The sequence below is a fragment of the Panthera onca genome, chromosome D1, assembly GCF_046562875.1.
Source record: "Panthera onca isolate mPanOnc1 chromosome D1, mPanOnc1 haplotype 2, whole genome shotgun sequence".
NCBI lineage: Eukaryota > Metazoa > Chordata > Mammalia > Carnivora > Felidae > Panthera > Panthera onca.
Window position 1 is genome coordinate 590,889 of NC_138348.1, and position 111,612 is coordinate 702,500.

The 111,612-nt window shown below is 59.2% G+C and overlaps 7 protein-coding genes and 2 long non-coding RNA genes across 22 annotated transcripts in view; 6 read left to right on the forward strand and 3 right to left on the reverse strand.

Annotated features, from left to right (window-relative positions):
* Window positions 1-239: 239 nt before the first annotated feature.
* PNPLA2 (patatin like domain 2, triacylglycerol lipase) lies at window positions 240-5,289 on the forward strand. Its single transcript, XM_060629349.3, has 9 exons — window positions 240-566; window positions 2,262-2,494; window positions 2,583-2,648; window positions 3,018-3,227; window positions 3,485-3,545; window positions 3,656-3,832; window positions 3,946-4,078; window positions 4,296-4,418; window positions 4,512-5,289. Exons 1-9 carry the CDS (start codon window positions 380-382, stop codon window positions 4,780-4,782), a joined length of 1,461 nt encoding a protein of 486 aa, XP_060485332.2. The 5' UTR covers window positions 240-379; the 3' UTR covers window positions 4,783-5,289.
* Window positions 5,290-5,662: 373 nt separating this feature from the next.
* CRACR2B (calcium release activated channel regulator 2B) lies at window positions 5,663-11,582 on the forward strand. 3 transcript variants are annotated; one of them, XM_060607695.3, is made up of 10 exons: window positions 5,663-6,211; window positions 8,253-8,444; window positions 8,522-8,633; window positions 9,110-9,284; window positions 9,587-9,733; window positions 9,853-9,943; window positions 10,097-10,189; window positions 10,423-10,589; window positions 10,829-10,900; window positions 11,136-11,582. In XM_060607695.3, the coding sequence occupies exons 1-10, from the start codon at window positions 5,954-5,956 to the stop codon at window positions 11,314-11,316; spliced, it is 1,488 nt and encodes a 495-aa protein (XP_060463678.1). In that variant the 5' UTR covers window positions 5,663-5,953; the 3' UTR covers window positions 11,317-11,582. The 3 variants fall into 3 exon arrangements, with proteins under 3 accessions (XP_060463678.1, XP_060463679.1, XP_060463680.1); XM_060607696.3 differs by lacking the exon at window positions 5,663-6,211 and adding an exon at window positions 6,572-7,435; XM_060607697.3 differs by lacking the exon at window positions 5,663-6,211 and adding an exon at window positions 6,572-6,970.
* LOC144613003 (uncharacterized) lies at window positions 8,649-9,631 on the reverse strand. Its single transcript, XR_013550311.2, has 3 exons — window positions 9,527-9,631; window positions 9,094-9,213; window positions 8,649-8,750 (listed from the first exon to the last, which is right to left on the reverse strand). It is a non-coding gene; the product is annotated as an uncharacterized LOC144613003 (long non-coding RNA).
* A 1,079-nt stretch (window positions 11,583-12,661) lies between the features above and the next one.
* CD151 (CD151 molecule (Raph blood group)) lies at window positions 12,662-17,482 on the forward strand. 3 transcript variants are annotated; one of them, XM_060607714.3, is made up of 9 exons: window positions 12,662-12,788; window positions 13,608-13,827; window positions 14,699-14,780; window positions 14,890-15,081; window positions 15,417-15,491; window positions 15,952-16,056; window positions 16,165-16,323; window positions 16,440-16,526; window positions 16,623-17,482. In XM_060607714.3, exons 3-9 carry the CDS (start codon window positions 14,700-14,702, stop codon window positions 16,680-16,682), a joined length of 759 nt encoding a protein of 252 aa, XP_060463697.1. In that variant the 5' UTR covers window positions 12,662-12,788; window positions 13,608-13,827; window position 14,699; the 3' UTR covers window positions 16,683-17,482. The 3 variants fall into 3 exon arrangements, with proteins under 3 accessions (XP_060463697.1, XP_060463700.1, XP_060463698.1); XM_060607717.3 differs by having other exon boundaries at window positions 12,673-12,788; window positions 13,763-13,827; XM_060607715.3 differs by lacking the exon at window positions 12,662-12,788 and having other exon boundaries at window positions 13,430-13,827.
* Window positions 17,483-18,705: 1,223 nt separating this feature from the next.
* On the reverse strand, window positions 18,706-20,323 carry POLR2L (RNA polymerase II, I and III subunit L). Its single transcript, XM_060607727.3, has 2 exons — window positions 20,148-20,323; window positions 18,706-18,987 (listed from the first exon to the last, which is right to left on the reverse strand). Exons 1-2 carry the CDS (start codon window positions 20,240-20,242, stop codon window positions 18,879-18,881), a joined length of 204 nt encoding a protein of 67 aa, XP_060463710.1. The 5' UTR covers window positions 20,243-20,323; the 3' UTR covers window positions 18,706-18,878.
* A 175-nt stretch (window positions 20,324-20,498) lies between these two features.
* Window positions 20,499-42,914, forward strand: TSPAN4 (tetraspanin 4). 6 transcript variants are annotated; one of them, XM_078433867.2, is made up of 10 exons: window positions 22,022-22,105; window positions 22,449-22,544; window positions 25,640-25,739; window positions 29,407-29,486; window positions 39,016-39,207; window positions 40,428-40,502; window positions 41,422-41,523; window positions 41,619-41,750; window positions 41,853-41,936; window positions 42,470-42,914. In XM_078433867.2, the coding sequence occupies exons 4-10, from the start codon at window positions 29,424-29,426 to the stop codon at window positions 42,536-42,538; spliced, it is 717 nt and encodes a 238-aa protein (XP_078289993.1). In that variant the 5' UTR covers window positions 22,022-22,105; window positions 22,449-22,544; window positions 25,640-25,739; window positions 29,407-29,423; the 3' UTR covers window positions 42,539-42,914. The 6 variants fall into 6 exon arrangements, with proteins under 6 accessions (XP_078289995.1, XP_078289996.1, XP_078289994.1 ...); XM_078433869.2 differs by lacking the exons at window positions 22,022-22,105; window positions 22,449-22,544 and adding an exon at window positions 20,499-20,622; XM_078433870.2 differs by lacking the exons at window positions 22,022-22,105; window positions 22,449-22,544 and adding an exon at window positions 21,308-21,414.
* Window positions 42,915-45,316: 2,402 nt separating this feature from the next.
* Window positions 45,317-71,154, reverse strand: CHID1 (chitinase domain containing 1). Of its 3 annotated transcripts, XM_060607701.2 has the most exons (14): window positions 71,025-71,113; window positions 68,369-68,518; window positions 64,963-65,116; window positions 64,282-64,431; window positions 63,890-64,022; window positions 63,123-63,167; window positions 62,556-62,662; window positions 62,112-62,173; window positions 59,241-59,333; window positions 54,411-54,512; window positions 53,698-53,853; window positions 45,950-46,030; window positions 45,663-45,705; window positions 45,317-45,499 (listed from the first exon to the last, which is right to left on the reverse strand). In XM_060607701.2, exons 3-14 carry the CDS (start codon window positions 65,071-65,073, stop codon window positions 45,401-45,403), a joined length of 1,182 nt encoding a protein of 393 aa, XP_060463684.1. In that variant the 5' UTR covers window positions 65,074-65,116; window positions 68,369-68,518; window positions 71,025-71,113; the 3' UTR covers window positions 45,317-45,400. The 3 variants fall into 3 exon arrangements, with proteins under 3 accessions (XP_060463684.1, XP_060463683.1, XP_060463685.1); XM_060607700.2 differs by lacking the exon at window positions 68,369-68,518 and having other exon boundaries at window positions 71,025-71,154; XM_060607702.2 differs by lacking the exons at window positions 68,369-68,518; window positions 71,025-71,113 and having other exon boundaries at window positions 63,841-64,022; window positions 64,963-65,077.
* An 8,072-nt stretch (window positions 71,155-79,226) lies between these two features.
* The window catches only part of AP2A2 (adaptor related protein complex 2 subunit alpha 2), an 82,513-nt gene continuing 50,127 nt past the window's right edge, over window positions 79,227-111,612 (forward strand). For both annotated transcript variants that reach the window (XM_081790192.1, XM_081790193.1), the window contains exon 1: window positions 79,227-79,443. In XM_081790192.1, coding sequence (XP_081646318.1) covers window positions 79,377-79,443 — 67 coding nt within the window. In that variant the 5' untranslated portion in view covers window positions 79,227-79,376. The remainder of the gene's footprint in view (window positions 79,444-111,612) is intronic.
* LOC132662219 (uncharacterized) lies at window positions 88,280-94,451 on the forward strand. 2 transcript variants are annotated; one of them, XR_014135273.1, is made up of 3 exons: window positions 88,280-89,741; window positions 92,251-92,357; window positions 92,767-94,451. It is a non-coding gene; the product is annotated as an uncharacterized LOC132662219 (long non-coding RNA). The 2 variants fall into 2 exon arrangements; XR_014135272.1 differs by lacking the exon at window positions 88,280-89,741 and having other exon boundaries at window positions 90,952-92,357.

Sequence of the window (111,612 nt, forward strand, 5' to 3'; positions counted from 1 at the left end):
GGATTTGTACGAGGCTCTCGGGCCCCCAGACTCCGCGCGTCCCAGGCCTGCGCTCCCCCTCCCTACACCCCTGGGCCACTGTGTGTTCCCTCCAGCTTCCCCGCGAGGCCGGGCACTGGGTCTCGGGCCCGGGGGCGGGGCCCCAAGGCCCCCGGAGGGCGCGGCCGTTCCCCGCGCGCTCCGATTGGGCGGCGCGTGCTGGCCCCGCCCCCGCCCGCCCCCACTAAAAACACCGCCTCCGCCACCGCCAGGCACAGCGTCTCCGCCTCCGCAGGCGGGGACCCCAGCTAGAGCGACCGCGGGCCCGGCCCGGCCTGGCCCCGGAACGAGCGGGAGCGCGCGGCGCGCAGCGAGCCCCGGAGCCCGGAGGGCCGCAGCGATGTTCCCCAAGGAGGCGACGTGGAACATCTCGTTCGCGGGCTGCGGCTTCCTGGGCGTCTACCACATCGGCGTGGCCTCCTGCCTCCGCGAGCACGCGCCCTTCCTGGTGGCCAACGCCACGCACATCTACGGCGCCTCGGCAGGGGCGCTCACCGCCACGGCGCTGGTCACCGGCGCCTGCCTGGGTGAGGGGGCGGGGCGGGGATCCGGCGCGGGGTCCTGCCGGGGTGAGCGGAGGCCGGGCGGATGTTCTTCCAGGGGGTAGAGCGCCCCCCGCCCCGCCCCGGCCCGTCCGCTCCGGGAAGCTGGCAGGGGCGCGGGTCGGGTGGGGAGGGGTCTTTTGCCCGCCCCCAGGACCCGGGTGGAAGGTCCGAGCTCGGGCGCCGGCCCGGGGGCGGGGCCTGGTTTGTTTTGCATCGAGGTGCCCAGGGATTGGGGTGGGGCCACGCGCGCCTCTGGGGCCGAGGCTCTGGCCTTTCAGGGCGCAAAGGCTGGAGGACGGACAGGTGCAGCAAAAGGTATTTCATTGGAAAGAGAAAGTAACTCGTGGGCGGGACCGTGAGAGTCGGGGGAGGGGCCTCACTATCCCGGTAGCCCGGCGGTGGCCCAGGTCACTGTGTCCTGGGGCTACGCTGTTCCAGGCTGCCGTGTCCCTGGGGCCCTGTATGGGGTGGCCTCTGAAGAGTATTTGGGTACCGTAGCCTGGTGCCTCCCAGGGCATCTGGAGGAGGAACTTGGCCGGTAGGGCCTGGGCAAGGCAAACTCTTCCCCACCCTCTCCCTCGTTGCCCACCGCCCACTGTGGGCCTGGGTTCCCAGGTGTGGTCAACCCACTCCCCTGGGGTGAGGGGTGCTTCCGGGCCCTCCAGCCCCTCCAGCGGTAGCGCAGAGGTGGGTGTGCACCGGGATGGCCTTCTCTACTCACAGGCACTTCAGGCAGGCGCGTCCAGTGCTGTTTACAGCACACTGAGTACTTCAGGAGTCCTGGGAAAGGTGCCCAGCCCCCAGCTACTGGGGCAGCCAGGGTGACAGAAGGGTCAACAGGTCCTTGAATGCCCTGCCCAGCAGGAGCCTGTCCGGGGTTCTCCGCTGCCCCCTTCCAGTGACCTTTGCCCTGAGGGGCTGGGGTAGAAGGAGCACAGCTCCGCATCCGTGGGACCTGGGGGCCCTGCCCCTCTCTCTCTCTGGAAGCCTTCCAGCCAGCCAGTGTCTGTCATACCTGCGTGCTGGCCTCGGGCCACACCTGACTTACTGCTGTGGAGGTGGCTCCCAGGACGCCCCCTCTTACCCCCAAGGAGCCTCTTTTTCAGGAGCGGTCTTGGGCAGCTACAGTCTCCACAGCATGGCGGGCTCTGTCCAAGAAGAGTGTTGGGGGTGCTTTCTCAGGGGCGGTGGGACCCCACTCTTTCCAATCCCATGCCCACAGGCCTGTGCTGGACTCCCTGGGTCTGGCCAAGTGTGTGAAGGCTCGGGCTGGTCAGGGTTGAACCTCTGCCTTCCCCCCCCTCCCCTTCACAGGCTGGGGGCCACGCCAGGTCAGGCTCGGGCTGGTCAGGGTTGAACCTCTGCCTTCCCCCCCCTCCCCTTCACAGGCTGGGGGCCACGCCAGGTCAGGCCCAGTGACTCATGGATCAGGACAAGCAGTCGGGAAATACTGGGCAGAGGGAAGGCCTTGGCCCCAGCTGTCTGCCCTCCAGGGATGGTAGCCTACCTTTGTCTCTCTGGGGCAGGAAGCAAGAGTCTCCGTCATGGGCCAGGCCTCGTGATGGATACTGGGAGTTCTCCAGGGTAGATGGCGGTGCCGTGACTGTGCGTGCTGTGGCTCTGGGCACGGGACCACGGGGTGGTGGCAAGCCCTGACTGTTGGCCCTGCTCACCCAGGCGAGGCAGGTGCCAACATCATCGAGGTGTCTAAGGAGGCCCGGAAGCGGTTCCTGGGTCCACTGCACCCCTCCTTCAACCTGGTGAAGACCATCCGTGGCTGCCTGCTGAAGACCCTGCCTGCTGACAGCCATGAGCGCGCCAGCGGGCGTCTGGGCATCTCCCTGACCCGAGTCTCTGACGGCGAGAACGTCATTATATCCCACTTCGGCTCCAAGGACGAGCTCATCCAGGTGGGCCGTGGTGGGCCGCGTCCCGAATCGGGCACAGTAGGAGCTCAGGGTCCCTGCTCACCACGCCCTCTCTGTCCCTGCCCCACAGGCCAACGTCTGCAGTACCTTCATCCCTGTGTACTGCGGCCTCATCCCTCCGGCCCTCCAGGGCGTAGTGAGTATCCCCGGGGCACCTTTCCTGGGCGACCAGAGTTGTTCCCTGGGCAGGCAGTGGGACGAGGCAGTGGGGAGGAGGAAGGGCAGCGGTGCCTCTCCCCCCCCACCCCCCCCACCCCCCCCCCCCCCCCAGCCTGTTGCCTCACTTCCACTTACTCAAGAGCCAGGCGGGCCCCCTGGAGATGCATACTTCCTGTGGCTGTCTCTGCCCCTCCCCCAAGGTCTGGCCATCTGTTCGGCCGCCGTGGCCAGTGCCCAGTGGGTGAAAGGCTCGAAGGAAATAGCCACGGGGTGGAGCCCAAGGTGGCCCAGTGGGTTAGCCAGCTCAGTCCTCAGGCCTCTCCCCGTGTGGCCGTGTATCCCGCAGCGCTATGTGGATGGCGGCATCTCAGACAACCTGCCACTCTACGAGCTCAAGAACACCATCACCGTGTCCCCCTTTTCGGGAGAGAGTGACATCTGCCCACAGGACAGCTCCACCAACATCCACGAGCTCCGGTTCACCAACACCAGCATCCAGTTCAACCTGCGCAATCTCTACCGCCTGTCCAAGGCCCTGTTCCCGCCCGAGCCCACGGTGAGCCCTTCGCCGGGGGGCCCGCTGAGCCTGTCCCGGCTCAGTGCCAGGGGAGCGAGCTGCCGGAAGGCCTCTCCTGAGGGACCAGGCAGAGGTGGGCGCTGCGCAGACTCTCCATTGAGGCCGCCCGTCCAGCAGCCCGGATCCCTGTCACCTTGGCGGAAGGAAGGGGCTGTGGGGGCTCCAGAGGGCGGAGCAGGGCACCCCGGCTCTCTCCTGGTGCCTCCCCGCTCCTATTCATCGTCCCCCTGCCTTAGGTGCTGCGGGAGATGTGCAAGCAGGGTTACAGGGACGGGCTGCGTTTTCTGAGGCGCAACGGTGCGTGGGTGCCCCCTGGAGCAGGCGCGGGTGGGGTGGGCGGGCGTGGTGGCTCCTCGCCTCCGCCCCTGCTCCCGTGCTGATCACCTGTCTGGGGGGTCCCCACCCAGGCCTCCTGAACAGGCCCAACCCCCTGCTGGCGCTGCCCCCGGCCCGCCCCCGTGCCCCCGAGGATGAGGATGTGGAGGAGGCCCAGGGGGCCACAGAGAGGGCCCTAGCGGAGGGCCCCTTGCAGCCACCCCTGGAGGACCACATCCTGGAACATCTGCCTGCGAGGCTCAATGAGGGTGTGTGCAGCTGGCGGGGCGGATGGGGGTCCCTGGCTGGTGGGGAGCAGAGGAGCGGGGAGGGCCTGGCTTCCCGGGCCGCTGGTCAGCGTCCCTCCTGCGCCCACCCCCAGCCCTGCTGGAGGCCTGCATAGAGCCCAAGGACCTGCTGACCGCCTTCTCCAACATGCTGCCTGTGCGTCTGGCCACAGCCATGATGGTGCCCTACACTCTGCCGCTGGAGAGCGCTGTGTCCTTCACCATCCGGTGAGGGGAGTAGGGGGCTTGGGCGGGGACCGTGGGGGACCAGACTTCGTCATCCGTGAGTGGTGGACACCGTGGGGAGAAGGCCGCTGGCGGGGGGGATGCGGCAGAGACGCCGGGTCGGGGGTCCCAGAAGCTGGGGCGCAGGCCGGGGTGGGGTGGGCGTGGGGGAGGGGGAGGAGCCATGGGCCCTGAGGCCACGCCTCCCGTCCCCGCCCAGCTTGCTGGAGTGGCTGCCTGACGTCCCTGAGGACATCCGGTGGATGAAGGAGCAGACAGGCAGCATCTGCCAGTACCTGGTGATGCGTGCCAAGAGGAAGCTGGGGAGCCACCTGCCCTCCAGGTGAGCCCCCCTCACTGTTGTGTCTCCCCCAGGCCTGAAGCCCCAGGGGCCGCCTCTAAAGCCCTCCCGCCCTCCATCCCTCCCCACCTGCAGGCTGTCGGAGCAGGTGGAGCTGCGCCGCGCCCAGTCACTGCCATCTGTGCAGCTGTCCTGTGCCACCTACAGCGAGGCACTGCCCAGCTGGATGCGCACCAGCCTCTCGCTAGGGGACGCGCTGGCCAAGTGGGAGGAGTGCCAGCGCCAGCTGCTCCTGGGCCTTTTCTGCACTAACGTGGCCTTCCCACCCGATGCCCTGCGCATGCGCGCCCCCGCCAGTCCTGCCCCTGCGCCCCCACAGCTCCCACCCGGCTCGCCCCCTTGCTGAGTGTTTCTCCCCCCCCCCCCCCCCATCCTGCTCCGCCCTTCCCCAGCCCCCTGGGGTCCCCGGTGCTGAGGGCTGGGTCCCCCAGCTTCCCTGCCCCGTGAGGTGGGGGCCCTGGGGCGGGCTGAGATCCCCCCTCCTGGGCCTCTCTCCATGACCGCCGCAGGAGTCAGGACAAGGGGCCCCTCACAGCTGCTAGAAGGGGACTTGCCGTCGACCCCTCCACCGACCACTCTGTTGCTGCGCTGAAGAAAGAGGGGTAGCGAGTACCCCTCCCCTCACCTGTGCCTTTATCTCCCCCTCAGGCCCTGCCCCAGGGCTGGGGAGAAGGGCTGGGCTGCACCCCCCACCCCACCTCCCCCCGCCCAGCCCAGCGTCCCCCAGTCCGTGCAGTATTACTCCCCAGAGCTTTGCACCTGCGCCTCCCTCATCCGGCAAGTTTTGCCAGAGAAGAACGTTTGTGAAGAATTATTTATTTTCGCCAAGCAGATATAATAAATGCCACAGCTCGGCCCCGCCTCTCTCACTGCGTGTGACTCCCCGGCCACAGGGGCCCTACTGTCCTCCAGCCTGGCATTCCGGGCCTGAGGCCTTCCCCTAAAGGCCCTGGTGGGCCCGGGTTCTAGCCCACTTCTCCGCCTGGGACTGCTGTGTTTGCCTCACTCTGCCCGGAGGTGTGCTGCCCGACCCTTGGGCACAGCTTTCCAAGGGCCAGCGGAAATGCCGGGACCAAGATCCTCACTAAATAAAAACTGAGAAATGCTTACCAAAGGTGGTGTCCGCATCTCCACTCCATGGTGACACAGGTGGTGTGGGGCTGACCTCAGGCTGGGAGGGCGAGGTTCCCAAGCTGAGGCCTGGGGACCTGGGAGCCCCGGGGCCTGCCCCACTGTGGGCATGTGGCACAAGGCTCTTCGCAGGGCGCTGGGCCTCCCCTCACCAAGGCACACCTCACCGGCCAGTGCACACACATTCTCCATCGCGTGTCCCCCTCCCACCACACCCCTGTGACCCCTGCCGATATGTAGGTCGGGTCTGGAACGTCAGGCAGGGTGAGGTCTGACCCAGAGGAGGCTGGACCTTGTTCTGTGGGACATGGTTTCCTGAAGGCGTCCTCTGCCCTGGCCAGTCTGAGGGGGTGCAGCCAGCCCTTCCTGGTGACCAAAAAGGGCCCATGGGGGAGGGGCACTGGAGCAGAGCCGGGTGGTTGGCTGGCTGTCCCGAGCTCTTGGGCGCCGGCAGGCCCCGGCCAACAATAACGGTAGGGACTGCACGACTGGGAGAGCCGGCCGGGCAGGTCCCCGGTGCCGGGAGCCGCCCCCCGCTCGCTCTCCAGTTCCCGTCCCGTCCCGTAGGCCCAACCTGTTCTAGTTCAGCAGGATCCCAGGCCCCTGCAGGAGCAGAGGCCTCCAGACCCCCGACCACCTCCCAGGTGGGTTCAGGGGCTGGGCTGGGGCTGGGGCGGGGGGGGGGGGGGCCGCTTCGGCAAGAGAATGGGGTCTCTCCCCCGGCAGGAAGGTCACGTGCGAGTCCCGCCCAGCTCCGTCTCCCAGCTCGCCCGCAAGGGGAACCCGAGTCAAGGCTGTGCCCCAAAAGGAGATCTTGGGGGCAGACCGCCGTGGGCGGGGGTGGGGGCTCCTTTGTGCCCCCACCCCACTTGTACAGGCCTTACGCGAGGCAGCGGATGCACGCACCGTTTTGTGATATACTCCCTGCTAATTGTTGAACCACGGGAAAGACCGCAGCTGGGAGAGCGTGGGCAGCGCCCGCCCCCACTCCTGGCGCTTTGCTCTGCCTCCCGCCCGCCTGGGTCCTGCACACACTTTTTGGCGCCTTAAATCGGGGTCCTCGGGACAGCCGCACCCTCCTCGCCTCGGCCCTGCTCAGGAGGGGTCCCCGAGCCACCGGGGTCATCTCCGCCCCGACGTGAACTCAGCTCTGCCGGGACAGGCGCGGGGGGCGGCGGGGGGCCGCACGCGGGCGCCGGGCAAGGAGCAGGCGGCCGGGGCCGCGCGGAGAGGCGGAGACACGGCGACAGTGGCGGCGGCGGCTCCGCCCGGGGCCGCCCACGCCGGGGTCTCCGTTTCCCGCGGGGCAGCAGCAGCCGCTCCGCGCCCGCGCCCCCCGCGCGCCGCCGCCTTCCCGGAGGAGCCGCGGGGCCTCGCGACAGGTGCGGCGGCGCAGCTCGCAGGTAGGCGCCTCGCGGGTCCCGCCGCCGCGCCCCACCCTGCGGTCGCCGAGGGACGCGCCGACCCTCCGGTGCCCTGGGGGGGGGGGGGGGGCCGAGCGGCGGTGGGCGCGGCGGCTGGCGGGACCCGGCCGGCCGGTGGGCCCCGCTCCCCCAGCCCGGCGCCGCGCAGCTTCCGGCAGGGATGGACCTCTGGCCCCGGGGAGCCCGCGGGCCGCCGGTGGGGGTGGCGCTCCCGCAGGGGCGAGGCGACGGCGTGCGGGGGGAGACGACTCCGGTCCCCCGACCGCCTCCTCCCGCCCTTCCTCACACCTGCCCTCTTTGGACACTGCGCCCTCCTGCCGCTCCTGGAGTATGGGCGCGGAGGAAAAATTAGGGTCCCGGACGGAGGGGAGAGGACCCCAGAATCCCCCAGGCTTGGGGTTAGCTTTGGGAAATCCGGGGCCTGGGCGCCCGGGGGGACCACAGGTGGGTCTGATTAGGGGGCGGAGCGCCATGCGGGGGTTGGGGGGGGGGGGCGAGGAGGTTGCGCGACCCGGAGGGGGCAAGTCTGGCGGAGCAGAAGGGCCTCGTGCCAGGGGGAGGGCCATCAAGCCTAGAATCTGGCGCGTTCCCGACAAGGCCAGTGGAAGTCACCGGTGCTCCAGGCTGAGACCCTGCACCCGCACCCCTTGGGGCCCGGGGCCCGGTGGGAGGGGCGGCGGCAGAAGGGCAGGAGCAGACGCCGCCTGCCGGCCACCCGGAGGGCCGAGGGCGCTGAGGCCCAGACTCGGGGGCTAAGACCCGGCCAGGACTGTCTGAATGCTCCAGCTGGCCCGGCCCCTCAGCCAGGTCTCCAGGTGCCCACCTTCAGGGCCTGCTCAGCTCCTCCCCTCGCTGGCCAGTCCGTCACCCAGGCTCTCTCCCCTCAGTGGCCCCGGAGCCCCTACCTCCTTATTTGGCATCACAAGTTTCTCCTGTAGCTGCCACCCCACGGCGGTTGCCCCTCCCCCAGGTCCTCTCCTGAACCGGCTCCCCCCCCCCCCCCACCAGGCAGCCTCCACAGGCCCTGAGCCTGCCCCACCCCACCCACGACACCCCTGTCTGCAGCACGGTTCTGCCCCCAGCTACCTTCCTCTCTGGACTTCTGTGGAGCCTTCTCCCGCCTTCCCGCCTGGTGGAAGGAGGCCCCGCTGCTCACTCCGGGACCCCAGCACCCCAGCTTAGCCCTCACCCACAGCCTCTCTGCCTTCCCTTCTCCCTTCTCATTTCTGCTTAGGCCCTGACTCTTCCTTGGCTTTTGCAGCACGTGATGGCCGAGACCCCCACTCCCATGGCCCGGCCTGGGAAGCCCGGGGCCGGGGAGGACCGGCAGGAGGAGGAAGAGGAAGAAGGGGGCTCCGGGAGGCCACGGGCAGAGACGCTGGAGCAGGCCCAGGAGCTGTTTCTGCTGTGTGACAAAGACGCCAAAGGCTTCCTCACACGGCATGACCTGCAGGTGAATCCCCAGTCCCAAGAGGCTGCCCAGCCGGGGGCGACCTTGGCTGCTCAGCCCTGCCACCCTTGCCTGGCTAGGGCCTGCAGAACGACGTGCCCCTCACACCGGAGCAGCTAGAGGCTGTGTTCGAGAGCCTGGATCAGGCCGGCACCGGCTTCCTCACCGCTTGGGAGTTCTGCCTCGGCCTGGGTGAGCGGAGCCCCCCTCCCCCGCCCCACCCCGCTGCCCAGAGACCCTCCGGTGGCACATGTGGCTCTGGAGCCCACAGCAGACACAGATGGCAGCCTGTGACTCTCCGTCGTGTCCCTGCGGAACACACACTGGTGTCAGTGCACACAGGCCCCTGAGGAAGCCCCCCCACCGCCAGGCGATGTATGGAGCTGCCCCTCCTGCTACCCGACCCCCTCCCATCCGTGCCAAACCCAGGTGGGGCCGGGTGCCAGGTTTGCCCCGTTCTGGCCCGGCTGTCACCTCCCATTCCTAAGCCACGAGTCTGACCAGGATAAGGAAAGAAAAACAGGAAACTGGGCTCAGAATAAGGACAGGATGTGTGCGTGTGTGCTTGTGTGTGTGTGTGTGTGTGTGTGTGGTGGGGGGTGGTGAGTGGCGGCTGAGCCAGGGTGCTAACCTACAGCTTTGATAATCTTACCTTCCCATGCCCACAGGGAAGTTTGTGGGGGTGGAGTCAGCCCAGAGCACACCGCCCTCCCAGGCTCCAGAGGAAACCTTTGAGTCGGGCTGGTCAGATGTGCAGGGCACTGGGGGCTCCCTGGAAGAAGAGGAGGAGGAGAAGTTCCGGGAAGCGCTGGAGCAGCTGGGGGTGGCCCCAGTCCTGGGCGAGTGAGTTGGCGCTGACTCGGCCCCCAGTTCCCTCCTCTGCTGCCTCCCCCTCTGCATGCTGCCTGTCCACACTGCCCGCGTGTCTGTTCCAGGCCGGGGTCCCTAGGCTGGGACTGGCCCAGTCGTTCTCCGTCAGCTGTGACACCTGGGAGGGGCTGAGCGTGATTTCCCGCAAAATTTGCATTTCAGGAGGCGAACGCGGCTGGTCTATCCAGGGCTGCAGGTGTCTCCAGAAGGCTTACCCTTCGGGATGGGGTCAGGGAGCCCCCGCTTCAGCCTCAGCCCCTGTCCTCCCCCTGCAGGCAGCGAGCGGTGCGGACATTCTGGACCCGATTGCAGCGCGAGCGACCCGAGCTGCTGGGCTCCTTCGAGGACGTTCTGGTGCGCGCGTCGGCCTGCCTGGAGGAGGCAGCCCGAGAGCGGGACGGCCTGGAGCAGGCGCTGCGGCGGTGAGGAGTGGGGCCTGGGCAGCTGGGCTCGGGAGGCGGTAGAGGCGAGACTGGGGTCTGTGGTGCCGGCGGGCTCAAACAGCAGTCCCCTCCCCCCCCCCCCACCTCCGTCCTCGAAGGCGGGAAAGCGAGCACCAGAGGGAGGTGCGGTGTCTGTACGAGGAGACGGAGCAGCAGCTTCGCGAGCAGTGCCAGCGTCTCCGGAGTCAGGTGGGCCCGAAGCCCCGCCCCCGCCCCGCCCCGGCCCAATCCCAGACGCGCTAGTCTCATGGCCACGCCCCCTCAACTTTGGCTCCACCCGGCCCCTCCCCCGGCGCGTGCCCCCGCGCCCGCCTGGGCTCAGGAGCTCCCCGCACATCCCAGGACCTCCCCCGGGAGGAGCGCACAGGCCTCCTGGAGCTGGAGCTGCAGGACCGCGAGCAGGAGCTGGAGCGGGCAGGCCTGCGGCAGCGGGAGGTGAGTGGTCCCCCACCCGCCCCTGCAGGGTTGGGGTGCTGACAGACCCAGAGAGGGGCCCTATCCCCGCCGTCACCCGTGCACTCTCCGGTACACTTGAGGTCCCGGTGCCTCAGTGTCCCCGACCCCGGAATTACTGGGAGTCAGGGGCAAGCGCAGCACCCCGAAGAAGAGGTGGAGGGGTCCTCCCCAGCTTGCACTGCCCCCCCCCCCCCCCCGCCCACATCCCGCAGCTGGAACAGCAGCTGCAGGCCCGGGCCAGCGAGCAGCTGGAGGTGCAGGCGCAGAACGCCCAGCTGTGGCTAGCCAACGAGACCCTACGAACGCAGCTGGAGGGGACGCAGGAGCAGCTCCACAGGCTGGAGGGCGACTTGCGGAGCCGCCAGGAGCAAACCCTACGGTGCCTGGGAAGCGGGGGATGGGGGTGGGTGGGTGGGGAGGCGGAGCATCAGGGGCGGGCCCGGGGAGGGGCTGCGGCCGGCGCGCGAGGCGGGGCGGGAATAGCTTTGGGGGCTCGGGTCCGGGCCACTCCCATCCCCGTCCCCCGGCCCGGCCCAGCCCTCAGGGTCTGCGCGGGTCAGGGTCGTGGGTCGCGCCGAGGAGCCTCCCGGCACCCAGGTCACCACCTCTCTCTTGCAGAGATGTGGTTGCTGTGTCGAGGAACATGCAAAAGGAGAAGCTCAGCCTCCTGCGGCAACTGGGACTCCTCAGGTGAGGTCAGGTGCAGGCCGGAGGGGAGGGGCCCCACACAGCTTGGGGTCTCCTAGCTCTCAAACGTTCCCGACCACGGCCTCATCCTATTGGGAGGCAGTCAGTCCTCATGTCTGTCCCCCATCCCTCGGGGGCATCCGCAGCCAGGCACCCCGTCTGAGGGACAGCAGAGCCCGCATTCCCCCCTTGCCCCAGGAAAGCTGCCTCTCAGAGCCCTTGGACTCCCCTTCCCCAGGGAGCTGAATGCGAGGCTACGGGATGAGAGGGATGCCTGTGAGGCCAAGCGGTTAGCCAGCGGTCGAAGGAGAGCTCTGGCCATGGCTCGCATGCCGGGCCCCACCTGCTGCTGTTGCTGCTGCTGCAGCTGGGCTCGCCCCCCAAGATGTGGCTCTGGCCACCTTCCCAGTGCCCGCTGACCATCCCCCAGAGACTCACTGGGCATTCCTCGGAGAGGCCACCCCTCGAAGGCGAGGCGTCATGGCCCATCCAGCATTCGGGCTCCGCTCAGGGCACTGCAGGCCTGCCTGCATGCAGACGTGAAGGAACTACCCGGGGAGGGGTGGGTCGGCTGGAGTCTCACGTGCCCCCCTGCTGGGCCTCATCCCGTCCCATCCCATCAAATCCATCTCTGACCAGCAGAAAAACTCCCTCCTCCTAATAAAGTCCGTCGACTGCACTGTGACCTTCTCAGCCTCTGTGTACGTGCATCACAGCATTTCCCTGGTACGCACACGAGGTACCCATGGCACTCTCAAGGCAACTGGACAGTACACGTGTGGCACATGTCCTGAGGTGCTGGGGTTGTGGATTTTCCTGCCTGTCTCTGGTCATGCTTTCAAGCCCTCACTGTCCATTCAAGCTGAAGCCCCGTGGGGCCCTCTGTGGGAACCAGGGGACCGAGGCCCATTGTCTGGGCCCGCTCCCGGCCCCAGTTGACAATCCCCTCCCCATACCCGTCCTCACACAGCCCCAGGTGGACCAGCTCAGCCCACTGGAGTTGAGCCAGTCCTGAGTGGGACCTCCTGGGGCAGCCCTGCGGCCGCTTCCCATGCCCGTCCTTCCTCCACCCCCCCATCACCCCACCCCGCCCTGCCGCCTCCCTGGAAGTGGGGAGCTGCTGGCCAGACCGTGGACCGTGGGCAAGGAGCTGGGGACCGCTATCCATGGAGAGCTTCCAAATGACTGCAGAATCTGACCCACCCTGCCTGGGTCTGGGAATGAGCCTGGTGGGTTGGGAGTCCCCTCCCCTTCCTTACTCCCACTGCCACTGCGGGTTTCCCACCCCAGCAGGTCAGAAGGCTCGGCCCTGTCTACCCCACCCCTTTCCACTCCTCCCGGGACCAATGCCTTCCAGACTGGACTGTCCCTGGCAGGGACCCCAGGCCTCCGCTCCAGGCTGTCCTCCATACTGCACCTAGAGCAACCGCACTCCTGCATCTGACCGCACCCCCAGACCCTAGCCCACCAAGCCAGCATCTGTTCCGCCGGCCCTGCAAGCCTCCGGGTGTCCCTGCGTTGTGGGGAGAACGGGCCTGGGCCTGGAGGAGGGCCTGCTGGCCTGGCCGCCGCCTCCACCGCCCCCAGCCCGGCTCCTCGGCCTCCCGAGGGCGTGAGCCCCGGCTGGGCTGCGGACGCCCCCGGGTGCAGCACGCCCGCCTCCGCAGTCGCGGGCGGACCCCAGCGCCCGCACCGGCGGGCGTCCCCGCCGCCCGCCCTCGCGGAGCACTGCCGAGACCTGCCCTGTGTCTGCCGCCGGGGGCGGGGCCTGCAGGCCGGGGGCGGGGCGCGTCTCACTCCCGGGCCCGCGACCCGCCGCGCAGTCTCCGCGCTCCGAGCCGCCGCCCCCCCCACCCCGCCCTCCCCGCGCCCGGACTCCGACGCGTGGCCGGTGAGTGCGCCGCCTGGCTGGGCGGGTCGGGAGGGGCCGAGTGTCCCGGGACCCTGCGCGGCCCGCCCCCGGAGGCCCGGCTGCGGGCGCCGGGAGGCCTGGTCCCGCCGGCCGGCAGCAGTCCCCTCCCGGCCCTTTCCGGAGCGGGACGGAGTGGGGGCCCGGGGCCGGGCGCCTCCTGGGCCTTCGCACAGGCCTGGCGGCCCCTACGACCCCACCCGAGCATCCTAGTCATTGTCTCTGGACACCGGTGCCCGTCCCTCCGCCGGGGTGCGGGTGGGCGCGCCGCAGGCTCGCCCGGGCGGGGACTCCTCCTCGGGCCTGGCTGGCGCCGAGTGCGGGGCTGCCCTGCTTGGGGCGTGGGCCGCGGGTCGCGGCGGGCCCGGCTGAGTTGCAGGGGCCAGGGCGGGGCGGCTCGGTCCCAGGCCGCGGGAACTATTTCTGGCCGGCGCCTTCCCAGGGGGCTCACATCCGCCAGGCACTCCCGGAAAGAGGGGCCCCTCCTCCGCCCGCCGCCCGCGCGTGGGGGCCGGACCTGTGTCGGGAGAATCAGCCTCCTCAGAAGGCTGGGACCTCACCACGGGCCCAGGGGCAGCCTGCGGGCACGTGAGGCTCCCGTAAGCCCAGCTCCAACCAAGGGGTCTGCGTCTGGTTTTGTTTTGTTTTTCCCTTCCGAGGCTGAAGGGACCGCTGCTTGGTGGGCTAAGGGACGGTGGCGGGTCTGGCAGGAAGGCCCCGGGGCGGGGTGCTTGGGGAAGGCGGGTGGTCCCTCCCCGGATCACACTATGCAGAAATGTTTTCCGTCCTGCCCCGCCCAAGCACTGACCAAAATACCGGGCCTGGCCTCTCCCCTCCCTGCCTGCTCTGGAAACCCAGCTGGTCAGAGCCACTGCCAGGGGCGGCTGCAAGGACGGGTGACAGGCCCTTGCTGATCCAGCGTGGGCCAGACCGGTGACCTGTCCCTGTCCTCCCAGTGGAGCCTCCTAGGGAACTTCCGTCCACCTGTCTCAGAGAGGATCCGTCCTCACTAGCCAACCAGGTGAGCGCGGGGTGGGGCAGGTGAAAGTTCGGCTCTGAGTGGTGCTGTGTAGTCTGGAAACGTAGCCTGGGGCACTCAGCTGCCATCTGTGTCCCAGGGCCCTCTCCCCCCACCCCAGTGCGGACACCCCACAGGAGAGCAGGGAAGGGGTCCCTGGGGTGCCACTCGGGAGCTCCTGTAGCTTCACATCTTGCTGGGGCTGGTGGGACCGCCCCCTTTCCAGCAGAGAGGACCAGCAGAGGAAGTACCCCCCCAGGTCTGGGGGATGGGTTTCTGCGGGCTCCGAATGCCCAGAAACGCCTGTTCTCACCCTGGTGGGGAGGAAGGCAGGCCTGGCTTTTAACAGACACCTGAGGGGCTTCCCTGAGGCCATGGGGCTGGTAAGGGGCAGGTCCGTCCATCTGTGAGTGGCCTCCTCCTCCCCCCAGCGGCCGGTAGGTGCCTGCCAGCCTGCCGGCCTGTGATGTGGAGCCCCGGGAATGCTGTGTGTGTGTGGGGAGGCGGGTGGGGCCTGCATGAGCTCACCCTGAGGTGCCTGCTGGGGCTTCTGACCCTGGCTGCCAGCAGGGGTGAGTCAGCCGGTGACGGTTGGAATCCTTCATGGCCCCCTGGTGCCCTGGGCTCTGGTCAGGGGAGCCAGGCCCTTCGGCCTTCAGCTTGGCTGTGGGCACTAGACATCCGCCCTGGCTGCGGTGGGGGGTGGGGGGTGGGAAGGGGGCTCCCGAACTGCCCCTCCAGGAAGCATCCAGGTTCTCACGGATGCGTTGCCAGGACCTTCACTCGGGGCCAGTGGTGGGCTTGGCCTCAGCCAGGGGCTGGCCTGGGTGCCTGTGTCCCCTCCTACTGACCTCCGCTGGCCTCTCGGCCCCAGGATGGGGGAGTTCAACGAGAAGACCACGTGTGGCACCGTCTGCCTCAAGTACCTGCTCTTCGTCTTCAACTGCTGCTTCTGGGTGAGGAGTGGGCACCCCCTCCCGTTGGCCTCCACCGCTCCCATTCCTGGTCCTTAAGGGGAATCCTGGCCTGGGGGCGGGCGTGCCGACCAGTGTGCGCTGCCCACAGCTGGCTGGTCTGGCCGTCATGGCGGTGGGCATCTGGACGCTGGCCCTCAAGAGTGACTACATCAGCTTGCTGGCCTCGGGCACCTACCTGGCCACAGCCTACATCCTGGTGGTGGCTGGCGTTGTTGTCATGGTGACCGGCGTTCTGGGCTGCTGCGCTACCTTCAAGGAACGGCGGAACCTGCTGCGCCTGGTTAGCAGGGCACCGGGCTGCTGGGGGGGGGGGGGGGGGGCTCTGGGGCCCCGGTGAGAAAGGGAATGGTGGGGGTCGAGTGTGACGCCGCAGGACAGCCTCTGCGGTGCTCACCTGTGCCAGGGGTGGGGGGCATCCCTGCATCCCAGCTCGGCCAGCCGCGGGGAGCTGTCTGGGAGTGCCAGCGCCCGCCCACTGCCATGAGCCCTCGGTGGCCACTTGGGATCTGAGGTTGGGGGCTCTGCTCTGTCGTGCCTGGGCGCCAGGAGTCCTCACGGGACGGGGGCGTCTGCGCCCAACGCCAGCTGACCGTCCCCGCTCCCCCCGCCCCCCAGTACTTCATCCTTCTCCTCCTCATCTTTCTGCTGGAGGTCATCGCTGGCATCCTGGCCTACATCTACTACCAGCAGGTGAGGGGCCTAGACAGGCCACACGGGGACGCACACACGCGGGGACACAGACACACACGCGGAAACGTGCCCGTGCAAGGGCACAGATGGGCACGTGTGAGACAGGCACACACGCTTGGAAGGACACACGCTCCCCCTCCCCCATGTTCCAGAGGCCCCTGGGGGGTAGGGGCTCACAGTGCGGATGGACAACTTGCCCGTAGTGCCCAACAGGCCCACTTGGGGGCTCATGCAGGGAGGAAGGTGTCCGTGGGACCTGGAGCTCCCTCCCTGTCCTCAACCCTGTCCACGGCCACCTGGGACACTTGTGCAGCCCAGCCCAGCCCCTCCCCAGCCAGCATCTGGCCCTAGCTCTGCTTGGAGACCCTCCCCCCACCTCCCCCCGGTCTGTCCCTGCCTCCACGTGCCCCAGCTTGGAGGGTCTTGGATTGTTCTGCTGAAGCTGTCCCCTCACCCCCAGCTGAACGCAGAGCTCAAGGAACACCTGAAGGACACCATGACCAAGCGGTACCACCAGCCAGGACACGAGGGTGTGACCAGTGCGGTGGACAAGCTGCAGCAGGAGGTACGTGGGCACCACGGGGGTGGGTGTGCACACCCCTGCGGGCCTCCCTGGGCCCCCCGAGGGAGTCCCTGCCCCGGGGGCTCAGCCCAGGCCGCGTTGCCGCTGCAGTTCCGCTGCTGTGGCAGCAACAACTCCCATGACTGGAGGGACAGCGAGTGGATCCGCTCCGGCCAGGCGGGTGGCCGCGTGGTTCCCGACAGCTGCTGCAAGACTGTGGTGACTGGCTGCGGGCAGCGGGACCACGCCTCCAACATCTACAAGGTGGAGGTAGGTGCCTGGGCTCCCTGGTGAAGGGCTGAGGAGCCGCGGCAGCCCCGGGTGCTGGGGGCCCACCCGAGGGGCCGGACTCGCCCACCTTTGGCACCTTACCCCTCCCCCACCAGGGTGGCTGCATCACCAAGCTGGAGACCTTCATCCAGGAGCACCTGAGGATCATCGGGGCAGTGGGCGTTGGCATCGCCTGTGTGCAGGTTCGGGGCGGGGGGGCGGGCAGGCAGGCCCCCACGGGGGCAGGGGACACGGGCGGCTGGTGGCCGTGCCCTGCTCACCCCGGCTCTGTGCCGCAGCTCTTCGGCATGATCTTCACGTGCTGCCTGTACAAGAGCCTGAAGCTGGAACACTACTGACCCTGCCGGGCGCCCCGCGAGTGCCGCAGCTTTGCCGCCTGACTACTGAGCTGACACTACTGATGGCCCCAGGGCCAGAGTCCCAGGACGCTGCTCCGGACCCTCTCCCCACTCTGCCAGGGAGGTGGCGTTCTCACGCGTGCACCCCCGTGCCACCACCGTGACCTCTGGGGACCCCCTCCCTCAGAGGGAGCTTCAAGTGCCTTTCTCTCCAGACCAGAGGACTAAGGCGGGGCCCTCCGGCTGCGGGGAGGGAGGAATACTCTGCCTGGTGTGGGGACGCTGGGTTCTGACCGTCAAGTCCCTCTCCGCTTCTCCTGTGGGGCTGGGGCCCTGGGGCCACCCCCCATGCCTGTGCTCCGCCAGAGGGGCTGGTTTGGGGTGAACTGGGCAGAAAGGGGCTGGCCCCCCCAGGGTGCTCCTAGACCCCTGGACACACCTCTGCATGGTGGTCAGGGCATTGCCAGGTGGGGACAGCCGCAGGCAAAGAGTCCCAGAGGCACCTGCCGCTGGGTTGCCTACCGCCACCCCTCCCACCCCTCCCAGCCCCGCTCAGGAAAGCCAAGCGAGCCCGGTCCTGTCGGTCCTGTCTCTGCCCTCCCAGTCAGGCCTCTGCTGCCCCTGAGCCCCTGCTTGGATTCCCCACCACTCCCCCCACTGAAAGGCCACAAGCTCACTTGTTCACGATCACCTCCCCTTGGCAGGAGCAGGGGGTTGTGGGTTCACTCACTGCTGTATCACAAATGCCTAGAACTGCTGCTGCCATGTGACAGGCACTCAATAAAAGTTTGTGGACTGAGTGGGCTTACTCCGTGAGCGACAGACCTGGTTCTGGTCCTCAGGGCTTTCTCCCCAACAAGGGGGACAGAACCCAGTCCCACAAGGGGCCAGGAGGGCGCATCCTGGCGGTCCCAGGCAGCCACGTGGGAGCCAAGGACTGATGGGACTCCAGGGCCGAGAGGCCAATGGCAGGGACAGCTGAGCACAGGCTGCTTGCAGAGCCTTGCCGGTTCTGGGACGGAAGAACGGTGGTGTGGCCAGAGCCTCATAGAGGCAACGGAGGCCTCGAACGCTGGTTTCTAAACCCCCTTCTGGCTCATGTAGGGATTAGGAAAGGGGGTGTGGGCTCAGGAATGAGGACAGGAGGCCTGAGCTTTGGCAGGACGTGTACTGGCAACGGAAGCCAAGGCTTAGGCTGTCTCCCCTGGGCAGACCCTACCTTCCTGCCACAGGTGTATTTACTGGTTCTCAGAGGACCCCATGTCAGACATCTGGGCAGTGGGGCTGGCCCTGAAGAAGGTGCCAGAGAAAGTCGCCTCTGTTTCTTCTAACCACAGGCTCCTGCCTTCCGCCTGCTGGAGGGCACCAGGGTTTGCCGACTCCCGTCCAGGGTGATGGCTGCCGGCTCTAAGCCTCAGCCTGAGCTGGAACAGGACGGAAGTCCCCGGAAGACAGCTGTTCGGTGGGGCCACAGGATTAAACGCTAATGCCCAGGGCCCTGGGAGCTTGACCGGCTCTGACACCCAGCAGAGCCTCCTAGGCCCACCCTCAAGCTGCTGTGAGGGTCTCAAGGGTGGCAGTGGAGGCTGGGCGCTCCCCCTGCAGGAACATGGCCAAGGGAAGGAGCCTGCTGGGCTTGGCTGGTGCCTAGAAGCTTCTGGCAGCAAGACCCTCTGGATGGGCAACTGAGACACAGCAGGCACTCTATTCAGGGCCCAGGAAATCTGGTTGTTGAGATCCTGGGAGGGGTTTCGGGGAATTTCTGTGCTAGGTCTAAGGAGCACCCAGAACATGGGGGTGGGGATGCCAGTGTCCCCTGGCCCCCTAACCCAAGTGCTGTTGGCCGTCTGTGACTCTGTTGGGCTGTGAGAGCCCACACTCGAGGAACCCCCCACCCCCAGGCCGAATGGCTGTCATTTGAATGGCTCTTCCTCCCCCTGGGCAGTGAGGGCCATGTCCATCCCTAAGCAGCTTCAGGCATGAGACAAGGGAGTCCCACAAAACCAGGCCAACCGTTAGGACCTTCTTGTTGTTCTGCAAAGGCCTTTACTGGACGGTTCCTTCCAGACTGGAAGACACACACCCGCAGGCAAGGGACGGGCATGCTCCAGGCTATCCACACCTCACAGGGAGGAACTCTGGGCAAGACTCTGCCGGCCCCTGGTGAGCACAGCGGGCGGGTGGGCTCCAGCGCCCTCACTTCTCCAGAGGCGCATAATTGAGCAGCTTCTCGATCAGGTCCACGTGGGCCAGCAGCATGCGACGGCAGCAGTAGCGCTTCAGGCCAAGTGCATCCAGAGCGTCCCTGTGGGCAAGGACAGCAGGCCGTTCATCCAGGCACTTCCGGGCAGATGGAGGGCCTTGCCCAGGCTCGGGCAAGCCACACTCGGCTGCCGTGGGATGGTTCCAGCTCAGCTCCACAAGTCAGGGAGGGAGACTCCAGGAGCACCGCCCCACCCCCCCGTCTCTGTCTCATTTCTCAAGCCAGTTAGAGTTGTCAATTTTGCCAGGGACTGAGCCCCAGTCACCCTGAAGACTGCTCCGGAGATGGCAGGTTGGGACAGAGCAGGCCAGGTTGGGAGGTCCCTGACGGTGGTATGCTCGCAAGGGGTCCTGTGCAGGGTACCAGCCAGCCACTCACACTCTGGACATTGGAACGGACTCATTAGTACCCGGCATGAGCACTCAGCCCATCCCGGGCCTCCGCATTCATCCAAAACATTCGAACCCCAGGCCCCGGGGGGTTTGAATGTGATCAGGACAGGGGACTGTCCACACAGGAGCCAAGAGTCAGACTGTAGTGGCAACAGGGATTCAGACAATATTGTGGTGGTAACTGCAGTGTTAAGGAGCAAAGCCAGAAAAGAGCCCCCGCCACCCAGCACAGCGTGATACCCATGGCTATGTGGCCAGGAAGCTTGTTCTATATCCCCAAGAGACAAATGGTTTTGCCAAGACACGGGGGTGGGTCTCATGGCAGAGAGAGGAGAGAGAGCAGGTGGACAGGGAGGAAGCTGACGACTTAGGTGCCATGACTTGCCAGGGGATACCTAGAAGTCCCCAGGATACCGGAGGCTTGATACCCAACTCCCCACCTCTCCCCGAACTGCAAGGAGGGGGTGGGGGCGGTGGCAAGGCTCCAGTGAGAACACATCAGTGGAGCAGGGTTGGGAGAGAGCCTAGGGAATGAAAGCTCCCGAAGGGTCACCTGTGTTGATACGAGTGCCCGCTCTCACCCCGCCAGGACCCGGGGACCCCGGGACACCGTCCCGCCGTTCCCTCGCCCCCGCGCCTAGCAGCAGCCCACCCGCAGACCGGGACCCCCGACCTCGTCCTCCGCCCCTGTCCGCACGCGTCACAGATCGGGACCCCTCGACCCCAGAGCCCCACCCCCCGCCCTTCAGTCCCGCAGGCCGGGACCCCTCGACCCCGTTCCCCACGCCCCCACCCGGCCCGGCGCCTCACCCCTCGGTGTACTCGGCCTGCAGCAGCCCCAGGTAGGCCTCCCACTTGTTGCCGACGATCTTGCCGCAGGTGAAGCAGCGCACGGGTATGATCATGGCGGCGGCAGCTCAGCGCTCGCTCGGTCTGATCTCGCCGCGCTTCCGCCGCGGAGCCGGCCCCGCTTAGGGCGCGTCCATCGCCGGGGGGGGAGCCCAGCCCCGCCCCCAGCCTCCCCCAGCCGCCCCCCAGCCCGCCCCGCCGGCCCCGGTGCCGTCAGAGTCCGCTTCCACCCGTGCCGAGTTCCATTCGCGTGGACCGGGGGTTCCGGGGTCCGCGCGGCCGCGGCAGGAGCAGGAGGAACCCCCCCCCCCGGCCTTCTCTTTGGTACATCCCGACCTACGGCGTCCCTAGAGGGCCCGAAAGGCCCCGACGGCGGCCGTTCGCCTTCCTCGTGTCCGCATGACTGACAGCTGCGCGGCGGGCGGACCGCGCGCAGGTACCGAGTCCGCGCGCGGGGGATGAGGCCAGGGTCCCGCCCCCCGCAGCCCCCCAGCCGGGTCCGGGAGCCGAGTTGAGCTGAACCCGCGCGGAGTTGGAGCCGCGAGCCTAGCCGCAGCAACAAGTGGCGGGGCCGGGGGCGCGGCGACCCGCGCGGCGGGGGTGGGGTGGGGTGGGACACGGGGGGCAGAGAGGAGCCGGCCGGTGGCCGGCGGGGACCTGCCGCGGCGGGCGGACACGTACGGGCTTTTCCGCCGCCCCTCCCCGCCTGGAGCCGCTGCCCGCGCGCGCGCCCGGGGGTCTCTGTGGCAGAGTTTGGCGGTCCCATCCTCAGCCGTGGCCTGGCCCGCTCGTCCGCACCGTGTCGGTCCCGGCCCGGCAGTAGCCTGTAGCCCCGACGGCGGGAGGGCGCGGCGGGCTCAGCGGCAGCTCCTCTCCCCCCAGCGCTGCAGCGATCCGCTTCGGCCCGCGTCCCCCCTCGCTTCCTCCCGAAGAAGGGTCTGGGGGTGGGGTGCGGAATGGGTCTGCACCCAACTTGGGCCAGGCAGTGCTGGGTAGCCTCTGATCCGGGGACGTCGGGCCTCTGAGGACTCGGGAGAGGGGGGAGGCTGGAGAAGGGTGGGTGGTCCCGGAGGGCGTCGTGGAAGAGGTGCCTTTTGAGCTGAACTCGAAGAGCACGATTTCACGGGGGTGAGCCTGAGTGTGTGTAAGGGAGTGGACTGATCCTGGCAAAGGGAACCCTTGGACGGAGGCCTGGAGGCTATACCTGCCCGACAGCTCATGGCCACAGGTTTGTGCTAGGGCCAGAGGTGAAGCTAGGGGTGAAGGGGCAGGAGCCACAGAGGATTTAGAGGAAGGTCTAGCTGCGTCTCTGGAAATGGGGTGGGCGACTGAGCTCCTTGATCTTGGTGTGGGAGATGGGGAAGAGCAGTGTACGGTGAGAGGCAGGGAAGGCTCCCTGGAGGAGGTAAACTTTTGGGCTGTGGGGGATGGATGTGTTACAGAGTGGCACCTGTGACGTAGGTATGTGTGTGTGGGGGGAGGGGCTTGTCAGGGTCCCTGGCCTGGGGCCTCTGGATCTCCGGTAGGGGTGAGTAGGGCCTGTGCTGAGTCCCGGGCGTCAGTTAATGTCCTCTCACGGGTGGATGATGGATTCCGGTCTTCGTTGAGGGACAGGCAGACGCGGGGTCCCCTGAGGCCTGGGTGGGGCTGGCCAGAGCTGCTGCCTGCATGGAGTCTGTGCCCCCACCTTTGCCTGGGTCCTGGATAGTCTGCCCAGTGCATTTGTCATCCCGCACGCGGCCACGTGCGGAGCCACGAGTGAGGCCACTTCCCTTCCCAGCTGCCCCCCCCCCCCCCCCCCCCCCGCTACTGGACGCACATCCTGTCCCTGGACAGAGGGGCAGGATTGGGGACCTTGAGTCACAGTGGCCTGGGGGCAGACCCAGGCTCAGCTGCAGAGGCTGCTGTCAACTGCGGAGGTGAGGGACACAGGGGAGGGGATCCAGGCTTCAACTGGTGGGACCTTGGGGAGCTGGTGGGGGTGGAAGGCTTCCTGGAGGAGGAGCCCAGGGTCTGCCCCACCCATGCTCCTACCCGGATCAGTTGTTTACTCTGAAAGAGTGAGGGGAATGAGCCTCCCGCCCTGATCCTGGCTGGAGCCAAGTTGACATTCCTGGAATTCTGAGAGCTGTGTGTAGTTTTGGGGGCGGTGGTGGCCTCTCTTCCCGGGCTCCTCCCTCCAGCTCTCTGACTTCCGAGGAGAGGAGAGGCCACGGGGAGCATCATGGCTGCCCCACCTTAGCCTGTGTGCCCTCAACATAGGTGTTCACGGAGGCCCCTTCGGGCGTTTGATCCTGTCGTCTGTCTCTACTCTGCCTTGGCTCAGCCCTGACCAGGGGACACTGGGGAGCCTCAGAGGTCAGCCCTGCCCCCTGTCCCCTGCCTCTGTCGTGGGTGACCATGTTCCTCTGTGTGTGTGTGTGCCATGGGCCAGGCTCTCTTCAGAGAGGGCAGGAGGGAGCCATGGGGGCCTAGGGCACTGGTGGGAGGTGGGGGGACTTCGCTTCTCCTCTCGGTGTGCAGTGTCAGCACAGATGTGGCCCAGGCCTCCGGCCAGAGAGAGTGCCAATTTCTTGAGAATGGGGCATCCTATCCCCAGTGGTAGGAGGCATAGGGAGGGAGGAAGGGAGGGCTGTGCTCACATGTGGTTGGGAACCCGTGAGCCACATTTCCTGCTAGAAGAGGGTCACTGCAGGGCACGCAGGGGACAAGGAGAGATCAGCGGCTGAAGTTTTTGCTGCTGAGAGGCTCTGGCCCGGAGCATTGCCCTGTCAACAGGCCAGCCACAGGGCCAGCTTGGCCTGGGAGTCAGCTGGTCCTGAAATCAGTTTCTCCATCTGTAAATTGGGTGGAACCAGAAGCTGCCCAGCTGGAGGGTCAAAATCCTGACCTTGCAGGCCTGGCCCCTGGCCCCTCTTGTTTGGGTGGATGTGTGCTCATACAGGGGTGCGCAGGGCGGGGTGGGGTCCGTGAACATACATGCTCCGATGCCTCCCCAGGGCCAGGCGGGTCGCTTGCCTGCTGTACCCACACTAGCCCTTGGCCCTGGGGTCGCAGGGGTCGTGAGTGGTGCCATTTGCAGGTGTGCTTGAGGCTGGATTGGCCTTAAGCTGACGACCCCGCCTCTGGACGAGCCTGTCTGCCAGCTGGGCTGCCTGGGCCCGACTGGGGCTCCCTGAGGGTACTGCTCTGTCTGGGTCTTGGTGGCTGGGAGCAGGGGTGGGCACACACTTGGTTACCAGAGGCAGGAGGCCCCCAGCGCCTGTGGGAGGTGGAAAGGTGCCCCCCGCCCTGGGTCCGAATTGTGTCCCCTCCACCACCACCTCCAGCAGACCTGAGGGTCAGGGGTAGGGGGAGAGGAGCAGAGGTGTGGGGGGAAGACCTGAGGTTGGGGTTGGCCTTGCTGGGCCCAGGAGAGCCTGGAGGCCCCTTGGTGGCCTCTTCACAGGGACCCCTCCCCCGGAGCGGGTGTCTCCGAGCCCTGGAGGCGGCTGCAGTTGGGGGGTGGGGGGGGTGGCCTTGCCTGGGCTCCGTGTGGGGAGGGTGTGCAGGGTGGGGGCCCGGGTGGGCGTCGGGCCTGCCGGGCTGGGTCAGCAGCTGGAAGGCTGCCAGCACAGGACTGTTTGTGTTGGCCTCCGGGCTCCTCCAAGCTGCCTCCGAGCCTGCTCGGCCGGGGGGCCCCGGGTAGGCCTCGGCTCTGCTCTCCCCGCCGATCTGCCTCTGCTGGGGCTCTGCTGCCCGGCCAGGCCCCTGCTGCCTCTCAGCTTCTGGGGCCCAGGGTGGGCCACGCCACTGGCCACCCTCCCCCCCCCACCCCCCCCCGGCCCCACCATCTCTGTTTCGGCTTTCGGGCTCGTTCCTCTTTGAGTGGGACTTTGGTCTGGCCAGGTAGGTGCCCATGGCCTTCTCATGGCTTAGGTTCCCTTGGGGTCCCTCACTTGCCCTGCAGAGTCGAGAAGGCCCAGCCCAGGATCACCGGTGTGTTTGTCTTGGGGCTCTCCCTCCGCCCTGTCCCTGCTGCGGGTTCCGCTCAGGGGGATGTGGGCGTGCAGACCCTGCATGCAAAGGAAGCCCAGAGCAGGGAATGGGGAGGGAGGCTTCCTGGAGGAGGAGGCTGGGCCTGCAGAGAGACGGAGACAGCTCCGGTCCTGGTCCTGTTCAACCCCTGTGCCCTGCCCCAACCACAGGGTTCTGTCTAGGCTGCCCTAGGTGGGAGCGGGGGGCTCTGGACTCATGGAGGACACTGTGGGGGCCAGAAGGGCTAGAGGTCATTCATGGAGGGTCCCGGGCTGCCTTGGGGGCGAGGGCTGGGAGTGTGGCTGCGCAGTGGTCTCATCCAGCCTCAGCTTTGTGTTGGCCGTGGGACTTCCTCACGTAGGGGCCCCAGGAGGGTTGGGGGGCCTCCTGCCCAGGAGGCCCTTCTGTACCCCCCACCCCCACCCCTCCCGGTTCCCAGGTCTTGGGGTGGGGGCATGGTAGGGTATGATACATGCGTTTTAGCTTCTAGAATGTTGCTGTGGGCTTTGGGCCCCACAGCCCCTGGGTGGGGGGGGGGGCTCATCAAGGAAAGTGGATGAGGTGTGCCCCCACCCCCCATTGCCCTTGCTGCATCACCGGGCCTGAAACCCCTCCGTGGAGGCTTCGTTCCTGGGCACGGGGACGGCTGAGGGGCTGGGAATTGGTCTGCTCGTCGGCCCCAGGCACAGGTCTGGTGGACTGGCGGCCAGTGGGTGGCCCACGGAGGATGGGCGTGAGGGAGTGGATGGCCGCCATGGTGCCGTCCGCCCTTGGGCTGCCGAGAGGACCACCTGCCCCACCCCCAGGCTGCAAGGAGCACCTGGTCTGAGGAGGGAGAATTGGGGGGGGCCTGGCTGGGATGCCCTCAGAACCGCCCCTCCCCACCCCATGTGACCTTGGAGTCCCCTTCTCAAAACCCTGGCTGGTGGGGGAGGACAGGACCCTCCTGTGAGTGCTGATGGCAGATGAGCGGGCCTGGTGAGTCACCCCCAGCTGGCTCTGTGGGGAGAGAGTGAGGCTGGTGGCTCAGGGAAGGAACGGGCGGGGTGCAGAGCGTCTCGGGGGAAGCGGACCCCGAAGGCTGACCTCAAGGGGGTGGGACAGCACGGCATGGCCCGTGTTGTGCTTGAGTTCCTGCTTCTGAACACGTGTGTTCTCTGCACGCGTGGCCCCCGCACGTGCTGTGTGTGTGTGCAAGCCTGCGTCTCAGGACGAGCGACCCAAGGTCGGGAGCAAAGCCCTATTTGACACCCACCCCCGGCTGGTCCCCTGAGTCTGGCAGTGCTCCCCGCCCCCTAGCTGCTCTTGCCTGCCCCTGCAGGGACCTGGTCCTGAGTGGAGGGTTGCTCTTAACCCCCCAGGAGCCTGTCCCGTTTCGGGGAGCCCCCACGGAGGGCGCGGTGTGGCCTCCATCGTGCCCACCTTTCTTTCCACAGGGCTCCCGCCCGCCTTGGCTGTATTGACCGCAGGCCGACCTGCCGGCTCACTTTCAGGAGAATCAAGCACCACCCGGCTTCTTCTCTGTGGCAAGCCCAGGTATGTCACAGCCTGGCTGAGCAGTAGGGGTGCGGACCTGGGCTGCCTCGTGGTTTCACCCACTCCTGGCCCGGGGGCCTTGGCCAGCAGGATGCTCTCCGGGTCCTTAGAGTCTGAGCCAGCCAGATGCTGTCTCCTGAATGTGTCTCATTGGGGCCCCGCCTGCTGGAGGAAGGGGACTCCTATTGGGGAGAGGCTGGACTTCGGGGACAGGGTCCCCCCAACCTGGCTTCAGCCCTGATGCATGCGTGTCCTCATTCCAACTGGCCCCAAGACCCTTGGCTGAGTTTTCCAGTGTCGTTTCAGACGGACTCTCGTCACCTGGGGGGGAGTGGGTGTAGGGTTTTGTAGATGGGATGTTGTGGGGGATGTTGGGACGGTGACAGCTGAGTGAGATAGTGAGATAGAGCTGGGTGCTGGGGGCCAGTGGGGGAACCCAGGCTGTCCCCCGTCTGCCCTCCGCCCTGCCCCGCTCCAGCGTGATGGGGGGGTGGTAGAGAGGGGAGCCCAGGGCTCCATGGGGAGTCCCAATCCCCCCCCCCCCCCAGCTGTGGCCAAGGCCACTTCTGCATCCTTGGAAGCCTGGCCCAGGGAGCCAGGCTGAAGGAAGGCTCCGGCCCTCAGGCCCTGTCCCCACACATCTCTGGCCCCAGCCTCCTTGGGGACAAAGCTGACAGGCTGGCAGCAGATTTATTTCGGCCCCTGGAGGTCTGGCTGTGCTTCCCTGAGTTGTCTGGCCGTGGCGTGCAGGGGTGATGCATGGGTGGGGGGAGGTGGTATCTGTGTGGGGCATGTAGGGTGAGGTGGAGTCACGGCCGGGTCATCCCTTGGCCCACCTGCGCCCACAAGTGCACTCTGAACACCCAGTCTCACACGTGGGCCTCCCTGAGTGCCCACCCTCGGCCTGGGCTGTGGAGCTGGCTGACTTGGGCCAAGGGGGCACGGGGGTCTCCAGGCTCATCGGCTGCCACTTGTTCCCTGGTTTCTGTAGGGCCTGGGGCCCTCCACCACCTGCTTCTCCACTGGGACCCTGGCACGTCACTGCTGTGTCCCTTTCGTGGGGCCCAGACGTGCCAAAGAACTCTGGGAAAAGAAAAGGGTAGAGGGGCCATGGGAAACCCTGGGTGGGCCAGCAGCGTGAGACAGGCAGAGACTCTGGGACTGTCCTGTCCCCACTCCCTGCCAGCGCCAGCTCTGCTCTGGGGGCAGAGCTGCGGTTCTCGGAAGAGTCGTCAGGGGGCAGCAGAGGGTTCATGCTTGGGGGCCTCAGGGCCCAGCAGGGCTGCCAGAGGGCACTCGGCCTGCAGCCCTCTAGACAGTCCTGCTCTGGCTGCTGCACAGCCCCCCAGACCCGCTGTCTCCCGAACCACTCAGTCTCTGATTTGTTACCTTGTCAGTGTCATTCCCCACCCCTCTCCCCTGCACCCTTGCTCCTACTTTCCCCTTCCCTTCTCTCCTGACTCCTCCTCCTTCCCCTGTCTCTCCCACCCCCTCCTCTCTCTCCCCTCTGCTACTTGACTCTCAGGGACCTTGAGCCAGCCCTTCCCTCTTTGGACTTCAGAGTCTGGGACCGTCCCGTTGGGGGGGACACTGCCAGTGGACCTTGACTGCAGCCCTGAGCCCAAGGTGTAGGACACACATCCCCCAGGCCCAGAGCCTTGAGAGGAGGGGGCTCAGCTCTCCTTTGGCCTCTGGGGTGCAGGCCCAGGGTCAGATAGGGAGGAGGCATTGGGCTTACATGCTGATGCGTACCCCCCCCCCAAACACCAGGGGGCCCCAGAGACCATGCTGCCCCCACCAGTGGGGTGAGCCGTGAGGGCACAGCTGGGGGGGACAACGGTCCCCATCTGCCATTGGGGGTGTGTGTATGCACCTGTAGACAGTTCCTGGTACGCGTGTCTGTACACGAGCACGTGGCACATCCAGAGTGACAGGCTAGTGTGCACACCAGCAGTGCAGGGGGCACTAGTGCACGTTCCAGCGTGTATGTAAGTCACCCAGGGAATCTGTGAGCTTGGCTCGGGCCCACGTCTGCGTGCGAGTGTGGATGTGTCCGGGAGGTGCAGGGTCTGACTTCCAGGCCAGGCTGGTGCACGATGAGCTGTGAGGCCCCTTCAAAAATGACCAGTAATGCCAAGACAGTGGCGCCAGGGCATCAAAGCAGTGAGGGGCTCTATGTGGCTGCGTGTGACCTACGGCAGGGAAGCCGAGGGCCAGGGCAGGGGGTCTGCCCTCAGCCGCCCTGCCAGCACACCCTGGCTGAGTTGAAGGAGCGAAGGGCCGCGGGAGTGGGGATCGGCGCCTGTTTTCAGTGCCCGGTGATCACCCACACCCTCTTGTGTGTTCCGCCCCTCTCTGTAAGTCTGAAAGCCTCCCCACGGGTCTTGCCGAGTAACCTGCCCTCCTGGGCACCCTCCCCACTTGCCCTCCCTCGTCCCAGCCCCTCTGAGGGGCTCGTCCTTTAAGCTGCAGTCCTGCCTCCTGCCCCAGCAAGATTCCCTCCCTCCCCCCCTCCTTCCCCCCCACCCCCGCCCAGGTTGGGTACCCCAGACTGATTCCGGGGCCCACAGACGCCTCTCCCCATCCGGGCTGTGAGCCGCCCGGGTTTTGGGGTCCCCGCGCGGCCGTCACCAGCCCGGGATGGAGGTGAGGGATGCTGCTTGGAGAAAGCTCACCCCAGGGCGTGCTCGGGGCTACATTGTAAGGCACTCTCTCGCTGTGGGAATCAAAGTCGAAGCCGCCCCAGGTCACCACCAGAAAGCAACTGGGCCATCCCTTCATTTGCATAGCGCTGTGGTATCTCGAGCGCGGTCGGGGGTCTCCAGGCCCGGCGTGGGGTGGGGGGGGGGGGAGGGGAGGAGCAGAGCGGTCGCGGCGGAAGGCTGGGGGCCTCGTTCCCGGGGCCGAGCTCTCCCTGGGCCGTGGCCTTCGGCCCCCTCCAAGGCTGCCCCTGCCCTACGAGAGCATCTTCCTCCCGAGCCCGGGGACCCGGAGAGCCAGGGGCGCCGGCGCGGGCGGAGCGGCCGGGGCCGGGGGCGGGGCGGGGTCGTCGCCTCGGGAATGCGATTGGCGGGCGCCCGCGGAGCGGTAGGATTGGTGGGGCGGGGCGGCCTGCAGGGGGGCGGAGGGGAGCGAGGGGAGGGGTCCGCGGGGCGGGGCGGCGAGGGGGGGGGAGGGGGGCGCGGGCCTGGCGGGCCGGCGGGGAGGGGAGGGGTCCTCGGGGGCGGGGCCGGCGCGGATTGGCGGGGCGCGGGGCGCGGGGCGCGGGGCGCGGGGCGGGGGCCGGGGCTGCGGCGCGCGGACCGGGCAGGTGTCCCGGGCCGCCGCCGGGGCGGAGAGGAGCTGCGCGCCCGGCTGCCGGGCGGGGGGCCGGGGCGGGGGGCGCGGGGCGCTGAGCCCGGCGGCGGCCCTGGCGCCATGCGCCGCTCGAGCACGGACGAGTCCACCTACCGGCGCAGCCCGTCGCCGGAGGGCAAGGAGCCGGGCTTCGCGCGCGGCGGCCCCTTCCGGCGCTACAGCAGCCTGTGCGGGCACGGCGGGGACGGCGGCCCCTTCTTCGGCCTGCACGCCAACCCCGGCCCCAGGGCGGCCCCGGCGCGCTGCGCGTCGCCCAAGGGCAGCAAGTACGTGTTCTTCTACCTGGACCTCTCCTTCGTCTTCCTCCTAGAGCTGAAGCGTTGCAGCATGGCGCGCGGCTGCCTCCAGGGCGTCAAGTTCCTCATGTTCGCCTTCAACCTGCTCTTCTGGGTGAGTGGCGGCGGGCCCGGGGCGCCCGGGGCTGCGGCGCCGGCCCGGCCCGCCTCTCAGCACGGTCCAGAGTCGCTGCTCCGGCAGGGATGGGGGGCGAGGCTCCAGGACGCAGACGGGCGGGGCGGGGTGGTGGCGGTGGCGGTGGCGTGCCCGGGGTCGCTGCTCCAGCGGGGGGCCCGGTGGACCGGCCCTTGGGGCGCGCTTCCGGTACCGCGGGGCTGTGGCCGAGGCTCTGCCCGCGTCCTCTCCCCCTCTTTCTGGGGCCGGACGTGTCCCGCACCTGCGCCCGCCTGCGCCCGCCTGCGCCGGGGTTCCCGTGCTGGTCGTGGCCGGCGGTGCGCTGGAGCACCGGCGCTCCCCCTCCCTCCCCTCCCCTTCTCTCCCTCCGCGCCGCCAGCCGGCGTCCTTTCTTCGACCCCCCCTCGCCCTCCCAGTGGAGTAACCCACCAGGCCTAAGGACTGTGGTCGCCGAGGGGCTGTTGGGGGCCGGGTGGTCCCCCCCCCCCCCCCCAAGTCTCTGCAGGTGCTGTGGGAAGGGAGAGGGGGTGTGTGCGCATGGGTGAGTTCCCTGGCTGGGGCTGACACTGAACCGGATGCTGGGCCACCCACCGTGAGTGCTGGGGAGGCGTCTGGCCTCCCTGCTGGCTCTTCCTCCTGCACCGTGTGCATGTGTGTGGGCTGGTGCCCAGAACTTTTGCTGAACGGGTTGGGTTTGCTCAGACGGGCTGTGTGGGCCCAGGGTCAGAGGCGATGGTGCCACAGGGTGGCCCCTTCCTCCTCCAGAGGAGAGTAGGCATGACGACGGAGTTGACAAAATTGCCACCCGGCCCCAGCCCCATGATGGTTGGGAGCATGGTGGGTTCTGGCTGTGACAGGTGTCCCACCCGACCAGGCTGGGGTCCCCTGGCTGGGCTACCCGAGGCTTGGTGGAGGGAGGATGCCAAGGTCACTCTCTGCTCCATGGTGAATTCTTGAGCCAGCCCTCCTTCCCACAGCTGGGAGGAAGGGGGTGTGGCGTTAGCTGCAGCCTGGACCCCACGAGGCGAGGCGGCTGTCCTGCAGACGCTCATCTGCACGCAGTCCCATTAAGGCCAAATGCCCAGAATCCCGGGTCCGTCCTTCTTCACCTCCCTTCCATCCTGGGCTGTAGTTTTCTCTTCCCAGCTTGTGGAGGGGGGCCATCGGGGGTCGCTGGGAGGCAGGGGCAGCCAGCCCGGGCTGCCTTCGGGGTGAGACCCAAGGCTCCGGGCCCAGATGCCCGCTTCGAGGCGGCCGTCCCAAGGGCCTGCTCTCGCTCCACAAGGGGATCCTGGGAGGGATGAGGCCCAGGTCTGGGGTGAAGTACCCCTGAGGCCAGCAGCCAGGAAGGGGGTGTTGGCGGCGGGAGCTCGGGCCCAGGCGTGTGGAGGGGCGAACATCTTGGTGCGGGATGTTGACCAGCTGCAGCGGGCACCCGTGTGGAGTGGCTGGCAGGGTCGGCACGTCCAGGGCAACCTCATGGGAGATACCGCAGGTGACCAGATCTGACCGTGGTGACAGTGTAGCTGGTGGACTGACTGCAGGGAGCGGCGGTGGGGGGTGGGGTGGGGGACAGAGGTGGTCTGGTCCCGGGAGATTGGCAAGACTGGGCTTTACCCCTGGTCTGCCATCCTCAGTGGTCTGAGAGCTGCCCACCCTGACGGGTCCCCAGGCAGAGCTGCGTCTGCCTTGTGAACCCTAAAGGAGGGACCGTACTGGCTGCAGGACAGACGTGCTTCGCCAGTCCCTGCCATGGATCACATCCTCGACCTGGAAACGAGTAAATCAGAAACCCCTTTGGGGCCCCCTCCTGGGCTGGAAAATCCAACTCCCTTTTGTTATACAATTATAGCTCCCTGCCCAGCAAACTGGGCCCCTGCTGCTGGCATGTGCCCCTCCCCTTGCCAGCGTGGTGCCCAGACAGGGTCTGAGACCAGTGGGTCAGGAAGGGCATCCGGGCCTGCCCACAGTGCACAGGAAGCACCCAAGGTGAGGCGTGGTGAGAAGTCAGGAGTCTGGGTCCCTGTGAAGGTGCCACGTAAGTGCAGGTGGCCAGAGGCTACAGCACCGCTTCCCCGGGACCCCAGCCCCTTGGCTACCTGGGGGTGCTGGCCCCTCAGCCCATTTCCCACGGTCACTGGGAGACCAGGGGACGGACCACACCGGCACCCACTGGAGCTCACTGTAAGATCAGGGCCCAGGTAGTGGGAGGGGCGTCCCCGGGGCAGGACCTCAAGATGCTCACCTGTGCCAGTCCTGACCTCACCCTGCAGAGCCCCGCCGGGCCACCGTGGACGCCCTGGCTAGTGGGGAGGTCATCAGCTGCAGCGTGGGGGTGGGATGGGGGCCTTGTGTCTGGTGGGGGGTGGGGGGGTGGTGCTCTGAGGATGGGGAAGGCGCTGGCTTGGGAGACGCTTGACCTAAGCGTTTTACTTAAGACTTAAGACCCTTTTTTACTTAAGACTCTTGTTCATGTGCCGGGTTTGACGGTGCTCCTTCGGGTCTGGGCGGGCAGGACTGAGGCCTCCAGCCCTGGGTCCTTGCAGGGCAGGAAAGAGTCACCGCTTGTCTGTCCTGGTCCTGTGTAGCCTGCCTGGGTCATTGGGTTGTCTCAAGGAAGGAAACAGTCCTGCTTATTGTCACCAGTGCCTGGAGCTGGGGTGCCCTGGGACGGGGGAGCTGGGAAGGCACAGGTGACACTCGCAGGGGAGGAACAGAGGTGCTGGGGGTGGCGGCTCCCGTCCTGCCTCCCCGCGGCAGATGAGGCCTTCCTAGGGCACAGGGAGCTCTTCTGAGATGTGCACAGAGTCCCTAAAATGGGGCCAGGGAGCAGGTGGGGTGTGCAGCCCCTACGTGGCCCCTGGGCAGTTCGGGCCTCCACCATGACAGAGGTAGAGGTGGAGGCCGCAGGGGGTGGGCGAGAGGAAAGCGGTTCTTGCCTCTTCCCTGCCTGGGTCAGAGTGCTCAGGGCTACCCCCAGGGGGCAGTCCCTGTGGCCCAGGTGGTCCTGGGGGTGGACCTGGGTGGAGGCAGGGCTGAGCTCAGCAAGGTAAGGTTGCTTCTGTGTCCCCCCACAGCCAGGGCCCGCGCCCGGGCCTCAGCCTTGTGGCCTAACTCCTCCCCAGTTTGGATCAGCCGAGCTGAGGGCCCCTGCTCTCCACACCTCCCCTACTTCTGAGCTGCTCCCTGCTCTCCTCTCCCTGCACTTGTGCCCAGGGCCCCTCTGCGTGGCTGGGGTGGGGGTCGGAGCCCTGCCTGCTGTCTCCTGCTGCCCAGGATGCACTTTGTCCACTGGCACCACGTGTGGGCCCCTGAGTTTTCCTCTTTGATGAGCCGCGGGTGACGTCCAAGTGGGTGGCGCGGTCTGCTGTCACTGGCCTTTGGGCAAGGCCCCTAAGACTGCTGGAGGAGGGGACCCATGGTGGCAAGGGCTCTGCAGAGCTGGGGGCCATGACCTTCCCCCAGTCCTCCCTACAGCTGGGGGAACAGGCATGCCGCGGGGACCTGCTTGAGGTCACAGTCCTCAGACCCTGTGCCGACTCTTGGCTCCGGCCTCCTGGTGGTGCTGGGGGCATCCTCGTATCCTGGCTTCTGTTTCTTTCTGCGACAGGGCTGGGCAGGGGTGTCCCGCTGCCTGCGGGCTGCAAGTAGGGGTAGGTGGGCAGTCTTGTGATGGGCGGAGGGAGGGCAGGTAGATTCTGGGATGGGAGCAGGTGCTGGGGGTGGGGGTGCTTGACTGCCCTGGTCAAGTCAAGGGTCAGGACGCTCCCATCCTTCAGGCCAGATGCTGGCTGATGGGGCAGACGGGGACCCTGGGGCCCGGCAGGTGCCAGTTCTCTGGGCCCAGCCCCCTAGACCAAGCCCTTGCCCCCACAGTGGGGACAGTAGGCACGCGCTCTAAGCGGCAGCAATCCGTTTCTGAACAGAGGCCCTGATGCCGGAGGCCCCGTGTGCCTGTTGGGGAGCTGGCAGCTCCCCTGATAGCTTTGGGGGAGCTATGGGGGCCCTGCCTGCCCCGCCGGGGGGTCCAGGCAGCTGCAGCTCTGTGCTGGGTGCTTGTTGGGCCCGTCCACCCAAGTGACCCGGACGGGCTCTGTGAGTGTCCCTGGAGTCCAGCTGCTGGGAGGGAGGGCCAGGGCCAGAACCTTCTACGTGTAAGGCAGGGGTGGAGTGGGCTCTGTCTGGGGCAGAGATACGGCCTCAGCCATTAAGGGCTGGGGCGGGTCTTGGAGGTCAGGAGGCCCATGCAGCAGCCAGGGGGGCTGTGTCCCTGTTGCACCGGCCATCTGCAGCCCTGGTCCCGTCTTTCTACCTGCGGTGGGGCGCCTCCCACCCCCGCAGCCCCGTCCCCGCTGCCCCAGGTACCTGGCAATGGCCTCTCCCTCCCCTCCCCGCCCCGCAAGCAGTGTTGCTGTGGTTCTTTTTTTTTTTTTTTAATTGAATTTTATTAATATATTTTTAAAGTTTTATTTAATTATTTTTGAGAGAGAAACAGAGACAGCGTGAGCAGGGGAGGGGCAGAGAGAAAGAATCCCCAGCAGGTTCCGTGCTGTCAGCACAGAGCCGGACTCAGGGCCTGAACCCGTGAAACCCTGAGGTCATGACCTGAGCCAAAACCAAGAGTCGGACGCCTAACTGCCTGGGCCACCCAGGTGCCCCTTAATTTGTTTTCTAAAGATTCTTTTTAAACAATTTATCTATTTTGAGAGAGAGTGAGAGAGAGAGAGAGAGAGAGAGAGAGAGAGAGAGAGAATCCCAAGCAGGATCCACACTGTCAGCACAGAGCCCGACCTGGGGCTTGAACTCAACAGTGAGATCGTGACCTGAGCCAAAATCGAGAGTCAGGACGCTTAACCGGCGGAGCCATCCAGGCGCCCCCTAAATTTATTTTTAACTAATCTCTACACCCCACGTGGGGCTCGAAGCCACAACCCCGAGGTCAAGAGTCCCACGCTCCACCGACCGAGCCCGCTGGGCGCCCCCCCACCCCCCCGCCCCGGCCGCTGTGGTTCTTACCTGGCCCCTGGAGACCCTTTTGAGGTCCAGTGAGCAACTCCTCACCTTGGACCTCGCCGAAGCCTCCGGCCAGGGCTGTTCTGCTCCCCGGCCCAACCCCTCCTCTTTGGACAGTGGCTTCAGGGGTCCCCGGGCGGTGGGGCTGTCCCCTGATGGGCCGGGGCGGGGGGGGGCTGCCGCGGCTGGGGGTGAGCCAACGGGGCTGGTGATGGCGCCGGGAGCTTGCCGGCGGTTAAGAAAATTAACTGCAGGCAATTGTGGAGATTTTAAGCGAGCGGCCTGCTGAGTTTTCACCCCGATAACAATCTCCAGCCAAGGCAGGGAGCGCGTCTGTGAGCCCGGAAGGTACCCCAGGCCACGTCACCCAGTGTCCCTGACCCCCGGCCTTGGGCAGCTGCAGACCTGGTCTCCGGCACGGCGGACAAAGTTGCCATTCCTGAACTTCGTGCAGACGGGGTCCCCTCCTGGCGGCTCTTGGCCCCCCCAAGGCCATGCCGGCTGCCAGGCGAGGGGCTTCCAGGCACAGCGTGGCCCCTGTGGGCGCCCAGCCCTCCGCTGTGTTCCGAGGACGCGGCCAGCTGTCCTGCCATCTGCTGGCCGGAGGGGCAGTGGCAGAGGGCCTCCTGACACCTGCCCCTTCATGGGCCTGGAGGGGGCGGCATCGCTGACCATGCGGTCCCTGTGCCCCAGCCCTGGGCCAACCTGAAAAATGCAGACGAGGGAGGGGACCGCAGGACGGGGAGCGTAAGCCAGGGACCGGGCTGGGGCCGGTGACAGGTGAGGACACGAGGCAAGGCATGTGCTCAGGGTGCACGGGAGGCAGTCGGGGAGGCCACGGCTGACCGTGGGGCTGGGCTCCTGCTTCAGGTCTCGTGGGCTCTGCTCCCGGGACCCAGCTGGGCTGGGGAGGAGGGTCCAGCCAGTGCCCCGGGCAGTGAGCGCGGCTGGACATCTGCAGGGTCGCGGTGGGGTCCTGGCCTCCCGGCGACCGCAGCCCCACTTACCCCGTGTTTGATGTTCTGCGTCCGAGTCTAACAGGGGCTTGTTTCTTCCTGTACTCGGAGGCTGTAATTTTCCTGCCAAAATGTTTTAAAAGCTGCGTATGCAGAAACATTTTCAAAATTACAGATAATTTTATTAACTACGTGTATGCGTTCTGTTAGTGTGTGCGTCTGAGTTTTTGGTGACTGGTCTGCGTGAACACGGAGGGCCTTGGAGCTTATGGGGTTGACAGGTCGTAGGGCAGCACGTCTGTGAGATGAGCCTGTGTGGCAGTGACGGTGAGGGTATCTGTGTGTGTGACAGTGACGGCGAGGGCGTCTGTGACGGCGTGATGTGTGACACGGTGACGGTGAGGGGTGACTGCGACAGTGATGTGTGACAGTGACGGTGAGGGTGTCTGTGTGTGTGACAGTGACGGCAAGGGTGTCTGTGACAGCGTGATGTGTGACACAGTGACGGCGAGGGCGTCTGTGACAGCGTGATGTGTGACACGGTGACGGTGAGGGGTGACTGTGACAGTGATGTGTGACAGTGACGGTGAGGGTGTCTGTGTGTGTGACAGTGACGGCGAGGGCGTCTGTGACAGTGTGGTGTAACATGGGGACAGCGTGGGCTGTGCGTGTCACCATGTGGGTCTCCCCTGCCATCTCAGGGTGGACAGGTGGGGACGTTTTGTGGTGTTGTTTAAGGAAATCTGTTTCCAGCAGGGCTGGGGGTGGGGACTCCGGGGACCCAGACCGCCCCTCCCTCACAGACGCCTGCCTGCGATGTCCTCCCCACGCCCTTCCACGTGTCCCCATGGGGCGAGGGCGCTCAGATGGGCTCATTTTCCTGCTGACGGAGCCGTCCGCCGATGTCCTTGAAGGCAGACAGTCGGGCTGTGAAGCACAGGGAACGGTTCTGTCCTCTGCCCGGGCACCTGCCCACCGTCCTGGGGGCTCAGCTCAGAGACGTGACTCCCCCAAAGTGGGGGACAAGCTGGTGTGAGGCCTGGAGATGGCAGCCGTCACTGTGTCCCCCTCCAGGGGGAGGTGGCCCGCCCTCACGCCCTCCCTGACCCAGGCCCCTCCCCAGTCACCTTACTCGGTGGCCCCAGCTTCAACCCTCCCCTGGGGCTTTGGGGATCCCAGAGGCCATGGGGACGAGGTGTTGGCTGTCCCAACAGGCACGGGGCCGGGGCGGGGGGGGGGGGGGGAGGGCTTGGCTCCGCTTCTCACCTGTAGGTGGGGCGGGAGGCGGGCCAGGGCCTGTCTGGCTGCTTCTGTGCCCCGTGGCGCCGAGTGGTGCCCGTCGCAGGCAGGCGTGGGGTGCCCAGAGGCGCTGGGTGTCCCCTCTGCGGCCCCGCCTGAGGCCAGCACCATGGCTGGGGGCCTGCCTGCATCCCACGTGGAAGTCACGCCCATCCTGCAGGTGTGGGCGCACGTGCGTCCCCATAGAGCCAGCGGACCCTGTCCTGCTCTGGAGCTGCGCCCCGCCACCCCCGCCCCCCCAGGCAGCTGGGTCCTCACATGGGGCACACATCCAGGCCTAGGGAGCCCCTCCTCTGGGCGGGTCCCCCGGCTGCCCTCCCACCTCTGAGCCTCCCCTGACCCCCTGGCCTCTGGCACCTGGTCACGGCCCCGGGTTTGGTTACGGCACAGAGGTGGCCTCCCAGGTGCAAACCCTGGCCACAGGCAGAGGTCACCGTCCATGGTGGGCAGGTCAGCCCCTGCACCAGGGTCCCCCGAACCTGGTAGGTACCCGGCAGCACAGCCCCCACCCCCCGCCCCCAGCGCACCTTGCCTGAGCTGCAGACCCCCACCCTTACTCTGGGAGGGGCTCAAACAAGCAGGATGACCGCAGACCAGAAGCAGGAGCCCCAGCTTCCTGGATGCTGTCCCGAGCCAGCAGCATTCAGAGCAGGTGTCGTTTACAATTTCTAGACAGAAGTTCTGGCTTCTGTCGAAGGTGCCAAGAGGGGCGGGGAGGGGGTGGTGCAGAGCCCCACGTGTTCACCCTGTGCTGACTGGTTCCCCCCCCCGCCCTGATGGTGGTGGCCATTTCAGCTGGGGGGCTGTCCTGCCCCACTCGGCCGGGGTGAGGCCCAGAGGGATCCCCCCCATAATCACAGTCTCCCACCAGCTTGGCTTAGTGCATGGTGTGCGCAGTCCCCAGGGAGTCGTGGAGACCCTGGGGCAGGCTGACCTGCTGGTGGGGGAAGGGGCGAGCCAGCGGACTTGGGGTTAGGCCTCTTGGGCAGGGGTCTCAGAGCCCGTGGGGTCTGCTGAGTCACGGGGTCCCGGTGAGGCTCGGGGAGGCACTGTGTGCGGGTAGTCCCGGCTCCCCCTGGCTCTGCCTCTGACCGACAGGGCAGGTGGCTCATTTCCCAGCCTCAGTTTACTTGTCTGGGAAATGGGGTGGAATCTGGCCATCTGGGCTCAGGAAGCTTGTGCGGGGTGTACAGGGCTTGTGGTAGCCCTGGGTGGATGCCGTATACCCTGGGGTCTGCGACCCAGCCTGTCCTGGGCATTTAGGGTGATTTTAGAGGGACGTCATGCCCAGGAGTGTGCTGGGGGCTGAGGCCGTGTGGGCCCGGCCAGATGGTGAGGAGGCTGGCCTTTCCCAGAGCCTGGGAAAGCCTTGGGTCCCCAAGCGGTCTCATTCAAGCCCAGGTTTTGGGGTCTAGGTGCTGGTCAGTGTTAGTGGGGCTAACCGCCTCCAGCCCGCACCCTGGAACACATTCTCCCGTCCTGTTCTGAGACCACCCAGGGCCCTAGCCCCAGCGTCTGAGGGGTGGGGGCCGGAGCCCGGGGCCCCCTAGCCAGCCCTGGCCCACCTTGCTCCCCTGTCACCATGGCGAAGCCGAGCGCCCTCTCCCGACTCTTCACTCTGCCTTCTCCTCCTTCCTGTCGTTTTGTTTTTGTAATAAGAGCAATGATGACATTCAGTAAAAGCTCCAGTGGTTGAGAGGGGCGGCCAGGGTCAGGATCGGGCTCCCTGCTGCACTCTGGTGCTGGCCTCCACGTGGGGGCCCGAGGGGTGCTTTGGCGCGCACACTTAGAAGGGACAGCTGGGGACACCAGAGGGGCCCGTGGGGAGGTGGTTTTAGGACCAGGGGAGCGTGGGGTCCGGCAGGGTCTGCAGGGATGGTCTCCCTGACCATCCAGGTCCAGAGAGGCTGTGGGGGCAGAGGGGGGTGCCTCCTGGAGGGGTGGTGTTCGGGGGAGCCCTGGGGGCCCCCTGCCCAGACTGCCTCACCAGGGGCATTGGGACAGAGTATCCCCAGCGCCGCAGGTGGGGGACCTTGGGGTCCCTATCACTGATGCCGTGGGTTGGGGGTGTGTTGAGGGGGGAACGGCTGGGTGCTGGGAGGACACCGGGAGGGGTGGCTGGTCCTGGGAGGTCAGCAGGGTGGGCGAGGGTGTGCAGGGCCCCTCGGGTGTCGCTCTGGGTGGTGTGGGGCACACAGACGTCGGCCTCACCGCCCTCTCCCCTGTCCCGGCGGTGCCAGCTGGGGGGCTGCGGCATCCTCGGGGTTGGCATCTGGCTGGCTGCCACGCAGGGGAACTTTGCTACCCTGTCCTCCTCCTTCCCGTCCCTGTCGGCTGCCAACCTGCTCATCGTGACCGGCACCTTCGTCATGGCCATCGGCTTCGTGGGCTGCATCGGGGCCATCAAGGAGAACAAGTGCCTGCTGCTCACCGTGAGTGCCCCTGACACCGTGGCCCGTGGCAGCCCCTTGACAAGACAGACGCACGCGGGTGCAGCCTGTACGGGGCCTGTTTCCTCTGAGAACACCCTTCCTGGGACTCCCTGCCCCCGCACCCTCAGCTGAGAGGCTCGCAGTCCCCACCTCTGCCTCGGAGGCCCATTTACAGGCAGGCTGCGTCTCCCCTCCGTCGTCGGGAACATTAATCACAGATAACGGAGGCGGAGAAGGATCCCCGGGCCGGGCTCCTCGCCTATTAATATGTCTGGCCGAGGCCTCGGGCAGCTCCAAGTCCTAAATCACGCGCTCATCGATCTTGTCTGAGGAGCCCTCGCCCAGGCTGGGGCCTCAGAGGGCGCAGCTCCCCCAGGTGTTCAGTGTGTCCAGATGCTCCCATCAAGGCTTGGGGCCCCTCTGGTCCCTTGGAGCAGCAGGTGGGGGTGTGGCTGGGTCCCCAGCTGCCCTGGGGCAGGAAGCCGTGGTGTGTGTGGGGCCCTGACCTCGGCCTTCCCCACAGGGTGACTTGGGAGTTCAGGGCCCGGGGCCTTCTGGGGGCAGGGTGGGCCCGGAGTACTGAGCCCACACCGAGGGGAGGCCAGATCGGGGACCCCAGGAGAGGACAGGGCCTGCTCCGCATGGTCCCACCTCCTGGCCCCGTCCCTGTCTGCAGGAAAGGCAGGGCGGACAAAGGATGCCTCTGCTGCTCGGCTGGCCTGGGGCCTCTGTGGCCAAGGTCAGGGCTGTGCCTCAGGGGGTGCTTGAGTGGGGGACTGCCACCCAGTGGGCAAGCTTTGTGCAGTCAGGTGGGGCCGCTTCTTGAGAAGCGTGACCCTGGGCTCAGGGCCATTGCATCCGGACACCCCCTCCCCAGGGCCCCCCCTAGGCATCGCCCCACCCACCCGCCCACCACAGGGACACAGGCACGTGGCACAGGTGCCTGCTTGCAGGTGTGAGGTTGTGCTCCCGAGCAAGACCAAAGCCCCCCCCCCCCCCCCCCCCCCCCCCCCCCGGCCTCCCCAGCCGGAGGGGAGGGTTCCGAGGCGGGTGTGGCAGCATCAGGGGACGTGCTGGTCTCCGGGGGCTGACACCCGGCTGGGGCTCCCCCCAGCACTGGGGTATCTGAGGCTCGCAGCCCCACCCTCGGAAGGCTCCAAGGGCCGGGGCACAGCCAGGGGCCGAGGGGGCCAAGTCGCTGGGGCCTGTCTCCCCCGCAGTTCTTTGTGCTGCTGCTGCTGGTGTTCCTGCTGGAGGCCACCATCACCATCCTCTTCTTCGCCTACACTGACAAGGTCGGCCACCTCCTCCCTCCCTCTGTCCTCACCACCCAGCAAGGGCCATGGCACCGTGGGTGACGGGTACAGGCGGGGCTGACGATGGCAGTCACAAGCCCTGTGCCCGGCGTGGACGCTCTGTATGGACAGGCAGCGGTCCCAGGCATCCCACCCACTGGGGACTCAGCTTTAAGCACAGCTGCCAGAGGCCAGGCCTGGAGGGGACTCCAGGACTCCCTGGAGGCTCCGGGAGTGGGTGGCAGGGGAGCTGTGCTGAGCTCCTACTGTCCTCAGCGCCATGCTTGTTGGGTGGGAAAATCTCCTGCCTCCATTTACTTGCTTAATCATTTATTTACGTTACTGAGGGCTCTTTTGCGTGTTTCACACTCCAGGTTATACTCTAGGCCTTACTTTGCTCACATGTGGGCTTCTCTGCCCCTCGGGAGCTCGCCTCTGGCTCCTGTGTCCCTCTGGCGGCCTCCCCTCAGTGCACTTGCTGGTGGGCACTTCCTTCCTTCCTGGCGTCTCCTGCCCCGGGCCCGGGCCCAGCCGTTTCTCCCCGGCTCCTCCCCTGGAGGATGGTCCTGGGAGCCACGTTCTGGGGCTGGCGTGCTCCTTGTCACTCTGGGCCTCTCGGCCGACAGTCGGAGCCACGTGTACAAACAACCCGTGTGTACAGACAGCTCTCGGGTTTCTGCACCTGTCTGTCGGTATCCGGACCTTGAGTGGACACCGGTTCATGCTGGCGTGTCTCACTCTGGTCCAGACCACAGAGTTCACCCCAGGGGGCAGGGGCAAAGTCCCCGGCACAGGGACGGGGGCTTCTGGCAGGAGAGGACTCCAAGGAGGGGAGGGGGCACAGGGCACCTGCAGGGTCTGGATGAGGGAGGCGGGGCTGGCCGTGGGGGTGGCCCTGCTGACCCTGCTGCACCTGCAGATCGACAGGTACGCCCAGCGAGACCTTAAGAAGGGTCTGCACCTGTATGGCACCCCAGGAAACGTGGGCCTCACTAATGCCTGGAGCATCATCCAGACCGATGTGAGTCTGGGGAGTGGGGTGGGGTGGGCCAGGTCGGGTGAGGGGGACAGGGACCACCTGCCTCCCCAGCCCTCCTAGCGCCTGCCCCTTTGCAGTTCCGCTGCTGTGGGGTCTCCAACTACACCGACTGGTTCGAGGTCTATAATGCCACCCGTGTGCCCGACTCCTGCTGCCTGGAGTTCAGTGACAGCTGTGGACTCCACGCACCTGGCACCTGGTGGAAGGCGGTGAGTGCCTGCATCGCCCCTCCCTCCTGTCCTGGCCCCAGGACCTGGGGGTGGAGGGCTGACCTCGAAGCCCCTGTGACACCCTACCCTCTCTTCCTCCAGCCGTGTTACGAGACCGTAAAGATGTGGCTCCAGGAGAACCTCCTGGCTGTGGGTATCTTCGGGCTGTGCACGGCACTGGTACAGGTATACTGGGTGCCCAGACCCACCCCGGCCTCCAACCTAGCACCCCAGCTCGTCAGCACCCGGGTTCAGGCTCCCTGAGCCCACACGGCTGATGGGGGATGCTCAGGGACCAGTCCCTGGGGAGGTGACCTTTGACACCTCAGGCACAGGCAGGCGGCCTTGTTCTGCGGTCCTAGGCCTGCCCGGTGGCTGTGGTGGGTGGGAGTCATGGGACTGCCCAGTGCAGAGTGAGGCTGGTCTTCCCGGCCCCCAGGAAGTCCTGAGTGAAATGGACGTGAAAAAGCCACCAGCGGAACCCACGGGAGCCAAGCTGAGGGAGAGGCAGGTCCCGGGGCCGAGCCCCAGGAAGCCCTGTCTGCCTGTGGTGGGCGGGCCCTGCGATGGCTCGCGGATGTGGCCGGGATGGGCCTGACTGCCAGGGCTGGGGGGCACCCCCAGAGAAGTGGGGTGCAGGCCATCCGGGAAGCTGGGGGGTAGGTCCGTGCTTGTGGCTTCCTGGCGCCCTGCCCAGAGCCCCCCTTCGTGTCCCGCAGATCCTGGGTCTGACCTTCGCCATGACCATGTACTGCCAGGTGGTGAAGGCTGATACCTACTGTGCATAGGCTCCGCTCCTGCCACCCCCGCCCCCCACCTCGCTGCCGAAGGATGTAGCCCACCTGCCTCTCCCTGCTGCAGGACTCAGCACCATCCTGGGCACAGGGAAGGGGACCCTCGGCTAGCCCCGTGAGCACCGTGCTGCAGCAGGGCAGCAGGCGCGGGGCTGGGGGTGGGAGGGGCTTCTGGCGCTTCTCGGATCCGTGTGTCCTGCAGAGCAGTGTTTTCCCCCAGGGCTGGGGCCATTTGCAGGTGGGGGGGGGGGGGGGGGGCTGAAGGGCCGCCCGCTGGTCCTGGTGCTCGTGGCGGACAGCCCCGCCAACCACATTCCACAGCGGAGCCAGGGCGGGCTCTGGGATGTCTTAATAAAGCGCGTGGACAGCAGCCGCCCCCCTGTGTCTGTTGCCGCCGTGACCCCTGGAGGGAGTGCTGTGCCCAGACAGACCCTGTGCGGCCGTGGCCCCCCACCATGTGCCCCGAGTGAAGTTCCCGGACGTGTGCGGGTGCAGCCACCAAACTCCACGAGATAGATGCACAAAGTGGCACAGTGGCGCCTCGGAACGGCCCTGTGCCTCCCTGGCCCACTCTCGGCTCTTCCAGTCCTGTCCCCTGCCGCGGGGAGGCCCCTCCATCTAGCCCCAGGGCCTTGCCTGCCCCCCAGGGGTCTGATGCTGTGAACTTTGCCCCTTAACTGTTTTCTGTACGGGGGCCACCAGGAGCCGGGCAGGGATCCCCGGGCCCAGTCAGAGGGGCAGCGGGTCTCCTGGAGGAGCCCCTGAATCTGTTTCCAGCCCCCACTCCTGCTGGCTCCAGGGTGCTGCCCTCTGCCTGCTCCTCCCAGGGACGCCCCCGAGTGTCACTGTTCTTGTGTGGTGGACACACTGCTGACGCGCAGCCAAACGCTGACCACGGCCACAGACACAACCCAGACTGCCGAGTCCTCCCTCCCCCCCCCCCGTCTCCCAACCTGTCCTCACTCCATGGAAACCACCAGGACCACCAGTGAACCTACCACCAGAACCAACACGAGCCCGTGATCTCTGGGCACATGGTTAACCCACCGGCAGCAAACTCCCGGAGTGCCAACAGAAACAGCCCACGTCCAGCAGGGCGGTCCCCATCTGACCCCGTGTTCCCAGGAGCCCTCGGGCTGTTCCCCGAGCTCGCCCCCGCCCCCCGTCCAAGTATGTGACCAGACACACCCGTCCCACCGCCAGGTTGCTCCTACGGACAGACCCGCGTGCACGCTCCTCGCTGGACCGACGGAGGAGGCTTGTCCCTCGCTCGCAGCCCACGTGAGCCCTCAGGCTCCAGCCCGCACCCCGCTTCCCCCGGGGCCCGCAAACTGCCTGGGCAGCCATGCTCCCCAGGGTCCCCACCCTCCGGCCAAACCCCACCTGCTGCCTGTACTTGGTCTCCAGATTCACTTTTCTCACTGTGGGCACCCCAGGGGTCTGACCTCAGGGCCCCTCTCCCGGCTCCCACCCCCCCCTCACTGGTCCCGTCTTCCGAAGCCCCACTGAGGAGCTCCCCCCACGCACACCCAGTGTCTTGTCACCTGCCTGGCTCCACGCCCACTGATCCTGACATCCCGCGAGCCTAACTCCGGAGCGGACTTCCAGACACCCTACAACCCAGCACCCCAGCCCTGGCGGGGGGAGGGGACTGGCCTGTGCCTGCAGTTCCGTCCAGTGCTCCTGCCTGTTGCCAGGGTGTCTGTGTGGGGCCCTATGTGCCGGTCAGCGTCCCCGTCCCACAGGCAGACAGGCACACGTGTGAACACGTGCACACAGGCACATACGCACCTGTGGAAACCGGGCACACGGACTTCCGGTACAACACTTCCGCCACCAGTCCGCTTATTCAGGCCCCACCCTGTGAGCAGGCCTGGGGGTCGGGAGTGGGGTAGCTGGCAGAGCCCGGCCCCCTGGAGACGGGCTTCCTCCCTAGGGCAGCTGCGGGAGGGGAGGGTGGCTCCAGCAAGGAACTGGAAGACCCGAGGCCCTGCCCCTCCTGACACACGACCTCCCCCTCGGGGCCCTTCTGGCTTCTCGTCCACCCCACGACCCCCAGCTTGGAGCTCTAAGCCCAAGGGTGTAAGGGAGACCGGAGCCGTGGGGCGGCCGCACGCTCACACACGGCGTCCGGCCGGTTGGTCTGGGCGGGCAGGGCTCTGGCTCCGGGCCCTGGACTGTCATGGTTCCCAAGGGGTTCTGCTGCTTGGAGCCCACGAAGGTTAATTACTGGGGAGGAGGCGTGAGCAGCCCTTCTGGCTGGGGGGCCGGGGGGCAGAGTCTTTGGCTACCGGCAAGCCCAGCATTTCTCCTGATGTTTCATACTGGGAGCCAGGTTACCCTGTGGGTGGAAACTGACCACACGGCCCATGGGTGCCAGAGGGCTCCCAGGGGTCCTTCTGTTGCCCCCGGGGGGTCCAGGGCCTCTGCGGACAGGAAGGGCTTTTCTGAGCCCAGCTTTCTACGGCGACGCCTACACCCTTGCCGTGTGCAGCTTGGTGAGCGGACTGAGCCAGCACGGGCGGTGAGAGGCCAAGGCCCCTCTGTGCAGCCCTGGGCTGACACTAGGTCCTACCAGGGGCCTGGGGTCCACACGTGAGAGGGCCTCCTGGGCCTGCCCCAACCTGGCCAACGACAGGCAGCGGTGAGGGCTGGGTGGGAGGGGCCTGGGTTCTCAGGCACCGCCCCCGCCCCGGCCACCCCTCCCCCCATCGCTCACGAGGCCTGGGGCCCGGGCCCCCCCTACCACCGCTCGAGGACCACAGCAGAAACTGAACGGAAAAGAGGAGTCTGTATTTTGCTTGTCAACTGGTCACTCCACTGCTCAGGAAAGCACACGTCCGCTTGGAGCCAGGCCTAGAGCAGGTCGTAGAAGTAATCCAGGCCCTGGCCCAGCTCCCACAGGGACACTCCGACGCCCAGCTCCCTGGCCAGCTCCAGCCGCACCTGCACAGACTGCAGGCCCCGGGAAGCGTCAGCCCCACCTCTCGCCCCCTGGCAGCCGCCCACCCCGGCCCCGAGCTGACCTCCGCTGCTCGCCGAGGGTAAGGGTCACCGTGGGGGGAGGGGCGTGGTACCTGCGCCCCCGCCCCCAGCACAAAGGCGGGCCCGTGAGTACCTTCAGAGTCGGGTAGAAGACGATGTGCCTCCCTCCGCGGCTTCTGCAAAAGGATGAGCCTTCTGCCTCTGCCCACCTCAGCTTCTCCCAACCCCACCCCACGTGGAAGCGCGGGGCCCTCCTCCCCGTCAGCAGAAGCCTCAGATCCTGCCGGAAACGCCGCCCCACGGGTCCGCTCCTTGGGCCGGATCAGCCCTCGGGGGCAGGGGTCGAGCGCAAGGCCCTGGGGCCCCTCGGCCAGCCTGGGTGTGCACAGCCCTCACCTAGGGCCTCCTCCGGACACTCACTTCTTGTACTCGAAGAAGTGTTCCGCCGCCTGGCTGTCCCACACGATCCGGGGCCTGTGGTCCTTCAGCATCTGGATGTACCTGCGGGGAACCGGGCAGAGGTGTGGGAGTCCTCGAGGCAGCCTGACACCGGGAGGGTCACGGTGGCTGAGGCTGTCACAGTCGGGCGAGGACCACACGTGTGCCCCGGACACACGTACAGGAACACAGGATGGGGCACGGGACACTGCCCCCCCGTGAATGTGCACTAGGGGTGGGGGACGGTCAGAGACGCGACAGACGGCTCCGACCTCAGGAGCCTGTGAGCTCACTGCTCTGGGCTGTGCAGGTGGGAGAGAGACTGCACCAAGGGGCTGGGTGTCCTGACCAGGCCTCTTGCTGTGACATCTGCACCATGAGTGTCCAAGTGGACAGAGTGAGGGCACCTGCACTCAGGGTGTGGCCTCTGTAAGGTACACGGAGCAGACCAGGCACGAGACTGCCCTGAGCGCCACAGGAGGTGTGCGGGGCATTCAGGTCAAACCACAGGCCTCTGAGGAAGAGCGGGGCCTGGGGACAGTCCCCGGAGGTCCCCAGCCCAGCTCTCTGGGGCCAGCAGGCAGGGGCGGTGGTTTCCGTGCCCTTCCGGAGGCCAGGCTGCCCCAGCGTTGCCTTCCTTGCCGTGGACAGGGCTGCCTCACACCCACAGCAGTCCTTTCTGACCACCAGGAGCCAGGGGCTTGAGACTGCGTCCCCCGGCCGCCTAGACGCATGCAGAGGACAGGTGACTTCCCAAGGTGCCGTGGGGCCAGGAGGGCCGGGCCTCCCAGTAGCGGGTTCATGAGTGCCCCCTGGCAGACAAGTGCCGGACAGGAGGGGACGGGTACCTGCTGGCAAGGGGGGCGCCCTGCAAGTCCAACCACCCAACATTGGCAGATTACCCTTAATTAAAACAAGGTTCTCGGTTCGCTCACATTATTTGCAATTTCTGGTCTGAGGTCTCTGTGAGAACCCAGGACGTGCAGGGCAGAGCATGCAGGGCCAGACGGGAGGGTGTGTGTGGGGGGGTAAAGGACAGGGCATTTGACCCAGGCTGCCCCTGAGTCCCCAGGGTCCCAAGCCAGGGTAGTGGGCAGATGCTGCAGGATGGGCCCTGGCTGGGGGGTGGAGGGCACGGAGGCTGGGGTCGCTCCCCTCTAGGTGACATGATTGGGGGCACACAGGACCCCGTGCTCACCTTAGTGCAGCCCCAGGGACACAGAGAGGCCAGTGGGGAGCAAACCCTGGGGAGGGCACGGTTGGGCACAGACCAGAGCTGGGAGGGGAGGGTCTGAGAGGGAGAGGAGGCAAACGAGGAGGTGGGAGCCAGAGAGAGAAGCAAGAGGGGAAATACTTCAAAAGTGAGGGCGGCAGCATTTCCCCAAACTGACCCAAGTGAGCCCTCAGCCGCACACCGCACAGCTCTGGTTGCAAGAACCGCCCAGACCAGGCGAGCCCGCAGACAGAACGCAGACTGGGGTCGCTGGGGTGGGGGTGGGGGGTACTGCCAAGAGGGCCCAAGGGTGCTTTTTGGGGGAGGAAAGTGTGGAATTTGAGGTGCTGGCTGCACAATTTTGAGACAAACGCCCTGGTACCCCACCCTCTGAAACGGCGAGTTTATGGAGTGTGGAAACCACCCCCCCCCCCCAAAAAAAAAGGTACCAGACCTAGCCTAAGGGTTCCAGGAACGTCAGGGAGAGAACATTCCTCACCAGGATGAGGACATTCCTGGGCCTTATGGGGGAGCGGGGGGGGGGGGGGGGGTGGGGGACAGGGACACCCATGGAGACCAACCAGCAGTGGCTCAGAGAAAGGGTCCGACGGAAATGGCAATGAGGGTGCACGTGTGCGGGACCACCACAGAGGGAGGGGGGTGCCTCCCACCCCAAAGGAAACTGGCATGTGGCTTCTCACCTTCACTGGTGGGACCTGAGGTCTCCCTGCACTCAATGCAGGAGCCCTGCCCCACGAGACCAGAGGCACAGGACAGGCTGGACCGAGTCTAAGCCACCCACTCGTGCCGGACCTGCCCACACCCCAGCCTCAGGAGGGGTCCCTGCCAGCCCAGACCCGACCTCCCATTGGCAAGGGGGCCTGATAAACACGCAGAGGGGGACCCATGTGCCCAGTGGCCTCTCCTTGTTACTGTTCCCACTGCCCACTGCCACCAGAGTCCCCCGAGCTGCCCCCGCCCCCACTGCCCCAGCAGCTATGTCACTGGGGCTGGGCCCTTGCTGCGTCTTCTCGGGCTAGATGTGGACAGGGTAGGGTCTCCCTGATGCAGGCCCGTGCCATGAGCCGCTCCTCTGTGGGTGACACGAGGACCCTCACCTGCAGGGCCCACCCACAGGCAGCAGGGCTCCTCCCCAGCTGCCTTTCACGGGCTAGGCCTGGAGGAAAACCTCCAAAGTGAGACAGGCCCACAGCAGAAGACCCCTGGGGAGCCGAGCAGGGACAAAGGCAACTCTAAAGCCAAGCAGGGCACACAAGGAGGCCAGGGCTGAGACACAAGACCAGGGTGCCTGGAGGCAGGACCTAGCAGAAGGAAAGGAAGACACAGACCAAGGCGTGAAGACAGAGAGAAGGCACAGAGCCACAGGAAGGCGGCCGTGAGAAGCCACCCAGGGAGGCCGCCGAAGGGAGACCGGGCACAGGACAGCGACACCCACGGAGCAGGCATCCCCACGAGGTTCCCCGACAGCTCCCTGCCCACGGGGCCTCACACAGACCTGCTGTCCTCAACTGGGGGGAGCTGGGTGCCCAGCACCGTCGTCTGGGGCTGGCAGGTCACGGGGACTGGCCTCGCTGGGAAGCATCCTTCCCCGAGCCCCTGGCACCCCGGCTCTCAAGGAGACTTCCAAGCATGACCCGCCCTTTCCGGACCCAGCTGGCTGTGCTCCAGCTGGGGATCCCCAGGCAGGGGCAGGAGATGGCCCAGCAGGGTGGGGATTGCTGGCCCCGAAGGTACCTAACAGGGGCCCATGTGGATTGGTGCCGGGTATCTTGTGGGGCCAGGCTGGGCCTGCAAGGAAGCAGGACAGCCTCTCAGGAGAGGGGCTTTGCAGGCACGGGGACCCGCAGACCAGCACCTAAACTCGTGCTACCTCCTGGGGCCTTTCACAGCTGCCCAAACTCCCTGAAGTTAGGGAGTGAGCAGGCCATACGGAGGAGCCTGGACACGGTCAGGAAAAGGCCCACGTGTGGCCCAGGGATGGCCAACAGAGACTAGTGAGTCGGGAGGGAGGGAAACTCAGGATGTGGAGCAACAGCCACTGCAGACTGGGGCCCCCTGAGGTCCCTTTGGCGGCACAGAACGCTAGCCTGGCTGGCAGAGGCCGGGAGACCACACGCCGGGCCTGAGGGGCTGGCCTCCTGCCCCACCACGGGGTCCTGGCTCTGTCTGAGGCCGAGCAGATGGTGAGGCGGCCGATCCCCCACTGCCCTGGAAGAGGCGGAGGACACCTGCCACAAAGGGCCAGGTCTCCGTGCCGGAGTGGCCAAGACAGGGAGGGCACATAATCCTGGAGCAGGCTGCAAGGGCTTCCGTCAGCGCCAGAGCTGGAGAGAGCCTGAGTGACCGTGGGGCTCACCGGCGGCCTACACCTGGCCCGATGTCACCTGCACGGGGAGCAGGGCCTGCCACAGCAGGTTCTGCAGGGGAGGGAGGGGGGGACTGGCCAGGGTGGCATCCTGGTGAACTGCATTTCTGGGGTGTTGCTCCTGAGCCCTCCCCTCCCCCCGCAAACAAAGGCATCAGTGTAGAGCCAGCTGAGCTCTTCCGTCTGGCTCGCTGGATCAGAGAGACGCGGCCCTGAGAGGGGCATGTGTGTCAGGCCTTCCTTCCCTGAAGGCCAGGAGGACTGCCCGGAAGAATCAGGCTGTGGCCAAAGGACCCCCACGGGGGCCCTCTGCCGGGTGTGGGGAGAAGGCTCACACCACATTGGGGCCAGCGTCCATCGCCCCATCTGGTGTGTCCTCCGTTTGCACCAGGAGCTGCTGTCATTCTACGACATCCTTCCTGGACTGCAGCTCTCACCCTGGGACTGGCCTGTAGGGGAGGTGACCCCTCTCCAGGCTCGGCTCCCCTCTCCTGGAGGGGGTGCCCCTCCTGATCCCCCTCAGCCCTGCAAGTCCTCCACGGGGCCAGCTCCCTGTGACGTGAACCCCAGGGAAGGTGCTGCACCGGGAATCGTGCTCCGCTTGAGACCCCGTTTTGGCAAAGGTCTCCCATCGCTGAGTCTGGCCGCGTCGGGGGGCCTGTGGGGAGTGGCCTCGTGAGGGCTGCATGCCTGCCCCTCCCCCACCTTGTCTGGGGCCGAGGCTCCCTCCTTAGAACAGCAGCTCTCTCTGCCCTGGGGAGCCTGTGCCCTGAGGCCCTTTGACCCGCAGCCTGAGGTGGCCCGGGGGATAAGGAGAGTCCCAGGAGCCACCATCGGGATGGCAGAGTCTCTTGCCGGGTCTCAGGGCACCAAGCCTGGCCCCATTCCACAGCTCGGCAGGAAGGGGCCTGGGGTGGAGAAGAACACAGCCGGGTCCGTGCAGGGGACCCTGGGGCAGCCCTCCACTATGGCCCTCCCCGGAAGCAGACTCGACCCCTCCTCTGCTCCAAGTCCCCAGGCGAGGCAGCGCCTGGTGCCCGGAGGCTATGGCACTGACCCTCTCTGCTTGCCACAGGCCTCTCACTTCTGTGAGGCCCCTTAGCCCCTCTCTGTGGGGCAAACCCACCAGGTAGGGCCTGTGAGGTGTGTAAGCCGTGGCCCTGCTGAGCGGGAGCTGGGGGCTGGAGCTGCTGTCTGCTCGCGGGATCCTGGGAGGCGAGGCAGGGGAGGGGGGTGAGCACTCACACCCCTGGGCCGCGTATGCGGGGTTAACAAACCTGACACTCCACCTGCCATTGTGCTGCAGGGCCAAAGTTTAGTGAGTAAACAGTGACTCTCCACCCTTCAGGTGGGGACAGAGATGAACAGTGTCCCCCAGATTCCTATGTTGGGGTCCTGACCCCCAGCACCCCAGAATATGACTGTACATGAAGATGGAAACTTTACGTAGGTGACTGAGGTAATACGGGGTCATCGGGGTGGGCCCTGATCCCAGGTGACGGGGATCTTTAGGAGAAGTGGGGATCAGGACACAGACACGAGCAGAGGTTTGACCTCGTGAGGACACTGGGAGAGGACAGCCATCCACACCCAAGGAGAGAGGCCTCTGGAGGCCCCGGCCCAGCCCACGCCTGGACCTGGGGCCCCGGCCTCCAGGACTGGGGGACGGTGACCATCTGAGGTTCAAGCCCCACGTGTGGTGTGCGCACGGCAGCACAGGTGGCTGAGCGGCACCTCAAGGCTAAGTCCCCTGCCCCCCACAGGCCTGGGCCAGCGGAGCCGGAGGCTGGAGCAGAGGCGGGTGGGGGCGTGGGGGCCCTGCATGATGCCTCCCTCAGCAGCAGGGGGTTCATCCTCCTACCCCTGGCTGACCGGTCGGCAGCTCCCTGGAATCCTGGGGCCCGGTGCTGGGAGCCCGAGCTCTGGATGGGGCTCTGCCCACTGCCTCCTTGGGCCAGGCACCCGGTCAAGGCTGTGGGGAAGAGCGGAGACACCAGCAATGCTTCTGGAATTTTCTCAGCAATCCCATGTCAGAGAAGTGCATTAGGGGACCCGGCCAGAAGGACAGATAGACAGGAAACAGGGAGCTCTCAGGGAGGGGTGGCCGGGTGCTGAGAAGCCCACTCTGCTGCTGGGAGATGGGGCAACGCCCCAGCGATTGGCCAGGCACCACAGCAGCCCTCCTGGAGCCGGGGAGCTGCTCCTCGGCCTTCTCTCCCCAGCTCCTGCCATTCACGCCACATCCACGCCGTGTCCACGCCACTTCCCAAGGCCCTTCTCGGCAGAGAGGGGCAGATCCAGGTTTAGGGACACAGAATGTGGCCAATGCCAGGGGCCAGGACAGGGGTGGGCAGCACAGACCCCAGCACCAGCTGTGTACCCAGAGGACACGGTCCTGGCAGGGTGACCACTTCCGAGCATGGCCGATCTCGGGGTTCGTGGAAGGGCAGTGGAGGGTCAGCTGAGGTGAGGGGTGGCTTTGGGCCCTCATGGGCACTGTTCCTTGTCCTGGAGGCCCAGCCCACAGAGCAGGAGGGGCCTAGAGGAAACAGAAGCCCCCCAGCCCACTGGGCAAGTGACTGGGAGCAGCCCCTTCAAGCCCACGAGTGCAGTCAAGGGCCAACCAGGCAGCCCCCGTCCCTCCACCGAGGCACAGCGACAGGAGCAGCCACGGACGGCAGCCCACCCCCTGCCCCCCGCACCACCTTGGCTGACATGCCGTGTGCCTGATGGTGGCAGCCCAACTGGTGACCCACAGAGACCCCCCCCCGCAAGGACAGCAGGCTGCAAAGGCGTGCACCCCGGTCACAGCGTCTGGACCCGCTCTCCGTGGCCGGCTCACACGGTTCCCAGGCACCCGAACAAAGATTGAGAAGATTCAGCGCCAAGGCGCCCAGCGCCCAACAAGGCAAAATTCACAACGTCTGGCGTCCCACCTAGGGGCCCCAGTCTGCAGAGCTCGGGCCAGTCGGGAGCCTGGGAAGGAGAGCCACCAGCTGAGCAGACCCAGGACGGGCCCGCCTCGGAGTGCGACTGTCACAGCCCGGCCCACACGTGCGAAGTGCAGGACACGCGCAAGAGAAAACCCAGTGCGAACTTCTGGATGTGACGGGGAAGCACAGGCTGCAACGCCACGGAAGGCGCGACAGAGACACCAGTCAGCGCCCCTGACAAGGCCCCTGACAAGGCCCGACAAACATCCCACAAAAAGGAAAACAAAACGAGCATCGGGGGCAGGAGACAAATCAAGTGACCTCACACATGCTTGAGGGCCCGAAAAAGAAGACAAAGGGACAGAAAAAAAACGTTTGAAGAAACCAGCCAAAAATTTTCCAAATTTCACGAAAAGTACAAATACACAGGTCCCAAAAGCTCAATGAAAACCAAGTACAAAACACATAAAACCCCAGGAAGGCGCGTGCTAATCAAATCCCACCGGGCGTTGGGGGAGGGGGGGGTCTCACTGGACAGGACAGCCTAGAACCACACCCCTAGCATCAGTATCTTCCAGAAAACCAACGCAAAACAAAGCTGAAAAGAATTCGATACCAGCCAGGGCACCTGGGTGGCAGTCAGTTAAGCATCTGACTCTTAATTTCGGCTCAGGTTATGGGTTGGAGCCCTCCGTCGGGCTCTGTGCTGACACCGCGGGGCCTGCTTGGGACCCTTTCTCTACCCCTCCCCTGCTCACGCCCTCTCTTTCTCTCAAAATAAATGCAGTTAAAAAGAAAAACAAAAAACACCGTGAAGAAAAACAACTTTGGTACCAACGGACTCGAAAGGCAAGAGACCTCGGGGGCTGTCGGGCAGGAGACGACGCCAAGTGCATGAGCGAGCGCCTCTCAGGCCAGGCTCACGTGCCCCTCGCTGTCGGGAGGTGGTCTGCGTGCCCACGGACGGGGGGTGATCTCAAGGCGGGGGTCCCAGCTGCGGTGCTGGGATGGGGCCCCCAAACCAACAGGCTCAGAGGCTCCGCCTACAGGCACCAGGCGTGTGGGGTCAGACTGCCCCAGGCCTTCTCGCTTGCTCTAAGCCACCACCTCCAGGAGACACACAGACCCACTGGAATGAGGGCCAGGGGCGCAGGACAGCACCGGAGGTCACCCACGTAGTGGGGAGCCCTGGGCTCACCTGGCTCCGACGACAGGCTCACGGGCATCCCTGGAGGCTGCATAGTCCATGCCGTAGAGGTTGAGCCCCAGGAGGATCTTGCTCCGCCACTTGGACTTGGGGTCCAGGACCTGGACGCAGGCTCGAACCCAAGACAATGGTGCGTTGGGACCGGGCCTGCAGGGGTGAGAGGGGAGCGGGATTCAGCAGCAGGCAGAGGTGTCAGGCAGGGGCAGGATGGGAAGGAGGGTAGCAGACAGCAGGCCTCCCACGGTGGCCTCCAGCTGGACCCGTGCCAGCATTTGTTACGCCCGGAGCCTCCACGGGGGACAGAAACGGCAGTGGGCAGCACCGTGACATGTCTGCACCCGAGGCTCCCTTCGAGGCAGTGACCCCCGCCCACGGGAGCAACTTCTTGGCGATAAGGCGGGTCCAGTGCCAGCGGCCACTGTGCTGGCACAGAGGGACAACCCAGGATGGTGGTCCCATGAGGGCTGCCCACTGCCCACTCGCACAGGCCCCCAAAACATGAAGGCTGCCCAATGCAGGGGCAATTGTGGGCTTCGGGTCCTCTGTGACCCTGGAGCCAAGAGCTGACGGCGGCACGGCCCCAAGCACGCTGGCAGGAAGCCAGGCCTTGTCCCTCTGAGTGTCCAGCGTCCAGGCCCCAGAGGAGGCAAGCACCTCTGCGCCAAGCCATGGAGCTCACGGGGTCCCTTGGTGCCCACACTCACTGCTGCGCTGTGGGGTAGTCATAGGTCATAAGGCTGAAGCCATCCAGCACGGGGGCCAGCTGCTCGAACTCCTTGTGAGTGAACATGCCCAGCTGGTCAGTCCTGCAGAGAGAAGCATGGCTGCCACTGCCCACCTCTCACAGCCCAGCTGACACCTGAGTCCAACTGAGGACAGAGCCAGCTGCCTTGGGCGGGGGGGGGGGGGGGGGGGGGGGGGGGCGGGGAGAAGGGAGAGCTCCCAGACCATGATGGTTCCACCCTATACCCTGGGAGGGGGGCAGTCACTTTCCCTGCAAGGTAACTTGTCACTCAGTTATAGGACAGCGCCCACAGCGGTCAGGGCCACATTCCCAGAGCAGGGGTGGGACGGGAAGGTCAGCAGGTCGAGCCCAATGTCGAAGGTCAAGCAAAGGCTCATTTCTCTCTCTGTCCCCGCCCTCCCTGCCACGCATCCAAGGGCGCCACGAGATCAGCCCAGCTCCGGGACAGCCCCATTCCCACCGGTGGGCGTGGGTGCCCCAGGTAAGCCGAGAGCCCAGGTGGTCCATCGTCTAGCCCACGGCTGTGCCCGCAGCAATGCTGGAGACTGCAGCATCCCCAGGAGGGCTCTCCACCTGAGACAGGACCCCCCTTCTCAGCCTGCACCCCCAAACCCTGGTCAAGCGTGTCTGCAGGGACCTCAGTGATGGTCATCCCTTCCACAGGACCCTGTCTCAAGGCCGCCCCACTCCAGCCCAGAGCAAAGCTTCTCCAGCTGCCTTTGGGGGGAGCAGCTAGGACGCCAGGCCCAGGCCCCCCAGAGACACGGGGCACCTGCAGGACCTGAAGAGAAGCAGAGCCAGCGGACGATGGCCTCACAGTCCCGACTCTGATGAGCACCAGACACAAAGGGGCACCCTGGGATGCACCTGGAGGCAAATACTTTGCTGGGCAACAACAGCCATGCTCCCCAATGGCCACACTTGGGACAGGCCCCCGAAGTGGACCAGAAGATGCCAGGCCCCAGCAAAAAGAAGACAGGCCACGGGCAGCCATGTGAATATATCGTGTACCCTTCGGGCCTTGGCCTGGAGCACCACAAGAACAGTGGGCGCATCAGCTTTAGGAAAACGCTTCCCATTTCAAAGGCTCACCTGTCTCGAGGTAGGACATTCACTTAAGGACCCATGGACACCTAGGTCCTGCCATTTCTGGATTCAGTGGTTCAGGAGGGAAAGCAGGGCTGTGGGCTGCTGTAGCATGGTCCAGCAGGGGGTGCACCCCTTAGGCCCGTGTCGCAGTTGCTGCAGTACCCAAGGGGCTTCTGGGGGGCCTGGCACCTTCCCTGCTCCACTGGGAGAGGGGACCCACCCAGGTGTGCAGGGAAGGCCAGCTTGCGGCAGGACCCAGGCGGGCATGAGGCCCAGAGAAATGAGCTGGGAGAAGGCCCTACCAAACCCGCTTTCGTGCCCGCCACTGCTTGGAGCAGACACTCCTGACAGCCACGGGGGACAGGGAGCTACGGGTTTTCAATACTCCGCCCCGAGAAGTGCACAGTTTAGGGAGGACTGCTGAGGTCTAGGGCAGACAGGACTCCTTGAGCCTCTCCTCCTTTGCTAATTCCAGTGGCCGCCCTGTTAGGGGTGGTTTCTAGAAGCTTCATGGAGTCCATCCCACAGTCTGCCCTCCCCTGTGCCCACCATACCCTTCCTGGGTTATCTAGCTCTTCTGGGCTGGTCCTCCATATGGTCGCCTGCCACAAGCTGGACTCCCACACCCTCCTGGGACGGCCCTGGTCTGCAGACGCTTGTTCCCAAATCACTCTCTTCCCAGCGCGGGCATTCCTCCTTTCTGGAAGGCTGGGCAGCCACACAGGCCCCTTCAGGCTGAGACCCCACAGCTGCCAGCAACGAGGCAGGAGGGCACTGCAGATGAGGGGTGGGCCCAGCAAACCTCGTGTGGCCCTGGCCTCCCTCTCTAGGCTGCCAGATGGCAGACATGCAGTGCGCCTCTAGACAGTTTCTCCTGGACACTGACATCGCTGGTCCGGATGGGGGGTGGCCCACTGTCCCACCTGGGGGTCTATCTTCTGCTCAAGCTTCTTCCTGGCAGCTCCCTTCTGTGTGCCTCTAGGGCCTGGTCCCTCCCGCAGGACTCCCAACCCTCTGTCCCTCATTCCCTCCCGCTTCACCCCCATGTGGTGGACACCTCCCTCCTTCATCACCCTGACTGGCTGCCATGTCGGGGGCTGAGCCCCATTGCTGCAGTCACCCCCACCTCTCATGGGGCCAACTGGTCTCTTCTCCAGAAAGCGTCCTGCCCTATCTCCCCAGTTCTCAAAACCCCCACGGCCCTGCGCAAGTAGCTTGACCCTCCACCTCCCTCCCCTGCTGGTATCTTCCCCCAGACACCACAAATCAGCCACCTACCAGTGGTCAACCTCAAGTCCTCCCCCTGACCAGCCCTCCCCAGGCTGACCCTCCCTGGGGTCGGTGCAGGCTCTGTGAATGGCCACTGGCTCCTGCCACCAGCCACGCTGCCCAGCCCCTGAACACCAGCCACAGAGCTGCCCCCATAGTAGCCCTGATGGGGCACCTAACTGGTGACGTGTGGAAGGCGGGGTCACCGTCCACATTCTTGCTGTTGGAGCACGCACGCCTGCCCCCTCCATGGGCCCGGTCACCCAGCCCCTGCCTGCCTCTCGCCTACTCAGCCCTGTGGCTCCTCCTCCACCCGGAGCTGGTGTCTCCACCTGCACGTGAGGCTGACGAAAAGTTCCAGAGTACCAGGTCTGCTGGAGGCAAGGCTGTGACCTTGAGGGCAGGGCTCAAGGTCAACGTGGCTACCTGAGCCAACAGTCCCAGACATGGCCCACAGCAGGAGAAAGGCACCGCAGACTCCCTCCGGGAGCTGCTGTTCTGTCGGCTGCAGCCAGTCTTCTGCCGAGAATGCCAAGAGGCACTGGGCTTGTCCGTTAGGGCGGCCATCTGCGAGCGTGTGGGGTAAACGCCAACAAGACGGATGAGCTCCTGTGGGGCACCGCCAGCCGGAGCCTCGGGGGGAAAAGGCTGGGCTGGTTCACAGCTGGGACAGCACAGCCCGTGAGCCCATCAGCGCCTAGAGCCCCCCACCCTCAGTGCTGACCACACTGGCCACGGTCCCTCCCTCTGGACAGCCCCCCTCAGCCGCCACTGTCCTCTCACGGTGGCTGCAGGATGAGGGGCCGGTCACGTACTTTCTGCCTAGGTGCCAGGAGCCCAGGTAAGGTAAGAGTAAGATGCCTGGGCACAGAGGGCACCAGCGGGAAAGCCAGGCCCAGGGGTGGCCCCTCAGGGTACTCCAGCCCCTTTACCTTCCCACAGTCCAGCACACCCTCTGAGACCCTGCCCCACACATGCGCCAGACACTGCCAGGCTCTGGGGAGGGGTGGGGGGGTAGGGGCGCTGCAGGACTGGGTAGCACCTGCTCTTAGCCTAAGATGCCCCCAGCCTCTAGGAGCTTACCTTCGCCGACAGCACCTCCTGCACCCATCCCACAGATGGCTCCTGAGCCCAGAGGACAACAGGGTCTCCATCCGGCCAAGTACCTCCCACCCCCAAACCACCCACAGAAAGTGGGAGACCCAGGAAATGGGCACCAAGCACCTACAGCCATGCCCACAGGCTCTAGAGTCTGCCACTCGGTCTTCCCAGGGCACGAGCTCCTCTTCCGGCCCCAGGTCCAGCTCCAACCTCAGAGTCCCAAGAGCCCATCCCGGGGCCGCCCCATGACACACGTGCACCCCCCACATATTCACAAACATGCACACACACTCTGCGTGTGGGAGGAAGGACAGACAGGTGGGGCTCTGGCTGGGCTCCCTCCTGGGCTGAGCACTACCCTCCCTGCTCCGTGAGGGAGATGCCGGCCTGTGGGACCCTCCCCACCCACAGTGGGGCCTGGGGACACAGGTGTGAACCCCACTCCCACTGCAGCCCACCCTGATGGACCAAGGACCCCGAAAGTGTCGGGGGGAAATTCAGATGGCAGGCTGACGCCCAGGAAATGCAAAGGGCGCGGGGTACCACAGCCCTAAACCACGTGCCCAGGCCTCGGGTGGCATGCGCTGGCTGCCAGGGGGCATGAAGGCCAGGCAGGCCTGCCCCCAGGGAACATCTGTCTCAGTTGCTGGAGCGACCCGCAGACTCCGGACGAGCGTCAACTGGCACTTCTATGAGCCCGTCAGCCTATGAACCACGGCGGGACGTCACAGGCCCCAGAGGCCCACCCGTGCTGCTCCCGCTCAACAGCTGGGTGGGCCAGCTGCTTCCTTCCAGGGCAGCAGGTGGGAGCCCAGTGGGTACCTGTGGGCTGAAGGGCTGGGCTGGCAAAGGCCAGACAGAGGCCCCTGTTGGTCCCGCCTGGGCCTTTGTGGTCTCCTCCCCAACAAGGCCCTGCCATTTGACTCTGGGTCTGCCCTCAGTCCTCACCATAGATCTGGAGCCTCTCTGGTGCCCAGCACTGGGTAATACCCTGGGCAGACGGGCCATGGTCCCAACAACTAGGGCCTGGGCGGCTCCGCCTCCCTGTTCCCTAGGTTCCAGAAGGGTTGCCCTATTGGGCTGGGAAGGGGGAACAGTCAGGCTTTGGGAAGGTGCTGTGACCACAGCCCTGACCTCCCAAGGGCACAGAAGGTGTGGACTCGTCCTAAAGCTCTACACTGTGGCAAGACCACACCTGATGATGGGAGTATCTATAAGATGCAGCCCCTCAAATTCAGGAACTTCCAGCACCTTCCAACATTTGGGGAAAGGGTAGTGCGTGCCCAGGGGGTTGACCTGGGTCCCCGGCCACAGCGAACATGGCACTTACCCAGGAGTGACGGCCGGTGGGATGACCAGGATGGCCAGCAGCCGGGCCTGGTGCAGGGCTTCAGCCAGGTGGGTGAGCATGTGGATGAGGCCCCTGCAAAGAACCAGGAGATCGAGAACAGGATGTCAAGGGGTTTGACCCAGACCCGCTACAGGGCAGGAGCCCCGTCATGGGCACCTTCTGCCCTGGAGGTATGGGCTCCAGAGGCCCTGTGCACTTCACACACTCGAGCACCAGGGCAGCCCAGCAGGCCCCGTGGGGGTCACCTCTCTGGCCTTCCCTGCCCGGGATCACCCTGAGAATGACATGGGGAACAAAGGGCTATCTGGGCAGCACCCCATCACATCTCCCAGATACACCGTCTGGCCAGGGGGTGACCTGCTGGTGGTTGGGTCAGCCCAGGCCTTCAAACACTCAGGACCAGAACAGTGAGGGAAGCGCCACCAACCAGGTCTTGTGCTGAGGGGGGAGCCCAGCCCCCTCACGTGGCCACCCTCAGCCTGGAAGACACAGCCGTCTGTCCCAGGCAGGGATGCGCCTCCAGTCCTGGGACACACAGGAGGAGCACCTGTGGGTAGGTGTCATGTGGCACTCTCCACTTGTGCCTGGACGTGTCTCAGCAGGGAGTGGGCCACCAGATGGGGGACAGGGAGGGAGGCAGTGCCATGGGCTCCTCTGGCCCCTGGAGTCACAGCAGGGATGCCCAGTGGAACGGAGACGAGCACAGCTCCAAGCATCACCTGGAAGCATCTGTCAGGCACCCCAGTCCCCCTCATGCCACCGACAGTTTCTGGGGTGGCCCCATGCTCTGGGCGTTCACTCTGGCCTGGCCCTGCCAACACTGTGAGAGCACAGCGAGCCCTCCCCCCAGAGGGTCCGGGGCACTCGCACTTTCACCGGCCCCCCGTGTGGCCAGGGCATGGTGCCCAGTGCCCGCCTCCAGGCCCCACCAGCATGGCCCCGGTGGTCTTGACGGGAACAGGTGGTCACTGACCGCCAGACCGGGCTCAGTGGGAGTGATCCCTGCTACCATGGTGACTCTCCCAGAAGGAGGCAACTTGGGCTCTGGTCAGGCTCATCCCCGGGGAGCACATGCTTCCATCAGCTCTGCCAACAGCTGTCACATTGAAGCACAATCACTGTCACTTGCTCTCCTGGCTTTCTGGATGGCCCCGGGGCTGCGTCTTTGTGGGACGGAAAGGGTGGTCTCGTGCCTCTGGGGCAGCACCCACCAACTGGGAACCTACGGTCACCCCTGTGCCGGGGAACAGGCCTGCCACACCCTGGGTATGAATGGAGGGGACCTGGCCACTCACGAGGTCTGGGCATCATCCCTGCCTGCTCTACTGGCTCAGGTCACTTGCTCCTCCCCACAGGACTTCTGTGGGACACGGGTGTCACGGAGCTGCTCTGCCACTGTCCCCATCATACACAGGCCATGTGCCCCAGAGCATCTGCCACAACGGCCTTTCCAGGCTGACCTTTGCAGAAGGAAACAGTGCCCTTGGACGCCTAGTCAGAAGCCCCAATGAGGGTGACAGGTGGGGACAGCCTCGTGAAATGTTCCCATCATGCCTCGCCACAGCCAGGCCCATTCCATCCTGGGAGACGGCTCCCAGGTAGCAACGTGCCCACAGCCATCTGCCAGACTGGCTCCTCTCTGCCCTACTCCACCTGGCCCCCTGCCTGCCCCTGCCAACCGCCCCCTCATCACATGCCTGCTACATCCTGGCTGTGGCTCAGGTAAACCCCCGCCCCGTGCTGCGAGCCCAGGCAGAATGCAGCTGTCTTGTGAGAAGCTGAATCAGAAGGTGATGGAAGGTCACCTTGGTAGGGCCTCTGCCCTGCAAAGATCACAACAGATCCTTGGGAGGAGAGGTGTGTGTTGGGGGGAGGGGGGGGGGGCATCTGCCAACAGCCAGAGCCCCTGATACGCTGGCCCTGTGCCAGCTCCTGATAAACACAGCAAGGCACTCGACTCAGCTCTTTCGTCTCCATGCATCGTCCTGCACAAACTGGGCCTCAGGGCCCTCCCAGGGCTAGGGGCTTGCACCCAAGTGGGGTGGGAGTCACAGCTGCCCGGACAGGCCCGCCGCTGCAAAGCTGGGCAGGGAGCCCCAGACACAGGCCCGAGCCAACAACACGCCCTCCCCCTGCACGTGGAGACCAGAGACCGGCTTGGGGACACCATCTCTAGTGGGCAGAGAAGGGACTGCGGCCGCAGGACAGGAGGGGGGACGCCTTGCGGGGAGCCCTAGCCCAGTGCTCGCTGCTGGGGAAGCAAGGGCGGGGGGGCTCAGGCTTTGAGCTGGGACTCCTTCGGGCGGGGAAGTGGGGGGAGGCCGCTTTCGGAACTGCCGGTGGCCGGATGCCAGCCTCTGCCGCCCCCAGCACCACGTAGGCCTCCCCACCGCTCTGCCCCCACATCCCCGACAGAGGCAGGCAGTGGCTGCCGCAGGAGACACTGCACCACTCCCGGGTCACTCGGGTGCCCCTGTGAGGCGCGCAGGCAGTGTCTGTGGGCCTGGGCGGCCGGCTTTCCTCCCAGATGACTCCGCCGCCCGGCCGACCGCTTCTCCTTGTCCCCAGGAAGGCTTTGCGGTGCTCAGCAGAGGCGTGTGGGCTGGTGTCCAAGCCTGACACTGGTGTCACCGCCCAGGCCCCCATCTTCCCATAGGGTACTCTTGGGTGACGTCGATCACGTGGCCTTTACCACGCACACAGGCGTCCAGGCCGTCAGAGCAGCACGGTCAGAGCCAGATGCTGGCCCCTGGCTGTTCTTGAGGTGCTGTCCCCGTCCCCCTACGATGGCCCTCCCTCAGTCCTCCCTCCAGGACACTCGGGGGCCAGGAGAGCACAGAGCCCACTCACGTGTGCTTTTGGCTCAGCAGCTGGCTCCAGACCTCCACCACGAAGCCGTCAAAGTGCTGGCTCTGAAAAGGCACAGGGCAGGTGAATGCGGGTCCGATGACGCTGGTGGGGACGGGTGGGAAGGCAACGCGGAGCCAGCCACCAGTACGCATGCAGTGAGGTCACGGCAGGCCCAGAAGCCCCCCTTAGAAGGAGGCAATGTGGGGGTCCCCATAGGAGCCAGGAGCAGAGGGGCCAGGTGCTCACGCGTCTTGTCCCCTCACAGGCCTCCTCCCCAACCCCAACCCTGGGGACCTGAAGAACCAGCAGGGCGGGCGCCCTCCCAGGAGGGCAGCTGGCCGTCACCCGAGGGAAGCCTTCCTGGCCCAGGCGAAGACCAGGGCAGCAGGCCTCACCCCAGGGGACGTCTGTGGTCAAGGCGAAGACCAGGGCAGCCGGCCTCACCTTGGCCACCTGGACGATGGTCTTGCCCAGCTCCTCTACCTCGTCCTCGCTGTCCAAGACACTCCCAAAGTCCTCGTGAGTCCAGTCCTCGAATAGGAGTCGGGGCACTTGGGGGACAGACCCGCACACAGATGGTGACCCTTCTGTGCTTGGCCCTGCCCCCAGGGCAACCCTTGGCCATCAGAGCAGAGTGAGCACACAGCTAGGCACCCACAAGGCCTGGGGGGGGGCGGTAGGCGGTACTGACCTCTTCCCCCTCACACCCCACGTCTCCGAGTGCCCGGACCCCCAGCTCCTTCAGCAAGTCGCTGCCTGGCTCTTGCTGTACCGTCTCCCCACCGGAACCTCCCCCACCCCTGCCACGGCTCCTCCTCCTCGGCCATCACCTGCTCCTTTGCTCCAATCCCCACACCCTGCTAGCCCCATCTGCACTCTGGGAACACCCTGGCCAGCTGCATGCTCCAGGACGGGTGGGGCTGATGTCATTCTGTCTAGTCCTGCCAGGGACACACAAGGTGTGTAGCTGAAGGGCCGGGAGCCCCGCCAACCCAGGCCCACCAGACTTACCTATACGTAAGCCCTTGGCCTGTTTCCTGACTGCCCGCATCCACCCTGTGGGACGGGGAGAGGACAGTCGGTGCAGGGACACAGCCCCTTGCCCGCACGAAGACCCAGCCCACCCCCAAGGAAGAAAACGCCGGGCCCCATGCGACGGGGGTGCAGAAAGGCAGAACCAGGAGAGAATCTGCAGGTCCAGCCCCCTCCTCCTCCCACTCCTGCCCCCCCCTTCCCCCTCTCCTCCCTACGCAGAGCAGTCAGGACGGGTCAGACCCCTGGGCCACTAGGGGGGACATCGTGGCATCGGCCCCATCTGGGGAAAAGTGGCCTCCAAGGGGGCTGGGACTGTTTCTCGGAGCTGAGGGGTGCCCGAGGGCCCAGTCCCAGTGCTACCCAGTGTGTCCTTGGGCACTGCCCTCCCAGCATCGAAGAGCGGCTTTGGGGCTCAGATCTCCACAAGTAGCTAACGCACCCTCTCTCCAAACCCGAGAGGGGGACAGTTAAGGGAACTTGGGTGCATGCTCACGGAAGTGGCTGCCGTGGCTGTCGAGACAGCCCAGACTGTCCCAGACACCTCCTCCCTGGACCGGTGTACAAACTGCCGAGGGGAGCAAGGTTCTGGCTGATGCCAGACAGTTGTGACACTGACACACACACTCAGCTCCACACGCACTTCCAGACACGCAGAATCACATCCTCGTGCCCACACACACGGACGGGCACTCACACCCTTGTGGGCCCTCAGGACGAGCACAGATGGGCAGCAACGTGAGAACCTTGGTCCACGTCGTGAAGGCCTGTGACTTCGAACATCTCCCGACCGCGCCGCTTAAGCTGCAGCCACACGGGCGAGATCTGCGTGAATTTGCCCCCGAAGACCTTTGCAACATCATAGCCGTGGCTGTTCCACTGGCAGAAAATGGAGAACAGGTGAACAGGCTTGCGGCTGGGGACAGAGGGCCCTTGAGACACCTCTGCAATGGGACACCACGGAACCGCCTGTGCTGTGCAGGACAAGTCCCAGAAAACCCTCGGCATGACTCTCACTTCTTCGGGAGGCCTCTCTCCCGCTGCACCTGCACGGCGGTAGCCCAGGGAGGTGAGGACAAAGACCCCAGTGGCCGCCTTGCCCTCGGGACCTCCCCATCCACCCCAGGGCCTGGCTTACTGGAGTGACGTAGCCCAGGACGTCCCCAGCAAAGTGCCTCTCCCGGGCCTTAGATGAGCAGTAGCTACGATGCTCCAGAACCACATCCTCAGCCCTAAGGTCCGTCACCACCAGACCCCGGTCTTGGACCGGCTTCTCTGAAAACTGGGTCTGAAACAAAAGCGACAGGAGAAGGTGGTCAGGGTCTGTCGTCAGGCAGGACATGGGGCCCTGAGCAGCAGCAACGGTCTTCTCCCGAGCCAGGCACCACGTCCTGGGGTCAACATGGTGCCGCTGACCAGAGCCCACCGGACAGGCCCACCCTTGGAGGCTCACTCTCCCATCCCAGAAAAATGGCGCAAAGGCACAGTGCATCTCATGTCCGATCCGTTCGACCGCTGTGAACATCACAGAACTGTGCAAGGCAAGACGAGAGAGTGCAGGCATGGGAAAAAGCAGAGGACGGGTGAGGGCTGAAATTTGGGCCGGTGGGGGAGGTGGGCAAACCCTCAGCCCCAGCACCAGAAGCCGCTCGCTCCCTCCCAGGCCATCCGGCCAGAGCCCCTGGCAGTGCTGGCCAGCTGCCAAGAAGGCCAAGGCCCCAGCATCCTGGCTCACAGACCGCCGCATCACAGAGGCCTTGGCGCATGGCTCCCGTGGGCAGGAAGAAGGCACGGAGGGCCAGCCCCTAACCACGCTTACCTTCTCCAGCAGTGTCTTCGAGGCGGCCTTCTTGGCATCTGACTTTGACAGAGTAGTATGAACAGAGCTGCAGGCCAGAGCAAGCCAGAGTGTGCTGAGGAGAGCCCTCATGGTGGCAGTGTCACAGTGCAGTCCAATCTCGGGGCCCAGGGGGCTGCAGAGAGAGCAGACCACATGACCACCAGCAGTGGGGTGTCCCCTCTGTCAAATGGAGCATCCAACGGGGCCTGGGTCCTCGTGGCACTGGGCCAGGCACTGGCCTCAGGGCAGAGCCCTACCCTGGGGCAGCCCCAGTGGCCTACCCAGCTTCCAGCACTGCTGCGCCCCTCGTTCCTCTCAGGTGCCCCAGAAAGGGGCCTCCCTACTGCTAGTCAGCCTTCCCCATCGCCTCAGCCATCTAGGAAAATGGTGACTGCCCTCCACCAACCCAAAGAAATTGGGCTACTGGAAGGTTTAAGCGTAAAATAAGAACCACAGAAAGGACTAGAAGAAAATATGTAACTCGGGGCGGAGAAGGCTTTTCCAAGTGTATCCGCAATGATGGAGGTTAGGAAAGAAAATGCCAACAGAATTCATTATGTCGAAATGTGACACTTTCAGAGCACCTGGGTGGCTCAGTCAGTTGGGCGTCTGATTCTTGATCTCAGTTCAGGTCATGATCTCACAGTCAGTTTGTGAGTTCAAGCCCTGCATCAGGCTCTGTGCCGACAGTGTGGAGCCTGCTTGGAATTCTGTCTCTCCTTCTCTCTGCCCCTTCCTCCACTTGCACTCTCTTTTTTCAAAATAAATGGATGAATTTTAAGGAAAAAAAAAGTGACACTTTCATTTAGGAAACAAAAAAGAAATTTAAAGCAATAAACCAGAAAAAAAAATTAGAATATACTTCACTACACATTTCTACCCATTATCTACCCGTAACAAACAAAGAGCTCTTATAAGTCAACGACACTCCAATAAACACCCCATTATAAAAGGAAAACGAAGAGATACATTCATATGTCCTAAGGCACAAAAACCCCTAACTCTATAATACGCAGGTACCTCATACATACATCCTATCGTAAAGACACCCCGTAAAAAGGAATACCCTGGAATAGAAATACTCTAATACAGATGTCCTGTAATAAAAATCCCATAATATAGAAGTACCCCATATTATACATATCCCAAAATACAAAAATACCCTGTACTACAGAGATGCCTTATAATAGACAAGACACCCCGCAACACCCAGAGATTCCCTGTAGTAAGTACACTAAATACTCTGTAATACGCAGAGGTGCCCTGTAATACAGAGATACCCTGACAGATCCAGAGGTGCCCTGTAATATATGGAGATACTCTGTAATACCCAGAGATATTTTGTAATACCCAGTGGTGCCCTGTAATACCCAGAAATACCTTGTAATTCTCAGAGGTGCCCTGTAATACCCAGAGATGTCTTGTAATACCCAGAGGTGCCCTGTAATACAGAGATACCCTGACAGATCCAGAGGTGCCCTGTAATATATGGAGATACTCTGCAATACCCAGAGGTACTTTGTAATACCCAGAGGTGCCCTGTAATACCCAGAAATACCTTGTAATTCTCAGAGGTGCCCTGTAATACCCAGAGATGTCTTGTAATACCCAGAGGTGCCCTGTAATACAGAGATACCCTGACAGATCCAGAGGTGCCCTGTAATATATGGAGATACTCTGCAATACCCAGAGGTACTTTGTAATACCCAGAGGTGCCCTGTAATACCCAGAGATACCTTGTAATTCTCAGAGATGCCCTGTAATACCTAGAGGTGCCCTGTAATATGCAGAGGTGTCCTGTAATACCCAGAGGTGCCTTGTAATACCGAGGTACCCTGTAATACACAGAGGTGCCCTGTAATACCCAGAGATACCTTGTAATTCTCAGAGGTGCCCTGTAATACCCAGAGGTGCCCCGTAATACAGAGATACCCTGACAGATCCAGAGGTGCCCTGTAATATACGGAGATACTCTGTAATACCCAGAGATACTTTGTAACACCCAGAGGTGCCCTGTAATACCCAGAGATACCTTGTAATTCTCAGAGATGCCCTGTAATACCCAGAGGTGCTCTGTAATATGCAGAGGTGCCCTGTAATACCCAGAGGTGCCCTGTAGTACCTAGAGATGCCCTGCAATACGCAGAGATACCCTGTAATACAGAGGTGCCCTAAGCCTGAGAAACAGCACCTCAGCTTCACCAGCAATCAAGGGAACAGACACTCAGTGTCGGGGAGGCCTAAAGAGAATGAAGCTAATGGCGTAACCTGGGCAGCAGCAATTCCCCCAAGCTATTCCTGGGAATTCAAGTTGCAAAAATCTTTTTGGATGACAATCTGGTTGCAAATACACTTTCCAACATGTGTTTCCTGTTACAAATTACACTTTGAGGGACTTCCCCACCTATGTGAAAAATGCACGAGAAGGTTCACTGCCACTCTGTTTAAACGGTAACACACATTTCCCTACACGAGAATACCGACAGACGCTGTGAGGCTTGCAATGCACTGTTGGTGCAAATGCTACAAAATGTAAACACACACACACACACACACACACACACACGCACACACACACACCCCACAATCCCATCTTTACTGAAAAATTCCTGTGTATGGGGTGCCTGGGTGGCTCAGCCCATTAAACATCTGACAATTTTGGCTCAGGTCATGATCTCATGGCGCTGGGATCGAGTTCCACATCGGGCTCTGCACCTCTCTCAAAAATAAGGTTACGTACACACCATACAGAAAGTACGAAAGGGGGCGCTAGAAAGTAAGTGAGCAGGCTATTCGGACCGCTGATCATTCTGATTTTGGCGTCAGCTGCTACTTTTTGGCTTTCCTGCACTGGACTTTCAGGAGCTGTGCAGTTCATTTTTAGGTTCTGCCCCCACTCCCAGCCCCCCGCAATTCTACGTCATGGCAGTGGAGTACCGGGCGGGCCCAGACTGGCTGGGGTCTTTCCTGAGGCTTTAAGGTGTGCAGGTGTGAGGTGTGCTGGTTGACAGACAGCCCCTTCCAGACCAGCTAAGGAGCCACTTGGTGGCAGAGCCAGAGGAGACCCAGCAGGTCCTGGGGAACCAGCCCAGCATCCTGCCCAGCAGGCAGGCACGTGGCCTCTCCCTCTGACTATGGGCATCCCTGGGGTCACCAGAGCTCTAGCCAGGCAGGGCGTGCCCTGTCAGGAGCTGGCAAAGTCAGGCCCTCTGCAGCACTCACCCCTTGATCCCCTCCACCCCGTTGACCTCCTGGCCAGGAGCCTGTTTCTACCCCTCCAAAGCCCTCCTCCCTGCTTCACAGAGCAGCACAGCAGCACAACTTTGGGCTGTCACTTCCCTGGGCAGGTTTCTACACTGCGGCACCTGATACACCTACAGCATACCTGCGTGGGGCCACCTGGGGTGGCCTGGGGTGAGGAGCCCTGGAGGTCCCTCCCCACGAGGCAGGGAGGCACAGACAGCTGGCCCAAGGGCTTCGCAGGACAGAAGGGACAAAGCCGTGCAGAGGTGCAACAGGGGCAGCTCTGAAGGGGCTATGGGGAGGGAGACAAAGACCAGGTCAGACTGTCATCCTCTGCCCCCTCCCCACCCCTCCCCAGCAGCCCCTCTGCTGGGTGACTTTGTGGTATCAGAATCATCAAGGACAACAGCTCCTGCCGCCCTCCCTTCTGGTGACAACAGCTAGGACTTGGGCTCCCTCAGTCACAGCAGGGGCGGGTGGACAATACTGATCCGGTCAGGCTGAGACTACGGCCGCCAAGCTAGGAGGGGCTGGGGTTAGGAAGCCCAGCCACCATGAGGCCAGAAAGGCACCTGAACCAATGTGCTTCCAGAACACAGGCCTTGCACAAGGGGCTGCAGAGCTGGGGTGGGTTCTACGCATGCAGGGACGCCTGTACCTGCTGGCTGAGCCACAGGGAGTGGGGGGGAGGCCCCCATTTTTGACCCCAGCCCCTCCGGGTCTGCTCCATGACCTCAGGCTCCTTCTCAGCTCCAGGATAGAGGTCTGGGTCGCTGAGGATGGAAGGGGATGAGAAACCAAGCGGGAGGGTGGTCCTCAAGCAATCCACAGTGGCCCAGGGTGTGCCCCAGCGGCCTTCTCGCCCTCTGTCTACGGACTGCCACCCCGCCCCCTTTGGCCAGTGACTTGCCCGGCCCCTGACCTGAGGAAAGGGTGGAGATGGGGCCAGTCTGGGGAAGGACGACGGACCCCGCCAGCCTCTGTGCACAGTGGAGGGGGAAGTGGAAGGGGAGCCACGCTGAGCTCAAGGCCTGAACTGGCACTGCCACACCATCCTGGAGGCAACGCGAGCAGGCTGCTCACGAGCGCTGGGGACACAGCGTGAGCTACCGTGACACGTGGGGGGCTCAAGCGGCAGCAACACCTGGCTCCCTGCTGTGCAGCGTGGGCCCGGCCACCCTACCCCACGCCTGCGCCCCCTCGCGTCGGTGTTTCTTCCACACACACCAATGATCTCTGGGAGGCGCGGGTCCCGCAGGGTGCGGTGCGTAGCGACCCCTTCATGTCTGGGTGGCCCACAGGGCCCTTGGGAGGCAGGGGTCTCAGACCTGCGCTAACAACCGACAGCCCCACTATTCCAGGGGCTCCGAGCTCTGGGAGGACTGTCAGCAGCGTGTTGACCAAAGGACGGCGAGTCACAGCAGTGACTTTCAGGTGGTTTTTGAGACCCAGGGTAAGAGTCGGCCGCGGCCCGGAGCACGTGTGCACCAGGGGGAAGCCGCTCATCAGAGCTAACCCTGCTCCGTGGCACACGCACAATCCCTCTATTTCATTTTTAAGAAACGGAGATTTAGGGGCGCCTGGGTGGCTCAGTCAGTCACGTGTCCGACACTTGATCTCCGCTCACGTCGTGGTCTCAGGGTTCACGAGATCGAGCCCCGCGGCGAGCTCTGCGCTGACAGCGTGGAACGTGGTTGGGATTCTCTCTCTGCCCCTCCCCCTGCTTGTGCTCGGTCTCTCTCAGAATAAACAAACATGAAAAAAAAAATTGATTTTACCATCAAGTTGCTCTCACTATTCAGTGGTGTGCAGTTTGAGAACCGTGGACTGGTGGTGCCCCGGGGGCGTGACCTACACGTGGCCGGACCACGAGCCAACTTGCTGGCTTACAGAGTGCTGCTGTTCCCCTGGGCAGGTCACGGCCACACCAGCCGTGGAGCCAACCGCATTCCTGGGCGAGGGCGAGGGCGAGCACGCTCTGGGGAGCGAAGGCTGCGGTGGGACGACCACAGCCCTGGTGACATCTATTGACATCTATGGACCACGTGCTCCGCGTCGGGCTCTGGGACACAGGAACTGGAGTTCATGGCGCTCAGAGATGAAGAGTACGTGGCGCGTGGCCATCGTGCCTCCCTAACTCAACAGAGCTACGGACACAGGATGCCACCCGTGGCTCGAGGTCCAGTGCTGCCACCAGCCCACCGTAGCCGGCTCTGTGGGAAGCGAGGGGCCACGAGCCACCTCCTGCGTGGAAAGTCTACAGCTTTCAAGACACCGGGCTGAGCGAAGAGGGGTCCAGCCAAGTGCGCCCCAGCCCAACCCGCACAGGGACATCTGGCCCGCGCTCCGGGGACGGGGCAGCCGCCACCCTCGGTGTCCCCCACCTCACCCACACCGAGCGTGCTGGTCACACTCGCTGCCTCCAACTCGGGCCCTTACTCTCACGCCCTCGTGCCCAAATCTCACACCTCCACTCGCTCACACACCCGCTCACACCTGCCGTCTCACTCCCGGCCCACACTCACGCCCCCCCACCCGCTCACACCTGCTCTCACCCCCCCCCACACCCACCCCTCACACTCGCACCCGCTCTCACACCCATCCACACGCTCACTCCCGCCCCTCACACCTATCCCCCCACACCCACCTCTCACACCCGCGCTCCCCCGCGCCCCCTGCCCGCACGCGCCCTCGGCGCGCCCACTTCGCGGCGCGGAACTGAGGCCGTGCGAGGAGGAGGAGCGGGCGCCGAGACGCGGGGCGCGGACGCCACCCCAGCCGGCCGCCGCGGGGCTCACCTTCATGTCCCGGAGGCCGGCCGGACCACCCTCGCGCGCGGACGGAAATCGCTCGCAGGCGCCGCCGGAAGTCCCGCCCCAGGACGCTGGCGCGTCGCCGCCGCGCACGGCACGCTGGGCCGGGGGCGGGGCCGAAGCCGGAGGCGGGGTCAAGGTAGGGGACTGGGGTACGGGCGGCTGCTGGGGCCGGGGACCCGGGACCCGGGGTCGGGGCAGGGGGCGGGGTAGGGGTAAGGGCCGGGGCCTAGGGCAGGAGTAGGGGCGGGGCCCGGGTAGCGGCCAAAGCAGGGGGTCGAGGTAGAGGATGGGGCCCGGGCCGGGGCAGGAGCCGTGGCGGGGACAGGGGTCGGGATAGGGGCCGGGGCAGTGAGGGGGCAGGGGGACGGACTGAGGCTGGCGCTTCTGGGGAGGGCGGCGTCCCGGCGATGCCGCGAGGCGGCCACGCAAGGACCGTCGGGAATCGCCTGACCCGGCGCCCCTCCTTCCCCACTGGTGGCCGTCCTCCAGCCTGTCCGTCCCCGACATCCCCCGCATGTCCCTGAGTGAGCTCGGCCCAGTCCCCTGTCTCAGGCCGCGTCCGTGGGCCGGTGGTGCCCTAGGCCTCTGGATGGCCCCTGGATATCGAAAAGCCCGCAAAGCCAACACCCAGCGCTCTCTGCCCTGCCTCCAGGATCTGTGGCACCACCTTACAGTTCTCACAAGCTGGAGCCCCCCACCCCCCGCCCGGCCCCAGGGGCAAACAGAACCCCTCCGTCTCAGCCCGGGCCGCAACGTGGCCAGCAGTTTTTTCATCACAAGGCATTTTACACTTGATACAAGCTGACAGACGCCCCCCCCCCCCCCATCCCTAGCTGTTCCCAGCAGTTTCCTGCAGAAAACCACACAGCCGTCCCCACCCTGGCTCTGCACCAGCCCCAGGACGCACTGCCTGGCTTGTTTCCCCATTTCTGCTGCTTAGGAGGTTTCTTCCTGAACTGAACTTTGTTCTCTTTCTTCCTAGTCATGTTTCCTTCTTTCTCTTCCCCATATTTCCTGCCAGCTGACCGCTCCCCGCCCCAACTCCAGTCTTCCCAGAAGGGCCTGGAGGCTGCTGTGTGTGCTGAGGCATGTGCCAACTGCTGCTGGGCAGCTCTGTTCCTGGCACCCAGCTCAGCCCTGAGGCCTGACCTTTGGCATAGTGACCCCAAGTCAGGCAGAGCTGTGCAGAGGACCCCAGTAAGCTCTGCTGGAGATGCACGGGTGGTTGTTCAGTCCCAGGAATGCTGAGACCCCAGCAGGGTCACGGGTGTAGTGAGAAAGGCCTATAGTCATCACACAGTGGCTGCCTGAGCTCCTATAGAGTTCAGAGGTCTTCGGAGCCCAAGTACTACAAAGTTCGCTCAGGGCTCACTCTCAGCCAGCAGTGCCCTACACCCAAGAGCAAGCAGGAAGGAGGGACAGCGCCAGCCCTTTCGGCAGAGCCCCCACCGGGCAGGGTTCTGGGGGCCCTAGAACCTGGGTTGGAAACTGACTTCTTTAAGTGGGTACACATCTTTCAGCCACAGTAAGATTTAGAATGACACATAGAACGTTTTAAGAGAATCGGAACTAAAGTGTTCATTCTTACATGGTAAGTTAAATCTCAACATAGTTGGTATTTCAAGTTTCTGAACCATTGAGACAACTTGGGGTTCACCACGTTCAAAATTTTAATCTATTGGGTGTATGAGTTCTTGGAACACCCAAGATTGTGTTGTCAATTCAGACAAGCTACAGCACTTTAAAAGGAATTAAAAGATACTGAATGTATAAATTCAGTTTAAAATGTTAGAAATGTGGGGCGCCTGGGTGGCTTAGTCGGTTAAACATCCGACTTATGCTCAGATAATGATCTCACGGTTCGTGGGTTCCAGCCCCTCATCGGGCTCTGTGCTGACAGCTCAGAGCCTGGAGCCTGCTTCAGATTGTGTCTCCCTCTCTCTCTTGCCCCTCCCCTGCTCTCTCTCTCAAAATAAATACACATTAAAAATAATAATAATACATTTAATATTAGAAATGCTTAATTCACTGGGTTTGTAGAGGAGACCAAACATTTTGACAGACCCCTGAAAAATGACTATAAATCTTCTAGGCTTATAAAGGAAATGACAGGGTTTGTTAAATTGAACTTAGCAGGTTAAAAACTTAAGTTTTGATCAACAATAGCCAAAGTATGGAAAGAGCCCAAATGTCCATCAACTGATGAATGGATAAAGAAGATGTGGTATATATATACAATGGAGTATTACTCGGCAAGCAAAAAGAATGAAATCTTGTCATTTGCAACTATGTGGATGGAACTGGAGGGTATTATGCTAAGCGAAATTAGTCAGAGAAGGACAAGTATCAAATGACTTCACTCATATGAGGACTTGAAGACACAGAACAGATGAACATAAGGGAAGGGAAACAAAGGGAGGGGGACAAAACATAAGAGACTCTTAAACGTGGAGAACAAACTGAGGGTTACTGGAGGGGTGCTGGGAGCGGGGATGGGCTAAATGGGTCAAGGGCACTAAGGAATCTACTCCTGAAATCACTGTTGCACTAGATGATACCTAACTTGGATGTGTACTAAAAAAATAAATTTAAAAAACCCCAAAAACTAAAGTTTTGAACTTATAGCTTCAATAAGTCAAATCCTAATTATTTTAAGTTGATGTAAATCTGAGCATATAACCCCCTTGCCCGGTCCCTAAACCCAGACCTCAGCCCCAATTTCTGGCCATCTTGCCTGTGAGGCAGCCCACACCACCAGGGCTGGGTGTGGGGTACCCAGGCAGAGGTTCTAGCTCTGAGTTTCAAGCCCAGGTCTGGCCCACCGTCAGTCACACTGTCCTCCTCCTTGTCCCCTACTTGTTTGCACTGGGGGACAGAGGAGGGCAGACACATGCCGACATGCAGCAATGGGGTCTGCAGAGACAGGCCTTCCTGCTGCCCACTGAACCCCCTCACCCCCAAGCTCTGGGGATGCCCTCAGAGCCAGAGCTCCCCACCCAGATGCACTTGGCAAGCTGGGGGTCCCTAACCTGAGGCTGCCTCTCTGGGACGGCTTCAAAAGTGTCCCTAAGTGAGGCGCTTGGCTGGCTCAGTCGGCAGAGCATGTGATTCTGTCTCAGGGTCATGAGTTCAAGCCCCAGGTTGGGCATAGAGATTACTTAAAAAAAGAAAACAAAGAAAAAAAGTAACCCTAAGTAACTACGGGGAGCTCGTTATACATCCCAAGAGCACTTGCACCTGGCTGTTGGATGTGCCTGGCAGCTGTTGGGCTGCTGGGGGCTAGGCTTGTGTGTTCCTGGGGTGGGGTGAGGGTGGGGTGCCCTCATCTCACAAGTAGCCCGGGGCCTCTCCTCATCTGCCGAGTCAGCACAAGGCAAGGCTCTTCCCAGCAGTGGCAACCCGTGACTTGTCCTGTTTTAATGGGGAAGGCCTAAGCCAGGGGTTGCCCTGAGGGCAGGGCCCAGGCCACTATCAGTCCGTGCACTATCACTCCTGAACCTCAAAACATTCCAGTTTTGAGGCCGGAAGCCCAGGAAGAGGGACACACATCAGGATATCCTGCTGCCGAGCCCTCCCTCTGCTCATGGACGGGGACATCCTCCCTGGGTGCTGGGATAAGCAAAGTCCAGAGCAAGAAGGAAGGAGTGGGGCACACTCACGTGCAGTGGAAGCTTTCAGATTTAGCTCCAGAGCCAGCACAGCAGGTTTTTTGTCCGTGTCTCACACGCGAGACCCTGCCACCCTGGCTTTGGCCAGGGTGATGGCTGTGACCTGGGTGTCATGTGCTGTCTGGTGTATTGGTATCCATTCAGAGGTCAGGCGGGTGTCAGGTCCTAAGGCAGGTGCCTGTGATGGGTGGGTGGCCCTGCAGAAGGCTGTGCGCTTTGTGGCATCACTGCCGGGTTTTCTGCTTCTCATCGTCCCACGACCAACCTTAAAATACCCCGATGCCAAAGGGAGGGGCAGTTTGTGTGTGATGAGGCCAACGGGGCAGGATTTCTTAGTGTTGTGCCAGGGCAAATGGTGGACCCCAGAAGGTGACCCCTGTCCCAAACCCCAGCGCCTGGGAAGGTGACCTTATTTGGAAATAGGGTCTCTGCAGATGTGATTAAGGATCTCAGGATGAGATCATCTTGGATTTAGGGCGAGCCCCAAATCCAGTGACAGGGATCTTCGTAAGAGAAAAGAGGGAGATTTGAGACACACAGATACAGGGGAGGAGACCCCTCCTAGATGACACAGGCAGAGATTGGGGTTACACAGCCTCAGGCCAAGGGTGCCGGCGGCCTTCAGCGACTGGAAGAAAGGTAAAGACAGTCTCCCTCGGAGGCTCCAGGGGAACCCTCTGCTGACACCTTGATCTTGGAATTCTGGCCTCTAGGACTGCAAGAGGATCAGTTTCTCTTGTTTGGGGTCATTTGTCACGGCTGCCCCAGGGCACTGAGGCAACGCGGTGGTGTGGAAAGGCCCCAACCGGTGTCTGTAGGCATGTTTTCTTTCCTAATGCTGTTTTTCCTAGGCCGGTCTTGAAAGTGACATATATTCCGTCAGCTCTCACGGCTGGGTGGACACTGGCCTGGGATGGATGCCTTGCCACAAAACACCCAACGCCATGCAGTGCTGGACAGCCGGCTGGCTGTTGGCATGGTTGGTCTGGCCTTTAAAGTCAAAGGGTGTAGTTTTCGACAGGTCACTTAGGGAAACTGGAGGGTATAGATCCCTACTCTGGGAGTGAACGGAGTGCCTGCTCTGGCAGCATCCTGTGGGGACAGCTGCATTTTCCTGGCTGCCTCCTTCGCCCCTCCCCTGGCTGCTGTCACCAGCTGCATTGCTCCTGTGGCCATTTACTGATGATTGACAACGTTCATTGAGCCCCTGTGAGCTCCCCCGGGGGGTGGATGTGAGGTGGTCTTAAAGACAAGCGGCCGGACAAGATGGGGATGGGGGGGGGGGGGTGCAGCATGACATGCCCGTACAGCCCTGGGGACTTCAATGACACAGAACTCTCAGGCATGGGAATAGGTGTTAATTAGGATCCATCTGGGGAGTAACAGAGCCCCCAGTCATGGTGGCAGGGTTGTGAACACAGGAGGTTTGAGGGCTGGTGCAGTGGAGGGGGGGGGGGGGTAGGGATCATCGCCATCTGAGACAGAGTTCCAGCCAGCAAAACCACGTTCCGAGTAATCAGGATGGAAAAGGGGACACTGACTCAAAATCCTGCCCCTATGTGCTCACATCATGCTCTGTTATGGGAAGGATCATGTCCCCTAAAAGTTCACATGTTGGAGTCCCTCAGAATGTGGCATTATTGGGGCGCCTGGGTGGCTCACTCGGTTCAGCGTTGGACTTTTGATTTCAGCTCACAAACTGAGATCGAGCCCCGCGTCCAGCTCTGCCTGGAGCCTCCTTGGGAGACACTCTCTCTCTCTCTCTCTCTCTCTCTCTCTCTCTCTGCCCCTCCCCCACTCTCTCAAAATAAATAAATCAACGTTAAAAAAAAAGACCGTGGCCTTATTTGGGTCACTGCTGATGTAATTAATTGAGTTCATACTGGGTAGGGCAGATCCCCTATCCGGTGTGACTGGTGTCCTTGTGAAAAGGGGAAATTTGGGCAGGGAGATGATCACAGAGGGGAGGCAGCATGAGCTGACGCTGGGAGGAGACCGCCATCTGCCAGTGGAGGGAAGGCTGGGCCAGATCCTCAGCCACAGCCTCAGCAGGAACCAGCCCTGCCCACCCGGGACTTCCAGCTCCTAGAAGTGGGGGAAAAGAAATCTCTGAGTTCCCTTCTCTGCATTATGTTCAGAAATTTCTGGCGCATCGACCCTGGTTTAGCGTAGGCCACCCGAGTCCGCCTCCAGGCTGCCGGCTGCTCGAGCTGCCCCTGCTGCCCCAGATGGGGGGGTGCCCCGTGGGACAGGGGTGCCCGCTCAGGTTTCACCCTGCACACACTCCGAAGAGCTCTGCCCGCGTAAACTCAGCTTCTCGTGTTCTCTTGGTGGCTAAGCCTTTCCCACCGGGGTGCGACTTTATGTGACCCCATCCTGGTTCTCTGGACCCTGCCCGTGCCACACTAGTGCTCCAGCTTTTCCATGAGACATCTGGGGAGGCAGTAGAGTCAACTTCTGCGGTTATTTTGCAATAACCCGAATCCAGCTGTGTGGCCCCGGGCTCAGTTTGATGGCTGCAAAAAACAGGGTCCACGGACACGGGTGGCCTCCTGTCAGGAGTTGGAGCTCCTTGCTCCCCTTCCCTAGGTGGCCCGTTTCATTCAAAACACCGCCCACCGCCAAGTGCTCGAACCCCTCAAGCTCAGCACGCCATCCAAGGCAGGGGACACGCTCGGTTCCCAGAGCGCGGCCTTCCCCAAGCGTGTCACTCCTGGTGACCGCGTGCCTGGCGCGACCAGGTGCCAAGGGCTGCCGCACCTCTGTCCCTGCACCCACATGGGTGCACAGGCCTCTAGCCATATCGACCAGGCCACCGACCCCAGTTATCTGGAAGGGTCATTGTCTGCAACCCACTCCAGAGACCGTGGGAAGCAATTCTTGTCAACCTGACAGGAGGCCTGAGCCAGGACAGCCAGCAAATGGTGCCGGATGCCCCTGGGCACCGTGGCCATGCTGCAGGCTCTGGGCTCCCCAGCCTTTGTTTCCTCCTTCACGATGCCAGTGTTGGGCTTGTGTCTGCGGGGGCCCTTGCCTCTCAGTGGCCGGGGGTGCTGGAAAGAGACTCTCAGCTCCACCCTTGCCCTTGGAGACAGAGTTGAGACCACAAGGAGCTAAAACGTGACAGGTGTCCGAGTCACAGAACTTAAGAAATGAAACTGTTTCCAAGCACTTCTTACAAGTAAAGGCAGCCTGCCCCTCGCTGGGCATAACCTGGTTAGGGAGGGCCAGGTGGACTCAGGCCTGATTCTAATAAATGACCTGAGGGCTTGCAGGAGCCGAGAGGCAGGCAGTGTGGGGTCTTTCTCATGGCCGCCTGTGTGTCTCACCATGCTCTGGGACCTCCGCCCCAAACACACGCATACTTTTGGGAATCCCAGAAGGCCTGGGAAGCCCAGCAGCAGCACTGAAAGGAGATAGGATGTCTGTCCTACTCCAAGCCCCTCTTCACAGAAGCCCACCACCTCGGCCTGAGCTGGCACTCTGTCCGTTCCCCACGTGGGTCCCCGCAGCGTCTGGGCATTGCCCTGTTCTGTGAGTGGCTGCTGGGGGCGGGTCAGGGTCTGCTTGTCGGAGTCCCCTGGCTTGGCCATGGGAGGGGTATCTCGTGGCATGGGGATGTGGGCCCTGGGGATCGCCCCTCCTCCAGGAAGCCCTCTGCTGGCCCAGCTCTTTGGAAGGTCTTGGAAGGTGGTGAAATAGCTCTCTTACAAAGATTCCAGCCGCCAGGGTTCCGGTTTCCCCCAGGGGGTCTTGGAGGCCCAGAGCATGGGTGGGGTGTCTGGTCTGTGGGAGGGGCCCCGCCCCTTCCTCCTCCTGGTCAGGGTCCAGCTGGGCCTGACCTCTCACTGGGAACTGAGGAAGTGAGCCAGGGTGGGGCAGAGGTCTCTTTTGTGGGTCTGGGCCAGGATCAGGTTTAGGGCCCAGATACTGCCCCCCCCCCCCCCCCACCTGCCCCATAAGGAGGAAGCTTCCTTTTCAAGCCATGTGGCTTCATGAAGGCCAGCTCAGCAGGGCCACCTGCTCTCCAAACACACTCCTTGGGTGTAGCAATGCGGGAGGTTGACCCACGGGGCGGCCCTCTGCCTTCACCTCGGGGTGCAGAGGTGGGTGGTGGCAGATCGGCAAAGGGTCCCGGCTGGGCACTGAGGGATCAAAGTCTAGACTGGGCCCTGCGGTCACCGGGTGTTGTCTCAGGGTGGGGGTGGGCCGTCCTTTCTCTGCAGGCCTCAGTGGCCCTCTTTGTTAAGAAAGGACTGTAGGGTGATGTGCAGCAGGCCCTTCGGGCTCTGGACGCAGACCAGCCCCCGACGTGGGCAGCAAGTACCCCAGAACCTGGGCCAGGTCAAAGCCGTGGGGGAGATGATCCTGTCGCGGCACGGCGCGTCGGCCTGCCTGCAGGGGGCGCCCCCGCTCCTGCCTTTACGCGCCCGCGCTCGACGTGCTCGTCCCCGCGCCGCCCGCCGCCGCGCGAGCGAGCGTGTGCGTGCCCGCAGCTGCGAGCGTGAGTGCGTGCGCGCGCGCGCGGCGGCGGCGGCCCTGAAAGCGGCGCTCGGAGCCTGAGGCGGCTCCGGCTGAGGCGGCTCCAGAGGCGGCGGCGACCCGCTTCCCGCTCCCCGCTCGTCCTCCGGGCGCGCCAGCCCAGGCCGCTCCCCGGGGCCCGAAGATGCCGGCCGTGTCGAAGGGGGACGGGATGCGGGGCTTGGCGGTCTTCATCTCCGACATTCGCAACTGTGAGTGGCCGCGGCGCGGGACCGGCCTGTGGGGTGCGGGGGTGCGGGGTGCGGGGCGGGGGTCCGGGTGCGGGGCGCGGGGCGGGGTCCGCGTGCGGACCCGGGGGACGGGAGTGCAGGGCGGGAGTCTGGGTGCGGACCCAGAAGGCAGCGATGGGGCGGGGGGTGGGGGGGGGGGCGCGGGGCGGGGCGGAGGTCCGGGGTCGCAGGCCCGGAGCGCTGGGTGGGAGTCCGCGGGCGCAGGCTCGAGGTGCGGGGGTGCGGGCCAGGGGTCTGGGTGCAGGGGCAGGGGGCGCGGGGCGGGGTCCCGGGTGAGGACCTGGAGGGCGGGGGTCCGGGGGCGCCCCCCTGGGGTGGGGCGGGAGTCTGGGCGCCGACCCAGAAGGCAGGGGGCAGGGGGCGCGGGGCGGGGTGGGGGTCTGGGGACGCAAGCGGGGTTGGTCTGGGTGCAGACCCAGATGGCAGGGGGCAGGGGGCGCAGACTGGGGGTGCGAGGGTCCCGGGTGCGGACCTAGAGGGCGGGTGAGGAGGGCGCAGCAGGCCTCTGGTAGGCGGGATCGGGGGCTCCGACTGGAGTGCGGGGGCCGCGGGTCGTGGAGCAGTGGGGGCAGGGGTGCGGGGTGCAGGGTGGTGTTCTCCGACCCCGTAGGGCGCTGTGGTATCGTCGGCCCGGTTCCGGCGAAGACCCCCCTCTCCCCCCCCCCCCCCCCCGCCCCCCAAGCATGATGTCATGTCGAGCAATCTGCTCCGTCTTTCTAGTAATGGAGCATTTAACCCAGCGTTTTCCAAAACAGCGTGGACTTTCGCTCAGGGAGTGGGAAGAGCGAACCCTGGGAAGCGGCTCTGCGCGGGCTGTGGCGGCTTACTGCGCCCTGATTAAAATGACTCATTCCCCGGGGGAATCCAGACACTGGGGCCCTAGAGGGTGGGCTGGCTGCAGGGAAACTGCTCTGGCTGCTGTCTCCGTTCCGGGAGACACGCGTGCCCTCCCCGGAGCGGAAAAAATCAGGCGGCAAGGTGAAACAGGCGGGGAGGCTGCTGGGTGCCCCGTGGGTCCTGCAGTGAATTTGGCTGTGGTCCGCAGAGGGGCTCTTGGCATTCAGAGGACGTCTCCTTTATTCGCTTAAAAAAGGTAAACACAAAACCGGTTTCCTGCTGGTGTGTTTTATTGTTTTCGGTACCCACCAGGTGGTTGACTGATTTGTATTGCCTTGGGTTCAGTGTGTATTTTGATGGTAAATGCTGTTGTGTTGAACCCCTCACCTCCTTGCACCGGGGGCCCCGTTGTCCCCAGACCGTGGAAGTCTGGATCTTCTGGCCCTCCGCCTGCTCTGCAGGAAGTCGGGGTGGTATCGCACTCTCGGATTGGTGCCTTCGCAAGCAGGCAGCGTTTGTCTGTTCCTTTGCTGTTTGCTGTGACTTCAGGACGGTGGCACTCTTAATCCGGGCGCGTCTTGTAAAGCCAAGTGCACGTGCGCTACTGCTGCAGGGGACCCTTGGCCCAAGGCTTAGCAGCCTTCAGTTGGGCGTGATGTCAGCCCTTCCATTTTGGTAGAAACACGCATTGGGCAAGAAAGACCTCGAGGCTGAAACCCGTTGCCAGACCTGTGACGCTGCTGTGTCTGCGCTCGGCTGCAAGTAGGCGCCTGCCACGGACCGAGGACTCAGCCGGTGCTCGTTGACTGACTGGAGACCGGACTTTGTCCTCCGCCGCGCTGTTGACACTTGGGCCCACCGTCTGTGGTGCAGAAGTGTCTGTTGGCGGCAGACAGCAGCATCCCCGGCCTCTCTACGACCAGATGCCTCAGTTGTGACGCCCAAGGCCACGTCCAGACGTTGCCCCGTGGGGGAGTTTTCTCTGCTGGAGGGCCGCCGGTGTGGACCAAAGAGTAAGACAGCCTCTCCCCCCCGAAGTCTTATATGAGGGGCAGGGGTGCCTGGTCCTCCTTGGGGCCAGCTCTCCGTTTAATGCGGCCCCCTCCTCAGAAACCCCTTCCCAGCCTCGCTGTGCCCCTGCCCTTTCTTCCGTCAGCCATGGTGCCGTGCTCCTTCAGAGCAGTGTCGGCGATCGTGGCCCCGCAAGGCGGGGCCCGCGTCTGTCACGTCACGCTCCTCCGCTGCTTGCACAGTGCCTGGCATGAGGCATGTGCCGAGGAAACGAGTAGACGGTGAGCCAGAGAGGACTTTGCTAGAAGATGATTCTTGCCCCGACTTTCTCTGAAGGGCCCTGCAGGCAGAGGGCCAAGATGTGCCTGGAACAGCAGGGAGCTAACGTAAACACGGGCAACACGTGCGGGCTGGTGCCTGGAGACTGGAGACTGACCGAGGGCTGACTCTGGCGGGACTGGTCTGGGCTTACGCCTGTGGGGAGGGAGAGGGGTCCCTGCTTCCCCTTCTCCCCGCCCACCTCTGATCTCATGTGCTTACTGGTCTCTTGTGAGCTGTGATGGCTGTAGCCAGGCTCTGGGGAGAGAGGGCACTGAGCTGGGAGCCAGGGTCCGGACTCAGCCCGCCTCTCCCCTGTGCCATGACCCACAGCCAGTGGCCGCTGAGTTAGGTTTCGCAGCTGACAGAGGGGTTGGTTTGAGCAGGAGCACCGCTGAGGTCTGTTTCAGTTCTAAAATTTCAGCTCCCTTTGCCTTTCTGAGCTAGAGTCTTAAATTCCCTCCTTTAAGACGTTCAGGAGCGAGCTCTGCATCTGTCTGCACCTTATGTAAGTTACGGGCTTCAGGCGGCTGGCTGGGAACATTGCTTAGCACAGCCACAGTGAATACCCTCCGGGGTTTGAAAAGGTGCTCTTGTCGTGCTGCGTGCCTCAAGCCTGTAGCTTTTGTGGCTCAGGTAGCAAACTAATTCAGTGCCTCATAAAATTAACTGGATTCTTTTTGATGAACTTCAGCCCAGGGCCACTGAATTTGGCTAGTGTGACTTCAGGGTATGGGAGTTATGAGTTGTTTCTTTCTGTTTTTAAGTTGGTATTGAAAAATTCGAGGGGCGCTTACGTGGCTCAGTCAGTTAAGCGTCTGACTTCGGCTCACGTCATGATCTTGTGGCTCCTGAGTTTTGAGCCCCACATGGGGCTCTGTGCTGACGGCTCAGAGCCTGTCTGCCCCTCGCCCACTCACACTCTCTCAAAACATGAATAAAACATGAAAAAATTAAAAGAAAAATTCTCACCCTTTTACTTAGTCCCAAATTTTAAATAAATCTTTATTTTGAAATAAAAATAGATTTGCAGGAAGTTGCAAAGAAGTGGACAGGGAGGTCCCGGCACCCTTCACCCCACCTCTTCAAGGGGGATTTCTGACATGACAGTACAATTTCAACACCAGGAAACTGACATTGGTACATTCCACAGGGCGGAGTCACATTTTATCGGTTTTACCTACGCTGGTGTGTGTGTCTGTGTGTGTGTAGGTCTTTGTGCTTTTGTCACAAGTAGCTACGTGTAACTGTCACCTTCATCAAGACAGCTGTTCCATCATCACAAAGCCCCCTCGCCTTACCCCTTTAGCCAGCGTACCCACTCCCGACTGCTAGTCTGTTCTGTCTGCATAGCATCTCAAGGGCGTCATGTGAATGGAGTTGTGTAGTATGTGACCCGTTGATTGGCTTTTCTCACTCCGTACAATCCCCTTGAGGTCTGTCCGAGCTGTTGCATTGACTGATAACACATTCAAGTGATGGGTTTAAAGAAAACAAAAGCCCTGCTGGAATTGGGAAAATAATAGTTATTTGTTATTTGGTTATTTTGGAACTTTTGTTTACTTTTACACGTGTGATGTGTCATTGGACAGGCATGTCTAAGTTAATGCATGTCTTTTTTAAAAAGTATTTTTTAATGTTTTTTTTTTTTTTTTTTTTTGAGAGAGAGAGAGAGAGAGAGAGAGAGAGAGAGAGAGACAGCAAGCAGGGGAGGGGCAGAGAGAGAGAGGGAGACACAGAATCTGAAGCAGGCTCCAAGCTCTGAGCTGCCAGCACAGAGCCCGATGTGAGCCTTGAACCCAGGAACGGTGAGATCATGACCTGAGCTAAAGTTGGCCACTGAACCAACTGAGCCACCCAGGCGCCCCAGTTAATGCATGTTTTTATGCATTACCATTGACATGTCAACACGAGAACAGTGTTGAGAATGTGAAACACTGCTGAAAATGTTGACAGACTCCTCATTGGCTGCAAAATACCCAAGACTGAGGAGCGCCTGGGTGGCTCAGTCGGCTAAGCGTCCGACTTTGGCTCAGATCATGACCTCATGGCTCGTGGGTGCGAGTCCCACACTGGGCTCTCTGCTCTCAGCGGGGAGCCCGCTTTGGTTCCTGTCTTCCTCTCTCTCTGCCCCTCTCCAGCTCGTGCTTTCTCTGTCTCAACAAAACAAAACAAAACAAAAACAACCAAGACTGCAATGAAAGAGAGCGATGGGTCTTTACTCTTGTGAGACCAGTCACGTTGCCAGTGGGCAGGAAATTGTCATTTATTCCTCCAAGCGGGAGGTGGCGGGGGCGGGGGGCCGTGCAGGTGAAGCAAGACACGAGACACTTCCATCGTGCTTGCGGACGTTTTATTTACTCCCTCCAGGCACTTGCTCAAATGAAGGGGGACAAGTGGAGACGTGTAATTAGCTATTTGGCAAAAACGCGTTTCCCGTGTTCTTGGTGAAAGCATGCAGTTTTGCTGCAGGTGCAGTGATAAACTGGCAGAATCAGTATCAGTGCTCGGCTCATTGTGTTGGTCACGAAACTTTGTCCTCTCCATTTCCGTTAACTTCGTTCAAATTGGGCACCCCTTTGAATTACATTTTAACATGACTAGAGTTTAAAACATTTAGTTCGTAAAATTCCGTGTGTTATGAGTCATAAATTGGATGTGGAGAACTGAACGTAAAACGTGAAGTTCAGGTTATGCCTCTGCGTAGGAATTGAAACGTAAAGGTGGTACTTGATTTTCCTGAGTAATAATAAGGAGCAGAACCAGAATTTGTCGGTCTGCTTTTTAACTTTTAAAGTCCTTTAAAAAATTTAAGGTTCATTTTAGTCTTGACTGGACATTTAAAAAATGATGACTTTTGAAAAAGAATGCTCTTCTTGCGAATTTTTTTCTGCATAATATATACTCTTTAGAAACTGATTTAGGGAGCGTGTGACGGAGGGCAAAGGGAGGGACGATCCCCTGTGCTGGGCGAGGGGAGGAAGTCTTTGACCCAGGTTGAATTTTTCTGCCAAGGTTGGTGGTTATTGCTTCGAGGAAATACCTGTGCATCCCCTCGTTTTCCTTCTGGCTCCTCTGAAGTCGGGGACTCTCTCTGTTTCTCTTATGACACGTTGAAATGTCCTGGTGATGAGTGTTTTCTCGTGCCGGATCCTTAGCATTACTTCTCTCTCCTCTTAAAATGACTTTCACTCTGTTGTTTCGGCAACAGTGTGTGTCAGGATTTTGTAGTTGCGGAGTTATTGGGAAGGCTCTCTTTGTGGGGCTGAATAACATTTCCTTGGCTTTTAAAAAATAGAGTCAGATCAGAGGGGAGGGTTCCAGTGCGATGTAGGAAGCGCTGTTTCACACTAACACAGAATGTGACTCCCTGGTGTGAGCTCCTGAGTGGGCGGGGCTCTGGGTGCCTCAGAATTTCGTGGGTCTGTTTTGCAGGTTCTTGGGCGCGAGGCTGGCTTCCCTTAGCTCGAATTTCAAAACTTATGAGACTCCCAGAACCAGAAGTCTTTTTTTGTAAGTCTTCGGTGAACTCCTTTGGCCACAACCCTGGCCTTGCAGAGCCAGGAAGCTGTGTGTGGTCTCCCTCCTGTGCGAGTGAGTGTTCACAAGCGTGTGCTTCCAGGACACCATGGCCACGTGCTCTGCTTCCTCCCAAAGTCTTACCGGTTCTGGATCTTGGGACAGATCGGGCCTCAGGTTTGGGGCAAGGGGTGGCATCTGATCTGTTATGTGAAATTTGTGGGGTTCGGAGAAACAGGACATGTGGTCCCTGTCCCCCTAAAGAGTCTGCAGACAAATAGGGAGGTGCGTTCTCACCAGTGCGTCCATCTTTATTGAGCACCTCCTACGTTGCGGACTCCTGAATGTCGTATGCAGAGAACGAGAGGTTGTCAGGTGGACAAGATGAGTCCTTGCCCGAAAGCAAGGTGGAGATGTCCTAGGCGACAGAGGGCACCAGGTGCTCAGACACCTAAGAAAGGTAGGTCTGCGTCAGCCTTTGGAATGTTTCACGTTTGCCTCTGGCCTTGTTGAGCATTCTTTTTTTTTTTTTTTTTTTTTTTTTTGCTTAAAGTGTGTCAGTCCACTCCCTGCCTGGACTCGGTGTGTGAAATGAATGTAAGACAGATACGTAGGACAGGCACCCTCCTGTCTTGCCCTTTCATTGTGATCAGCACAGAGGTTTGATATGGAAACCACAAGTGCGGGAGTTAGAAAGTTGATGGTTTTCGTCAGCTTCCAGTGCACTGTGAGGTACATCAAGTAAGTCTGCCCTCAGCTTAACAAAATGAGTGGCACACTTGAGAAAATAGAAATGAGCAGTTTTCACCGGGCCGTGTAATGTCTGAGGTTGGGATGATAAGACTGTATTTACTGATTCTCCTCTTGGCCTTTTTCACGATAACTGACTTTGGGATGACGTTGCCATGGTTGAAATATCACGGAAAGTTGCATGTGCCATGTGATTACGAGAACTTCAGGGTGGGTAGTTCAAGTGGGAGTCGCCACCGGGAGCTGGGGGCTGAGGCCGAGCGATAAGACCAGCCCTGGCGCTCTGTGGGAGAGAGGGCCCTGCACGCCACGCCATGTCTGGGATCAGAAGCGTGCAGGGAGGAGGAGGTGGCCTGTTTTAAAATAACGCCCTGGCGATTGAGCCGGGGACGGCCAGATGCACAGATGCACAGTGCCAGAGAGGAGAGGCGAGTCCGAGCCTTGCCCAAAATGTTGCGGTTGCCCAGAAGATGCAGTTTAAACTTGTGGCGACACTCTTGTCCCTGCCTGCCTTCCCACATCACTTCCTGCCACCCTTCATTCTTTTTCCTTCAGTGTTACTGCCAAAGAGGATTAGGACTCGGGCCCACCATCACCCAATAGGGAAAGTGTGGGAAGTGGAGTCAGAAAGACTTCGGCGGGAGTTGAGAGCCACCAGTGGGAAGGCGAGAGGCACACAGGGTGTGGGGATGGGGCCTGTGGTCTGGCCCTTGGAGTTTGTTGTCTGTGTTAGTGGGGGTGCAGCAGAAGGGCAGTGACGTGCCCACGGCTGCTCTGGGCCCCACAAGGACAGGAAGGTCTTTGCCGTGAGGCGGAGACCCACTTCCCTTGCTAGGTTCTGGCCCCACACGGCTCCCTCAGCTCCCGGCTGCCTCAGGAAACGGGGAGTTGAGTGATGCTGGATGTGTTCATTTAGGATAAGACGTTGCTGACCAGCGGTTTGGGTCAGATCCTGATACTGTACCCTTTGATTCCTCACCTTTGCAAATTGTGGCCTAGTAGAGTCTGGAGTCTTTGTTTTCACCCCCAGTTTAAACCCAGTGAGCGCTGCGGTGGCTTTGTGTATCCTTGTACTCAACACGTTTCCCATTTACCTTCTCACCTGCCCCAGGACCTGGTGTCTGTTTTACAGCGTTGCTTAAAAGTGTGGAGACCAGCATCCAAGTAGGGTTGCCTGGTTTTTGTTTTGGGTGGTAAGGTGTTTTTCTTGCCTTTAAAATCCCTTCTGGTGGCAACTCAGAGCATGATGAGGATTAGTTATTTAGTGTACCTAAAGCCCTTGGAGCTAAGCCTTAGGATGTCAGTGCTGCACTGGGATTTGTGTTTGGCCTTTTCTTTTTTAAAAGAAATTTATTCATTTGTTTTGGGAGAAGAAAGAGCACATGTGAGTGTGCACACGTGAGAGTGGAGGAGGGACAGAGAGAGAGAGGGAGAGAAAGAATCCCAAGCAGGCTCCGCGCCGTCAGTGTGGAGCCCGATGTAACGTTCCGTCTCACAAACTGTGGTATCCTGACCTGAGCCAAGATCAAGAGTCGGATGCTCAGTCGGTTGAGCGTCTGACTTCGGCTCAGGTCACGATCTCACCGTTTGCGGGTTCGAGCCCCGTGTCGGGCTCTGTGCTGACAGCTCAGAGCCTGGAGCCCACTTCGGATTCTGTGTCTCCCTCTCTCTCTGCCCCTCCCCTGCTCGTGCTCTGTCTCCCTCTGTCTCAAAAATAAATAAAAACATTTAAAAAAAAAGAATCGGATGCTCAACCAACCAAGCCATCCAGGTGCTCCCGTTATGCTTCCTTGTTTTCTTTCTTTCTTCAATGTTTATTAAATTTTTTTTTTTTTTTGAGAGAGAGAGAGAGACAGAGACAGAGACAGAGACAGAGAATGAGCATGGGAGGGACAGAGAGAGAGAGAGGAGGAGACACAGAATCCGAAGCAGGCTCCAGGTCTGAGCTGTCAGCACAGAGCCTGATGTGGGGCTCGAACCCATGAACTGCGAGATCATGACCTGAGCCGAAGTTGGACGCTTAACCGACTGAGCCACCCGGGCGCCCTATAGCCTTTTTTTCCTTTATGTCAGGCACAGCACGACCAACTCAGAACCTGATTTTGAACCTCGCACCGATGAGAGTCAGAGCCTTCTGTGGTTGAGTTCATAATGAATCCTGCTGGGGGTGTGCCTCCATCTACAAGTAGTTTTCGCTAGGTCTTCCTTCCGTAGGACACGCTCCTCACAAACTCAGTTACGTTTAGTTAGCTTGTAGCTTCTGCTCAATTATCCTTTTTAAACTTTGTTGCCACCTTCTTTTTTTTTTAAGCTTAAAAATATTTATTTTTGGGAGAACGCAAGTGGGGGCGGGGCAGAGAGAGGGGGACAGGGGACCCGAAACGGTCTCTGTGCTGACAGGCTGACAGCAGACAGCCCGATGTGGGGCTTGAATTCACGAACCGCGAGATCATAACCTGAGCCAAAGTTGGACACTCAACTGACTGAGCCTCCCAGGTGCCCCTTTGTTGCCTTATTCTTTCGCCACAATTTGAACCGTCCTTGGGTAACATAGTACATACAGCTTTCCCAAGTGCTGAGAATGTGGAGGAAGAGGGAGGTGGGAAGGTGGTGGTCTGAGGGTCCGTTCGTACCGAGTTGTTCAGTTCCTGAGGCTTGGCCTTTTTGAGATTGTCATCCACAGGATGGAGATGTGGGCCCCTCGCACGGATGCTGGTCACAGAGGGACAGGAGATGCTCCTCTGCTGGGGGCTGATGTCTGGTGTATATTCTCTAATGTAGCATTTGCTGTGGATCTAGTTTAAATCTGTATAATATTCAGTAGCGAAGAAAATGTATTTCTTTGTATAATGTTCTTGTTTTGCTATACTTTTGGTGCAGCCCCAAGAGTGAAGTGTATTTTGAAGTTGTATATTTCAAAATTTATTTATTTTTCTGGATTCTGTTTTCTGATAGAATTGTACCATTTATTCATTCAAGAAATCTATTTTTTTTTAAGTTTATTATTTTGAGAGATGGAGAATGAGCATGAGTTGGGGAGGTGCAAAGAGAAGGAGAAAGAGAATCGCAAGCAGGCTGTGTGCTGATGTGGGGCTCGATCCCACAAACTGTGAGTTCGTGATCTGCCCCCAAGCCAGGAGTTAGACGCTTAACTGACTGAGGGCAACCGGGCGGCCCCAAGAAATCTATTGAGTGCCTGCTATGTGCCAGGCACTATTCTACTCTAGGTACCAGGGATTCGGTGGTTAACCAAATGGACAAAATCCCTGTACTTTCAGAACTTAAATTCTTGTGAGACTAGACGGACAAAATAAATGAGAAAAACATGTATCTATTTATCTCCATTCATCTTTTTGTTGCTCTGTCGTGGAGAAAAATACAGTAGGGAAGAGGGACAGAGAGTGTGGATGGTTCTGAGCTTCAAAGCCTGTGGTCAGGTCAGGTCAGGTAGCCTGGAGAAGGTGTATTCCAAGGAAGCTTGGAGGAGATGCGGAAGCGAGTTCTGCAGGTGGAGGTGCGGAGGCCCTCGGGGAGCATGGGCTGCGGGAGCGGAGGGCGGAGCATGTCAGGCCTTGTAGGAATCCTTGGAAGTTTTCAGCACACACGATCTAACCCAAATTACTTTTGCTTTTAATAAGATCATTTGCTTCTGTATAGAGAGCGAGCAGCAGGGACAAGGGTTGAAGTGGGAGACAGTTTGGGTGGCTGTTGTATTAACCGTGGAAGGTGATTCTGGGTTGAACCAGACGGAGACCACAAGCTAAATATTCTGTCCCCCGATGTTAAAGGTGCGGCTGTGTCTCAGGCTTGCCCTGTTTCCAGAGGTACGTCTGCTACGATGTTTCTCACTGTTCACCTGTGTGCAGTGTGGCTTTTTCCTCTGGCTGCTTTTCATGTATATTCCCTGGTTTTAGTCAGTTTTATTTGTTATGTGCCTTGTCATTTTCTTCATGTTTCTTGTGCTTGGGGTTCGAGCTTCTGAGATCAGTGGGTTTCTAGTTTTCACCAAATTTGAAAAAATTTGGCCATTATTCTTCAAATACTTTTTCTGTCCCCGTCCTGCCTTTGAGGACTTTGTTACACACAAGTCAGGCCACTGGAGGTTGCCCCACAGCTCAGTGATGCTCTCTCAGATCGTGTTTTTCGGTCTGCTGTTCTCTCTTTGTTTCACTTGGGCTCATTTCTGGGCTGCGTCTTCAGGTGCACTAATCTGTGGTGTCCGATCTTCTGTTAATCTCGTCCAGCATATTTTCTCTCTCAGACATCGTAGGTCTCGTGTCTTGAACTTCACTTCGGGTCTTTCACGTGTTGTCTGTACCAGTTCACATGCTTGTGATACCGTCCCCCTCCGTGAGCATATGGAGTATAGTTATGATGACTTCTAATGTTACTGTCCCCTGATTTTATGTTCTGTCATTTCTTTTTTTTTTTTTTTTTTCCTTAATCATCTGTCATTTCTGGGTCTGTTTTTATTGATAGATCTCCCCCCACCCCCATTGTGGGTTGTATTTTTCTGTTTCTTTGCATGCCTGTAATTAAAAAAAAAAATTTTTTTTAACGTTTGTTAATTTTTGAGACAGAGCATGAGTGGGGGAGGGGCAGAGAGAGAGAGGGAGACTCAGAATCTGAAGCAGGGCCAGGCTCCGAGCTGTCAGCACAGAGCCTGACATGGGGCACGAACCCTGAGATCACATCCTGAGCCAAAGTCAACACTTAACTGAGCAACTTAGGCACCCCTGCATTCCTGTAATTTTTTATTGGATGCCAGACATCATGAATTTCACCTTGCCCTGAATATTATTGTATTTCTTTAAATATCCTTGAGCTTTTTCCTGGGCTGAAGCTCAGCAACTTGGACACTGTTTGGTCTTAAAGGAGGGGCCGGAGCAGCCTTTGGTGTGGGGCTGATTTCACCCCCCTCTTGAGGTGGGTTCCTTCTCATTTTTTTTTTATTTTTTTTTTAACGTTTTTATTTATTTTTGAGACAGAGAGAGACAGAGCATGAACGGGGAGGGGCAGAGAGAGAGAGGGAGACACAGAATTGGAAGCAGGCTCCAGTCTCTGAGCCATCAGCCCAGAGCCCGACATGGGGCTCGAACTCACAGACCGTGAGATCGTGACCTGAGCTGAAGTCAGACGCTTAACTGACTGAGCCAGCCAGGCGCCCCAAGGTGGGTTCCTTCTCAGAACTCTGCTTGATGCCCTGGGTTTTATGAGGTTCCCCCCCCTGCCCCCCAACCGGCTTATTGGCCCTGTGCCGGCATCCATGGCTTACCCTCCAGCTGCTTTCCAGTGGCTCTTTCCACAGCCGCGGGAGCTGGTGGTCGTGCCTGGGCAGATGAGTGATGAGGCAGAGATTCGAGGACCCCTCTGCGGCTCTGCTCTGCACATTCTGGCCCCCTTTGTCTGTCTCCTCACTTTGGGGAGACCTGCCCCTCTCATCTTGTTTGTTTTCTGTCTCTCGGAGGTCATGGTCTGCCAGAGCCTCTTGTCCAGTTTCTGGAGACTGTTGTTTCGTGTATTTTCATCTATTTAGTTGTCTGAGGTGGGAAGGTGAATCGTGTCCCTGTTTATCACCATTAGCGTTGGGGAGAGACACTGAGTACGCAGTTGGATATCCAAGACTGGAAGGCAGAGAAGAGGTCTGGGCAAGAGGTGAACGTATGGGGGCAGAACTTCTAGGTGTTGTTTAGAGCCATGAGACAGGGAGCTAGCTCACCGGGGAGGCGAGTGGAAATGATCGAAACCTAGCTCTCGCTCCTACAGCTCTTCTGTGTGCCTGGCATGCTCCCAAGCACGTTACCTGTGTTTACACATCTGACATTCATGATGATACTTGAACAGTAGGTGCTGTGATCCTCCTGTTTTGTAGATGAGGAGGAAAAGTGGGGCCCTGAGCCCGGGGCCACGTGACTGCCTAGAAAGTGGTAGAACAGGAATTCAGACTCTGGCTACCTGGTTCCAAGTCTCCTCTCTGAGCCACGGTGCTGGACCACCTCTCTAGGAAGGTGGCCAGAGCTCCAGGCTCGCAGACCCTAAGCAGTCAGGGGGAGACATGTCCAGGTGGGAGGAGCACAGGCCAGTAAGGAGGGAGCACGGTAGTAGGTCACTTGAGTGGGGTGAGCAGAGGTGAATCCGATGGGGAAGTTTAAGGGAGAATAATTGGAAAATGTGAGTCTCAACCCTTTTGCGGAGTTTGGCTGTAAAGAGGAGAGAGGTGAGATGGTGACTGGGGAGTGTAGAGGGTGTGTTAGCTTTCTATTGTTGCTGTGACAAATGAACACAAATTTAGCAGCCGAGACCAGAACTCCTGTATTATCTCGTGTTCTGTAGATCGGAAGCCGTGCACAGCCTGGCTCGGCCGGGTCCTCTGCCTCGAATCTCACGAGGTTGAGATGAAGGTGTCAGCAGAGCTGCAGTCCCTTCTGGAGACTCTGGAGGTGAGGCTGCTTCCAATCAGTCCTTGTAGTGTGGGGGCCGCGGCCCCCTTTTCTTGCTGGCTTGCCTCCTACAGCCTGCTCACGGTCCTTCTCCTGCTTCCCGTGAGGCCCGCCAGCGAATCCCTCTCGAGACAGGATCTTTCTGACTTGGTCAGCCTGTCTCCTGCCTCCAGAGTCTCTCCTTTTAAGGGCTTATGTGATTATATTGGGCCCATCTGCCTGATCCAGGATAATTCCCCTATCTTAATTACATCTGCAGAGTTCTTTTTGCTATGGAAGGTATCTTACAAGGTCCAGGTATTAGAGTGTGGGCATCTTTGGGGGAGTATTGTGCTTATCACAGTGGGATAAAGAAAAAGGAAGCTTTTTTTTTTTTTAAGTTTAATTGATTTGTTCATCAAATTTACAGAGTTGCGCGGTGGACAAAACAGACAAGAATACCTTCGTGTGGCTTACGTTCTGGTGAAGGAGACATAAAATAAGTATGATATATAGTGCGTTATATACTGTATTAGGGGGAAATAAGGCGGGAAGAGGGGATTGCAGTGTAGCTTGTGCCGCTGGGGGTCAGGCATGCCCTGCAATGCTGGTGGACAGCGTGGCTGGAGCGTGAGTTGCAGACAGACCCTGGGGTTCCGGAGTCGGACGCAGGGGGCAAGGCGGGTGATGGGGGTCTCGTAGGCTGTTCTGAGAAGTCTAGTTTTCCTTCTGAGTGACAGGTGTAGCCGGTGGAGGGTGAGCAGAGAAGGGAGGTACCTTGGAAGGAATTACTGCGATGCTGGGAATAGGGGTGGGGGGGGGGGGAAGCAGACTGTGAGCTGGATGAAGAAGGTGAGGACTCCTGGCTGGTGGGGGAGGCAGAGCATGTCTGTAGGCCACCAGAAAGAGAAAGAAGGGCTAGGGAGAAGGTGGAGGGGTGAAGAAAAGTGGAGATGCAGGGGGCGGTGGTGCCAAGGAGAGCCTGAGCGCTTAAGGGCTGCCGGTGAGGGGAGGGAGGAGGCATGGGGTGGAGGTGAAGGTGTTGAGGAGAGATGGTAGGGCCTCCCTGGGCTCCACATGTGAGGCCAGCCCAGCGGTCGCGTGTGTAGTCTTACCAGGACACTCAGCAATCCCGGCTCTGGATTGGCCAGAATTGGATTCAGCAGGGAGGGGTTTGCCAGCCAAGCGCACAGACAGAGAAGGAAGGTCAGGGCTTAGTTTATGCCATGGAATTGAGGCTGGCTAAGAGGAGGTGAGGATGGGGGAGGGAGGGGAGAGGAAGACTGTAATCGTTGGTCCCGGGATGGGGGTGGCCGATGGGTGTCGGAATTTGCTTACCTGATTGAGTGAGCTGAAAGGTTGGGGGTGGTAGGATGCCTGCAGTGAGTATTGGGGGGATGGCCATGGTGGGGACCAGATCGTCCACGGAGCTGGGGCTAAAGCCAGAGGGTGGTGTGGGGGTCATGTGCATGGACACTCATCACCGATGGTGGAGAGGGGTAGTGTTCTAGTAATTGGGCAGGTCTTTTCAATTGTGTGCATTTTTCTTCTTGTTTTTGTCTAGTCTTGCCCTTAATTGTTTTTTTTTTTTTAATTGTTTTTAAATGTTTATTTTTATTTTTGAGAGAGAGAGAGAGAGCGTGCGAGCGAGCAGGGGGAGGGGCAGAGAGCGAGAGGGACACAGAATCCGAAGCAGGCTCCAGGCTCCAGGCTCTGAGCTGTCAGCACAGAGCCTGACGTAGGACTTGAACTCACAGACCGGGAGATCATGACCTGAGCTGAAGTCAGACACTCAACCGACTGAGTCACCCAGGTGCCCCAAGTGTTTTTTTTTTTTTTTTTTTTTTTTCTTTTTAAAGCAATGCATTTTACTTTTAGTTTTTAAAGTTTATTTATTTATTTTGAGAGAGAGACAGAGCACATGAGTGGAGGAGGGGCAGAGAGAGGGAGAGAGAGAGAATCCTAAGCAGGCTTCACATTGTCAGCACGGAGCCTAATGTGGGGCTCGAACCCATGAACCGTGAGATCGTGACCTGAGCCGAAGTCAAGAGCCAGACGTTTAACCAGCTGAGCCACCCAAATGCCCCTTTCGTTGTTTTAAAAAGTTAGGAAAAAGTTAAAACTCGAGAATGTAGTTTAAGAAGTTAATTATAAAACACTTGACATCTGCCTTATCTCCCCGTTCCTAAACTTAGAGTTAATTTTGATTTTATAGCCATTTGTTCTCATATTTACTTTAAGAAATGTGATTACTAAATTAATGTTTATACTATTTATGGGTGTTTCCCCCCATTTAATTATTATTTATTGACTTCTTACTGTGGGAGATGAGGACTTAATATACCTGAGCTTTCATTTACTCATTCTCTAATATGTCATTTTAATCAGTGTATAGCAATTAACATTTGGAAATATTCTTCTCAGCTGAGATGGTCGTTCAACTTAAAACATTTTTTTTCTTAATGTTTATTTATTTTTTAATGTTTATTTTTGAGAGAGAGAGAGAGAGTATGAGCAGGGGAGGGGCAGAGAGAGAGGGAGACACAGAATCCGAAGCAGGCTCCAGATTCCGAGCTGTCAGCTCAGAGCCTGATGTGGGGCTCAGACCCACGAACTGTGAGATCATGACCTCAGCTGAAGTCAGACACTCAACGGACTGAGCCACCCAGGTACCCCTTACTGTTTTTACTTTCTAATTCTCAAAGGAAGTAGTAATACCTTTTTTAATTAAGTCTAATTTTGGAAGGTAGTTTTCACTATAAAGGTGGTTTGGCATGTGCTTCTAAAGGAGAATTTAAAGGGAACACATGATTCCGTGGCATATTTTTCTAGTTCTTACCTGAAGCCAGCAAGCAGGGTGGATTGTTCTTCATTAAATGGAACAATATAGTATATACAGGTTTAGTTTGCTAAACCCAGTGCTCTGAAACCCAGATATCAAAGCTAGGGAGCTAGGTGTCTGATAGGATTTTGTTCCACAGACATGATCTGTGTTGATGAGGCAGTTTCTTGCTGGTAATGGAATATAGTAAATGGAAACTTCTCTCTCTCTCTCTCTCTCTCTCTTTTGGTTAATTTTTGAGGAGGGTGGGGGAGACAGGATCTCAGCAGGCTCTGCTTTGTTAGCGTGGAGCCCAATGCAGGGCTCGAACCCACGAACTCTGAGATCATGACCTGAGCCGAATTGGACACTGAACTGACTGAGCCACCCAGGCGTCCCTGGACAGTTGTGTTTTCATTTTGATTTGCTTCCGTGTATTTCTTAATTTCTTCTTTAATTTCCTGGTTAACCAATTTATTCTTTTTTTTTTTTTAAATTTATTTTGAGAGAGAGACAGTGTGCACGCGCGAGAGAGCGCATAAGTGGGGGAGCGGCAGGGGGAGAGGGAGAGAGAGGATCCTAAGCAGGCTCCACACTGCCAGCACACAGCCCAATGCAGGGCTCTAACTCACAAACTGTGAGATCATAACCTGAGCTGAAATCAAGAGTCAGATGCTTAACGAATTGAGCTGCCAGGCACCCCAACCCATTCATTCTTAAGTAGAATGTTCTTTAACCTCCATGTATTTGGGGGCTTCCCAAATTTTTTCTTGTGGTTGATTTCAAGTTTCATAGCATTGTGACCTGAAAACATGCATGGTATGAACTCAATCTTTTTGTACCTGTTGAGGGCTGTTTTGTGATCTAGCATGTGATCTATTTTGGAGAATGTTCTATGTGCACTCGAGAAGAATGTGTATTCTGTTGCTTTAGGATGAAATGTTCTAAATATATCTGTTAAGTCCATCCGGTCCAATGTGTCACTCAGAGCTGTTGTTTCCTTATTGATTTTCTGCCTAGATGATGTGTCCATTGTTGTAAGTGGAGTATCGAATTCTCCTACAATTATGGTATTATCATCAGTATGTTTGCTGTGTTTGTGATTAATTGATTTGTATATTTGGGTGTTTCTCCGTTGGGGGCATAAATATTCACAGTTGTTATCTTCTTGATGGATAGACTCCTTTAATTGTGATACAATGCCTGCTTCCTCTCTTGTTACAGTCTTTGTTTTAAAATCTAGTTTGATGTCTGCTAGCAGGATAGATGGTTCCCCATGCCCTCACTTTCAATCTGCAGGTATCTTCGGGTCTAAAATGAGTCTCTTGTAGGCAGCATGTAAATGGATGGCATTTAAAAATTTTTTTATTCATTCTTTATTCTGATACCCTATATCTTTTGATTGGGGCATTTAGTCCATTTATATTCAGCGTGATTATTGAAAGATAAGAATTTAGTGTCATTGTTTTATCTGTAGATTTCATGTTTGTGGTGATGTCCTCTAGTCCTTTGTAGTCTTTGCTCTTTGCACTCAGAGTCCCCTTTAGGATCTCTTACAGGGCTGATTTAGTGGTCATGAACTCCTTTAGGTTTTGTTTATCTGGGAAAGCCTTTATCTCTCCTATTCTGAATGGCAGCCTTGCTTGATAAAGGATTCTTGGCTGCATATTTTTCCTATTCAGCACATTGAATATTTCCTGCCACTCCCTTCTGGCCTGTCAAGGTTCAGTGGGCAGCTCTGCTGCTACCCTTATGTGTCTACCCTTGTAGGTTAAGGTCCTTTTGTCTCTAGCTGTTTTCAGAATCCTCTCTTTATCTTTGTATTCTGCCAGTTTCACTATGATATGTCATGGTGCTGACCTGTTTTTTACTTTGAAGGGAGTTCTCTGTGCCTCTTGGATTTGGATGCCTGTTTCCTTCCCGAGATTAGGGAAGTTCTCAGCTATAATTTGTTCAAATAAACCTTCTGCCCCTGTCTCTTGCACTTCATCTTTTGGAACTCCTATGCTATGGATATTGTTTCGTTTTATGGAATCACTTAGTTTTCTAATTCTCCCCTCGTGATCTAGTAATTTCCTTTCCCTCTTTTTTTCAGCTTCATTATTTTCCATAATTTTATTTTCTATTTCACCTGTTCTCTCCTCTGCTTCCTCCATCCTCACTGTCACTGTATTTAGTCTATTTTGCATCTCAGTTATGGCATTTTTTAAAGTTCATCCTGACTAGTTCTTAGGTCTTTGATCCCTGCAGCAAGAGTTTCTCTGGTGTCTTCTGTGCTTTTTTTCAAGCCCAGCTATTAGTTTTTTGACTTTTATTCTAAGTTCTTGTTCACATAATATTATTTATATGTTTTGAGCAATTCTCTGGCTGTGATTTTTTCTTGAACTTTCTTTTGGGGAGAATTCCTCCGTTTTGTGATTTTGGCTAAGTTTCTGTCTTTTGCATGTTTTAAAAGCTTGTTATGTGTCCTGTACCTGAGAGCACTACTGTATTAAAACTATACGCTGTCCAGGGCCTGGCACTCGAGGTAGTGTTTTTGATGTATGTTGTGTGCTCTCTGTTGCTGTGTTTTGGCTGCTCTGTCCCACTGGTCAGTCCTCTGCAGAGCTCCTCCTTGCTTATAGTGGTGGAGTATTCGGACCTTCAACCGGATGTGCTTTAATTTGTTTGTTGAAGTAACCCTGGAATTAAAAAAAGGAAAGGGGGGAGGGGAAAGCCTGATCCCATAAAAAGAGAAAAATAAAAGGGGGAGAAAAGAAATCCAAGTGGAGAGTCAAAAAACCGTAAGTCTAAATCCAGAGAAAGAGAGAGGAAAATAAGAAGATGAAAGAGAGAAGGTCAAATGGTACTTAAGTAAAAATGCTTGATAAAAAAATATTAATATTTATATATATTATGTATATAATAAGAATTGGCCAAAAACAAATCAGAAACTATGAGCCTGATTCCAAATGAAAAAGAGTAGAGGGATAAAGAAACAGAAAAGAAAAAAATGAAGGAAAAACCCTAAAACCAAACCAAAACAAAAAGAAAACAGTTGTGTTGGTGCCCGGGATGGGTGGCCGTGCTGGTGTGGAAGAGGGGCCAGCTGTGTTGGGTCCGTCAGTCTTGCTCCCCTCGATAAGCAGTCGCCAGGCACGGAGGGGCGGGGTTTGGTGTCAGCGGGTTCTGCCTCCACTGGGGGTTACTGTGCTACTCTCTGAAGTCAAACTGTGTCGGTGTTGGGGAGAAAACTGGCGACACCGCAATCTCTCGTCCCCTGACTGGATATCTTAACCTGCGCTGTTCAGGCAGCCCTCACAGAATGGCCAGTCTGGGTGGTCGGTCTCCCAGCCTTCCGTGCTCTCGGCTGGGATTCAAAACCCGTAGTCTTGAGGGACCCAGCTCAGTGCGGCTCCTCTCCCCTGTTCTGGAGTAGAGCCACCCCGTGATTCTGATCTTTTATCAGGGTCTTTTGCCCTTGGGGAGGCCATAAACCCTCTTCCCAAAGTACTCCGGGAAGGGGACTGCTCTCTCCTAGTGAGCCCCTGAGATCGCTACTCCTTGCTATGCACCCCGTGGCCAGCTCCCTCCTCCCCGGGAGTGCTTGCCATGGCTTCCAGCTCCCTTCCGGACATAGCCGTGCACTTTGAAACCTTGGAGTTTCAGCTCCTAAGGATGTTTGCAAAATAGAAAGTGGCACTCTCCGTATTTCTTGTTCCCCAGTCCGTGGTCCAGAGAGGCTTTCCTCTTGTGTTAGCTCAATATCGCACTTTAACAGCCTCTTTCTCTCCTGCTCTCCTTTTGTCCCTCCACAGAAGGGGTTCCCTCCCCTCCGTGCATATGCTGTTTTACCTCCCGCGGTTCACATACATGCACCTCAGTCCTGCCAAGCTGTCTTCTTGCAACCGTGGAGATCCTTTTGCCGCTCTGCAGATCTATTTCCTGTGTGTTCCAAGTGAACTGACCTCAATACAGCTGTGTTGTAGGGGGTATGGATATCCCGGTCCCCCTACTTCTCTGCATCTTAACTCCTCTGGCCAAAACCATTATTTTTATATTTTTTTTATTTTTTAAGAATATTTATTTTTGAGAGAGAGAGAGAGAGACAGAGAACAAGCAGGGAAAGGGCAGAGAGAAAGACACAGAATCCAAAGCGGGCTCCAGGCTCCAAGCTGAAAGCACAGAGCCCGATGTGGGGCTCGAACCCACAAACTGCAAGATCGTGACCTGAGCCGAAGTTGGATGCCCAACCGACTGAGCCACCCAGGTGCTCCTCTGGCCAAAATCTTAAAAAGAATATGTGAAAAATGACACGTCATCAGGGGGCTTTGAAAAGAAAAGATCCGACAGATTTCAGAGATCTAGAAGGTTGCACAGGTGCAAGGCTGTATGCCTAGGAAAGACTCAAGAGGCCCCCGGTGTCTCACCTCTGGCTAATCTTGAGTCCCTGTGCAAATAGGAAATGAGGGCAAAGGCAGAGTTATGGCTGCCTTGAGTACTGAAAGTGTGCTTCTACACACAGGGTCCTTGGAACACTTATTCAAGGCACTTAAGGACATCCCTGACCAATCATTAACTGACCACTAAGTTAACTGAGCAAAGACTTTAGTAGCTGTAAACTATAGGGAATTTATGGACTTTACAGAACAAGTCCAGGAAATTCACTAAAAAAACCGACCGCAGCAACAACAATAACAGCAAACTAAAAGCCAGGTACTGCCAGCAACAGCAGCCCCTGATTCCCAGCAGCCCCACTTTGATTTCCAGAGTTGCCACATTACGTTGGCGAAAATACCCGGTTTTCAATAAAAAATTATGAGGTATGCCAAGAAAAAGGAAAATATGGTCTATATACAGGAAAAAAATAGTAGAAACTGTCCTTGAAAGGGTCCAGATATTGAACCAATTAAACAAAGACTCTAAATCTGGTATCATAAATCTGTTCTAAGAACTTAAGTCATGTTTTAAGAATTAAAGGAAAAAATGAAAATGATGTCTCACCAAATAGAGCATATCAGTGAAGAGGTAGAAATAAGCCAAATAGAAATTTGGAGTTGAAAATACAATCACTACATTGAAAATTTACTGGAGGGGCTTAACAGCAGATTTGAGCTGGCAGAAGTAAGAATCCGTGAATTTGAGAATAAATTCGTTAAGATAATCATTAAGATCTATATCAAGGTAAGCATAGGTCCAATCTGAGGAACAGCAAATAAAAAAGTAAAAAATGAACAGAGCTTCAGAGATCTGTGGGACATCATCTAGCACACTGATGTATCTGTAACTGGAGTCCCAGAAAGAGATGAGTAGGAGAAAGACGCACAAAGATTATTTTGAAGACGCAAACTCCCCGAATTGGGTGACAAACAATAATCTGCATATCCATAGGATTAACTTAAGAAGGAGATCAGTATCTAGACGTATCACAGTCAAACTGTTGATAAAGACCTCAGGATACTCTTGAAAGCAGTGAGGAAATTGACACCCTCAAGAGATCTTCAAGATTAACAGCTGATTTCTCATCTAAAACCATGGAGCCCAGCAGGCAGTGGGCTGACATCTGCACAATGCTAAAAGAAAGACTGTCAACCAAGAACTTTGTATACAGCAAAATCATCCTTTAAAAATGGAGAAGTTAAGATATTCTTTTTAACATTTATTTATTTTTGAGAGACAGAGACAGAGTGTGAGTGGGGGAGGGGCAGAGAGAGAGGGAGACACAGAATCCGAAGCAGGCTCCAGGCTCCAGGCTCCGAGCTGTCAGCACAGAGCCCAATGCGGGGCTGGAACTCACAACCCAGGAGATCGTGACCTGAGCCGAAGTCGGATGCTTAACCGACTGAGCCACCCAGGTGCCCCAGGATATTATTAAATAAACAGGAGTGAGGGAGTTTGTTGTTGGCAGACCTGCCCTGCAATAAATATTAAAGGGAGTGCTTCAGGTTGAAATGAAGGACACTAAGTGGTAGAATACATGAAGAAATAAAGAGCAGTGGTAAAGACAACTGCATAGGTAAATATAAAAGCATAATTCTTTTGATAATTTTTCTTTTATCTGGTTTAAAAGACAACTAGATTAAATACTTTTTTTTTTTTTTAATTTTTTTTTTTTTCCAACGTTTTTATTTATTTTTGGGACAGAGAGAGACAGAGCATGAACGGGGGAGGGGCAGAGAGAGAGGGAGACACAGAATCGGAAACAGGCTCCAGGCTCCGAGCCATCAGCCCAGAGCCCGACGCGGGGCTCGAACTCACGGACCGCGAGATCGTGACCTGGCTGAAGTCGGACGCTTAACCGACTGCGCCACCCAGGCGCCCCTAGATTAAATACTTTTAATTTACAAACACTTTAAATAAAACTGTACTGGAGCGCCTGGGTGGCCCAGTTGGTTGAGCCTCCAACTTTTGGTTTTGGCTCCACTCATGATGTCATGGTTCGTGGGTTTGAGCCCTGTGTGGGGCTCTGGGCTGACGCTGCGGAGCCTGCTTGAGATTCTCTCTCCCTCCCTCTCCCTCTCTCATCCTCCCTCTCTGCCCCACCCACACTAGTTCTCTCTCAAGATAAATAAATAAACTTAAAAATAAAACTGTACCGATGGGCTTATAATGTATAAAGATGTAATTTGTGTGACAGTAATAGTACAAAGGAGGGGAGAGGAAACAGCATATGTATCAGAGCAAATTTTCTGTGTACTATATTACAATTAAGTTGGGATTGTTTGAAGTTAAGGTGTTAATTATAATCTCCAAGCAAGTACTAAGAAAGTAGCTTAAAAAAATACAGCAAAAGAATAACAAGGACATTAAAGTGGTACACAAAAAAATATCTGTTTAACCAAAAGAAGATAGTAATGAAAGAATACAGGAACAGAGGCACAAGATATATAGAAAATATAGCAAAATGGCAGATATGAATCCTACCTTATGTAATTATTTTAGATGTCAGTGGATTGAACACTTGAATTGAAAGGCAAGGAGACTATAGATTGCAAGATGACAAGTCAAAGAAAGAAAAATAACGTGCCTTGCAAATAGTAACCAGAAGAGAGCTGAAGTGGCTATACTAATGTTAGACAAAACAGATATTAAGACAAAAATTTAGAGACCTAGAAGAAGAACATTTTGTAATGGTAAGGGGTCAGTCTCTCAAGATATATCGTTTATTTGTTAGTTTATTTATTTTTGAGAGAGAATGAGAGAGAGAGGGAGGGAGGGAATGTAAGCAAGTGAGCAGGGATGAGGCAGAGAGAGAGGGAGAGAGAGAATCCTAAGCAGGCTCCATGCCCAGTGTGGAGCCCAATTCGGGGCTCAATCTCACCACCATGGGATCATGACCTGAGTCGAAATCAAGAGTTGGACGTTTATCCGACTGAGCCACCCCAGAGCCTCTCAAGATGTATCAATTGTAAACATAGCTACACCTAATAACAGCACCCCCAAATACATGGGGAGGAGTAGATAATTATAAAAGTTGGAGACTTCAGAACACTACTTTCAGTAATACATCTACAGCTAGACATGATCAGAGTGAATAGGAGACTCAAACGACACTAGAACCCAATCAGGCCTAGCAGTCACCTGTAGACTGTTCCACCCGACAGGAGCGGAATATGTAAATTCTTCTCCAGGGCACATGGAACATTCTTCACAATACACTATACAATAAATTTCAAAGGATTGAGATCATACAAAGTGTGTTTTCCAGTCACATTGGGATGAAATTAGAAATCAGTAACAGAAGGAAATTTGGAAAATTCACAAATCTGTGAAAATTAAACACTGTCCTAAGTAACCACTGGGTCAAAGAAGGAAACAACGGTGTTGGTTAGTAAGCTTCTTGGGAGCTTCCTGGGTGTAATCCGAAACTGGGCCCTGTATTTGGAGGGCAGGAAGAGACTGACTGAAGAGGCAGGCCACTTCACATTGGTAGGGGGCAAGTTTAATAAGCAAAATAACTTACATACGAGGTTTGGCTTGGGCAACTGAAGGACTAACGGATCTTTGTACCTATCTGCGAAATCTTGAGAAGTTTATATAGAGGCCTTAACTAGATCAGTCACATATACTTTCCAGACGGTCTCAGCACCACATCACTGTCAAGGCTTTGTCCTTGGAGCAGCTTCATGGAGAGGAGAAGGCAAGTGGGACCCATATTCCAAGGACAGGGACCGCAGTTTGCCGGGGTCTAATTCACATAACCTATGCTGAGATACAAGATCTCAAGGGGCACCTGGGTGCCTCAGTCAGTTAGGCCTCTGACTCTTGATCTTAATTTAGGTCTTGATCTCAGGGCTGTGAGTTCAAGCACCGGGTTGGGCTCTGTGCTGGGCACGGAGCCTACTTAAAAAAAAAAAAAAAAAAAAAAAAAAGAAAGAAAAAATGGAAGAAGATCTCAAATCATTAACCTAATATTTTACTTTAAGAATCCAGAAAAAGAAGAGCAAACAAAACCCAAAGCAAAGCAGAAAGCAGAAAATAAGATTAGATCAATGATTGGTTCTTTGAAAAGAATATCAAAACTGACAAACCTTTAGCTAGACTGACCAAGAAAAATAGACGACTCAAAATTATTTTTTTATTAAAAAAATTTTTTTTACATGTATTTATTTTTGAGAGACAGAGAGACAGAGCACAAGTGGGAGTGGGGAGGGACAGAGAGAGGAGGAGACAGAATCCAAAGCAGGCTCCAGGCTCTGAGCTGTCAGCACAAAACCTGACATGGGGCTCAAACTCACAAACCGTGAGATCATGACCTGAGCCGAAGTTGGACGCTCAACCAACTGAGCCACCCAGGCGCCCCGAAAAGACTCAACATTATTAAAATCAAGAATGAAAGAAGGGACATTACTACCTTTATAGAAATAAGAAGGATTATAGTGGAATGATATGAATAACTGTATGCCAAAGATTAGATAGCATGGGGCACCTGGGTGGCTTAGTCAGTTAAGCATCCAACTCTGATCTCAGCTCAGATCTTGTTTTCAGGGATGTGAGTTCAAGCCCTGGGTTGGACTCTGCACTGGGTGTGAAGCCTACTTTAAAAAAAAAAAAAAAAAAGGTAACAAATAAGATGGAGAAATTTGTAGAAAGACACAAGTAACTGAAAATGACTCAAGAAGAAACAAAAAATCTGCATAAAGAGATTGTATTAGTAATTTAAAAATTTCTCACAAGAACAAATCCTAGCCTAGGTGGCTTCACTGGTGAATTCTACAAAAAACTTAAATAATCAGTTCTAATCCTTACAAACTCTTAGGAAAAACAAAGAAGAGGAAGAAACACTCTCCTATTCATTCTGAGGTCACATTTACCCTGATAACAAAACCAGATGAATACATCACAGGAAGGAAAACTCAGTATAATATCCATTGTGAATATAGAAGCTAAAATCTTCAATCAAATACTAGCCAGCTGAATCCAGCAATAAGAAAGATTATACATCAGGTCATTGTGAGATTTATCCCATGAATTCAGGATTGGCTTAACATCTGGAAATAACCATGTTAATACAACAAAGATCTAAAAACATCTGGTCATATCAGTAGATGCAGAAAAAACATTTAACAAAACCCAGTACATTTTTATGATAAAAATACTCAACGAACTAGAAATACAAGGGAATGTCTTGACTTAAAGTATATCTATGAAAAATCCACAGCTAAGATCCTATTTAATGGTGAAAGGCTGTTTCCCTCTGAGATCAGGAACGTGACAAGGATATTTGCTTTCACTGCTTCTATTTGATACTGGAGCTTGTAGCCTGGCAGTGACAAAAGAAAAAGGAATAAAAGGCATCCAGGTTGGAAAGAAATAGAATGATCCCTATGTGTAGGTGACATCATTTTGTATATAGAAAATACTAAGGAATCCATTAGAAAACGATTAGAATTATAAGTGGGTTGAGGAAGGTTGCAGTATATGAGATCAATGTGGAAAAATTGTATTTCTGTACACTGACAATGAAGGAAACAGTTCCATTTACAATAGCATCAAAAAGAATAAAGTACATAGGAATAAGTTTTAACAAAAAAAGCCTAACGCTTGTACACCTAGCTGTGAACAGTAGTTGGAAGGGAGTAAAGGAGCCCTAAATAAATGGAAAGACATCCCATGTTTATGGATTGCAAGACTTAATACTGTTACGATAGCAACAATCCCCAGTTGATCTAAGATTGAATGCAATCTTTATTTAAAAAAAAAAAAATCCTAGATGCCTTTTTTTTTTTTTTTTTTTTTTGCTGAAATAAGCTGATTCTAAAATACAAACAAATTCAAGGGGCGCCTGGGTGGCTCAGTTGGTTAAGTGTCTGACTTTGGCTGAGGTCATGATCTCACAGTATGTGAGTTTGAGCCCCATGTTGGGCTCTGTGCTGACAGCTCAGAACCTGGAGCCTGCTTCGGATTCTGTGTCTCCCTCTCTCCCTGCCCCTCCCTTCTTGTGCTCTCTCTCTGTCTCTCAAAAATAAATAAACATTAAGAAAAACTAAACAGAAATTCAAGGGACCCATAGTAGTCAAATCAGTCTTGGACTGGTTAGATGAACAAAGTTGATGATGAACAAAGTTGATGATGAACAAAGTTATTCCAAAGCTTAATACAACAGGATCAAGACAGTGTTGTTATGGTGTAAGGATAGATATATAGATTAATGGAATGATGTGGAGAGTGCAGAAATAAACCTTGACATTTGTGGTCCCTTGATTTTTGACAAGAGTGCCAAGGCAATTCAGTGGGGGAAAAGAATAGTCTTTTAAACAAATGGTGCTGGGAGTACTGGACATCCACAAATAAAAGAATGAAATTAACCCCTACCTCACATTATACACAAAAATTCACTCAAAATATATCATAAATGCAAAAGCTAGAGCTGTAGAACTCTTACAAGAAAATAGTAAATTTCTGTGGCCTTGGGAAAAGGATTCTGATACATTGACAGAAGTATAAGTGATAAAAAATAAATAACAAGGCTTCATCAAAATTAAAAACTTTTCATGCTGCAAAATGCTATCAGGAAAGTGAACAGACAACCCAAGAATGAGAGAAAATATTTGAAAGTCATGTACTTTTCCAATTTGGCAATAAATTATATTAAAAAAAAAAAAAGAAAATCATGTATTTGATAAAAGGCTTGTATCCAGAATACATAAATAACTAAATTAGAAGACAACTCAATTAAAAATGGTTAAAGTATTTGAATATACATTTTTCCATAGAAGATATACAAATGTCCAATAAACACATTAAAAGCCCTCAGGCAAATGCAAATCAAAACCACGGTGGGGTATTACTTCATACTCATTAGTATGGCTGTAATAAAAATGATTGGGAAAAAAAATGATGGACCATAGCAAGCACTGGCAAAATTGTGGAGAAATTGGAACCCTCATTCTTTTCTAGTGATATAAAAGGGTGCTGCCCTTGGGAAGAACATCTTGTTAGTTCCTCTAACATAGAATTATCGTATGGCCCAGCAATTCTACTCCTAGGTGTCCTCCCAAGGGAAATGAAAACATGTTCACACAGAAACTTGTACACCAATGTTCATAGCAACATTATTCATAGTAGCCAAAAAGTAGAAACTACCCCCAAATCCGTCAAGTGATGAATAGATAGTAAAATGTGGTAGACCCATACGCAATTTGGTCCTTAAACAGTGCGGTGTTAGGGGCACTTAAACCCTGTGCATTAAAAAATCTGCATGTAACTTTAGTCCCCTCAAAGCTTAACTACTAATAAATAGCCTACTATTGACTGGAAGCCTTACCAATAGCATATTGGTCAACACGTTCTTTGTATGTTGTATGTACTATATACTCTTACAATAAAGTGAGCTAAAGAACGTGTTATTCAGAAAATCATAAGGAAAATACATTTACAGTTCTGTATTGTATTTACCAAAAAAATTTATGTATAAGTCGACCTGCACAGTTTAAACCCATGTTGTTCAAGGACCAACTGTAATGCAATATTATTCAGCAATAAAAAGAGATGGAATGTAATTCATGATACCTTGAAAATATACTAAGTGAAAGAAGCCAATCACAAAAGACCATATAAAGATTTTACGTATCTGAAATGTTTAGAGAAGGGAAATCTATAGAAATAGCAGAGTAGTGATTGCCAGGGGCTGGAGGAGGGAGGAGCTGGTGAGTGTCTGCTAATGGGTTTGAGGTTTCTTTTTGGAGAGATGAACATTTTCTAAAATTAGATTGTGGTGAGTAATACACAGCTCTGAATATATTAAAAGTCATTGAATTATATACTTTAAATAGTTGTATGATATAGGAGTTATGTCTCAATAAAGCTGTGAAGGAAAGATATGCCATAGTCAACAGACACGTGAAAAGATGCTCATTATCATCAGGGAAATGCAAATCAATAGCACAGTGAGCTGTCATCTCAACCTCTGTCAGAGTGACTAGTGTCAAAAAGACGAGAAGTCACTACTGTTGGAGAGGATGAGGAGAAAGGGGACCCCTGTGTGCTGCTGGTGGGAATGCAAATTGATGCAAGCACTATGGAAATAGTATGGGGGTTCCTCAAAAAATTAAAATACCATACGATTCTGTAAGTCCACTTCTGAGTGTTTGCCTGAAGAAGACAAAAACACTAACTCAGAAAGATACCTGTGCCCCTGTGTTTATTGCAGCATTATTGACAGTGGCCAAGATATGGAAGCAGCCGAAACGTGTGTTGATAGATGAATGGATAAAGATGTAGATGACATGTATTTGTCACATACATGAACACACACACACACACACACGCACACACACACACAGGACTATTACTCAGCCATAAAAAGGATGAAATCGTACTGTTTGCCTCAATATGGATGGACCTGGAGGTTATTATGCTAAGTGCAATAAGTCAGAGAAAGACAAATACCATATGATTTCATTTATATGTGGAATCTCAAGAACCAAGCAAATGAACAGACAAGACAAAATAGAAATAGACTCATAGGTATAAGAACGTACTGATGGTTGCCATGGAGGGGGTTGAGAGTTGATGAAAATAGGGGAAGGGGATTAAAGGTACAGGTTTACAGTCATAAATAAGATGGGTGATGCAGTACGTAGTTAATAATGTGTAAGTAACCACTTTGTATGATGACAGGTGGTAGCGGGATTTATAGTGGTGATCACTTCTTAATGTGTTTAAATGTTGAATCACTATGTTATACACCTGAAACTAACGATATTGTATGTCAACTGCACTTGAGTAGGAAAAGATGATCAGTTAACGTTTGTCAGTCAAGAGGGGCTTTATCTTCTATGGCATAACAACTTGATATTTGAAGTCTTTTCTTCTGATTTGTTGTTGAGGGTTTCTGTTCTGAGGCCTGTCCTTCCTATGCATTCGTAAAGGGAAAACATAGACGCTGTCCTTGATGACGATCCTTACAGCCTCCTGTGACTACGCTGCTTTGTGTGGTCTTTTGGCTCCTTATCTTGTGTGGTCCTCATCACGGCGCGTTGATGGATGATATTCCCATGTAATGAAGGAGAAACTGAGGCACAGAGACATTAAGTTGATGGCCCCAGCTCACATAACTATCGAGACGTGGGCCGGCATTCCAGTGCAGGCTTGATTTCAGACTTTTTGGCTACTGTGCTGACCACCTTCAGTATAATTGTAGCAAAAATATTTTCCTTAAAAAATAGGATTTTGTTTGGTAAATTTGGGGCTTTAGGTTTACTTAGTGAAATTATTTTTTTCTTTTTTTTTTTTTTAAAGTTTATTTAATTTTAGAGAGCATGAGCAGGGGAGAGGCAGAGAGAGAGAGAGAGAGAGAGGGAGGGAGAGAGGGAGAATCTCAGGCAAGCTCTGTGTTGTCAGCATGAAGCTCAATTCAGGGCCCCATCCTATGAACCGTGAGATTATGACCTGAGTCGAAACCAACAGTCGGCACTTAACGACTGAGCCACCCAGGTGCCCCAGTTGTAGGATATACAGACTAAAATTCTTTATTTAGACCAAATTTTATTGTAAATTTCATACTTACTACCTTAAGGTTTTCGTAGTTTGGTACTGTACTCTTTGTTTCCAAAGTTAGGGTCTCAGCTTGCAATGAGAAATCATTAGCCGGCATGTTATTCTGGAAGACCGACCAGGGCGGTATTTCTAAAAATCCAGAAGCTTTTATTAAAGCCTATCTGCAGAGTGCATTCTTTGCTACTTTACTTGGGCACAAATGGTAGCTTGTCTGGGGGCAGTGGTTGCGGGCTCGTCTGGGTTACTCATTAGCCACCAGAGCTCGTGAGTCCACGCTGGGCACTGCCCGTTACAAGTTCAGGGTTGTCAGGGGCTGAGCAACCTGCTGAACTTAGAGGCAGCGCCAGGAGGCGAAGACCAGCCGCTCTTCCCGTGGAACAAAGATCAAACTACAAGCCCAGTGAGGAGTTTCCCTCCAGGCCAGTTACCCTTGTTGACAGTTTTCCCTTTCAAAACTGGTTTCTGAGGTCAGGGTGGGCCGTAAACCTCTCCCCAAGCGCGCAAAGCGAATTCTTCATCTAAAAAGAGAAGGGTTTTTTGCTAGGTTTGCTCCCCGCTATGTGGGGTGGCTTGGTTGTCAGTGGGGCCCCCACCTGTCTGGAGAGAAGTACAGTATGAATGAGCGTGAACTAGCCTTTGCCAGGAAAGCCCCTGACGGACCCCAGGACAGGGTGCTCTGCAGTGTCCTCCCCTCACGGGGACTGAGGGATTGACAGTGCACAGTGGAAGAGGCCGCCAGGACGTTTTGGTACATTCAGGACATAAATGTTGGTTTGGATGTATTAATCTGCATGTGGGTTATCAGTCACCCACAGTTACACTCGATTTTCTTTAAAACCTTGGACAGGCATGTTAGAACCCAGTGCAGCAGAGGGCGTTCCCCTTCGGCGTTGGAAGGGTTAACACTTAGGGCTAGCCTCGTTCAGCTGAGTGAAAGCATCCAGTTAAGGGCTAGTGTTTGTGGGCTCATGTGCCAGGCACTGTTGTGAGGGCTCCTTGTACTCCTTGCTGCCTGCGGTGGTGTCTCTGCTGGGAGACGGGGGCACCGAGGCGTTGGTGAATCGGTGGTGCAGCTTGGACCTGAGCCCAGGGAGGCTCCCGCACCAGGCCTTCCACCGTGTGTGTGTGTGTGTGTGTGTGTGTGTGTGTGTGTGTGTGTGTCTGGGCACTGTCTCATGAGCTCCCCTTTCTGGGAGTCCCCAGGGGGGTTCACCTGCCCCTCCGCTTGAGAGGGAACCCCAGTCATCCTGCCCAGCCTCCTTTGTCTGTGTTGGTCTCCAACCAGCCCTGTGGTGGGTGTGCTTGTGCAAGGCTGTTGAGATGGGAGAAAATCAGCTGGGAACAGTGACAAGAAGGGCCCAGGAGACCAGGGTCACTGTGGCAGTAGAGACAAGGGGGCACCTAACTTTGTTGTTGGAGGGGTGAGGGGGGTTTCTTGAAGAGGTGACACCCTTGCCCCTTAGTTGGGGGGGGAGAGGTGGAGAGGATACTGCAGGGGACTAGGGGTGGGGAGAGAAGGGCCTGGCTGGTGGGGGGAGGGGGCTCCGCCCGATCTCCTTGGGCCCCGCCCCTTAGGGGAGGGACGATGAACAGTGAGCAGGATCTTGTACACCGGTGGCACGTGGCCGGGGGGGGGGGGGGGGGGGGGGCATGGATGGCATCCACTGTCCTCGGAAGAGGCTTGGGTTTTGTGCAGGGGAAGCTGTGGTCAGATGCATGGAAGGGACCCAGCCAGAGCTTGAAGTTTCTGGAGTTAAGGAATCCAGTGTCTCACAAGGCAGTTTACTCCTGTTTTCTCCTTTTTGTTGTAAAATAAAACACAGACCGATGTTTGGAAATTAATGAGTTAGGGTAAAGCAAACACCCTTGTGACTTCCACCCAGGTGATGACCCCAGAAGCCCTTCTGCTTGCCCCATCCCATTGATCCCCCCTCCAAACCTCCCGTCCTCATTGGGTTCCTTTGTGTCCTTTACAGTTTTCTCACACCAGCATGCATCCTGAACATTCTGGTTTGGTCTTGCCCATTTCTAAACATTTCCTGTTCTTTTTTTTTTTTTTTTTTTTTTTTAAATTTTTTTTTTCAACGTTTTTTATTTATTTTTGGGACAGAGAGAGACAGAGCATGAACGGGGGAGGGGCAGAGAGAGAGGGAGACACAGAATCGGAAACAGGCTCCAGGCTCCGAGCCATCAGCCCAGAGCCCGACGCGGGGCTCGAACTCACGGACCGCGAGATCGTGACCTGGCTGAAGTCGGACGCTTAACCGACTGCGCCACCCAGGCGCCCCAACATTTCCTGTTCTTTAATCTTTATTCCTCTCTTTTCCTTACAACGGTCTACTGAAGACCCGGGACACTTAAGGGACATTAAGTTGTGGAGGTCCTAGTGTGCTTCACCATGTTCTTGGCCGTCTGCCAGCTGGGTATGGAGGCTGAGTCGCATATAGTCGACACCTTGGCAAGACTGGAGGTGAA

Bases quoted from the DNA above. Each gene is read 5' to 3' on its own strand.
- CRACR2B (XM_060607695.3), top strand. From the start codon at position 5,954: ATGGGGGAGGGGCACTGGAGCAGAGCCGGGTGGTTGGCTGGCTGTCCC. The intron at 6,212-8,252 runs GTGGGTTCAGGG...TGGCTTTTGCAG, and splicing joins GACCCCCGACCACCTCCCAG to CACGTGATGGCCGAGACCCC. The intron at 10,901-11,135 runs GTGAGGTCAGGT...CCCCTTCCCCAG, and splicing joins CGGCAACTGGGACTCCTCAG to GGAGCTGAATGCGAGGCTAC.
- CHID1 (XM_060607700.2), bottom strand. From the start codon at position 65,073: ATGAGGGCTCTCCTCAGCACACTCTGGCTTGCTCTGGCCTGCAGCTCT. The intron at 64,023-64,281 runs GTAAGCCAGGCC...ATTTTCTGCCAG, and splicing joins TCCTGGGCTACGTCACTCCA to TGGAACAGCCACGGCTATGA. The intron at 46,031-53,697 runs GTGAGCCCAGGG...GGTTCCCCGCAG, and splicing joins GAGCCTGTCGTCGGAGCCAG to GTACATCCAGATGCTGAAGG.
- POLR2L (XM_060607727.3), bottom strand. From the start codon at position 20,242: ATGATCATACCCGTGCGCTGCTTCACCTGCGGCAAGATCGTCGGCAAC. The intron at 18,988-20,147 runs GTGAGGCGCCGG...CCTTGCCCACAG, and splicing joins CAGGCCGAGTACACCGAGGG to GGACGCTCTGGATGCACTTG.
- PNPLA2 (XM_060629349.3), top strand. From the start codon at position 380: ATGTTCCCCAAGGAGGCGACGTGGAACATCTCGTTCGCGGGCTGCGGC. The intron at 567-2,261 runs GTGAGGGGGCGG...CTGCTCACCCAG, and splicing joins GGTCACCGGCGCCTGCCTGG to GCGAGGCAGGTGCCAACATC. The intron at 3,833-3,945 runs GTGTGTGCAGCT...GCCCACCCCCAG, and splicing joins GCCTGCGAGGCTCAATGAGG to CCCTGCTGGAGGCCTGCATA.
- TSPAN4 (XM_078433865.2), top strand. From the start codon at position 29,157: ATGCGCCGCTCGAGCACGGACGAGTCCACCTACCGGCGCAGCCCGTCG. The intron at 39,208-40,427 runs GTGAGTGCCCCT...TCTCCCCCGCAG, and splicing joins ACAAGTGCCTGCTGCTCACC to TTCTTTGTGCTGCTGCTGCT. The intron at 41,524-41,618 runs GTGAGTCTGGGG...GCCCCTTTGCAG, and splicing joins GGAGCATCATCCAGACCGAT to TTCCGCTGCTGTGGGGTCTC.
- CD151 (XM_060607714.3), top strand. From the start codon at position 14,700: ATGGGGGAGTTCAACGAGAAGACCACGTGTGGCACCGTCTGCCTCAAG. The intron at 15,082-15,416 runs GTTAGCAGGGCA...CCCGCCCCCCAG, and splicing joins GGCGGAACCTGCTGCGCCTG to TACTTCATCCTTCTCCTCCT. The intron at 16,057-16,164 runs GTACGTGGGCAC...TTGCCGCTGCAG, and splicing joins TGGACAAGCTGCAGCAGGAG to TTCCGCTGCTGTGGCAGCAA.